Genomic DNA, 121,019 nt, shown 5'->3' on the forward strand with positions numbered 1-121,019 from the left:
TAAAAACTATATAAATTATTACTCTTTACTATTCACCAGTATCCAGAGAATTAAGACAGACATAAAACTTTTTTTTTATCTTACTCCACATAAGTTTTTGAGTCCGTTACCGAAATCAGATAGATCTATATTTTAACCAGATTATTGTTTAATATTTTTAAAATTTTCCTTAATTCAATGTTGTACTAATAAATTTAAATTACAAATGTAATAATGATACACTTTTTATTTGAAAGCGATCTCACTGACTATGTCACAAAGCTTACATAAACACGTATCTATTGTAAAATTGATGGGACTCTAGTTCTAACAAAATATACGATTGGTTCACATATACTTTAGAAGTGCGATAAAATACAATATATCATTGATATTCATTTATATAAGATCTATGAGTATATTTTAATATTTTCGCAAGAATTTAATTAATTTTCCGCTGATTAATCGTCATACTAAAACCCCTTAGTTATATCTTTAGACTAAACCATTTTACTTCGACATTAAATCGGTACAAAAAACGCGACTCTAAGCATATTGCGATAACGTTCAATTTTCTCTGGCTCCAAAAGCACCCGTGAACAAGCTATATACTTGATTATACATTTTACTTATCGAACGTTTAAAACAGACTAGAAAACATTTTGCGATCGATACCTACAGGCTACAACCGAATTCCGAAGAGACCAAAACATTTTGCCTCATTATATAAACGTATATAAACGCAAACACAGGCCAGCCAGAATGATTCCTATAACTTGCATACAATTGCATCATTCTTATACGAACTCTTATAATTTACTTGCTGGTTGACCGACCGTTTATATTGACCGCAAATCACAACACTTTAGTCAACCAGTATAACTAGACCTTTACGAACATCATATATTTGTCGTCTAACCTTCACAACGACGAGGTTAGACGGCATTGTAAGTAAAAAGGTGTAGATAGGTTGCCAACATAACGTATCTTCAAAAACGGCACACTAACACGTATAGAGGCCAAAGTCAGGCACAATTCTTGTCTTGAGCGAGACTATTCTGAAGTAAAATGTGGCTTATTATCTACATTTCGCGCCTTTTTACTTATTACATTGGCTATCGGTCACGTATACTGGTTGACGCTTTACAACCCCCCGGGGCAAGTTAGAGGCATCTCTCGAAGTACCCTCCAGGACAAGTGGGACATCCCTCGAAGTACCCTTGGAGCAAGTGGGGCATCCCTCGAAGTACCCCTGGGGGTAAGTTGGGCGATTCCTCTAAGTACCCCCCGGGGCATTCCTCGACGTATCCCCTGGGGGCAAGATGGGCCATTCCTCTAAGTACCCCCCGGGGCATTTCTACCCCCTGGGGCAGGGGGCACGTCACCAGGCTGCGGGGGTCAGCCAGCGGGCCGGCAGTCATTCATCCAGGCTTAAAGGGTTATCTTCCACGAATACTACGTGCGATCTCATGTAGATTAAGAACGCTAGGAGACGGTCCTTCTCGGCTTCGTTGCCTCTGTAGAAATATATACATTTAGACACAAATCACTAAATAATATTGACTTAAAGAGGTAGGTGTAGGTATTTTATATACTTTTTAAATTTCCTATTTTACAAAGTATTGAGTTTGAATAGGACACTATCTATAACTTGATGAATTCTATAATGAGTTATTACCTTTTAAAACACAAAATGAATTTACTAAAATATTCTACACTAACGACTCAAATAATAAAATAAAAATAATAAAAAATACTTACTCAATATCAATTTCTATGGCTAAAACAGTGTGATGCGGTTTTCCTTCTTCATCCATCCATCTGGAAATATAATATGCCTATGATATTTCAAACAGAAAATTAAATAATATAGGCTATGGGAAATGAAAATTCAATTATACACTGGTCATCAAAAAAATCGACCCACCTGCATTTTTACGGAAAATTGCGGTTTTCTCACAAACTAAAGAAAAAATTTGTTTGGAAACTGAACTGATTAATTAAACAAGCATATTTACACGAATATAAACACATAAAATCATTAACATCATAAAAAAAATTGTCAATTTCGAAGAAAGATCAAAATCCTCAATTTTCAGCTTTTTCTTTATTAAATTTCAAATGCAGTTTATTTTGTAATCATGAAACTTATGATCATGTTTCCTTCGAATTTATACTCAGTACTTTCTCTTCTTTCTGGAATGATAGCCTGCGTTCACCATTTTAAAGAAATAATCAAGATTTTGATGGTCTCTTGAGGAATTCGTTATCATTCTTCCCTCATGGCGGTTTTCAGGTCTCCTATTGTTGTAGGGGCTGAATTACGAGCTCTAAGCTTTATTTTTTAATTGTCCCACATGTGCTCTGTAGGTTTCAAATCGAGACTTTTTGCTAACCAGAGTTTAACTCTAATGCGGACCTCTTCTAAATACTGGATCACGATTCGCTCTACGTGCTTCCGAGCATTATCATGCATAGACTCAAAGTTTTTGCAGATACAGCCGGCATATTACACCATATGATAGTCCAAAACCTCGGTAATGTATTGAACAGCATTTAATGAGCATTTTTTTATCGTCAAGCTCCGTGCGTCTTGTCAAAGAAATGCCACTCTAGAACTTTACAGAGCCTCCATCATAATCGACCGTTTCTCTTACCTAGCACTGAACAAATCGTTCATCTGGTCATAGCATGACATAAAGACGTCTATCAGCACCATATAATGTCATTCGCATCTTGTCACTCAAAAGTACTGACTCCCATTGGCCTATAGTCCAGTTTACGTGATTTCGAGTCAATTGAAGTCTGGTTTGTCGATGAGCTGTGGCTGATTGTGGCCCTGTTTCTGGCTTGTGTGGTCTTAGGTTCTACTCCTAAAGTCTTCTTCTATCAGTTCTGTCATTTATACCCACCTCCTTATCTTCACGCAGGCGTCACTAGAGATCTACACCAGACAGATGTCGATTTTGTAGAGTTGATTACATTATCTAGGGGTCGTCCCTTTGAGTTGCCGCCCTATTTCTTGCAGATCAATATTTTCATCGATACTGCCCATTCTCTAGAAACCTTTGGTAAACTCATCGAACTGCAAAACAGCTCAGATTTTACTTTTTAGCCACGGCAAGTTGACATAACCCCTGTTTTAGTAGAGCCACAGTTTGGGCCCCCTCAGCTAGAGTAGTATCCATTATATTGAGACAAAATTTATCAAAACTACAGCATCAATTATTAAACTTAACGTTATGAACAAGAGATCCCAAAAAAATCATTTTTGAACTGGGAACACGGGCATAATTTGTCCCGCCGTAAACCGTCAAATCAACACTGTACAGTATTTCTGTATAAAAATTTGTTAAGAATCTTTAAGTGCAGTAAAATTTTCGACAAACATAATGATTAGCATGTTATCAGGCCCTTACAAGAAAATACAACAATCTAAGACGACTTATTTGTGAAATAATCGATAAATAGCAAACATAGTGTAGGTGGGTCGATTTTTTTGATGACCAGTGTAGTATGTAAAAAATAAAAATTTATCTAAATAAATCAATCAATCATGTCATCTATTCTGAACCCCTTATAAAAGTAACGTAACATTCAAAAAACACAAGCAATATCCTGTTAAGTATAAATTTACATTTAACGCGATGTATGTACAGTGCACACTACTCACATGTCAGCGAGTGCGGTGGAGAGCGCAGAGGCGAGTGCACGTGGTCGCCGTAGCACCCCACCCCCCAACCCCCCCATCCCCACGCCCCCGACCCCCGCAGCCCCCATTACCGCCCCCCGGGCACCCTGTGCAGCTCCGAGGGTAGAACGTGCCACGTGCCAGAAGCCACGACGGGCTGCACCCACGCCGTCTATGCGCTCGATTCGGACCCACCCTGTATACACCCGACAAAAATTTTATTTTATTTGTATAAAAGAACAACGTAAAGGTGAACATTTGTGTATGTGTACATTTTTTAAACGACAGTCTGAGACCTAGAATATGTACTTGTTTCCGAAACCTAATAGACTACTTAAAAGAATGGATAATTGTAATTTAAATGTGATGGCAAAAAACTGTCCAGCATGTCAAAGAGGTGTTTTTTGTGTGTGTGGGTGCTTCATCAATGTATGATGTCTTTATTTTATTACTGCTAATTGATGTTAAACTTTGATCTTAATATAGGATCCTCTAAAATAAATATGGTCTACTTCTATTACGCATAACATTATACTTTTGTTTCAACTTTATACTTTTGTATAAAGTAAAGTGTTTTGTACTACATTATACTTTTGTTTGACGACGCGGTTGGCGCAGTGGTAAAGTAACTGCATACTGAGCCGACGGTCCCGGGTTCGATCCCCGGTCACGGCAAATATTTGTGTGATGAACTCAATTATTTGTTCTTTGGTCTGGGTGTTATCTATATATGTATTTATTAAATATTATATTTATCGTCGCCTTATACCCACAACACAAGCCTTAATTGAGCTTACTGTGGGACTAGGTCGATTTGTGTAATAATGTCCCATAATATTTATTTATTTATTTATTTATAACTTTCAAGATTAGCCTACATATACATCATTAGATAGAAACAAACTCACCAGCGAACGGTGGCCCAGCGTCCGGTGCACAGTTTGCGCAGTAACACTTGACCTCCCCCCACGAGACCGCCCTCCTCAACTCCGGGTACGGCAACACCAGGAAGCTCCAGTACTTCAGCACGAGGTGCAGGTGCTCACAACCCTCGCCCGATGCCTCCCACTCCGCTTCCAAACTACCCTCACTCTCTTGGTCGAGGAGAATACGATTCAAGTAATTCAAGTTTTCAACGGAAAGTGGCTCCGAGTCGTCACGACGCGTCGATTCGTCCAACGAAGACGACTGTTCTTCCGTCAAATCGGGCAAATTCCCAGTTTCTAACGTTAAAGCATCCATTATCTCGTTATCTAGATCCAACTCGCTCGCTTCGGGGTATCTGTCGTTGTGCTGTATGTTTGTGTCGCAGAATCTGTCTTCACTTCGTTGAGGAAAAGCACGGCGCATGTCGATAAGATCGTATTCGTTAGCTGTGAAGTTGTGCGTGGAGTGGCTTTTTTGAACGCATCTGTATTCCCAGTCCCTGTTATCACCTGTGGGTAGAATGAGGCTCTGGTGCATGACTCTTTGCCCTGTTTCCTTTCTGACCTCGTTGTCTGGTAGATCCAGGTCGAAACTGGAGCCAGGCTGTGGGGATTCGAAATCTTCTATCAAATTGTTCTGGCTGTGTGCACGATTTCGTCTTTGGAATCTCATTTCGGTGTTGTCTTGTTCGAGCTCCAGTTCGGCTAAGGTCTCTTCTCTTCTATTTTCAGCGATTATTGGCAAGTCGAGTGATGTTCCACTGGTGATCGAGTACGGATGCAGGAGAACGGACACCTGATAAACAAGTGCAAAAATGTTAATAAAGTATGAGTTAAAAATATATAATATATAATACTAGATTTCCGCCCGCGGCTTCGCCCGCGTTTGCAAAGGAAAACCCGCATAGTTCCCGTTCCCGTGGGATTTCCGGGATAAAAATTATCCTATGTGTTAATCCAAGTTACCCTTGTTATATATGTGTGCTAAATTTCATTGTAATCGGTTCAGTAGTTTTTACGTGAAAGAGTAACAAACATCCATACATCCATACATCCTTACAAACTTTCGCCTTTATAATATACTAGCAATGCCCTGCGGTTTCACCCGCATAGATAGCGATATCGTTACAGTGAAAAGCCTACTATAGGTCGGACTATAGGTTTAATTTTTAATCACATGAAAATCACCGTGGGTTATGTCGGATTCCTACCAACCAAAACCCCACTGAGTTCCGTCAAGACGCATATTGGTAGAATTCCTCCGTGACCCCCGCACTACGGCCTGCTCGAACAGTATACCTACTATTTTCTGTAGATTGACACTTTTAAAAATTCGTTATATCTTTTGAATGGAATATCCAATTCTTTTCATTTAAAAAGTATTTTGCTGGTATTGAAACAGTCTATAATTAAACATCATTTAATGGGATAAGGATTAATATATGTATGTGTATGGATAACATGGTTTGATTACTGTCGGCACTTCTATTTACTTTGAAAACGTAAAAAAGTTGTTGTAGTAACATAACTACTGAAGATGGACATATGGTATCGCGGACTTTCTTGTAGATATTGATCCATTCTATAATACCGTAGAACATTTTTTTGTTCTATCTTCAATAGATTCCGCAGCGCACGCGATGACAGAAGTTTTATTGAGGATTTTTTTACACCTTGGGTTACATTATTGCATTTTTGGTAAGGATCTCTAATTTTTTTGAAAATGCAATATAGCCTATGTTGCTCAGTAAAGATGCAGCTTTCTAATGGTGAAAGAATTTTTGAAATCGGTCCAGTAGTTTTTGCGTGAAAACCATACATACATACATACATACATACTTACAAACTTTTCCTCTTTATAATATTAGTATAGATGACAAAATGTTGAGTGTTTATTTATTTACTAGCTCTTCACCCGCGGCATCGCCCGCGCAGAAGAAAGAAAAACCCGCATAGTTCCCGTTCACGTGGGATTTCCGGGATAAAATCTATCCTATGTCCTTTATCGAGTATCAAAATATCTCCATACCAAATTTCATGCAAATTGGTTCAGTAGTTTAGGCGTGATTGAGTAACAGACAGACAGACAGAGTTACTTTCGCATTTATAATATTAGTATGGATTGCATCATACACAGTACAATTCAATGACATTACATCTACTACACGATCTTGATAACAATCAATAATATAACAATCAATTAGTACACGAACCTGACACACTTTCCCATACAAGTCCACGAGCGGGTACACATGGCTGTGCAGCCGGGACACAGAGCCGATGACGCCGAGCACACGCCCGTCCAGGTCTACCACCAGGTCGCTGTTGAAGCGGAAGTGCAGCGTCAGCACCGAGTGCTCGTTCACCTCCTCTAACTCTAACGCCATTGGTGTTCGCAGCTGGAAAAAGATTATTATAATTTAGCTAAAAGGGTTTGGTCAAGAATATTATAATTTAGCTAATAGGGTTTGGTCAAGAATATTATAATTTAGCTAATAGGTATGGCATGGTCATTTTAGAATTATTTTTCAAGGGGGGCAGGTGGGCCTGATTTAAGTGTTTATGGGTACACTTGTAATACTGGTTGTGTTACAGATGCTTTGCGACTTTTAAGGGCAAATGAGGTATTTTCTTGAAAGCCGCAATGTGTAGTTGTAAAGTATCTTGTCAATAGGATTTTAAAAGGAAATTAAAGGTAGGATGGAAAAGTAAGGATGTAGGTTTTGTACTTGTACAGCACAAATATCAGGTCAACTAACAGGATTTTATAGGTTTTGCACTTGTCAACTACCTATTTTTGCTACTCACTCTTTAATCAAATTATACACTTTAGTGTAAGCGACGCTTTTAAGCCACATTAGGACCAATTCCACCCAGATACTCACATAAGTGCCATCGTAAATCAGTTCGCTATTGAGCACCCAGGCCGCAGGGTCGAGCCGCATGGCGCACGGCGGCACGTTCTCCGCCGGCAGTATCGCCACCGCGCCGATCGCCACGCTGCCCACCCACTCGTCGTCCACTTTGTCCACGCGGAACTGTAACCGTGCAATGTAACACTTGACACTGGGCAATCTTGTAACACTTGACACTAGGCACTCTTAACACTTGGCACTAGAAATTCTTTACATACAGTAGCAATGACCGCCCCGTCACAGTTGCCATGCAAAATACAAATTGCGCAGCGAGTTCGATACAAATACACAATGCATGAACATTTATCACATTTCGCAGTGTACTTATGTTTACTTTCTCATCATCATCGTTACGTGTTCCCACTGCAGGTACAGGGACCGAGGATCAGGCTATAATCCACCACGCTGACCAAGTTGGCAGATTTCTGAAGACGTCGAACTTTCGATTCTTCGACATGCCGGTTTCCTCATAATATTTGTTTACCTTTTTGAGTGCCAGTATAAAAGTTTTTTAATATTTTCTCTATATTTGAATAGTGCTAGTGTGTGTAGCTTAAACAGACAAAACAGCGTAAACTTTTAGACAGACTATTTTGATGTAAACTAAATGCCTACTCTCTTTTAATACTTAAGTACTCTTAAAACTATACACAGTGACACACTAAAAACTAGATAAATTTATCCATTACTCATTATGGTACGTGCAGATAGGTAAAAAAACGATAGTTTATTCTATTTTACATATTTTCCATACATATAAATAATAAAACGTCTATTTATTATCCCGCGTCTATTTATTTATATTTATAACAGAAGCTAATTTTTAGTATGACAATATGTTAAAGTTACCACAGAAATAAGTTACATCGAAGTTGAACCACTGGCAAGTGAGGGTCAACTGAAGTATCTATTTCGCGGTAAACTAAAAAATCATAAGGGGTAAAGTTATTTATTTTTAAGTTAACTGTTAATCTTTTAAATTCATAATTCAAACTGTTTTTTTTTTGCTGAATTTACATATTACATATCTGGATAGTAACTTACATATTCTGCTCGTAAGTTGAGCGTGCAAATATTTTATCGTCAATAAAGTTGTTAGTAGTTAACATTGTAACTTATTACGTGGTACAATCTTCGATCATAAATATTAACTAGATACACAATCAAAGTCAAAAAACGTCCACAAGTTTTGTGTTCAAAATATACTTGTTGAACATTTGTAAAATCCTCGTCCTATATATGGACCCTAATTTTGTCTTGGCGACCATCTTGGATTGAAATGTGGTAAAGTATATTCATATATGTAATGTTTTTTGGTATTATTTGTTAAAATAATGTGTGCGTTTATTGCTTTGGCGACACTAGTATTTCCTAGAAACTACGCAACTTGACCAATCTCCTTATATTTAGATATCTATGATTTGGAGTCATAACACCAGAAAGAGTAGCATAGTGCTCTTGTGAATATCTCGAAAACCGAGGTACTTTTACCGAACATAAAATACATTATCTGAACCGCTAGAACGTTCTCTATAGTTTGATTCCATTCATCTCATGTAAAAGCCTAAATCGTATGTTTTTTTCTATTTATTAATTCGGACCAATAAGTTTGAATTTATAAAAAATGCTGTGGGTCCGTGATAGCATCTTTAAACAATGCTAATAAAGTTGATTTTGCATTTCTTTGGTTTCTTTGAAATTTGTTTTTCTATAACTTTGACAATCACACTCGGATTGTGTATCTAGTTAATGTTATACATTTCACAAAATAAAAGGTCTGTTTTGACAATATTTTTTACCGATCGAAATGTACTGTCCTTAAACTATTAATAATGAGCTAGGGAAACCTAAAAAAGGAGGCCAAGATATTTTTTAAGACCGACTTACGATTTTTGCTCATCATTAGATGTAAATGATTGACAGATGTACACTTTGTCTCGATTTTATGAGATTGAGTGAATGTAATCGTATCAAAAATATCAAATAAAAGAAAATTTACCTTTCGCAACCTTTTATCATTTCAAAATAACTACAATGTCAATATTTAAGATTAATTATCTAAACAGAACTGTTATCAAATGCACTTTACAATAAATATTCGAATCGATCAAATACTCATACAAACTTGAATCGATTTATCTTGAGTATCGAGTTGAATGTTTACATCACTAATCATGTCTCGAAGACAAATGTCAGGGTCTTTTATTTTGTGATAAGTACAATGATCGAATGTAACATTTATACAAAATAAAACTATAATTCAACTCACGGTTTCGACTCACGGGGGTGGCCAGGGTGATGTCTCCGTAGATACATCATTGTTCCCACATAAAACAACGTGTGAGGAAAAAGTTGGAAAAGTGTCCGTCTGTCTGTCTGTATTTGTGTGTCACAAAAATGTTTATTAAGGCCTGTGTGAGTTGTTAAGGTTTTAGTTACTCAATGCCGTGACGTGTGAGTTATATGGATTTTGACAATCATTTGACTCAGATTCTACAATGCCGTCGTTTTCATGCTTCAAAACTTGTATTCTAATCCTACTTCTTTGTGTAAACGATATGCTATAAGTGTACGTGTATACATATGTACTTATATTGTACCTATGTATGTTGTAGTATGTTGGAACAATGGTTTTGGGTTACACACAAGAACTCAACAATTGGTTTCCAACCAAATGTTAAATTCACATGATATATAAGTACATTCGCAGAATCGCCTCGCATATTATACATTCGCATTGCTAATAATGACCGCCTCCTTGGTACAGTGGTTGACGCGTGAGCGTAGGTCCTGGGTTCGATTCCCGGTGGAGACGAAGAAAAAAAAAATGTCTCGGTCTGGTAGGACACAGAAGGCTGATCACCTACTTGTCCCTAAAGAAAATCGATCAGTGAAGCAGATGTATGCATAATCCATCTGCCCCTTACCCCACTACAGGTATACGGGACTTCACTTTTATTGCTAATAATTCATTCGCATTGCTAATTATTCATTCGCATCGCTAATTATTCATTCGCATTGCTAATTATTCATTCGCAGTGCTTTGTATACATTCGCATTGCTTAGACATCATACGTTCGCACTGCTTTCATATTATATTTACAGTGGATCTTTCACTTTCCGCCGTCTGTGTGTCTGTATGTTTAGAACTTTAAAACGCAACGCAACAGATTTCGTGTGGTTTTTTGAAGTGAAACTTCTTTATCGGGGTTGGACAAAAATTTAGTGTAACATTTTTGCGTTACGCCGTACGCGTGACATTTTTGCGTTACGCCATACTCGTGACATTTTTAAGGTCATAAAGAAGTTTCACTTCTTACGTGTGTACTCTAGTACACGCATACATTTTTTTTAATATATAGAGTGGGTCAATAGGAAAGTTTAAGTATACAATTTACTATGTTTTAGACAAAGCGGGCAAAGTCGGAGGGGATAAGCTCCACGGGCAACGCAAGCGGCCCGCACGATGCATTGTTCGAACAGTGCTGATTCTAAATGATATGATACATCTAACAAACCACGATAGGCCGATAGATCAAATAAAAATGTATGCGTGTACTAGAGTACACACGTAAGAAGTGAAACTTCTTTATGACCTTAAAAATGTCACGAGTATGGCGTAACGCAAAAATGTCACGCGTACGGCGTAACGCAAAAATGTTACACTTAATTTTTGTCAACCCCGATAAAGAAGTTTTCACTTCAAAAATACGTATATTGTAACGGGTAAATAAGAAAGAAAAGATACAGCGCTCAGCAATTCAATCTGAAAATTGCAACTTACTCTAAAGCTGTGTCCCCTTCTCAGGGGCTGGCTGACTATCGCGATCGCATCTTGATACCCCGAAGTGCGTACAGCTACCGTATCTATGGAAAAAAAAGAAATTAGCACGCTTATTCCATTTCAACTTTATACATAAATCCATCCTTATCCTTACTAATAACATAAACTCGAAAGTATGTTTGTTTGTTTGTCATTCCCTCGGAACGATTTCATGATATAATTTCAAAAACTGTTATTTAAGCCGCAAGTTTTCTACATTAACAGTCGTCACTGAAAACCAGTGTTACAGAAACATTCTCTGTAACTTTTGCTGACATGGGGACCTTTTTGGCATCATCATAATTTTAAATTAACTATACTGGCAATGTCCTGTGTGGAAGGCGTCGGTCGCCTCTAGCACAGGTTTACCTAGTTGAGGCGATCGTCGAGATTAAATTTAGGTCGCATATGTACTGAATAAACGATTTTTATTTAAACGATTTATTTAACTTGTAATTTCATTTTTGTATTTCTTTTTTTTTTGTTTTCACTTTTACTGTATTTTTTTTTTATGCCAAATACTTAAATTAATATGAATTGTCTGGAGATAGGAGGCTAAGCTTAACTTTCTACCGCGGGGAAATAAATTCCAACGGGTACAGGTGACGCCAATCTCTATAGCTGCTCGGATATTAGCTGCCAGTCACAAGGTGCGCAGGTAAGTCAAGTAGCCTGCTCTTTTGCGTTCCACTGACACGTGAATTTGCGATCCGCACAATATTAACAGCCGGTATAAAGTTTAGAGTCAAGTGTACTTGGGCAACATCTAGTACAGTTTCAAACTCAAACTCAAACATTTATTTATTCAATTAGACTTCTTCGAGAAGCACTTTTGAAACGTCAATACATATTTTTAACATTTACCACCAATTCGGAAAGCAGTATCTATGGAGAAGAACCGGCAAGAAACTCCATAGTTGCTCTTTTAAATCATTTCAGTATTACAATTTAATTAAAAAAAAAATGGTACTGTATATTATCATATCATATGCCAAAGAACTGTCCTGTGGCATATTATCATAATATGCCAAAGAACTGTCCTGTGGTTTTTACGCGACAACCCTCCATGGGTTTTTATCTTCCATATATTCCTTAATGCTGTAATAGGCTCTCTGAACTAATACGTTTTTTACATAATTTTTAAATTTAGCACTACTAAACTCTTTAATACTATGAGGAATTCTGTTGTAAAAAAGTATACCTTGGCCCATAAATGAATTTTTAACTTTAGCTAACCGGTAAAATGGCATCTCATATCTCCTACTCTTGTGTGTAAGTCTGCGTTTTCGTGTACATATAAAATATTATTAAATATATACTGTGATGGTACAGTGAGGATACCAGTATTCTTAAAGAGATCTCTTAGTGAGTCCCTAGCACGTAAATTATATATAGAGAGAGTTTCTCACCGGAGCTGCAGAGGCGTATATTATTGCCGTGCACATAGTGGAAGGTATACGGCAACGGTGACCGCCGTCGCCTCTCAACCGGCAGCACGCTTGCCGCGGACACGCTGCCGTCCGTCTCGCTAGAGCTCCAAGCGCCCTCTACTTCCACCTCGGTGGTCGGCTTTATGTACAGCGACATGTCGTTCGGTACTGCCGATGTATACATTATTTGTAATGACAATAGGACGTACCAACTACCTACATTATTGGAATTTATTTATTTTCAATAAAATCAAATCAAATTTTATTTATTAAACATACATACATACAATTACAATTACAATTTATTACAATATACAATTAATATTCATGTAAAAGTATATAAATATAAAAAGGCTACTAAAACAATTTATACAAGCCAATGTTTCCCTAGCTAGGTTACTGGGCAACCTGTGTTTAGGAGAAACAGCTTGCCTCTAAAATAAATTCACAATGTTTGTAAAAAAATTGTGAAAAATGTTGGATAAATATTGAAATTTGGATTTTTTTTTTGAGTGGTTATGAAAATTATCTGTAGTATAAGGAAAATTGTATGAACAACAGTCTAATCTAGTTGAGAAATACGATTAAGGGCTGATTTTTCAATCCTTGGTTAAAACTTATTCGTCGAATAATGTATAAAACTACCATTTTAAAAACGTATTCTAATTGCCCGTATTTGACAGTTTACGTGACATTTTAATATTATCGTGTAATACTTTATTGGACGAATAAATTTTATCCAAGCATTGAAAAATCGGCCCTTAACATATTATCCATAAGATACTGCTTTGACTCTTCACATTCGAGTTGTTATTTGATATGTGAAAGAATATGTTTATCTCTTTTCTGTTTATGTTCAAACGATCGTTTGAAAGTATATTAACCAATTAATTAAGTACAACGTGATCTAAAAAAAGTATTTTGTCTTGACTTAAACAACTATCTCAGGAAACTGTCAAAGAATTTGATCATTATTATTGATCATCATCATCATCATAATCATCATTATTGTGAATAAAAATCTATTTTGAATATAATAATATATTCTTCAACTTACTTGTCTGTGGCAACACCACCACGTTGTCCCTCCTTACGGATTGTATCTTGTAGACGCAACCATACAGCTCCATGACTACGTAGACTTTCTATAAATAATAATTCAACTTCAGTTATTAGTACAAAATAGGAGGCGAGCCTCGCAATTCTGTCTGTCTGTCAGTCGGTCCACACTCACATCCAGACCCGTGCGAAGGCCGCTGCGGCTCGCAGTTGCAGTAGAGCAATGATATTTTATGTATAGATACGTTATATACTCACAATATATCCAAAAAAAATGCTTCATATGCAGTGTCAGGCACACACAAATACAATTTTCATTTTACTTAATTTATTACATTGACAGACTGTATAAGAGAGATGGCTCTAATAAAATGATATAAATAAAAAAGACAAAGATAGTTTGTCACTTCCGCGCAGGTGTAAGCAAAAGTCATAAGAATTCGCCAATTAAATATAAATAAACAAATAGTTGCCATGGTAATTGGCATAGACTAACGACACAGAAGGTTCAATGTTATAGAATATAGATGTTAGGTTTCCTGCACAAGTAAATAAATGTGACAATTTCATTTACTATTTTATGATTATTATGATGTCGTATTACAATGAAAAAAAAAATTTTTTTTGGAGATATAACTGTATTAAGTATTTATTACTAGCTGTGGTGTTCGTTTTCGGTCATCATCATTTGACCCGATAAACACCCACTGCTGAGCATACTGCATAATCCTCCTTATAGAACTCCATAAGGACCGATCTTACGCTATTCGTTTCAAGGCAGTTCCCGAAACCCGTACAAGGTCATCACTCCAACTTCTAGGATAATTATAATAATGGTGGTGCCTAGATGAAAAAAAGGATGAAATAAAAGAAAGGATGAAGTAATAAGCCTTTTTTATCTTAAACACAAATAAAATTTATGTTCAATAGCTATTTACAGAAAAGCAAATAGCATTTTTCGTCAGTAGCGATAATCTTTTCTTTAATGTTTACGTATATTCAACATCATTTTATTTTTATATTTAATCATTTTATTATTGCATACAAACATTTTTGCCATCACGATTTCATTGTATATAATAAATAGCTATATTTGTTAATTATATGCACTGGATGTAAACTGTGGATTTAAATATAAAAATAATCAAGTATTTACCAAAATCGAAATTAATAAAATAACCGTTCTATTTTCAATAATCGTATCTACATGATAATCTTTGAACACAGTGTACGCTAGCTTTGTCACACTAGTGATTGAAGCAATGTTTTATCCCTTTCATTATTTCAATACACGTGTCAAGCAAGTGTCATTCATAAAGAATTGTAAATTGTTATTTTTACTCTTAAACTGTAATAATTTAATATATTTTGCTGTGATAATATGATATTCCTTTATCTTTTATTTTTTTGCACGAATACGTGCACTTTCTGAACACACAGGAAGGCATTTTCGACAACTTTAATGTACCTATCGGCATATACGCTCACTGGGACCGGTGACAATCTGACTGATTGCATTGGTCCCAAATAGGACCAATTCACGGAATCAGTTTTGGTGCGTTGATGACGTATCTACCTCTTGTTTCTATATTTAATATCATTGCAGTAGAGCACGACGCACAACTCTGAAGTTTTCTTTTTTCATTTCTAATCAAACTCGGTCGTCACCGCAATCACTCGGAGGACGGTGATACCGCGCGCCAGTCAAGCTCGCAGCACCCGCATTTTTCTTTCAGTCAGTAAGTCAGCCAGTCAGCCAGCCAGTCAGTCAGTCAGTCAGTCATTATTTACTTCGGATCTTCGGACCATTGAGGCTCGCAGTTACAGTAGACCATGACGCGCCCATCTGAAGTCTTCTTTCTTCATCTCAACCACTCTTACTCGGTCACCGAAGCCGTCGGGGCCGCAGTCACTCGAAGAACGTAGAACGGTGATGACGCGCGCAGGTCGAGTTCGCAGCTGCCCGCTTATCTTCTTGCAGTCAGTAAGTCAGTCAGCCAGTCAGACAGTCAGACAGTCAGTCAGCACTTACATCGGGCACCCGCTCGAACGCCGTGTCCATCGGCTCGCAGTTGTAGTATACAACGACACGTCCGTCCGAGGTCTTCTTGAGGCCGACTCGGTCGCCGGGCCGCAGCCACTCGAAGGAGGGTGAAACTGCGCGCCACTCGTGCTCCCGGCTTCCCGGCTTTGTGTACTTCATGTACCTACCTAGTGTGCGACAATAAATAATATACCGTTTAATGCTTATGTAAACCATGAGCACACATGCAAACCATGAGCAACAGGAGCCTTAACTCTTAAGAGGTCCTTAAAAAAAGATTAATAAGAACAATTCAACATAAATTTAATAATAATCTAAAAAATAAATAAGAAATAAAACTATTAATTTTTTCATTGTATAAAACAACTAATATTAAGAACACTCGAAATGTAAAACATATTTTATTAAGGAAATAAAAGGCTTTTTTTTTATTTTATTTTTATTTATAAACCATGAGCACACCATAATCTTGCCACAGAATTAAAAATTCTTTAGCAAGATTCAAAGATACCAAAATCGTCGCCATACTCCATGACGTGACGGTATTGTCATAGCGCTTTATTCATATTTTACTCACAAGTCACAACGCACCTAAAGAAGTTTCACTTCAAAATTGTCACCAGTAATGGCAACAGTTTATGTGTAAGTGAATTCAGGGATGTTTCGTGAGCTAAATTTATCTATTCATCGCTGTGTTTAACATTTAAGATCGGCAAACAAGTTGGAAATATATGCAGAATTATATTTTGTGCTATTTGAATAGAAACAAATCTCCTTTATTCTAATGTATCAATAATGAATCATTATTTTCCTCGGTTAATTGGTCATGTAAATTGAAAATTTGTAGGGAGCAAAAAGCTGGCTCATTCGTGAAGTTAGCCGCGCTTGCTACTATAATATTATATGATTGCGCGACGTTCATCTTTATGAAAATGCCGATTGTGAAATAATGTAGAAAGACGATTATTATTGTTAGTTTTATTTTTTATTTGGTTGTATTATTAATAAATAACTAGTTTGGAAGTAATTCAATGGCTTTCTTGTGAAACTATATGTCTACGTGTTTGTTTTAGTTACATGTTGTTTTTCTTTTTTATTTATGAGTGTTACATTAATTTTTTTTTCTTTCTTCCCATGTCTCCGCGGCTTAGAAATACGATACTTTAGTCCTTCTTAGAGCGTATACGCACTATGCGGGTAGCCGCATTGCGGGTAGCCGTCCGGCTGACCGCAAGCACAATTATGTACGTAATATTCATTTCTATGCGCACTGCGATGCGGCTACCGCAGACCGCACAGTGCGCATAGAAATGAATATTACGTACATAATTGTGCTTGCGGTCAGCCGGACGGCTACCCGCAATGCGGCTACCCGCATAGTGCGTATACGCTCTTAGTTTGTAAACACTTACCATCAACGTAGGCCGTGTAATGTGGCAAATAGATGATCGACGGCGGCAGACACCTATTGACGTGCGCGTTCAGTATGTTGATATCCGTCACACCCATACGGAACCCGCCCGCGTACGAGTCTTGGCAGTGCGTTATTTTTATCTGTGAAATTGTTGAATAAAATAAAATAAGATACATTTTTATAATAAAAAATAGATAATAAGATATATTTTTTATATTTGGCTAAGAGAAAGGGCGAAATAGTAGGATAAAAATAATAATATAAAAGGTAATAAAACGAATCAGTTGTATTAGAATAGATATTATATATTATTTATTTTACTATGGCCCACTTTCTTCGTAGTACAAAGTTTAATTAATAGATGGCGTTAACATAAACCAATGTTATTTTCACATAAAAACATATTTTATTTAAATTATAAATGGAAGGATTATATACAGGCCCATGTTGAAAAAGTTATGGATCATTTGAACCACAGGTCAGGTGACCTATCTAGAACGATATAAGAGCATAACATAATAAGATTCAGCACTATGCCGTCACTTGTAAGCTGTCCAACTGAGTGCAGATGAGAATTCAAAAGTACTGGTAGAGATTTTTTCCCCTTGCCTCCAGAATTTTTGTACGGCGTTGCGGAATAATGGATTAAAAGCAGTATTGAAATAGTATGACACAAATGCCGTACGATAATTCTTCCATTTACAATATCACAAAATTCTCCATAGATTTTGAGATATTTGATGCAATGCCAAATATCCCTAGTCTTTGTGTGTATATTATATGGGTTACCTCGAATATCTCCCCGACGACCAAATGATTAGCGCTGAAGACCAACGCGCCGGTGGGGTCCATAGTTAGCCGCCGCGCTATCGAGTACTCGTGCGAAACGCGTATATTGTCGCCGTAGTACTCTGAGAAACTCCTGTATACACAAACATTATTATATAATGTTCATTTTAAAAATAAACTTCATTTTTCCTATATCCAAAGTTTTGCAAAATAAACTTAAGTATTCACAATCTAACTATCTAATAAAATAATTTAACTAATCATAATAATTGATTAAAACAAAATTATTTTTATTTTTTTCGTGTAATCTATAAAAAAAAGCTTGAATTGAAATCGCTATTATATAACTGGCAATACATACCAGTATGGAGGCGGCGGTGTTGCCAGCATCCTCGGAAGGCCCATAAACGGATTATCAGCAAGTGGACAGCCGTTGTAGTTGAACGTTCTCTCTTCGTTTTGCAGGATTGTCACCTAAAACACATTTATATTAGCTTAGTTATTTTATATCTAAAACGAAAAAATATAATCATTGTTACCAGCTATATCTAACGGTGCATTTACATCAAACGAGCGAATGCTCATTCTAACCCCAATATGTCAAATTATTTTAGTCTAAACAGGCGTAGAGCATTTTCGTTGTTCTTACTGCGTTCGAAAAGATTATATGCAATGTTCTAATACTGAAAAACACTGATTACGAGTTAAAGTTTACACTAAGAGCGTATACGCACTATGCGGGTAGCCGTCCGGCTGACCGCAAGCACAATTATGTACGTAATATTCATTTCTATGCGCACTGTGCGGTCTGCGGTAGCCGCATCGCAGTGCGCATAGAAATGAATATTACGTACATAATTGTGCTTGCGGTCAGCCGGACGGCTACCCGCAATGCGGCTACCCGCATAGTGCGTATACGCTCTAAGAGATCACGAAAGAATGCTCTTGCTCTAGCTCTATGTTCGTTTCATGTAAATGCACTGTAATACTACTATGACACACATATGAAAATACTATTTTTACCTGCGTACACTGTCCATATAGATCGACGACAGCGTAAATATTCAAATTGGGGACGAACCACGCCTTCCCCATGTCCATGCCGTCCAAATAGTAATGGATGCTTCTGTCCGCGTGCCACATCATGCCTGGATAAGAATAAAGAAATATTGATTATTGGAAAGATAATAAACAAGAAAATTGAAGAAATTTTTATGTGAATATAATTAATTTTATGTAACATCTCTGTATTTATTTAAATGTATAACGTTATGCCTCGATAACATGTTACCGTCTTCTTTTTCTTTATGTTTCACTTACAGTTATCGACAACACGTTGGCAGAGGAACTAGTGTTCATTTCAGCGACAATGTTTATAATTTCATGAAATATGCAGTCAGGTTCATAATTTATGTTGCCTAGTGGAAACACAGCTTAAATTTGATATTTTTAGTTTTATGGCATTCAAATGCTTTATAAATATACATTTATAAAGAATAGAAAAAATTCGATCAAGAGACGGGATTCGAACCTGCATTCATCCGCGGTGTGTCCCTTAGACACATAAAACTGAAAGAATAGAATAGATTCGATCGCTCTGGCGGGATCAAGGGTGGCAGATTGGTCAGGCGTCGGCCCCGGATTGGCGTGAAAGGATGCGGGTTCGAGTCCCGCCTCGTGATCGAACATTTTCTATTCTTTATAAATTTATAACACGGCTTAAATCCACCCAATGTTTGCAGCCACTCGGTGTGTACATGCCCGCAGACCCCAATGCCCACCTGTCCACTGTCTGTCTGTCTGTCAGTCCGCAGCCACTCACCCACGCGGCTGCCCACGGTGAGCGTGTCGAGGTCCAGCGCGTACCCGCTGCGCACGCACTCGCCGTCCTTCATCATGGCGGAGCCGCTCAGTATGTAAGTATCATAGATGAGGTCTGTTGCCGTGCCTGCTAGCACACAGTCCTCGAGATCGTCAGGTCGGATCGCTGTCACACCTGTAAATGTAAATGTTATATTTAGTTTTAGGGGTTGTAAAATTTAATATTCCCTAACCTACACTACACTATATGCTTTAGGGCCGATTTTTCAATGCTTGGTTAAAACTTATCCGTCCAATAAAGTATTACACGATAATATTAAAATGTCACGTAAACTGTAAAATACGGGCAATTAGAATACGTTTTTAAAATGGTAGTTTTATGCATTATTCGACGAATAAGTTTTAACCAAGGATTGAAAAATCAGCCCTTAGTTGAGGTCCTTTGACTTTCAAAGCTCAACACTGGGGCCATATTATTACCACTTATTTCCAGACAGACTACGCCGTGAATTGAACTGACTGGCAAATTCATATTATGATCGCAATAACCGTCCATGGTTAATATTATGGTATTATATGAATATGCCAGTCAGTTCAATTCACGGCGTAAATTGACTGGGAATAAGAAGTCATAATACGGCCCTTGGTCGTATTTTCATACGTACCCGGCCACCCGCAGTCTCCCACTCTTTCCCGCTGTTCGTACTGTTATGTCCGTACCTTGTACGTTAACATGCTCACCCTACATCCCTTTCGCTTATTCAGCATTTCTCTACATTCCTAGCCATTTCCATATCATCCAAGTCTCTTTCCATATCCCAATTCCGACAGACAGCTGTCATCCATACTAATATTATAAATGCGAAAGTAACTCTGTCTGTCTGTCTGTTACTCAATCACGCTTTAACTACTGAACCAATTTGCATGAAATTTGGTATAGAGATATTTTGATACCCGAAAAAGGACATAGGCTACTTTTTACTCCGGGAAATAGGATAGATTTTATCCCGGAAATCCCACGGGAACGGGAACTATGCGGATTTTTTTTTGACTGCTCGGGCGAAGCTGCGGGTGGAAAGCTAGTATAAAATATATTAATTCGTTTTTTTAAGTCTTCTCCAGAGTCTCATAGCAGTACGCAACCTACCCACGCAGCTGGCCAATCGAATGTATGTATGTTCTGATTAGCACGTACCGATCTCCAAGCTGCCGATCCAGCAGTCGACCATGGCATCGATCCGCAGCTCGAACATGTCGCACTCGCGCAACGGCCGCGAGCTGAACAGCACCGCGTCGTTGAACTCCGAGTACACCGCCGTGCGGGACGCGGTGAGACGCGTGCGGCTGAGACGCGCGTTCGATCCGTGCACGCGGTGGAAACACATCTCCCTGCACGTGATTAACTATATTAGTAGCTGTTCGACCCGGCTCCGCATGGGTGACCGGGGATGAAAACAAAATCGTGACACACACACACAGTGCATATGACAAGGAATTGATCACTTATTTGCCAAAGTAAAGCATTGCTGAATTTTTCTTTACGCAGATTTAGATGCTTTAATTTTTTTTAATAAATAAATGTCTTTTTTATGTATTAGATTTTTGACTTATTATTTTGTAACTTTCAGAAAGCCTTTGGCAAAATAAATGATTCTATTTTTGTTTGTCTTATTTTTATTATTTTTCCGTCGGATGTTGACTGGCTTAAGTATCATAAATTCCTTCGAAAGTAATAACATCTTCTAAGGACCAAAAATTAGAAAATGACTTAATTCTAAATATGACATTACGATCTAAATATATTAAATTTAACTTCAAACATTTCACAGTAATGATAAACATCTACCAAGGTGCAATATATCATTTTCATCTACTTGCTACATTTTACAATATTAAAAACAATCACTAACGGATAAACGGTTGTAGCGGATTCGATGGAATTCGGTGACTCTGGTGAGAACGTAGTGTGCGGCATGTACGTGTCCACGATAGTCGCTTGCGCAACGCGTCCGTGTAGATCTGAAAATAATAATTAATGTATTAGAAGTTAGTTTATTAGTCATCATGTATCTTATAACTTATCTTGTCTGATCTGTCAATCTGAAAAAAGAAAAACATCAATATGGCAAAAAAGTCTCCCAGTCAGAAAATATATTTATTTTTTATTAAGGCATGTTATCGCAAAATATTATGTACTTACTGATTATAATTTATATTGAATTAAACAAAATCTTCGAAATAAAACCATCTCTTGGAGAGTATGGCTTCTGGATGGAAATTCTATATGATACATAAATTAGTAAATTTTGAAAAAAAATACTTATCTGAATCGTTGAAACAAAACAAAATGATAACCTTTCAAGGACATTATGCCAGTAAACATGAACAAAGTTATTTCTAATTATTATTATTATTTTATTTTTTTAAAGGCACCCGCCATCACAGGGTGTTCGCGCCACCTCTGGAATATTGTCCAGAGATATTATTTTCATTTTTTATTTATTTACAAACACAATTTATAGCCACATAATAAATTAAAAATAAAATTATTACAAAATTAAAAATATTACAAATACAAAATTAAAAATATTAAAATACTGGGTAAATAAAAGAAATACAATAAATGCTACAAAAATTTAAACTATCCCTAATATCACAGATTCACATCAAACGCCATTGTTTCGCTTATTGACTACTTCTACAATATATTTACAATATTTAAAGAAAGTATCCCTACACTTGTCCCCCAGGGCGGAAGGCAGATTCTCACCCGTCATCGCCATGCCCAATTTTTGCTCAATAGCATATATATTGCTTGCAAAAATTGGGCACTCGAGTAACAGGTGAGGAACCGTCTCCTCTACTCCGGGCTGACATAGACACGTCGGATTCTCTTTCAGCTTGAATCTGTTCAAGTAGAAGGCGAAGCCGCCGTGACCAGTCAGTACTTGTGTGGTGTGGTGTGTGATGTCTATTTTTCCGACTACTTTGTATGCAGCAGCAGCGCTTGGGAAAAAGAGCTTCGTGACTCCGGCCGTTCCTATCGGATTCGTATCTCCTATCCCATTCGCCATTCGTATCCTGTCTCAAGATACGCTTGACGAATGAAACAGGACACAGATCGTAATCCGGTTTCCTCCTCACTCGGCTAACTCGTCTGCCCGTTTATTTCTAATTATTTTGATGTAATAGTGCATTTAGCATCGTTTTATTCTAGTTAATTGTACACAAAATGCCATCGCATATCATTCTAACAAAAGGGAAAAAATTGTATAAACAAAATTAACTGGTAATTATTCGAGTTAAAAAAAGACTAGGAAGATCCATTTGTATAAACAAACAAGACCAAGCGACCAAAGTAGAAGAATACAAAAGCGTTCCACATCGACCGGATGGCCTAGTTCATTCAACAAATATTCTGCGACTAAAGAAATGTCAAACTACCTCACCTGCCTTCACTCGACCAATTTGCATAAAGAATACCCTAATACAGTTAAAATCTATGTATATAAAACTCAAAGGTGACTGATATAGTGATCTATCAACGCACAGCCCAAACCACTGGACGTATCGGGCTGAAATTTGGCATGCAGGTAGATGTTAGGACGTAGGCATCCGCTAAGAAAGGATTTCCCGAAATTCTTGCGGGAACGAGGAAAAACGGGGATGCACGTACAAAGTCGTGGGCGGAAGCTAGTGATACATAAATTAGTGAATTTAGAAAATAATACTTATCTGAATCGTTGAAACAAAGCAAAAATGATAACCTTTAAAGGACATTATACATGTAAACATGGACAAAGTTATTTCTAATTCTTTTGATGTAATTGTGCATTTAGCATCGTTTTATTCTAGTTAATTGTAAACAAAATGCCATCACATATCATTGTAGCAAAAGGGAAAATTTACAGTATAAACAAAATTAACTGGTAACTATTCGAGTTAAAAAAATACTAGGAAGATCCATTTGTATAAACAAACACGACCATGCGACCAAAGTGGAAGAATACATAAGCGTTCCACATCGACCGGATGGCCATAGTTCATTCAACAAATATTCTGCGACTAATGAAATGTCAGACTACCTCGCCTGCTTTTATTCGACCAATTTGCATAAAGAATACCCTAATGCAGTTTAAATTACAGGCGATACAAATATTAGTATGCCGTTTGAAGCCGTCCTTATTAATAATTTCTCGTTCCTTTGGCATCGTTTTCATGTACATAATAAATAGAGCTAGGCATGCGGTAATGGGCTTGTATATTGAGGTCAATTGCGGGGTATTCATCATGAGCATGCCTAGTCATTAAGTGCACCTGTCGTAAGTGCATAACAACATGGTACAAACAAATTTGTCTAAATTATAAATTATATTCGAAGACAGTGACAGAAACGTTACACAAAGCATAGTAAGACGGAAATGGCTAGAAACATTTTATGATCTGCTTTTTTTTTTCATGAACACATTTCCTTTCCATCAGGTTGCCTGGTAGAGATTGCTGCTTAGCAATAAGGCCGCCTCTTGTACAAACTATGTCTTTCTTATGTATTAACTAGCGGTCCGCCCCGGCTTCGCCCGTGGTACATATGAAAAATAGATGTTGGCCGATTCTCAGACTTACCCGATATGCACAGAAAATTTCATGAGAATCGGTCCACCCGTTTCGGAGGAGTATGCAGACTAACATTGTGACACGAGAATTTTATATATAAGAAGAAGATGTTATTTTTGTCATATTTTAGTTTGTGCAATAAAGAGTTAAGAGTTGTGCAATAAATAAAATAAATAAATAATATACACATAAAATAAATTATGTAGAAGATACTATTTATAATAATACCTACCAACAACACCAAAAACGTGTTCCGGAATGTTGAACGCCGCTGGACCTTGATCGATTCCGTTGACAAAAAAGTGCAGTATGCCCATGTCTTTTCGCATTACTCCCACTGTATCGCCTTCCTGTTTTATCAATTAATTTCTATTTAATTTGAGGGTAGTTCTATATATTACAAGAGTTGGCAAATTAAAGAAATAATATTCCTATTTCAAGACCCAACATATTTTTAAAAGAGTTTTTTAATAGTAAATATGTAATCTGACATTCTAAATAACCTAAAAAGCTATTTCCTTGTTTTAAAGATCCAAAATATTCCTTACCGATAATCTGTTGAGGTTTCTCACATATTTTGGGATGATGATGGTCCCATCTCGAATTATGTCTTCGCCGGCCATGACCCAAGTGCCTGATCTGTATTCGAACAATTTATTATAGAAATAGAACAAATGGAGTAACAAAAATGTATGTCCAATATTGCCAAAGCTCAAAAGTGAAGTAGTATATTTAATGAATATTTCTTTCTTTCTAATGTTTTAAAATATTCAGTCATAGGCTATTCTACTGCTTAAATCTACTTGGAACAAGACTATTTAGCACTGCTTTTATTTAAGTCATGATTTTGGATTTTTTCGTTAGTTCTCTTCTTAGTCAGCCAGTCAGTCAGATAGTCAAGTGTTATATAAATACAAGAATTTTACTCACTTTGCGTGACTCATTTTAAACGGTATCTTTATATCATTCGCGGAATACTGCGTGACCCCTATCTCGATACTGCCGGCCCACTTGGGTATGACCAGGTCGAGTCTCACTTGGAACAGCTCATTGGTCCTCAACGTTCGATTCGTCATCACTATTCCGTTGTTGAAGAATTCGAAAGCGCTGAAAATGTTTTATGGGTTAACACTCTGGTACAGTGGAAAACTTAAGTATTGGTCTGGTCAGGATATGCTAGCTATCTAACAATATCTTTCAAAGGAACTGTCTCTTTTTTTATGAACGTTCTTATAATAATAATTGGGATGATTTCGTTCATAAGTACTTTTTGTCAACCTGTATGTTTTCTCATGGTTATCTCCAAGATATTTTATAGTCTCATTTGATATACACCTATCAAATGAGACTCGCAATATTCGATAAAACGGAGTCAGAAATAGCCATTTCCTTCAAGACATCCTAATCAGAACATAATTTAGTGCAATACCTCCCTCAACATCCTAATCAGCAGTAGAATATAATTTAGACGCAATACCGCGCTCTACTTCTATTCCCCGATTGTTGCCAATTATTTAATCCCGAGAAAACCTTTAGTCGCAAACAACATGATTGCATTCACGTAAGACCGTGCACCCCCATTTCCCACGCACAGCACATTCATCATATATTATTACATTCAATTCACACGTGTCGATTTGCAGATAGATAAAGAGCGGAAATGCATCCCCTCGCTATGAAGATTGACAAGCTAATCGCGCTCAATAGATCTGCACTCCGCATTGAAAATCAAGGTTAGGCGTTAACTATGTTATTGCAACTCGAGAGTCAACGGAGGTTGTACTGATCAGAATAGATATAATATAAAATCGTCGCCTTACTCCATGGTGTGACGATATTGCCTTGACAAGACCTTGAAATTTTAGACTGAACGCGCCTAAAGAAGTTATACTTCAAAAATGGAAAAAGGAGCATGATGCGCACCTACTTTTCTTTCGCTTTACCATAACATATACATAAGCTTTAGATAAATCAATAACCAAGTGTCCAAATACGATTTATTTCGACTTGTTCATGATTTCAATTGCTATATTAACATAAACTGTTTTTAAGTTGAAAAACTGGCCTAATTAGAGTTGTTTCTAGTTCACGAAAGAAGTGGCACTTAATAACCCTATAGGCTGAATTCAATATTCTCTTGGGCCACGTTCAGTATCTTTAAAGTTCACAAATTACGAGGGTTGTTATCTTTGTATTCATAAGATAATGATTCTTAAGGACCCACTGGATTGAGATTACATTTAACAGGCCAAGCATTTTCACTACATATCGTTCATATTTGTATTGAGTTTACTGTAAAGTTTGTGCAAGTTATGAATCTGCAAGATTTTTTTATTTTAGGAATTAAAGAACTTTAAAAGCGATTGATTAATTATATGATTAGTTTCTTATTCAAAAAGTGAATTCAGTATTCAAGAGAAATTCCCACTTTATTTGCATAGCTTCTCTACATAGGCAAGACAAAAAAAACATGTGAATAAAAGGTATTTCGTCCCCAAAATACTAGAAAAAAATATTACTACATATTAATATTTCAAAGACATGATGATGACTAAATATAACGTTTGATTTTATATATTGCTAGCTTTCCTCCCTCGGAATCGCCCGCGCAGAAGAAAGAAAAACCCGAATAGTTCCCGTTCCCGTGGGATTTCCGGGATAAAACCTATCCTATGTCCTTTCTCGGGTATCAAAATATCTCTATACCAAATTTCATGCAAATTGGTTCAGGCATTAGTTAAGGCGTGATTGAGTAACAGACAGACAGACAGAGTTACTTTCGCATTTATATTATTAGTATGGATTGTACATGATGTTTATTTAATGCGTTTATCTAAAAGCCTAATTGAATTACATTCGTTCGCGTGTCAACACTAAGTAGCTTAGAGTTGTGAATTCATTAGTAATCAAGGTCGTCTGCGATAAACCGTGATGTTACATTGTTATTGTATAACTTCTTAAGCGTATCATACTTTAATATGCCCAATGCCCATTAAAGGGTTACATTCAAAGGTATTAAGGGCATTTTGTTCCGGCATTTAACTTATAAACAAATTTGAGCATAAGGCAAGGCCATTGGGCATTTTGCTTTGGTATTTAACCAATGGGGTACACAAATATACAAGCACACAAGCGGGTCAAATATGCCAAATGACCTTTCTTTGGCTTATTTCAGAGATGTTATAAAAAACACACAAACATGATGGGGCAAAGAAAAAATGAAAATATAATTATAGTCCGGGATACATCGCCCATTTTTGCAAGTGATTACTATCAAGCTAATTTTTCGTGAGTAGCTTTATTTTGATGAGATGCCCAATAATTTCATGTACGAAACTCTCGATTGTGGTAGCTTACAGAGGTAACAAGGATAAAAATTTTTGATTTGACGGTTCTCAAATATTTATTACGCAATTTGTAGGACAATGTCTGTTGAATTAAATATGTATTAAATAAGTGAAAATAAAAAAATCAGCTGGTTAGTAATCATTTATGATGACTTCGTTATCGATACACATTGGAAAGGGGGACTCTTTGATCAAACCATAGATTTTGTAGGACAAATATTTTTTCGAATAATTTAGATAATTATCTTGAGATTGAACAAAAAAAAACATTCAGTTAGTAATTAATATTTGAGAACCATCAAATCAAAATATTTTATCCTTGTTTCCTCTGGTAGCTACCACAATCGAGAGTTTCGTACATGAAATTATTGGGCATCTCATCAAAATAAAGCTACTCACTAAAAATTAGCTTGATAGTAATCACTTGCAAAAATGGGCGATGTATCCCGGACTATTAGATATTGTAGATAAACTTCTCTGATTGCAATATAATAAAATTAACATTTTTACTCCAACACTTTAGAAAACATACAGGTTATATTTATGAATTTAAAGGGATATAAATAGTTTTCAAACGTTTAATAAATTAAATAAAATATGTTTGACAATAAAATTATAGTACAGCCAATCCTTGTTATTGCTTAACTTTATTACATTCTTTATTCTTGTGCTAACCATAGATATAAGATACGATTTAAATAATTTTAATCAATCCTAAAGAAACAAATTATTATTTCAACTACTAGGTACTTTATTTTCCATAACTTTCCAATAACAAGAATTAGCCATACTTTTTAAATTATTATTTTATTTATAAAAAAGATACTTACTTAGGCCGATGAGCAGTCTTACCATCGTTAATAATAATAACATACGAATCACGCAGCGAATGAAATAAAAGACTGTCTTCGTCTATTTGAGGTCTGAACCTGCCTGTTGACAAACATACAAAAATTCAATACTATTCTTAATGTATTCTTATAAAAATGTAATACTAATCGTACTATTAATTTAATTTCAAGATCTTGTGTTGTGCAACTGTTATAAATGTTTGCTTGGATGCGATTTGAAAAAGCTTATACATATTTATTTGAAATAGTTGTAACCTACTATATATATTCTTAACCATCGCATCGGGCTAAAGTTGTTACTTTTACTAAGATAGTTTCAATAAAAATATTGTCTCTAAACACTACAACATCAACCAAATTCCCGGAGAACCTCTATTATTCGGTATCTTAAGTACAAACTAGACTAGAATAAGTAGCACCTGTGTGATTTAGTTTCTAAAATCTATAAAGCTGAGGAGTTTGTTTGTTTGCTTGAACACGCTAATCTACGAAACTACTGGTCGATTTGAAAAATTCTTTCGGTGTTGGATAGCCCATTTATCGAGGAAGGCTAACATCACGCTAAGACCAACAGGAGCGGAGCAATGCGGGTGACACCGCGGAGCACAGCTAGTCTGAACTATTATTTTACATATATATAAATACTCACTAGTACTCGCGGGCACAGGCAGGTCGGGGAGGTTGGACACACTGGGCATGTCCAACACGTTGGTGTCCAACTCTTCACAGGGATCCACTATTGACACCTATGGGATTATTATATTTATTCAATACGCTAAGACACCGATAATTTTGTATACCATCTGTTGGGCTTGCATATTAATATTTTTTATAAATTTGAAGATGAAACTACATTTTTTTTATTATATCTTCAAGGTACAAAGAAGAACGAAAAAAATATATTTCTTAATACAAATTAGGAAATACATTTTATCCACAACAGTAGTAGTAATATTCAACACAACACATTTACAACACAAAAAAATATACAAGGGATAATAAAACCACAATTATACAAAACCCATTATATTTATTTTTCATTTTTCATTTATTTTTTCGCACGTTACCTTAACAGTCATCCCGTACAGGTCGACGACCCCCCACACTTGAGGGTCCACCTTGTCAGTGGCTACACCCTGATCGATGCCGTTTATGAAGTAGTGTAGCTTGCCCGACGACTTGCGCATCATGCCCACCGTGTCCCCCTCCTAAGTGGATTTTAATGTTAATCAAAGCTTCAATATGGTGAATCATTGAGACGTACAAAAAATCAGTAACAGTCCGGTATCCAATTCTATAATTCTAATCTAAATTTATCAAGTTACTAGCTTTCCGCCCGCGGCTTCGCCCGCTTTGTCTAAAACATAATAAATTATATACTAAAACCTTCCTCTTGAATCACTCTATTTACTAAAAAAACCGCATCAAAATCCGTTGCGTAGTTTTAAAGATTTAAGCATACATAGGGACATAGGGACAGAGAAAGCGACTTTGTTTTATACTATGTAGTGAAGATTTATAGCAAGTGTAAATATAAAATAAAAAAAAAACTTAACAAGTCACACATCCTGTATAAGAAAACTGCACCTACCCTCAATTCATCCAAGTTGAAGTTGCCGTACTCCATGCAAGTGCCGTGGCCGTTCAGCAGCACCTTGCACCCCGACATCATGATGGTGCCAGTGTCCATGTTCGTCATGGTAGAGGGGAAACGTATTGTCGCCGGGTTGTGGGTCGTAACCCCCACCTGGGTTACATTATATTTGTATCAAAACCCCAAAATACTTTGATGTGACGTCTTCCCCCCTAGACAAGTGGCTTTCTATTAGCGTAAAGTTCAATAAAATAGATTATGAATGTATGAGATTGACGTTTGATTACGACGACGACGACGATTGATTACGTCAATCTCATACATTCATAATCTATTCTATTGAACTTTACGCTAATAGAAAGCCACTTGTCTAGGGGGGCATATAATTCGATAGAGCCGGCTGCACGCACGAAAAAACATGACTCATGCGGCGTTACCTCGCTCTGAGGCGTTCCATTTAAGGCTTGAAGTGCGAGCGAGAGCGCGGAACGAGCGACAAAGAAGCACAATCGGACGTTGTCACGTTTAACTATCGTCAGTAAACCGACTTTACAGACAACCAATTTTTTTGCTAGAGCTAGTTTTATCAATTTGAAATCCGTATTACGTAATAATAATTAGTTTATAGTTTGAATTGATTTTAATATAGAAGTTTTTCAAGGTGTAACCTACAAGTATGGTATTCTAATAGCAATTATTTTTAAGCTATACAAACTATCGGAACACCTGTATCACCATAACTATATCTCACCTCAATACTGCCACTCCACTTATCCACGAGTCTGTCTATTCGAATCTCGAACAGTTCATTATCATACAGTGGTCTATGAGTCATCACCACGCCATTGTTGTAGTCGTCTAATGGCCGGGCCCGTTCCGCTGACCTATAGGCAAAATCGATCGCTCAATATACAGGGTGGATACGGAATGACGCATGGTATCACGAAATTTATTTATTTTATTCATTTATTGCACGTTTTTTGTATACCTAACCGAACACTGATAAGAAACCCCAATGTTCTTAATTATTAAGGTATTTGAACATTTATAGATAAAAAAAAACAGATGAACAAAAGGTATCTGGTAAAAAAGTTAAGCACTTCACGGTACGGTACTTACTTATTGTTTGATGATAATTTAACCAATATCCCGCATCTTGGATGAAATCTGATCCGGTCTTGTGCAACTGTGGGAAATATTTATTATTATTTTAAACATGCTAAAAATCTAATTAGTAATAGACAAACACATGAGCAATTTTTCAGAAGAACATCAAGCTTTTTGCAGTGGAATAACAAAAAGCGGTGACTCACCGAGCGCACACGCACCCTCTCCGTCCATGGGCACATAAATCTCTCTGCTGGGCTTTGGCTGAGGAGTTTCTTGATTCATTGACGTTTCCATCTCACTTGAGGTCAGCGTGTCATCGTTGTTGGGGTCTTCCTCGATCTGTAGCATGTAAACATTTTTTATGACAGTGCAAGCAACGGTGCAGTTCCAATTTTATTCGAATTTCATTTTCAATACATTATTTCACTGGAAAACCAAAGTAATCCGATTAATACCTACCAGATCCAAGCTATTTTCCATGATAGTCCTCATGCTGTTCGCATGCATGATGGACACCTGCACGCACTGACCGTACAGGTCGATGACGGCAAAGAGGCGCGGCGGCATGTCACGCGCCGCGATGCCGAGGCACCGTCCGTTCACGTAGAACATTAATTCGCCCTGGTAGAAAAACCCTACTGTAGTGTACATATAATAAAATCCTAACCTATTACATCAATAATTATGTAAGAAAAAGAAACATCAATAAATATTATTTTAAAGGACAAATATTCTATTTTAAATAATCAGATATTAGTATCAATTAGCCCTAATACATAATTATATTTCAAAGCTGCCGAGCATATATACAACTTTCCAACATTCATCGGGGACTTCCAGGAATTCCACCTTCCTTCTTCCACAGTGGTGACCCCGACGTGATCAACCTTCGAAAGAAGCGCTTTGTGCCATACCCGACCAAAGGCTTTCGTTATGTGCTCTGCCTTCGTTCTTGCTTCTTGCGTCTAGAAGGGCTTAGCAGTCGAGTTCAATTTTATTTTCACGGGACGGGCATACTGTTCATCATTTCAGGTATGGAACCTGCGGGTCTGGTGATCGCATTCCGCATCCTTCAAGATGAACAAAGAGACGATCGAATATCATCCCGAATGTAACTGCATACACCAACGCGATGCAAAAAATATGTGCTCACCGTTTCGAGGGCCAAGTACACTGCGTTCGTGTTAGAATGAATACCCCTGATATTACAGAAGTTCACGCAGAGCTTGGATTCTTCTGTTCACATTGCCTGAGCCATGAGCCATGCCATGACCTTATGAACTCCTCACTCACAAATGCGAAACGTAAATTAATACTGTTCTGTCCCAGAGAATGCATTCGTGCTACACAGAAAGCCTGTATGTAACTGTAGCTCTCTTCCACTCTAATTGAAGTCTACTTGAATAAATGTTTGAGTTTGAGAATGTTTGAGTTTAATAGAAACTGATCACTAGATCTTCGTTTGTTCATCAGCAGCTGGCTTTAGCCAATAGATTTCATATGGCCATTGATACACAATATCAATATGTAATATTTAGGCTGATTTTAGTGAAATGCAAGCCGTCGTTGATGATAGCCGAAACGTATGAATCTCTATTTTATTTTTATTTTCCATACTGTACAGATAACAGATCCATTTGTTAGTGAAATACATATAATATAATAACTTAAAAAACTTAATAATAATGTTAGTAAATTAGGACAAGACACTGTCTACATGTACGCATGTCGTTTTGACGCGACAAGTGGCAACGCATGCGTGCCTCTGCCTTCAGTGAGCGTTCTTCATTCTTGTGTCGAGTTGAGCGGACGCAGTCAGCGTTAACAATCATATCGTAGCAATGATCTGCACGATGGGTGGATTTAAAATCCAGTTCAACACGTAGCAAGTAGGTACACTGCGTTCGTGTTGGAATAAATACCCCTGATATTACAGAAGTTGACGCAGAGCTTGGATTCTTCCGTTCACATTGCCTGAGCCATGAGCCATGCCATGACCTTACGAACTCCTCACTCACAAATGCGAAACGTAAATTAATACTGTTCTGTCCCAGAGAATGCATTCGTGCTACACAGAAAGCCTGTATGTAACTGTAGCTCTCTTCCATTCTAATTGAAGTCTACTTGAATAAATAAATGTTTGAGTTTAATAGAAACTGATCACTAGATCCTCGTTTGTTCATCAGCAGCTGGCTTTAGCCAGTAGATTTCATCTTGATACACAATATCAATATGTAATATTTAGGCTGATTTTAGTGAAATGCATGCCGTGTCGTTGATGATAGCCGAAACGTATGAATCTCTATTTTATTTTTAATTTATTTATTTTCCGGAAAACAGAAATGAATTCATTGAGACCCTATAGATGCATATCCAACCTAATAATTTTTTTTTATTTCATTTGAAATGCAGATATGCAATTGGCCTACTCAAATATTCATTGTTTACTTTAAATAAATAATAAATAAAACATTTATTGATAACAAACGAAAAAATAGAAAATAGCCACACAGAAACAGAAAAAAGTAAAAAAAAAAACATGGTAAAGAACTTAAAACTAAAATAAAATATATCACAATTAAAAACTTACAGCCTAAAAAATAAGTCAAGTACTGTGCGGCAACATCTGTTATCAAAGGGGGCTTCTTAGCATAAAGCTGCAGTGACTTTCGAGTCTACATTATATTAGTATTTTCACAAAAAAAATTTAATATCTGCAGACAAGATTATCATTTTATGTTCAACATAATATTCACACTATTTCCAACAAATCAAATTATACAACACATAAGCCAAGTTGCAAAGATAACAAACATCATAAGACCAGTTCAAGTTTAACGGGAGGGGGTAAATAAATAAGAAACACATACATTTTATTAACACAGCATCTAAACACAAATATCTATATAAAGAAAAGGTACTTAAGTAAGAAAGGAAAATTAAGCCTAACCTTGTTTGTCCGCATAACTCCCAAGCAGTCACCCTCATGGAGAGTGTCAAGTTCAGGGCCGTATGAGTTGATCAGAGTAACACCGTCTTTGACTATTGAGCTGCCGGACATTATCTATAACAAATGTTCAAATTATATACACTATCTTGTTTCTATAGTCATTATCAAGAGGTAGATACAGTTGAACTTTTAAAAGAAGTAAACGCTCAGTGTAAGTACACTGTTCAGCGCTATGCTCACAGCGATTGAGCATTTGATGCAACAGTTTGCTGTTCCCTTTGTTGTGTATTCTGGTATGAACTGTTTAAACAGATACCAGCATCATGTCACCCGTGTTGGAGATTTCATTCCAGATAAAAATGCACTTGTTGTATAAAATCAGGTTGCAACATAGCAGCAAATGTTGTATTTGAGCAGTGGATCAATGACATTTTGAACTGATACGCAATTTTATTGATTTTAGCACAGTGACAGAAAAAAACCTACATTAGAAGCACAATAATTCATACATTTTTGCGAAAGTACTTCTGACTATCCGTCTATCTGTTTCCTCTTTACGACTAAACCACTGAACCAATTTGAATGATATTTGTTACAATATTATGGGACCTGAGAAAGGACGAAGGAACGAGAACTACTGAGTTTCCTTTGATTACGCGAGCGAGGCCTATATATAATATATAATATTGTAATATAATTTAAAAAAAAAGATAATTGTACGTACCCAGGCTGTATTTCGAAGTTTCGTCGCTGTTGCTGGTAATTCCATATATTCAGGATCCAGGGTAGTGACCCCGATCTCCAAACTGCCATTCCACACATTGACCTGAACAAAATAATTTTATTGAAGATGGACTCAAGAGAGCAACGTGTTACGCTGGCTCCGGAATACGCAGTACGGATTCCCGAACCATCGAGAAAAGGCTATGGAAAAGGAAATGTTGCGCTGCGCGGCGCAAGCTAGGATGCGAGTATTTGAATTTTGATCCATTTCGAAAATAAATTGTTTAAATATGCGTGTATAAACACGTGCAGCAAATGCATTATTAATGAATCTCATAAGAAATAAGTCTAATAAGAGCGCATTTATCAACAAAAATCAAATTATGAATCCCATTTATTCAATTGCAAATGCTTAAAACTAAATAAATACCTTTAAAACCACTAGAAAATTTAATAATACTCGCAAATCAAAATGTAACCCCTCGGCCCTCACACCTCTCAGCATTTGGTAGGAATAAGGAAATAGGAATACAACATGGCAGCTGTGAGCTGCCTAGATACAGACAAAGACTATAGACCAAAGTATAGATTATAGGTATGTTCATTTACATTTTAATTTATTAAATGTTGAATTAAATATAGGTAATATACTAGATTTCCGCCCGCGGCTTCGCCCGCGTTTTCAAAGGAAAAACCGCATAGTTATAATACTCCATATCACACATGAGATAGGTTGTTGAAAATTAAAATAAAAAATTGTAAATGTAGGTATGTATGTACCTAACAGTAAATACCAAAATTACGTTAACATTGGCAGGAATAATAAAACGATAGTCATATAATTTTTATAACATGTTTTATTCAAGTTAGAAATAAAATGCCTACAGAATATAATCATTTTTAACCAAGAATATGAAACACAAAGGTCCACTGTATTTATAAGAACTGATTAGTTGGCATTCGTTTTAATAATATTTAACACAATCTGTATTAAAGAATCCAAATATCTTTGGTTGTTTAGCAAACAATAGAATGAGATATCATTATTATGCATATCAGCTGCAAGCAAGAGCAAGTCGAAAAGCAGGATGCAGCAGTCAAGCTATAGATACCGGGAAAAATTGTATATTATATACTTACCCATGATAAACGATTATCTCTTTTGTAATTCAACTTATTCTAATCCCACCACAAAATAAAACAATATGTTATTATGATATTATATTGAGGAAATACAATTATTTTTTTGGATTAAACTAATCTTATATATAAAAATGAATCGCAAAATATGTTGGTAAGCGCATAACTCGAGAACGGCTGAACCAATTTCGATAATTCTTTTTTTATTATATTCCTTGAAGTACGAGGATGGTTTTTACGTAGAGAAAACGTAAATATGTACCACGGGCGAAGCCGGGGCGGACCGCTAGTACATTATAAAGTCTGTTTGATACCGTTAAGTGTTACATTTGAACAAGGATAAGTCAAGTATTTCTAGGAAAAGCTGCCTACATTTCCACTCTATTGACATATGCCTAGTGCTGATTAATAACTTATGTATGCTTTTAAGGAATTGAAGTGTAGAAATTAATGGTATTGTAAATTATCAACTATTTGTCTTATTGTATCTTTCCTTTTATAATTTTCCTATGGTGGTTGACCTAGATTTTTACCTTAGTGTACTAGAAACAATAAAATATGCAAGGACTTTATGTTCGACATCTGAGTTATGGGTTTCCTCGGGTTAAATGTTGTTTCTATGATAAATATGTAATGTGTATTTAGAAATGTAATTGGTTTTACCGTTTCTGTTTGTTTGCTTTTATTATTACTTTGTTGTGTTAGTCTTTGTTATTAGTTAGAGCAATGTTTAAGAAACACTTATGATAATAACACATGTATATAGACCAATTTAAATAAATTTATATTACTTTTTATACTTTATTTTATTTATAAGATAAAATTACAAACCAAATTAACTATTGTTTTATTTCATTGTTGTTGTTTTCAAATTATATGGAAAATATGTCTAGATTGTTGTTTTTAAAAACACAGAACATAACTACATATTCAGCAAACCAGTTTTTTCTTCTTTTCACATCGGCGAGTTGTTTAATCCAACTTTGTATTAAATATAGTACAGTAGGCGCTTGCTAATCCGGCACCGGCAATTTTTCCTCTATGCCGGATTGTCGGAAATGCCGGATTATCGAATTAGTATAGGAAATAAGACTTCATATTTAAAATGGTACCTAAGTTGAATTTATTATAAAAAAAATACATAAATTAATTAAAATATTAATTAAATAAGTATTAAAATTACATATTAGGTTCATCATTTGTGACGTTTTCGTTCAGTAATCCGGCGTTCAGCTATGTAAAATGCCGGATTATAGAGCGGGCTGTCTGAGTCCCGAAGTGCCGGACTACTGAGCGTGCCGGATTGGCGAGCGCCGGATTATCGCGCGCCTACTGTATCTCAAATTATGTTACTAGAAATATTTAAAATTTGTTAAAAAAAAGCTAGGTTTGCCAGCATTGCCTTGATTAATTAAAGTAACTATCAATTATTATATCCTTTATATGCATAAAATATCATTTCGCTATTGCAAATTGCAATTTTCAATGCATACATGTTAGGCGATGAATATTGAAGCGTTATTATTTGCCATATAGATCCACTCCAGTGACAATATATATTATATAAGCTACCCATGCAGGTATGGGATCAATGTTTATTATCCAATCAAGACTCAGAGTGCCAATTTAGTTTATCTAACACTACTTGTAACTACTCTTTCAGGCCAGTCTATTGAGAACTCTTTACTGTCTACAATATAGTTAAGGCAGGACTCTACAGCGATGGCTGATATATTCTGTGACATTATTTTATTGTTCCCTGCACTCAATTGCTATCAACACTTACAAATTGCTTTGTTGCTAAAAACATTTCATTATTTCAAATATTTTGCTACCATTCCCATGACAATATTGTATTTTGTTTACAAGGCATGCTTTCGCTTTTAGTACAATGTATATACAACCTTGTTCATAATAAAATTATTTTACTAGCCTGTTGATTTCTTTGGTGACTGATTGCAGATAATTATTATAAAAATATTTCTAATGAAACTCAACTGTGAATTAGTTGGGGCTCAATCTTATTCTAATAAGAATAGATACTGCACAATTGTTAATTATATTTCTGGTGATTCTTTTTTTTTTGCTTAATGTTTTTTAAACTTATTTACCTAGTACAGAGATAACTAGTTGTGAAGCTAGGTTTCACCCGTCAACGAAATGATGATATAAGCTACGATACTGTAAGTATCTTGAAAATTTGTTCAGTTTTTTTGCTGTGAAAAAGTAACAAACATTCATACATCCATCCTCACAAACTTTTGCATTTATAATAGTGGTAGGATAGTAGGATGAAGGTCAATATAAAATAAAAATATAATATTGAAATAGCTGTGTGCATAAAATAAACAAAAATTTGCTCTGCTATAACATACTTATAAATTTGCAAATTGGAATTAATCTGATTAAAAAGTATACATTTCGCAATGTCTCGTAAAAAATAAGCATCTGCGCTTGCACAGTAAATAGAAACAGAGGAAGTTCAAGATTCAGTTGCGCTTAGGGGAAGCTATGTATGTGGCTGACGAGCTTACCTTTCTATCGATGCACACTTCGAATATAACATCATCACAAATAGGCTCCGCACTTAAAATTAAACCATGATTGAATTCTACGAAATTTCTCACTGCAGTTGTATTATCATGCAAGAGCGTAACCCTGTCACCGCATCGTCTGTGAAACCTCATGATGTTCACTTAGTGTCTTATTTATGAAACTAACATATAAAACACTGCACAAAGAACGGCATTACTCTTGTTACTCATTATGACTAAATTAAACACAAATTAACCCATTACATTTTTACAAACGGACTTCACTCGATAATTTTCCGAGTTATGAAGCGTTACAATGTAAAACCCAGTTTGATATTTATCCATAATATTCATTCAAATATTGAAATAACAATTGTACAAAATAAATTTACAGAAATGTATTGTATTGTTCTATTGGAAGTATTGATTTCTAGGCATGCTAAAATTGAGAAAGAAAAACTATCAGTCGGCGGGCCCAATTCGTGTTGCCATTTGGCAATTGGCATTTGCCATTTTGTGAAGCTGTAGATTGCCAGCTTAAATTATTTATTAGCACTAAAATATTTTGGTCTAAGAAATAACATATTAATAATTTTTAATCTGATAGCCTCAATGATACTAATATGCAATAAAAGAGAATTCATTTAGCTTAATCTATATGTTACACAAAACATGGACTTTTCTATCTGTAGGTCACACTGCGAATATTAAAATGTCACGCATAATTTTGATTTTGGCTGTCAAATTATACTGACATTTTAGCTTTTGGCGGATGGACATTACTATTGGCGCGAATATTTGAAAAGAAATTATGATGTTACATCATTGTGTTACATACGTATTTTTGACATTAATTATTATTTTGTTAATTTTCATCTCATTTGTACACCAACTATAATTTTCTTTTAACGATCCAAACTTTTTCCATGACATTGTTCCATATAACTTATATACACTGCACCAGTATTCATAAAATATGATAATGCAGTAAACCGTGGCCTACTTGTCTCTTTAAATAATTAATACCTTCTATATGCCTCGATGCTATTTTCCACACTTTTCCATGTCGATAGCTTTATGATTTGTAACAGCGTAAAGTAATAAATTGCAAAAATAAAGAAACTTAAAAATTTATCAAGAAATAACTACATTGCAATTGAAAGGTTTTAATGTTATTTACAATTATTTCTTAATTACAATGCCAGTTTCTACTGGATTACTATAGAAATGGATTATTTTACTTCTGTACCTACATTGATACCCATTTTGTTGTGTAGGGTCATACCTACTCTTACCTGCTTCTAAGTACCTAAATTATAAGGCTGTTCCTTATTTATTGTGTATTCTGTAAACGAATCTAAATAATAACAACCTCAGAATTAACAATGTTGTAATTGCTTAAATTCAATTTTTTGACGTGATAACGTCCTTAAAATCTTTTTAGTCGGGTGCAAGAAGCTTATATAGCTAATACACTGGAGATTTCAGTATGAACATTAACTTGTAACAAGAAAATATGACATTGAATGACGCCTGTATGTTTTTTATCCCTTTCACACCCACTTGCCAAGTTAGGTTGTTGCCAATGTTCATACGGAAATCTCCAGTGTATTAGGTAGATATAAGCTTCTTGGTCGGGTGACATGTTCAGAAACGTGTGTCACACCAAAACCTCACGAGCGCGATCGCAGGTATAACGAGAGAGAGACGGACCGATCTCCCGTCTCATCTCGAGCGCTGCCACTGCATTATGTTATCACGTAAACATCTCGATCGTAAACCTACTTTACAAACAACCAATTTTTTTTTCAAATACGTAAGTACCTACCTATATAATATTTATTATTTAGCCCATTGAGATAATATTAATATGGAGACGACACCGCCTACATCACTTATGTTCCACTCAACATACGTCATGTGACGTATGTTGAGCGGTATTTTTTAATGGTTTTAAAGTGAAACGCATCAAACATGCCTTCGTGTGTGTTACGATATTGCACAAATAATACAAATAATACGGAAAAGTGCAAAGGAATAACTTTCATCGTTAAGTACCTAACTAGATAATAATTTTTAAAACTTAGTTAGAGCAAAAAAATGGCGCACAGATTTTGTTCGTGGTGTCTACTCCATACGTAGTAATATTATCTCAATGATTTAGCCTACTCGACTACTCAATACGTTTACTATTTTAAAATATGAAAGTACGTACCTACACTGTATATATAACTTTAATTTTAACTGATACAAATAATAATAAGTATGTATCTACTTAATAATAGTTAAGTACCTGAAAATACCTATGTGCAATAATTATATATTTTATGATTTATCGTAAAGTCCAATTTTTATTTTTAATGACAGAAATATGATTAAAATATGTAGGTAATTTAGTCAAAGAGAGTACAACAATTATTATGAAATTATATAATACTAGCGGTCCGCCCCGGCTTCGCCCGTGGTACATATGAAAAATAGATGTTGGCCGATTCTCAGACTTACCCGATATGCACAGAAAATTTCATGAGAATCGGTCCACCCGTTTCGGAGGAGTATGCAGACTAACATTGTGACACGAGAATTTTATATATAAGATTTTTAACCTTCTGTTTTAGTTTTTACAATTAATTTGTGATATTTTTATCATAAAAATAAGCCTCAAATAACGATACATCTATTTGAGAAAATATAAAACTATTTTGCCAAAAGCCTTTCGTTGACTGATAGATATTTTGTATAATAAGATATTGCAAAAACATATCTGTGGTGTTTGGTATATACCTCGTAAGTGCAAAAATGGCCATTTTTTGTTTTCTGGCCATCTATACTGATAAAAACGTCCTCTTTCGTTTGGTCTATGTCACATAAGCCTACTGATAGTAGAAATACCTTAAATAGGTTGTATCAAAACCCCTTAAGTACAAAAAAAAAATATTTTTATTTGATACAAATATATTAATATAACTTAACATAGACTTTTAATCCGTCAGTCCTCGGATCACAGACACAATAGAAAATCTATTGTGTCTCGGCCCGATCGGGCCGCTCGGTGGTCAATGGGAACGAATACTCAATCAACGAACGGCCATTTACAACGTAAGAGCACTTAACATAATTAGACCAAACTTGAATAATTATTATCATCACTTAACTTATTTGTACCAAATCAAATAAAATTATTTGTGAACTTAACAGGTCTTCTCCCTTACTTAAATATAACGTTATTTGGCACATAATTTAAATCTTCAGACATTAGGTCTGAAGCCTATTATCTATAAAGAAACATGCATAGGTATGTGATGCAAGATCTCTTAGATTTAGTGTGTTCAGAAACGTTTGCCAATCTTTAAATCGATTTAAAGATTGGTAAACGTTTAAAAAGCCAAGTAACGATACCTACATGCACAAGGTTTGATTCTTTGTCTCTTCAAATTCATTCTTTTGTGTCAGATTAGAATAGATTTAGAAAAATCGGAGCATAAGGCAACATTTCACTATGAAACTAAAAGATAGAAGCTTTTTGTTTACAGATTCCAAATTTAACTGCATCTGTAGCCTTTTATAAAAGAAACTTTGGACTTTTAATTTAAAAATCCGCAAAGTTACTACTAAACGAACATTCCATTATGTTATGTATGAAGGAATATCTCAAAGAGGTGCGGATGAAATCGCATCATGCTTATGGCATTTTATTAACGGTTTGGCAGAAGAAGTAGAGTAGCTGTTTGCAGGGTAAGGGCATCTTCTCACAAGGAGAAGGCATGAGCATTGAGCAGTAATCACCACGCTTGCTCACTCACTACTGGTTGGTGATTTCAGACCAAAATCCCGGTTGCCATCACGATGTTTTTCTGTTATTAGAAATGATGATGTTTTCTTGTTATAGAAGATGCATCTCTGGTTATTAGAGAATCTACTTATGCATCCGAAAAAGACACATTGGATCATGTCGGTTGATGGGATCGATCTCGCAGCATCTAGCACGGCAGGCAAGCGAACTACCGTGACTTCTGAACCACACACACACACACAAACACTACTTTTAGGATTTTACTTTGTAGAGAGAGTATCAGAGAATTGCATATTGCACGAAAATCACAATATTTCCTGGCTTTTTTATGAGTAAGTACTTATTTGTGGCAAATCACACTCCTATTCGTTTTTGTTTTTATATATGGTTAAATCTATTTGTATGGAAGACGTTTCACCATAATATTTGTTTTTTAATGTCTGTTTATGTCTCCGTCGAAAAAAAAATGAAAAATCCTTTCAATTTAGGTAAAAATAGGAATAAATACTAATGAAGAGTACAAATAAATATGCTCTAATCCACTTAAGTACACACGTTTTAGACATTTTCACATCATTTTCACATTTTTTTCTTTTGGTACAAACATGTTAAGTAACAATTACTCTTGAACTAGAACATTTTTTTTATTTTTTATGTAAGTGTTCAAAACTTAAACATAAAAGACATTTAAATATCATAAATTCGTTTTACTCAAGAGTTTATTCCGATCTGTAGCAACAGGGTAGCAACAGTGAAAACTTTCAAACGCTCATACTCAAAAATCACCATTTTGCACTTAAGTGGTACGTACCAAATACCACAGATATAGGTCCAATGTAGATAATTTGCGGCAAATATGGCGGCAATACACTGGAAAAACAAATGGTACATCCGCTCGACGCTAGGTGGAGCTAGGTTCGCGGTATTAGCTAGAAAAGAGGTGTAAAATTAACAGCTGAAAATATTAATTATTATTAAAGGAACGATATGCCTTTTCGATTTCATTTTTTATAATGATGATAGACGATAGATAATATTACCTAATCATATTTTTTCTGGGTTGATTAATTATGTATGATAAATGTACAAATTAATTTTGAATGATTTACTTTAATTGATCCATGTGAAGTTTGTGTGAAGTGATATAAATATGTAAGGATTTGCGTTAAGCTTTTTTATTAAGAATACTAGCTTACCGCCCGCGGCTTCGCCCGCTTTATCTAAAACCTAATAAATTATATACTAAAACCTTCCTCTCTATTAAAAAAAGCCCGCATCAAAATCCGTTGCGTAGTTTTAAATTTAATTTGAGCATACAAAGGGACATATGGAAACTTTTAAACTTTATATTATAGTCCACATGCTTAGAAAATTTATATTTAACCTTTTATATCAAACCTAATAAAATAAACTAAATTGATGTTATAAAAACCCCCATTTTGATGCGTAGTGTCATCTGTAACACATAACTTCACGAGGTCCTTAATCAATAATTTTATATTGTAAAATAGTTCTTATCACTTCCCAATAAGACTGAAATTGGATTTCCATTTTCAATCGGATGCATGGTCCTGAATGCGATCAGTGGCAAAACGTCGTATGTGAATTTGATTGACATCTATGTTTAACGAAATAAGGTTGAGTTTTAGAAAATTGGAACGTTTCAGTTCTGTGGCGTGCGGTTATCATGTGGGCGGTATCGATTGATGCGCGACTGCGCGGCCGTCGAGCGCGGGAACGGCAGAACGATAAAATATACGAGTACTGAGTAGCGATAACTGGCCACAAGAGTTCGCGCCATGTTCGCGATAGCGCTCCCTATCGCTGTCGTGTTGGTGTGTGCCACCGCGAGGCAGCCCGGTAAGTGACAAAAAATTACTAAATATTGCAGAGCGATTTATTTTATGCTTGCGATTTTTTTTTAATTTATTTGTAATTTTTTTTGTGAACACCTGTTACACTTTGTTTATGAAGTTAGAACTTTTTTTATCTAAAAAAAATAAATAAAACGAGGTATAAGTACCTAACTATGTAATAGAGTATTTTTTACCACAAAAATGTAAATTATTTTTGTGTTATATTTATTGTGCCGAGGTTTTCCATTTTTATCATTGTCGTGAAAATAAACACGCCTCGGTCTTGCTTTTGCCCGTTGTTGCGAATAAAAGATTTTATATTTGTGTTTCTTAAAATTCTAATTTAGCGTAGATACCTATATTTAGAAATATATTTTTCAAGACAAAGATCGCATTTGGCATTTATTCTCTTATAAAAAAAAATATTTCCTATTGTAACTAGATAATATGAGAATATTTTAACTCACTATTTTTAATAAGAATTATAAATTTTCTATATGAAATTATAAATACAGTAATTATAAGTATGTATGTATATATTTAAATAAGCAATAAATTACAAGCGAATCCTATATTTCCATATGCGTTTCGAATTCATCACTGAATTTACACCTTTAAAATATTTAAATTACTTAACTACTTATTTCTTAAAATATTTCCAATAATAAAAATAACTACGTTAAAAAAAGCAAAACCTCCTCCTATTTTTTGAAGTCGGTTAAAAAACCATCCAATCGTATACTTAAAATTGAAATCATTGTCATACATGTCACTATAAAAATGAATTTTAAGTTATTTTTACCATATATGTACGTTTAAAAATAAATAAGAAACAAGCAAAGCAAAGTAAAGAATGCACCGCACAAGATAAATAAATTACTTTATGCAAGCCGGCGCATGAAAATATCGAGCATATAAACAAAAAGATAATTCATCTTTCATTATTAAAAATAAATTGAATCACAACTAAAATTGCCAATAAATAATTATATGAGAAAATAAGTATAAACTCCTGTCATGGCAAAAAACTACTTTTTCACCAAATTTTAACAGATATGCTTTAAAAATTAATATAAGTATGCTTTAAAAATTAATATATATAAATAATTATATCTGTTAAAATTATTTTCTTTCATAAATACTTAGGTACGGTATTGTTTATTCGGTAGTCCTTCTTAAAGCCAGATAAAAAAGTTTTTACCTACTTATGGTCAAGTCAAGTCCAATCTCGTGAACAATGTAGACAAGACCAAGACCTACCAACTAATTTAAAAAAAAACTTCAATATTATAATATTTGCCGTGGTTAACCATTAACTGAGCGCGCTATAAAAAAATAGACCGCAATCTAAAACATAATAAAATAAAATCCAAAACACAATATAGAAATTCTCGGAAAGTTAGTTAACGTCAGCCAAAATTCAATTAAACGTCGATACCGGAGAAATAAAAATGCCACAACTATTAAATTTGATACCAATAAATGGAAAAAGCGCGTAAAAGTAAACATTTATTTCTAAAATTGTTTGTGGTAGGAATTTTTATAAAAATATAGCAAGTATTTTATTTTAACTAAATTCCTACAACAATAATTATTATAATCCTATGATTACAAAATGGTAAAGTGCTATGCCTTTAACATAATTAAAATACAATTTTATTGCCTTTAAATCTTTATATAGCGACTTATAAGTTACTACCTATAATTATTGCAAATTCTATAGAAAAGTTCAAATAAATCACAGAAACAAGAAAACCTACATTCTGCATATCATGCTATAAAATACCTAAGAACACTTAAATAAAAATAAATAAAAACAGATACCTTGGTAATAGTCAAGTCTACTTCTTTTTACACCCCGTCAGAAAAGGACTGACCAATTTAAAAAAACATGCTTACAAAATAAGAACCCATATTAAAGTGAAAATCAGACAAGTGATATAATCCAAATGATACATGAAATCTCATCTAAAATATATAAGTAAATCCTCTTTGAAATTGTCAATACGTAATCTAGACTAGTCGTTTATGGTTAAAGTTCTAAGATACAACGGATGAGTCCTATCTACGATCTTCAAAGTTCTAGACTAGTATTGTTCTTGTTGTCTAGAATCTAAGATAATACAATAATTCTATCATACTTTACTTTTGATAAAAAATAAATACGTCACATGACATGAAAATTGCTGGAATTTTAATATATGCAAATAGATTTCCTACTTGAAAGGCACACGGTTACTTTATATTTTTAGACGATATTTGTTAATATGTAAAAGAGCAGACGCCGTCGCGTGTTTGTGCTAGTTATGCATGCATAAGATATGAATAATCAAGTTACTATGAAAGTTTCAAACAAGTTGTAGTTTATCGAAAAAACCCTATTCGACGACCTTAATCTTAATATTATTACTTATAAAGGCGAAAGTTTGTAAGGATGTATGGATGTATGGATGTATGGATGTTTGTTACTATTTCACGTAAAAACTACTGAACCGATTACAATGAAATTTAGCACACATATAGAGGGTAACTTGGATTAACACATAGGATAGGTTTTATCCCGGAAATCCCACGGGAACGGGAACTATGCGGGTTTTCCTTTGAAAACGCGGGCGAAGCCGCGGGCGGAAATCTAGTATACAATAAATGAAAGTATATTTGTATATAAATTAAAACATAATATATATAAGTATATTTGTTTTAATTCCATTACGATATGTTTAAATAATAAAACTAATTTCTATTAAGCCTTGAACACGCGAGTATCGTCACACAAATACTCCCGGAGGAGCTTTGCGAAAGCGTAATTGTTGAAAAGCATAAACCTTGACTTTGCATATTATTGTGAACTTGAATTTTTCATATCATTAAGCCAATTTAATGTTTTCGAAGAAAAATAATATAAAAAATAAGCCCTTCCTACAAAAAACTAATCGAACGCTACCTATAACATTTCAACGCAGAACTTAAAAATTCGTGTTAAACCACCTCGCAAATTTATAAAATTATAACCCTCCAGCAATCTTGGAAAGCAAAGATCAGCTTAGTACTGTATTATCTAAAGTAGTTTAAATTTCCATGCATATAAAATACGGGGTTCTTACTTTGCCAAAATAAAGTGTTTTCACTCATAGTCATCTGGCTTACCTACGACTATTTAATAAAAAGTATTCTATAATATAAAGATTAAATAAGAATTAATATAGAGGGGCATTGACCACAGGCTGAGAAACTTCAGTACCTAATAAATAATGATTCCCTAGTCAAATTACGAAAAAGTTAGAAAAAAACGAACAACTACAATGATAAATAACCTTAATTATTTTTTCTTATAATAAATAAATTATCTCCATACCGTTAAGTCATCATATGTATTTAAAATGAAAAGTAATATCTATCTCTTTAAAAAATAAATTCCTTAGTTTACATTGCAAACGAACTGTACATTTAAATCGTATTCACACAGCGCAGTAATTACTTGGAACTTTTAGAATAATGATTATAAAACCTAGCTAAATATAATAAACTAGCTTTCCGCCTGCGGCTTCGCCCGCGTTTTCAAAAAAAAAACCCGCATAGTTCCCGTTTCCGTGGGATTTCCGGGATAAAACCTAGCCTATGTCACTCAGAAATGATGTAGCTTTCCAACAGTGAAAGAATTTTTCAAATCTGCCAAGTAGTTTCGGAGCCTATTCAATTCATATAAACAAACAAACAAAAAATCAAACCTTTCCTCTTTATAATATTTGTATAGACAATGGCTTTCAGCATGATAAATATCGCTGCAAAGTTCAGACGTCAGATTAGAGTTTAAATTAACTCTTCGATAGAACTACAATGGAGCTTTCACCAAGGTCGCAATTTCTGATATTAATAGAACTTGAAGCTTTCAAAAGAGAAATGCAGTAAGCCCGTCACCCGTGTAAGCGTTCATTTCTTTTCTTTAGCGACAGCCTTTCCCCAGTGACATATTACGATGTTAGATTTAAGATGAAGAGACAATAAGTTGTTGAGTTAGTGCCGTGTCTTGTGAAGTTATAACTCTATATATTTATATTATATCTTAATGACGTAGTATGAACTTGAAAATAATTTTGAATAAGCAGCATAATACTGTAGCGGTTGTAATGCGGCTTAGCACTGATTTTTTTTTGAGTTTCATAATCTTGTATTTTATTCCTTTTAATTTTAAAATTCGGACGCTCGCGACGAAGAAGCTGTTTTAAATTTTTTTAGTCCACAGCTACCGGATGCTACCGGAGGACCCGTGTTGGAACTTAGATCTACTTGTCTTTATAATAGTAAATAGTTATTAATTAATGAGCTATTAGTTTTTACTCAAAAACCTGGACTTGTTAATTTCCGGAGATATCTGCATCTGCATTGGCGTTAGAACTTAAAATCGGTGAAACAAAACATAAAAATATTGAATTCAAATGAAACAAAATTATTAGATGTACCTAACTGAGTAACATGAAAAATCTATTATAAAACTAATCAAAACAAAAGATTTCTTTACAGAGGATTATAATTATTAGACACTAAAAATACAATATTTACTTTCAACAAACAACACCCATTATAAAAAAGTAAAAAAAATAAAGAAAACCCTAGAATTTTCTCGATAGAAAATCGCTTTTTAATTACAAAATGTTGGTTCTCGAGGCGTAAAAAGTATAAAAGCGAGGTACGGTAATTAAACAAAGATTAAAATTGATTCTCTTAGTATTAACCGATTATTTTTTCTCAGTGTCGTAATTATTACACCCACGGTGTGAATCTTCCAGTAATCCATCACGATTTTATGAGGATCCTACTGAATTAGGAGCTTTTACTCTTTTAAACACGCTTTAATCAGCTTCACCTGTATGTTTGTATGTAACTAAATTAAATAACCTAGTCCTTTGTAGGGTAAAGGAGTAGACTTAATTTTGACCCACTTTTAACGAACACAACTTATCAAGGACCGAGGCAACAATAGTTTAATTTATTAAAACGTGCGTTTTATAAACCTACATATTTTTTACCAAGGTCCAAAACCAGCACTTTTTTTTAATCAACATAATATGCTAATGCAAAAACAACATAAGTAGCTATAGACTTAGGAGTCAAGAACCACTGAGGATCCAACCAACTTCCTGCTGAGCTGTTGTTTATCTCAACACTTATTTTTAAATCCAGTCTTAAAGCTAGCAACTCCACTGTTCTCGGAGAAACTGGCTTACCCCTTAATAAGCTAGATTTTTATCAAGGTAATAACGTGTACTCGGGAACCTTAAAAATAGACTTCTTATTTCATTTAACTTTGCAGGATAATTTATTTCGTAATGCAATGTTGTAAAACAAACTAACAAAAGATGTCTGCAAAGTTCGTGAAACCTTTTATAAAATTATAAAGAAAACATTTACGTTAAGAAATCATATTATAACATGTAACACGAGTGCAAAATAAATTTTTAATTATGTAAATTAATAAGTTTGAATTAAATATTTTTTTGAAAACCGTTTAAAAATTAAATCGGTCCGCTCATGAGACATGAGCGACAAAGCCGCTAATTTAGCATAAGTTACTGTACAATAAAAGTATTCATTTTAAGTAACAGGTGCAACAATCATAGAGTAAGGTCATGTCATCAACTCTCTTATAATTATGCTTACAAATCGCTCATGAAACCAATATAAAGAGATCACGACCCAGCTACTCCCGCCGAACGAATCTTCAATATCTTCTCAAAAGTAATTAATCTTGTGTTATTAAAGAAAAATCCCTTAGAAAAGAAATCTAGACATCCATGGGAAAGCAATATCTTTATATTAAAAACCAGCTTTCCGCCCGCGGCTTCGCCCGCGTAGTCAAACCCATATAGTTCCCGTTCACATGGGATTTACGGGATAAAACCTATCCCATCTCCGTTGTCGGGTCTCAAACATTTCACTTAAATCGGAATAAGAGTAGCCTTTAAAATATACAAATACTTTCACATTAATAATATTAGTAGAAGAAGAGACAGAAAATAGAGTTACTTTCGTAATAAGCGTGATGATATAGCCATTTATCGATGGCCTTCCTCGATAAATGGGCTATCTAGCACCGAGAGAATTTTTCAAATCGGACCAGTAGTTCCCAAGATTAGCGCGTTCAAACAAACAAACAAACTCTTCACGTTTACAATATGAGTATAGATAGTTCATAAGTAGGGAAGTACGATCTCGTACCCAACGTTTATGAAGCATTCATGTCTTAATCCCGTTAACACTGAAGCTGGAATCTATTTAAGATGCATTCAATGAACGCCATTGTCAAGGTCATACAATTTTCTTGTAATTCAGACACCATCATGACACTCTTTGTGCGCATTTAATCATTTCCTAGAAAATGTGCCGGTTCAGCTCGCCAGTGATGAAAATGTAATTAAGTCAACTGAACATAAAATAGAGTTAAAATAAAGTGGTGTTAAATTTTCGCTTTTTTTTTGCTGCGTCCCTTTATGTTTAATACATACCTAACTGATGTGCATTTTCGTTAAAAAAGAGCGTGTGTGCCGAGCACACGTGTCAGAAGTGAAACTTCTTTGGCAAGATTCAAAGATACTAAAATCATCGCCTTAAGTGACGGTATTGTCATGACGCGATTTTACTCTCAACGCGCCTAAAGAAGTTTCACAGTTCACTTCAATAAATAATAACACACGTGAACCTGCGTGCACTTACTTTAAAGACTTTCTGTGGGTTTATGACCAGTTTTAAAAATGTTATTTCAAAGCGTAACTAACCTTTTTGCTAATGTCACGTTAAAGGTCGTTAAAGGTAATAAATACCTCAGATAAAAACACAAAGTGAATAATTAGGAAAGATATAAATTATTATCTATAAACGTAATGTTTGATATAGTACCAGAACTTGATTGGAACTTCTATCGAACTTGGATACTTATGTGAATACAAGCTTTAGTTATAAAATTTGCCGCAGATAAAATATAACATGTCATACCCAAAGATATTTATACTTACGTACTTCGATTAAATTACGGTCGGCTTAGGTTTTTCGACGAGGGCAATGAAAATCATATTTATCATCCGCTAAATGTATAAGTAAGAAGATTTTACTGCGCAATTGCTTGTCTGCGCTATTTGAGTTCCATGAATTTGAGCCGTTAAATAATAAATTTTCTCCTTATTCCCTAGTTCTGGTTTATTTCGTAATTGACAAACTGAATTTATCCGATATAGACGCGTTTGTACGAAATATATAAGTACAAACGCGTCTATATCGGATAGCCAGCATTAATTAGTTAGCCCTAGCTATAGCTAGGGTTAACTAATTAATGAACAATGAAGGGTATAATTATTATACTTCGATTCCATTAGAAGCTGTCTTTTCTAAAAACTACGAAATGTCCATATTTCATACAATTATACAAAGTGAGTAGTGAATAGGAACGCACGTTCATACATAACTTAATGTTACTCAAGTCTTACCGAGTAACATTTGCGAGATAAAAGATTCATCAAGATTGGTTGTAGTTTTATTCATTAAGACGATACACAAAAAAAAATCTACTGCTTGGCAGGCGGAGTCTAATAGCTCGCTATCGCGAACGCGGGTGTGCGCGAAGTCATTCTTGCAAACTCGCCGCGCTGCCGCGGGCCGACTCGGGACAAACATGTATGGAGTCGTCATACAGTTATAATATTCTTATACATATACATATTTAATTGTTGATTTATTGGTTTTATTTTCTTGCTTATAAACAAATAATCTTCTTTTTAACAACTACTTAGACATTATTAATAATTATTATTATTTCGTAATGTTTACTTTATTACAAAATAATACAGGTTATAAATAATCTTTAAAATAACAAAAAATATTGTTACTCTGAAAAAATGAAATGGTACTCAATAACGCGGACTACTGAATGGATTTAGATAGAATTTGATGCTGACGTAGATATTACGTCATGCCCAGAAATGAAAGGTAATATTTCTGAAAGAAGTTTTAAACCCTAATTATTCTTCTCAGTCAAAGTCAAGAGTGGAAGATATCACTAATATAGTAAAACTGATGCGAAACTACGAAACTACGAAAACGGATGTTAATTTGTATATTTTTTTGTTAGTAGTTACTTAATCACGTCAAGACTACATTACCAATTTTGATAAAATATAGCTAATTGCCTGGATTTACACATAGGATACTTTTTATCCGAACTGAACACTTCTGTGGGATAAGACAGGATTCACGATATAATCTAATTCCACGCGGGCAAAGCCGCGATCAGAATGATATTTTTTTAAATAAAAAAATTGTTTCAAAAAACACAAAATATATTGACGCATGTATTTATTTTTTGCACTCTATTATAATTGTAATTATTCATTACAAATAATCAAAATAAAATAGCCAGAACAAAGTTAGGCCCTGGTAGGGTAGGTAGGCAGGTACAGCAATGTGAGACGAACACTGGCTTATTTATACCAATAATAATGTATTATAAACATTAAATTAAGTTTACTTTCTAACAACAAAAATACATAATATTAGCTAATGTGAAAGCGAATCAACCAATCATCCCACAAAAATGAAATGTGCACACAAATATTCATCCAAATCGGTTCATGTCATTAGGAGGAGTGACTGCAGCGCCATCTTCCGGGCCCAATTGTGTTTCCAGATCACCCAGGAACTCAATTTAATATACATACTTACACAAAATTTTTCGAAATGAAAACTCACATTACTATGTAAATATGAATATAAACCTGTTTTATTACTAAGCAATTTCCCGCACAGGTGTAGTAAGTATAAATGAAATAAATATCAACATCAAATTCTTTATACAACATACTTATCTACCACCTTCTAAGAAATGTAATTCTTGAAATTATTTCGTATTTTTTTTAAATATAATACTACTCCAATGAGCTCCTGTTCCATATTATGTCCGCCATACTTCCACTAAGTTCACCATGATTTTTTATTTCTTTGCACTTTGTTGCTTTTTGCTAAAAATGGAATCATGCGATAAAACCAGTAGAGCTTTGATAACATACATTTTTGACTGAATAAAGGTACTTACGAAGGAGTGGATTCACATTGTGAACAATCAGTGGGTTTATTTTCCTTCTGGATTCCGGATTTCTGAACAGATTATTTATGCTATAAATGAAAAAATCTTACACATTCGTTATGTACTTAAAACAGGGGTACATATCAAACATCGTCTATAATACAATTATCATCAAATTTAAAATAAAACCAACTTACTTCATTAATTTGTTCCAATTGTAAGCATTCTTTTTCCTCCAACCTTTATGTTTCTTCTTCTTATTTTCTTTATTGTCCCCATTTGTCTTATCGTGTTGTCACCCTTTTTTACGATTGCGCGAGCGACACAAGTTCCCCGTGTGACGGCCGTAGCGGGAATGACTCGTGCAGCGATCGGGGTAGGAAGGTACAGGGCGGCTCTCGCTATATTGGCTGGTCGCGCGCTAATTTCAAGTATTTCTTGTTTATTTCAAAACCATCGCATATTTCAAAATTCTAACACGGTAGACGTATAGGTTGTATATTTTATAGTTAATATCCAAAAAGTCGTAACTTTACGTTTGTAATTTTGAAGATGCCAGAGATTAAAAAAAAATAACAATGATAACTTTGTATTTTTTTTCTATCGAGAAAATATCATGGAATCATGTTTCTAAAACGGTAGACGTATTGTGTTACTATTGAACTTTCTTGTCAAGAATTTTCATCACGACAACTTTAATAATATAAAAATTACGAAGGTTTGAAAAGGGCCGTAAATGTTAGAAAAATTAATTCATCACCTTAACGACGATGTTATTTGAACCGTGTAATAAAATTAACTTAGACTTTAAACACATATCAAATATAACTTTTAACTAGTGTTTCAAACTAAAAAGCAACAATTTCACTAAAATCACAAACAAGTTTGTATTCAATTCCAATTTTGGCCTGATTTGCATAGGTGTCATTAGCGTAAGTGAGATGTGAAATGAAATGTGTTATTTACTCATTAATACGTATAATATAACTAGTGGTCCGCCCCGGCTTCGCCCGTGGTACCTACATGTTTAAACTATCCTATCTCTCAAGTTGGATCGAACTGCACATGGTGTGCGAATTTTATTATAATCGGTTAAGTGGTTTAGGAGTCCATTGAGGACAAACATTGTGACACGAGATTTATATATATTATTAAGATAATAAATTTACATATTGGTGAAAACTGTTTCACACACAGCTTGTGGTTTATAAGTAAGACGATGACGGATGAAGGGAAAGATAACGCGTACGGGATTTACTTATACTATGTTGTACCACAGTTGTACGATGGACCAATAAGTCACCCGTAATACATGTATATTGTATTTCATATAACACTCAGGAATCACAAACAAATCCAACAGTGAGAGAATTCTTAAAGCGGCCTGTTCCAGCAATTCCTGATTAATTAAGCGTTCAAACAAGAAATAAACTCTTCAGCTTTATATTATAGCTTTGCCCCGCGTGTTTACCCACATTTCTCCGCTCCTATTGTTTTTAGCGTGATGATATATGTATAGTCTATAAGACTTCCTCAATAAGTATATCACTGAAAATATGTTTCAAATAGGACCGGTAATTTTTGAGATTAGCGCATTCAACCAAAAAAAAAGCAAATAATTTCTTCCGCATCATAATATTAGTATGGATTAAAATATATACGCATGAATGAATGGATAGTGGATATCGCATGGTGACGTGTTATTTTTATCAGTATAGATAACAATACGAATGGCAGTTTACGTCCCACGGGGTAGTTGTTATCTTTCGTTGTTTTAATGTAAACGCTTGCTATTTTAGTTTTCAGTAATTTACACAAAATTTACTCTGATTATATTGTTTGCAGCGATATAAGCAGACAGATAGGATACATAAGAAACAGATATTCTTGTAAAACGTAAAATTTTAATTAAACTAACTTTTTACTTTCAACTTTTTTGTGCACTTTTCATACATTTGATACAACGTCTCACATTTAATAATCATTATCTATAAGTAACTTATATATAAAACAAAGTCGCTTTCTCTGTCCCTATGTCCTTTGTATGCTTAAATCTTTAAAACAACGCAATAGATTTTGATGCGGTTTTTTTCAATAGATATAGTGATTCAAGGGAAAGGTTTTAGTATATAATTTAAGGTTTTAGACAAAGCGGGCGAAGCCGCGGGCCGTAAGCTAGTATACCTATATAATTCGATGGTGGACGTAAACAACGTAAATCGAAACTACCCGTGTTTGAAAATTGCACTGAAAATTAGCATCCTGATTAGTTGCATACTGCGTAATCTAAAACTCAAATATTTATTCACTCAACATGCAGCAATTACCTAGGTTTCATTGGTTTGCAATGAAATAGTCTTGATTATATTATAATATACTAGATTTCCGCCCGCGGCTTCGCCCGCGTTTGCAAAGGAAAACCCGCATAGTTCCCGTTCCCGTGGGATTTCCGGGATAAAAACTATCCTATGTGTTAATCCAAGTTACCCTCTATATGTGTGCTAAATTTCATTGTAATCGGTTCAGTAGTTTTTACGTGAAAGAGTAACAAACATCCATACATCCATACATCCATACATCCTTACAAACTTTCGCCTTTATAATATATATTAGATCGTATTTAAATCACAGATAGGTAGTATATAATATTATACGTAAGATACTTGTAATTTGAATGTTACAAATTATAATATGCTTTTTGATTAAGTTATTGCATTAACCTGTATATCTTGTATAACAAAAATAATTATTTATTTATATTTATTTAAAAATATTTATTAAGTTTATGTGTACGGTTGAACTATTGTATATTATGATAATACCTGTGCTTCGCGGTTTCACCTGCGTGGCTCCGCTCCTGTTGTTTTTAGACATATAGCCTATAGACTTCCTCGATAAATGGGCTATCTAACACCGAAAGAATTTTTCAAATCGGATTAGTACTTCCTGAGATTAGCGCGTTCAAACAAACAAACAAATTCTTCAGCTTTATAATATTACTAGCGGTCCGCCCCGGCTTCGCCCGTGGTACATGTTTACGTTTTCTCTACATAAGAACCATCCTCGTACTTCAAGGAATATAATAAAAAAAGAATTATCGAAATCGGTTCAGCCGTTCTCGAGTTATGCGCTTACCAACACATTTTGCGATTCATTTTTATATATAAGACTAGCGGTCCGCCCCGGCTTCGCCCGTGGTACATATTTACGTTTTCTCTACATAAAAACCATCCTCGTACTTCAAGGAATATAATAAAAATTCGATTGCGATTCATTTTTATATATAAGATTACAATAAAGATTACTAGCTTCTATGATGTAAAATAAAATCAAAATTCAATTCTCATTTACCACGCACATATTCGCAGGTGTCTGCTAATTTAGCAACAAAAACAGTCGTACCTATAAGAATTCTTAATATTTTATACATGACCAACAACGTTGTTAATTAAACCACTAGACTCAACCACATGAGTAGAAAGACGGAACTCAACGCTGAGGCTGAAGTAACTCGTTCTAATTCCCGCATTTTACGCTTTTTCATACCAATGTGAATGTTGATTGCTCTAAGCGATACTTCACAAAGCTTTGGTTGGGTTTATTAAAATAAGAGCGGTGACATTTTAAAGGGTTTATAAATTATTATTTTTTGCTGGATAAGCTGTGTGATATAAGCTTTATTAAGGCGGACACCAAAAAAACCTGACATATACATATGTATAAATTACAATATTTTTAACAGATAGGTAACTAAACCAACTTCAACTGACAGAACTAGGAAATACAAATGACACCAAGCGAAAGGCATCTTTCACATATCAATTATTAAAATTCGTTCACCAAATCAAAAATTCTGAGGTAATAAATACATATGCATAATATACACCTTTTTTGAAGTCGGTTAAAACATATTGAAAATCATGCTTGATTTGTTTATACGACCAAATAACAAATCAGCATAATGAATCGTTTAACATCAAACAACTATATAATAGTTGAAACGTAAGCACATTAAACCTCAATTCGTAATAATTAACAATAGTGTGTATGATTGAACGATCGGAAATCATCACGTTATTATGCGAAACAATAGAATCCACAGTCATGCCGCAATTTACAAATACGTTTATCCATTATTATATTAAACTAGCAGTCCGCCCCGGCTTCGCCCGTGGTACATATTAACGTTTTCTCTACGTAAGAACCATCCTCGTACTTCAAGGAATATAATAAAAAAAGAATTAACGAAATCGGTTCAGCCATTCTCAAGTTATGCGCTTACCAACACATTTTGGGATTCATTTTTATATTACTAGCGGTCCGCCCCGGCTTCGCCCGTGGTACATATTTACGTTTTCTCTACATAAAAACCATCCTCGTACTTCAAGGAATATAATAAAAAAAGAATTATCGAAATCGGTTCAGCCGTTCTCGAGTTATGCGCTTACCAACACATTTTGCGATTCATTTTTATATATAAAAGAAGATAGATTCAACCCGTAATGTGTAACTATTTTTATTTATTTTAAACAAAATATGTATGCCCTGCGGTTCACCCGTATTAATTATGCAGTAGGAGCATGGATGATGTTATAGTCTTCGATAAATGGACTATCCGTAATCCGACACATAATTATTCAATTCTAACTAGTAGTTTCTAAGATTAACGCGTTCTAATTAAATTTTCCTGTATCTGACATGTTTGTTCTATATAATATCGTATACAAGCGGTCCGCCCCGGCTTCGCCCGTGGTACATATTTACGTTTTCTCTACATAAGAACCATCCTCGTACTTCAAGGAATATAATAAAAAAAGAATTATCGAAATCGGTTCAGCCGTTCTCGAGTTATGCGCTTACCAACACATTTTGCGATTCATTTTTATATATAAAAGAATATAGATAACACTTAACAGCACAAAACCCGGTAATAGTAAACAGATGTAAACCTTTGTAAGCAAATTATTATTTTGACAGCTAACTAAAGTGCCGTGTTTAAACTAACAGCAACTAACAGCGCTCTTTTGATATAACCTACGGGTTACATAGTTAATGAGGCAAGATAACTAAATAATTTGCTGTTTACATTTCCTAATAGTTACTCGCTTGTTTTGATAATTTTATAACTTATAGAAATTGAAATGCTATTACTGTTATATGAAAAATAATTCATAAAATTTTTTCATGTATTATATGTATGTATACCTATATGATATTTTTTTTATTAAAAGACGTTATAGAATCTACTCCAATACTTTCAAAATATTCCATGTAAAAAAGTCTAAACGTTTCATTTATAATATCTTAATATAGATTTGAATTATTCGCTGAATATACTTACCATATTGTGTGAGACTGAATTAAAATGGATATTCTGATCCGACTTATTGAATTTGTCTTGAATATTTCTCTACCGTGGGTTGGCACGTGGAGCGTCTATTGTAGTGTACTGGACAACGGACTATAGTTACGCTATTTAAAAGATAAAAATAAAATATATAATATTCAGTCCATATTATATTAGAAAAGGGATTTTCGTTGTGAAATATAAATTATGTTACCACGTGTACAAATATAAAGCATATTTTTTTAATATTATTTAAAACTTGACAGACACAACAGTCTTGCTTACCAGGCTTTGATAACAATTAGTTTTGCTTTGTAATTTTTTGTTGAGAAAGCTAATCAAGCCTTCTTTGCAATTTACGGCAAAAAATATCAAAATAACTAAGAAGATCTAAAGTTAATTACTCCTTTTAAAAACACTCTTTAATTAAAGCAATAAAGAAAAGGAAAAACTTTAATTATTTACGCAAACATAAAAATAAAACGAGAACACCAACATTTACAGAATGCAAAGGTAATTATTATATTACTTTATAACGGTTTAGAAAAGATTTTTTTTATTTGAGAGTATTTGATAAAACTTTGATGCTTACGGCTTTCGTAGAATATAACAGTCATAAAAACAGATACGTAGTACCTAGGTATCCATACTTTAAAAGATCGTTAAGAAACGAGTGACATGATTATCCTAACTTTACTAATTAGAACAATTATTGACTACTTTTGAAATAAGTAATTACAACGAACGTGAAATACGACTCAATCTTGTAAACAATTTAGCTATAGAATTCCCATCATCTAAAACAATATAGTTCAAGAACTTAAAATTTATTTAAAATAGGTAATTACAATGAACATGAAGTACAACTCAATCCAGTAAATAATTTAGTTACAGAAGTTGTCCTATCATTTAAAACAATAGTAGAACGTAACTCGTATCACGAACTAGCCCACAACAACTTATCAGTTTCAGTTTCCATCGAGAGTTTCATGTAAAAGTGATCCAATTTCTAGAAAGTGCTGGAACCGTCGGAGCTAAAAAGCAACAAAGCGTAGTGACCGAGTGCTTTGACATTCAGTGCGACGTAACTGCGCTACGCTTTTGAACTGTTTTTTAGTTTATTTCTACATGTTACCTTGTGGTAACAGCGACTTGAAGTTTTAAACGTTTCGCTGAAACTGTTCGTGAATTTATGCTGTAGGTATCAGTTGCAGACTTCAGTATTTAAGTCGTTTGTACTACTGAATATTATTTTGAAGATTTTGCTGCTACAAAATTGTACCTATACAATAATTCTGAGTTTTATATCTTTGAGACGATTATCGTTTATACAATCTACGAATTTAAAATAACTCTCTTTTCATCGTTGGTTAAAATAGAAAGCATCTCTAAAACAGAATAATATCTATCTATATCTATTCGGGTCTATTAAACGTACCTACCCTACCGACTACCGACTGGGGTAACAGTGTTTATTATATTCACCCTAAACGTTCAACATAGGTTATATAAGCGTATAACTATGCGTTATATTTTAACCCTTGTTAGAAGCTAAACCAGCACATACTAATTGACTATCAGCTCAATATTCTTAATTCTTTTGCTAATCTATTCTAGCAAGTTAGAGCTCCAGTGTTTGTCCAATTTCTTGTAAAATTTTCACCAAGTCAAAACTAGATTATATCAATAGAAGTTCCTCCTAGTTCCGCTCTTTCCTTTCTAATTAATAAGATCAAATGAAAGCGTACATCACAGAGCACTCCGTCTTAAGTCGATTTCTCTTTCGAATCGTTAATATATAATGCCTGTGAGCATAGGGGATAATTAATTGGCATCCAACAAGTCGGGAAATGGGAGCAGATAGCGACTGTATGTGTAAGCTAAGAGCTTTCGAGCCTTCTAATAAGAAGGAATAAGGAAAAGCAGAAAATACGTTTAGTTAAAGTACCTACATTCGAAAACAAATACAAATCGGTTTTCCATCACTTAGAATATTATTTCATTACCTTAAGTTTTAATATTTCCTAAACGCGTAATTTCTTGCAATTACATATCAACTTAAATTATAATCTAGAGGTACAATTAAACTTCTTAAGTTTGTTTTTCTTAACTTCTTCTATATTAATTAAGACGCAGTGGGTCATCTTCTTACGTATGTGATTACTTCATCGCGCATTTGTTCGGTAAGTATAAGATCTAAAAATATAGGTCCATGTTTTCATTGTTAGTATTCCGTTTTCCTATTTTTGTTTCAACTTCTGACATAGATAAATTCCAATAATCGTCACGAAAAATATGGAGTGAAATGGAACGCGTTGTTTCTATTTGTTTATATATTAGAGGCGTGAAAATAGTCAAAAATGTAAACGTATGAAAATCAAATAAAATGAATGGAAATTCCAGTTCAAACAAGGGCGTAACTTGGCGGCCACGAACAAACAATCGATTTTGAAGTCTATTCACACGAAAATTGAACCGATTTTTATATGCACGGTTTGGAAGTTTTTCATATTTATATTTAAACTGGACGCTGTATCAAATGTATTTAATTGTAAAATTCTAGTACAGCTTTTAGCATCGCAATTTGGCATCCTTTTTTTTTTTACATTATATATTTTTTTTATACATTTTAATTTATTTAATTAATTGAGCTTTTACTTAAAACCATACATTGTACAATAAATCCACGGTTTGTATTAGTACCTGTGTTAATTTATGCATTAATATACATAGTACACATAATTTCAAACTATTGTATCTTTTACAACTGGCCTGGATCTGTATGCAAAATATCTTAATCTAATTCTTTACGTACCAACATTTAAGTATGTATTTGACATATTGTGATAAAATAATTTAAAAAATAATCGTTGTAGATTCATCGTAAGTTTCCTCTAAATCATAAATTACGTACCAAGCGGTAATTAAATTTTAAAGATTAATAAAACATTGGCAAGAATTATTCACATAAAAGATAGTTAATCCGCAATGCTGATAAAAATTAGTTCAAAGGTATTACCAACACCTGCTAAATGCGTGGGAGTACTCGATTAAAAATGAATTACTATAACCCGCCATGAAACTCTTTCACACCTGTAAAATTCCAGCAACTGAAGGTAGGGTTGCTATCGTATAATATATGGTACAAAATAATAATTTGCAAAATAAATAAGTAATTATTTTAAAAGCAAAAACTAATCCGCCTTCGAATGGTCAGAATTGGATAATTTTCGGACTAATCGAAATGCACTAGGCATTAGTTTTCAAACAAAAAGCGTCGTCAAAATCAGTTCACCCAGTTGAAAGTGAGATAAATAAATAAAATAAAATACCATACATACAAAAAGCATACATTGAGAACCTTCTCCTTTTTTTGAAGTCGTCAATAACAAAAAGCAAAATAATGTACGCTAACTATCATTAAAAATAGAGCAATCAAACTATATGTAGTTTCAAACTATTTTTTACTAATTATATGGGATGGATCCATTAGTAATAGTATACTTATACAAAATAACACAACTTTCACATTAATATTCGACACCTAATAATTTTCAGTGTTGTTGGACAGTTTTGTTGCGGTGTCACGCGCACATAATGAGCGTATCCCGTAAACTAATTACTAAGAGTCGACAGCCCTAACCGTTTTACGCTAAAACCCGATAAAAAATAACGCTTTTACCCGTTGATTGATGCTAGCTTGTACGACCATACACGTGTCACCTTTTAGTGTTTCGGTATTTCATTTTGAACTGAATAAACCCCTTCTCAATCGTTATGTTCACATTTTGAAAAGGCACACTGTAGGTCTTATGTAATGATGATGATGATGCCATCATTATGACCACGATAAAAACGTAGGGTAATGTAATAAGAAAATTAGAATTTCTCATTTTAATCTTCTGAAGTATTTTTTATAATTTCTACGACAATTGTAAACAGTAAATAAGAATGACTCGGTTATTATCTCAGAGGATAAACGTTCAAATGGGGCAGCTTTATGCCTCCTATACTTCTATAGTCCTATAGTATACAAAAGACAGTGTTCGCCTCAATTTGTCGCTGTTCAAGACGCAAACAATAGCGCCATTCATATTCAGAATGCACAAATGGACTAATGGCTTGACTTGCAGTTTGATGTGCAGCTTATGTGCTTGTGCCAAATATTTCAAGCGAATTCGAAAGAGTATCAATTTGAGTGCACATTTTTTTCCTCTTGCACCTTACACCTTTGTTTGAATTCAGCCTTATGTATCAATTCATCAGAAGTCATTTTTCTCTTTATCGAATGTTTGATTATTCAGACATATTATGATTGCTTAAAATAAACATGTGTTGAAAAACAGAAAAATCATTAAATTTCAGCGGTTTTTTAGAAATTTATTCAAATATGACTTTAGATTGCGTTTGCTGTTTTCTGTTTTTCTGTGTATATGGTCTAAAACTCGGTCATTTTCATCATAAAGACGTATTATTCAAAATATCCAAAGTACAGTTAGTATTGATCAGCGACGCAGAGTACCTAGTTTATGGCTGTTAACATGCGGGTCATCAAATGTAATTACTGTCGCCCCTTCGCAATACAGAATCATTTGTGATCTGTTGTGATCGAACCCTTGGGTAACATGGAGACGGAATTTTCATATATTAGTCGTTTATCTATCTGTTTGTTTGTTTGAACGCGCTAATCTCGAGAACTACTGGTCCGATTTGAAAAATACTTTCGGTGTTGGATAGCCCATTTATCGAGGAAGGCCATAGGCTATATATCATCACGCTAAGACTAACATAAGGGGAGCGCTCGCGGGTGAAACCGCGGAGCGCAGCTAGTAGGCAATGTAAACGAATATTCGATAGATAGTCCTACAAATAATGCCGTCATTATTTAAAAATCCAATCTAAACTATTAATTAGTAAGTATGTGTTTGTTATGCTTATTAAGTACTTGGGTTATATTGGATTGGACTTTTTAAATAATGACGGCTTTGTTTGTAGTAGTATATCAATCGAAAATTATGGTTAAAGATAAAGTTCTAAATTATATGACTTTGTGTCCGTATTGTGCAAATCCATTTGAAAATTACGTTTTAAAAGAATGAAAATTATTATACCTAAATCTATTCGATTAGATTTTAAATAAAGTTGATTAATTTCGCATCCCCTTTCGCATGGCTCATTGCCTGAACGCAATTTTAACATTGTATTTAAATTGAACTTCAATAATGTTAATGTTCCAGAAAGCAATTATACGCAGCTTTCTAGTTGATTGAGAATGGAAAGATTAATAAAAATTTATTAACTCCAATTCATAATAACTTCAATTAAATTATAATATACGCTACCGTTATAAAAGACTAGTTTTCCGCCCGCTGCTTCGCCCACGTTTTCAAAGACCCGCACAGTTCCTGTTCCCGTGGGATTTCCGGGATAAAACCTATCCTATGTGTTAATCCAAGTTACCCTCTATATGTATGCTAAATTTCATTGTAATCGGTTCAGTAGTATTTGCGTGAAAGAGTAACAAACACACACACACACACACATCCTTATAAACTTTCGCATTTATAATATTAGCACAGAATACATAATAGTAGCTAATATTAGTAAGATTTTTGTTTCTTACAAACACAGAGATATACGAACTTCAGAGACCTATGGAGCAACTATGGAGTTTCTTTTCGGTTTTTCTCCCTAGATACTGCTTTCTGAGTCGGTGGTAAATGGTGAAGTTATGTTATGACTATGACGATTCAAAAGTGCTTCTAGAAGTAGTCAAATAAATGAGATCGATTTTCAGAGAGATAATTGGTTTCCATTCAGTCCTAACACAGTTTGATAGACAAAGCGAGTCTATAATGTTGTACTTGAGTCTTGGCCCGTGTGCCCCACCTACTCAAGATGTAGTATCTTGATTGTGAGATGCATTACGCTGTTAATTAGGGCTTAGTAACAAGTAACCTGCACTTACCTGCTAGTGATTGTAACTGTTAAGACTTAAGTGGTGTCTAGTTACGTAGTTTCAATGGAAGTGTAAACAAAAGATGTTAAAGAGAAGATATTGCTGCGAAGATTTGTAGTGCATTCGTGATATAGGTTATGAACAATATGAACTTTTATTATGACATGTTTAAGTCTTAGCCAAAAATTATACTTTTTCCGTACCGATAAGACTACTGGCATATAGTGTCATTATGCTTTTCCTTGCTGCCTCAACTTTAACGAAGGAGCTTTTCTAGAAAGAAACGACTTCATATAAGGAATAAAAAAGTGATCGTTTCCTTTGAGGTCCTCAATAGAGCGTCAACAACGACGAGATAATATTATTATGAATCGCTTCTTAAGTCCATTATAATATTTATAAATGTCTAAAACACGTCTTTAACCTCAACGTCCCCAAACTTCCAAAGTTCAAAAGAAGCTCGTCCAAATCTATAATATAATCTCAACGGTTGGAATATATTCCAATAATCAAGATAATTCGTATGCCAAAGCAGATATTAATATAAATGAAGAGATTTATCGTATAATAACATCACGTTTATATTCGTTAGGAGTGGTGCATATGTAGTAGGCATTTCCACATCTCGCCAGCTTTGCTTAAGTGCCTGTAATACTCCCATAAAGACGCGACTAGAATATAAACGACAGCTTACTTTTACAAGCCCAATATCATTTTAATGGGAAATTTTACTCGTATTAGAAATTACTGAAATTTGTATGAGGCAAAGATATAATATAAGTTGGTATGAGGTAGCATTTGGAGCCTTTTTACCGCTCAATTATTTGACTGATAAGAGTTATATAACACCTATAGAGTTATATATAACATGGATTAATCTTTAGTTCGTTATATCGAGCTATCCGGCTAGGCTCTATTATAATGACTCAAAAAATAAACCGTCGGACCTAAAACCACACCCACGCAGGAGCTAATTGGCAACGTAAACCAAAACTAATGAACCGAAACGCCAATCAAACATTGCACTAATCTAATAGAAAATGTAACGAACAACACATGAAATGATCAATAACTTATATAATAGGCTTTACTCTTCCTACGAGGAATGGAATGGACAATTGACATCTTCGGGAGTCACAAATCAGTTGGAAACTAATAATAATTATTTTTTTGTCATCTGTACTTAATATTATAAAGCTAAAGAGTTTGTTTGTTTGAACTAGCTAATCTCAGGAACTGCTGGTCCGATTTGAAAAATTCTTTCGGCGTTAGATAGCCCATTTGTCGAGGAAGGCTATAGGCTATATATTATCACGTAAAGACCAACAGGAGCGGAGCAATACGGGTAAAAGCGCGAGGCACAGCTAGTAATTTAAATAATATATTTTGTCATACTCTTATATTTAAATAAATGAAGTTTTAACCATCGTTTTTTGGTTTTGAAGTATCAATCCAGTGGAGTTCACTTACTCGTGTTATTGACAATACCTATAGAAGTCGCTCACATTCATCGGCTTTTATTTATCCGTTGTTTTGAAAGCTATTCGACTGTTAAACTAAAGGTCTATTGTTTAGCCTATTGACAATTGAAATATCAATCTGATGGTGATAAAAGTATTCAGAAGTAGAAATGTTTTGTATTGATATGTTAAAAATTGACTAGATTTCCACATCATAATGATTTCATTAAATCTATTTTAATTCACTCGTTTTGTATAATAATAGTATGCTTTTGTATTCAAGTTTCTTCTAATACCATAATACATGTCACTGAAGGCACGTGTACGTATCGGCGCGACGATATTTCTAGATTTTCTAGCTCTAATAGGAGACTTTAAAATATATATTTGCATAATGCGTTTACTATTCTAACAAATGAGTCACATGCAGGTTCTAAGAACGTCTTTGCAATTTCTTTATAGGGGAATTGTCTTTATTTATAGGGGATAAATTCTTGATTACTTCAATAAAACATAAAAATTGGAACTCTCCACAACATATAAATTGTTTGCTTCTGGATATTGTTATAGAAAGACGATCGTATGTTTTTTTTCACATAGAGGAGTAGACATAATCGAGTCAATTAGTTTCTTAGCAATACGTTCTCAAATTGTATCTATATATTTAACGAATTATTGATGGTCTTTTAAAAATCTTATGTTTTTCATTATTGTAGCATTCCAGACTGTTCACTTTGCGTAGCTATAATATGTTGTAAATAATAATAGCTATCTTAATTGTAAGCTATTGTTTGCAATTCTCCCCAGTCCCCACTAGTATTGATATACATCGCATGTGATTTTACACCCTACATAACTTCATATCTGTATCATTTCCATACAGTCCGATAAAAATTCTATTAAATTAACACCGAACCACGGCTCGGTCATGTACGCTTTAGATTTTAGGTATTTTGGGCTTAAAATCAGTTAGAAAGTTTAATAAACAAAAAACACATTGTTCACTCAGTCAACAAGTTAATGTGGTGAATTTGTGCTTCATAAAAATATGTTTTTCTTCATAAAAGTTTGTTAATGTTCACGACAAAGTTGATATAAATCTAACAACATCTGAAAACGTAAGGAAGCGTTATTTACGCATTTTTTACACTAATGTATACAGAAACGGTTGTATTAGTAAATCTAATATAAAACCACTCCGAGGGTGTTGTCAATACTCAGGCCCACTCTGACCCACTTCTTGTGAAACCCAACTCTCGATACCGAACATTGATTGCATACTTAGATTAACACTAGTTTCATTTCCATCCCATTTCAATTTAATCGTATGAAAATGTTACAGAACGCTTTGCAAATGGTCCTCGGTTAATATGCTGCGTAATGATATAATTTGATCCTCTTGTATTTGATTTAACATGAGGTTTGTTCACTCCCAAATTCAATTATATAAAGAGCATTTCAATGCGGTTTATTAATATTCAAATTGATTCTCACGCATTACATTACAGCTTGTCATATTCTAAACGACAGTTAAAACTGATATTATATCTATATTTTCGGAAAGTTACGCCAAAAAACTCAACGTGACATTTATTTTAAGTAATAAAAAAGAATTTAACGATTACAGAAGTAATATTAAATTGAATTCTTAGTTTGCGGACCAAATAACGGATGAAAGGATTTAGTTTAACGACTCCCTTTGACAACGTTACACGCAATATGTTCAGGCGGGATTTATTCGCAATATGGCAAATAAATTTCATTAAAGTTTTAAATCGAGGACGGCTTTAATTCTATTTAGTGTGCCGTCAAATAATTTCCAAGTTGCGGCGCGACTGATTTGAAATTCCATCACGACGCCATTACAAAGTTGTTCACTAGTTAATTCGTCGTCAGCAATGAAAATCAACTCTCGGAGTTTATACGACAAACGGTTCTCGTCTGCATGTGCCCTTTGAATTTCTTTTGAAATGTTCTTTGGGACCGTTTTTATACCGTGATATACAAAACAGCTGAGTCCGCTGCTCCTACAATCTGAATATTTGTGACGCTAGACTTGGCGAGCTTGGAGAATTTAAATCGTCGTTTTACAAATCTTCACAGAAATTCCTTTTAAAATATAAAAAAGTATCATTATATTGTGGGATTCACAAAAGCACTCATGGCTAGAGTCAGACCTAAATCTCACGGAATGTCGTCCAAATAGTTGCTTCGAGTTTAAATTTTTCTGCGCATACTTACCACATTTCACGGCTCACTATTTGAATAAAATCTAGGAATTAAAGTCTTTAGAAGATTTAACAAACCAACAGTTTTCGAATAACTGAAATAAATTACGGAGTATGCTGGGAGGTGTCATAACTTGTTAACGTTATCAATCTTAATTTTGTATTTATATTCTCTTTCCACGTCACGAACATGAACGCTCGAAATCACGAGAGCATTTCCACATTAGTAATCTATACTAATATTATAAAGAGGAAAAGTTTGTAAGTATGTATGTAAGTATGTATGTATGTATGTATGGTTTTCACGCAAAAACTACTGGACCGATTTCAAAAATTCTTTCACCATTAGAAAGCTGCATCTTTACTGAGCAACATAGGCTATATTGCATTTTCAAAAAAATTAGAGATCCTTACCAAAAATGCAATAATGTAACCCAAGGTGTAAAAAAATCCTCAATAAAACTTCTGTCATCGCGTGCGCTGCGGAATCTATTGAAGATAGAACAAAAAAATGTTCTACGGTATTATAGAATGGATCAATATCTACAAGAAAGTCCGCGATACCATATGTCCATCTTCAGTAGTTATGTTACTACAACAACTTTTTTACGTTTTCAAAGTAAATAAAAGTACCGACAGTAATCAAACCATGTTATCCATACCCATATATTAATCCTTATCCCATTAAATGATGTTTTATTATAGACTGTTTCAATACCAGCAAAATACTTTTTAAATGAAAAGAATTGGATATTCCATTCAAAAGATATAACGAATTTTTAAAAGTGTCAATCTACAGAAAATAGTAGGTATACTGTTCGAGCAGGCCGTAGTGCGGGGGTCACGGAGGAATTCTACCAATATGCGTCTTGACGGAACACAGTGGGGTTTTGGTCGGTAGGAATCCGACATAACCCACGGGCCACGGCCCCACGGGACGGGGTAAAGGTGATTTTCATGTGATTAAAAATTAAACCTATAGTCCGACCTATATAGTAGACTTTTCACTGTAACGATATCGCTATCTATGCGGGTGAAACCGCAGGGCATTGCTAGTTCATTCATAAAGTCAATACCACTCGCTACAGTAATGGCGCTATAATTTCGTACGTTTCTGCAATTTCAATATTTGATGAAAACGTACGCAGGTGCTACGTTTATTTATCGTCACGAGATAAGTGTTGACCAATTAATAATTTCGCTCCTGATAATTTATTTATTAGAGCTGATTTTTCAATCCTTGGATAAAACTTATTCGTCGAATAATGTATAAAACTACCATTTTAATAACGTATTCTAATTGTCCGTGTTTGACAGTTTACGTGACATTTTAATATTATCGTGTAATACTTTATTGGACGGATAAGTTTTATCTTGGTTTTATCCAAGCATTGAAAAATCGGCCCTTACAGAATAAATGTTATAAGTAGTGAATATTCAAACTTCTACAAAGTGACTTGTTGAAAGCTCGGCCTTAGCTATGCTTTTACAGTAATTGATTGAAACATCTTATAATATAAAAATGAATCGCAAAATGTGTTGGTAAGCGCATAACTCGAGAACGGCTGAACCGATTTCGATAATTCTTTTTTTATTATATTCCTTGAAGTACGAGGATGGTTCTTATGGAGAGAAAACGTAAACATGTACCACGGGCGAAGCCGGGGCGGACCGCTAGTTTTAAATATTTATGTCTGATTATATTCGATAAATTCACTGCTTATTCTGTTTAATTTTAATCAGTTTAAAAATATTTTCAGTATTTAATTTATTTGCGTGGTGCTGCTTAACATGGGATGGCATGATACATTTAATAATACAATATAAAGCAATGTTCGTTGACCTTTGGCATCTGCTGCGTGGTCGCGTCTAATTAATAGGCGATAATTTAATCTGACTTTAGTTAGATTTAGACACGCTCGATAGGTATAATCATACTGTACCACCTACACTCCACTGTCTACAGCCACTTTTCTAAAGGAATGATGCCAGTTTTACGCAAACCAGTTCTACGAAACGCAATATATAATATAAATAAATCTTAATTCAGGAAAATTGCAGCTCTTCAACAAGAACACAATTTGCAATCTCTACATAAATAAACGATTCTTTGTAAATAAAAGTTCAATGGAAAAAAAATTCCATCAGCATTTTATAAAGTCACACATCCACAATTCCACATACATGGTGCGAAATCAAAACATATTTCCACAGAACAAATATGTTGTTAAATTCAAGAGAGTTAAATTCAAATAGCAGTCCAACGTCACGCGTCACGGTCCTCGCTTCAGCGCATTTGAGCTGAAATCATTGGTTGAAATACGTTTCCGTGTCCATTGTATCCGGACTATATACTTAGTCGTTATTACCTGATGGTTTGGTACTATGCATTGTGGACTCTGATGCTGAATACATTGTTTCATACGGGCAGATTGTTTGAATGATCCATTACGAGTATTTAGAGACCCGAAATTCAGAATTATGTTGAAGTAACTAAGTTTATAAACACGGAAACTGGATGTAGATAATAATATGACGTTTAAAATAAACGATAATTACTATTTAGTTCCCGAAACGTTAAAAATGTTTGATTTAAAGCTTCCTCTCATATAAAAAAGCTTGTTTGTGATTATTGTTTTATTAAATCGCTCGCTTCATTGAGATCGATAAGAACGTTTTTTTTAATATTCTATTCAAGTTAACATAAATCACTAGAATATTATAAACTAGCTTTCCGCCCGCGGCTTCGCCCGCTTTGTCTAAAACCATCTAAAACATAATAAATTATATACTAAAACCTTCTTCTTGAATCACTCTATCTATTAAAAAAAACCGCATCAAAATCGTAGTTTTAAAGATTTAAGCATACATAGGGACAGAGAAAGCGACTTTGTTTTATACTATGTAGTGATAAGCATGTCTATACTATCTCTCCCAAAATATAACTCGCATTATAATTGCATCTACTTGCATATCCATCGGTTAGTTTAATCAGAAGCAGCTGGCGTTTCCCAGCGTTGTTATAATTGTGAGATTACTCCTATTTATTGAATTTCACGTCACGACGTCCGAGACTGCCTGCGGTGAGTGCCGGCTCTTCCCGAGCAAATAGATTCAGTTATAATTTAAATGAGCAATATGGAAATGGTTTTAGCAAAAGAGAACTGGATTTTAACCACAAATATCTTCAGGCTTAAATAGGTTGAATCCGCTAATGTACCCGACATTATTTTCTCTTCGTGATATTTTTTACGGGAGCGACGTTCATTTACTAATTCAGGGCATCGAGTGGCATGAAATATTAATACGAAATTGAGGTGACTCCGTTCCATTATTGTCCATTTAACCTTATAGATAGTTGGGAGTGGAGCGGCCAATTTTCAAAGATTTGTTTGCCCGCTTAATTGAGTTTGCTGCTAAAATAAGCGCTGCTTCATTTTGGCAAATTTAGGCATTGCAAAATTTATGGATGAGATACATTTTCGGGAGTAAGCTAAACAAAATTTAAACAAGTAAAAATCGAACTTATTAGATCTTATTTCATATCGTGTAGTATTGAACCCTACTGAGACGATAAGGCCTTCCTCACCCAAACCTGTAATTAGGGCGGCCTAATTTCCAGTTGACAATGTTACTAATAAATCCTTAACAGGTTCTCGTTTACGATCCTATCCCATTAAATGTCTCCTTAGCAATAATAAAACTTCCATTTATACCGAGTTTATTGAGATCTTAAGATTTACTGAAAGGTGTTCTTATTGAGGATCGTGAATCTCAAAATATATTATAACTTTAAATAATGTCGTGGTAATAAGTCGATCCTTTTAGTTTTCTGTGGGCAAAAGCAATATTATAATAGTATTGTTCGATAAATTAACCTTTTGTAGATTGTTTGAACGTTGTTAGAAGCCTTTGCAAACAATTGCAGCCTTAGAGGAAATATTGAAGTTGAAGTGTAGCTTTTCTTTATTTTGCAATGGAATAAAAGTAATTGATGTTTGTTTGTGGTATTTTTTTTCAGTACTTACGTTTGAATCACGTCTTTATATAATTATTTCAAAGTATTAAGATATGTACAAAAGGAGGAGTAATACAATCACAAAAAAATAATTTTAATAATACCTACATGATGCTTACATTTGAATAAACTTATATAAAATACTCGTAAATACTATAAATAAAGCAGCGTTTTATTGTATTGAATTGAAACACGTCAATCAAACAAAACTAGCCTTTATCTTCTCTTTTCTATTAATGCATCTGACAGTACATCTATACAATCCATTCTATTGCATTCGCTCGGATTAAATAATGGCCCGATTTGATTTGTCCTTGTTCCACTTATGCCAATAATCGTCGTAATACAGTCGTCAATTTAACACTTAACTCATTGCAGAGCTGTCGCCGGTAGGCGCATACGGAGCGAACAAAGACGTGGACCCGGAGTTGTATCGAGATGTGATGCCGTACGAGCACTACCCCCAGTATGATGATAATCCAACAATGTACTCTATCAACAAGGAGGATCTTATGAACTACCCCCGCCCGATCACTCCTGAAGACCTGCTGGATAAGGTTAGTGATTTTTTTACTATTATTATATCTATATCGAGTTTGGAGAGTTTACAATGACGTCTTAAAGCAGTATTATTTCCAGTGTGGAAAAATGACAGGACTTATAGGTCGTTTAGCGACATCATCTAGAAATAATACTGCCCTATTATGATCATATTAAGGATAATTTTTCGGCGGGATATTTGAACTCTGTTTAGAAACATAGAAAATAGTGATGTAGTGACCCTAATTCTTCTCTCGCAGTTGAAGTTTATTCGATTCTCAATATATTTATTTTCTTTATTATATCTTTCCAAACGGCGATTGGAAGAGTACTCTAGCGTCCTCCGTTCACAGATAAGAAGCCTCTCATCCTTTTAACTGTTATTGATATTATTTAGTGTTAACAGTACAGAAAATGAATGTAAGTAATTCTGTATTAGTATACATATATTACTATTTATTTATTTAAGCCTTTATTGCTGATACAAACATACATATAAAACTAAATCTATCTTAAACATTATTATTGAACACATGGGATTTTCCGGTTTGGTGATCAGCGTGTCTTGTGACACATAGGCCTCTTCCAGCCGCTTCCACTCATTCCTATTGTTCGCATGTCGGGTCCATACTATTCCACCAATCTTTTTAATATCATCTATCCATCTCTTCACTTGTCTACCTTTCCTTCTTTTTCCATCACGTGGTTGCCATTCTGTTAATATTTGTGTCCATTTCGTTTTACTGTCCCTAGTCATGTGTCCCGTCCATCGCCATTTTAGTTGCCTTATTTTCTTTATTATATTTTCCACCTAAAACTAAGATCATGTCAAAGGGCAATGGAGAGGAGTATGATAGGCGTAACACTTAAAGATCGTAAAACAGCGGAAGAAATAAGTTCAATATTACTATTGATGAATAGTAAATAATAATCATATTTATAAGAAAATAAATATTATGCAAAACTCGATTAGTTAATCCTTTAGGTATTGCCCAGTCAATTTAGTTGTTTACAATTTACAAAGCTGCCAACAGTTTCCTAAACCAACAGGATGTCCCATCATTGGTGTATCAAGCCCGAAGGCACTTACGTGTAGTTTTGCTTACACTAATTAGTAATTACGTAAAAGATACTTAAACAACAAAACCACGTCTATTTTTTGGTAAAAGTTTCCTTCAGTTCTATGTTTTCTTGTTTTTTTGTTAACATTTTCCTTCAATTCTGTTATATTTATTCTTTTTTACTATATAAAAATAGGTCGGGTTTTCCTTCCTGACGCTATAACTCCAGAATGTACGAACCGATTTCCACGGTTTTGCATTCGTTGGAAAGGTCTCGGGCTCCGTGAGGTTTATAGCAAAGAAAAGGTGTCTCTGATGGAGAAACGGAATTTGCCCGGTTTGCTAGTTTATTATAAAACAATTAGATGACAGAGCATTTTGCATACATTGATTACGTAAAAGATACTTAAACAACAAAACCACGTTTTTTTTTTGTTAAATTTTCCTTCAATTTTGTCTTCATCCCTAGCTTCGTGCAGCTGGATTGACGTACACCCTGTATATATTTGTTGCAATCATATCAAAAATGAATGCAAAAGCTAGAACCACCCGCTCCATGTGTCGCCACCCGCCACCGTCCCATCCAATCAAGAAAATGTTTTATTCATTTCCTAACACTTGCCTGCGACGTAATTACACGTCTAAAGTGATTATTTGACATGCGTGCAATCATTATGTCTTTGAATTGCAATTTATTATTGCCTAGCTATTTCAGTCTAGAATATTCTATTCGATTGATACCTGGTAAGTGATTAGCCTCATTTAGTTTATGAAATCAAATTGTATATTGACTGATGCCACGCGATGTTATTATATGATTTTTAAATAAACTTAAATGCTCCGCCATTTTGGATATAAACTGTAAAATAAAATCGAAGAGAAGCAAACTGTTAAAAAGCCGTTAAATTTAAATTACAAACCCTTCATTTTAATTATTTGTAAACTCGAAATGAAAATTCGTGTAACGGCTTTTTGTGCAAGGAAATTTCGGGCATGTCACCGCAGTTAAATTGTTTTCGGTTGAATTCGCCACAAATGATTCCTGGAATAATATTCACAATACAAAACCAAACATGCGTTTACAACTGAATTTTAAAAAAGGAGGCGGCTTTCGATTCGTCTGTATCTTTTTTAGGTTTTATAGGTACCTACGTCAGAACTTTTTGACTAAGTGAAACGATTTTGATGATTCTTTTTTATTTGAAAGATGCCTCCATTAAAATTTGGTATATCTGACAATTCGGAAGCGCTTAGTTTCTTGTTAGAAATATTTATTTAAATTCAATAATACTTCAGCTGTTCCAAGTATATTTGTATTCATAATCTTCGCGACCATTGGTCCTTCAACTAACTTCACGTAACAAGTTTGAAGTCAAGTTAGTTAGATATTCACAACTTCCCCGGTCCATTTGTTTACATAAATCTTAACATAAATATACTAGTTGTACTCCGCGGATTTACCCGCATTGCTCCGGTCGTATTGGTCTTAGCGTGATGATATTATAGCCTTACTCTATAAATGCTCTATCTCACACTAATTTTTTTTATTCGGATACGTAGTTGCTGAGATTCGTTCGTTCAACGTATGAAGATAAACAAACAAACAAAGCCCTATGATATAAGTAAATATGAGCAGGAATATTTACAGAACAAACGGGGAGCATTTGGTTGTATTCCGTCTACAATACACTATGAGTCTAGACACCATTGTTCCTGACGTCTAGTTTTGGCTTTGTATTTATGAAGGATTACATTTTGCGTAATGAATGAATGAAAATGAACGAATGGCTGTAATTTAAATGTTAATATCTATAGCATTGAATGCAATTTATACGTATTTGAAAAAATAGTAGGAAAAATTCGATCATGTCTTTCGAACTATTTGCTAAAACGATTGCTGCACAAGCTGCACATAGGTACATAAAATATCAAAATCAAACTCACAAACTTTTATTCATGTAATATATTTGACAAGCACGTTTGAATAGTCATTAAAATATCTTCTTTTTTAGTAAAGTCCAATTAAAAACAAAATTTAAACTATTGAATACTGGCTGGGTAATGAGGAATGTGGTTTTTATCAGAGTCCTATAGAGTAAAATAGGTTTCTTGCTCAGTCGTGGGAACCTTTTGCAGCAAATCAAACTTAATCGAAACTTTTCTGATCCAAATGTTACGACCCAGGATGACAGTGTATTATTCTTTACGGTTCTTTATATGGTTCTTTAGCATATATCATATCAATTATATTTTTGTTAAAATTAATTATTTACGCCTTCAAATATTAATATAAGGAAAAAAATTAAATGGGACCAAACAGAAGGAACTACCTTTAAAATAAAAAAAATAATCAGAGACAGAGCAAAGGGTACAAAAAAAATACAGTCGAATTGAGAACCTTTTTTTGGACTCGGATGAAAGGAAGCAAGACAAAAAAAAACATATATTTAATAGCAGTAAAACAAAAAACTGTAGAGACAATAATGATGTTTATACAAGGATAGTGAAGAATAAATATTTTTATAGCCTACTGGCTTTCAATCAAGTTGTCCTATTTTTCGTTTCAAGTCTAGACAATGCGTTTCAGTTGGGTAGAAGATACACAAAAGCCTGAGCCTTTTTTCTGTTTCAGTTAACTATTTTTATCCCTATAAAAATAGTTCCCACACTAAAACTGTGAACTGAACGTATTATATTATATTATGTAGTTATTATATTGCCCTAACTATGGTAGACTGATATAAAGAGTAAGAAAGTGAAACGATATTATTATCAGACGATACCGTTACATCATATTTCAGCACTTCACTAAAATACGATAATAATATTTTATATCCTTTTCACAAATAATTGCTACAAGCTCGCCGCTTACAGGCCGGTGACGTCACGAAACTCAACAAATAAAAACAAGCACTCAAAACAAAATGTTGAAAAGTCAAACATTTCAAACGGTGTACTCTTCAGAGAAATCACTACATAGTTGACATAGAGTAAAACAAAGTAGCTTTCTCTGTCCCTATGTCCCTTTGTATGCTTAAATCTTTAAACTACGCAACGGCTTTTGATGCGGTTTTTTTAATAGATAGAGTGATTCAAGAGGAAGGTTTTAGTATATAATTTATTAGGTTTAAATAGACAAAGCGGGCGAAGCCGCGGGCGTTAAGCTAGTTAATTACAAAGTGCGCTCGTTTTACTAGCGAATAGTTGTGAGTCGAGATGCAAGTTTTATTAAAGTTCCATGTAATACGAATAAATGCAAGTGCAGGCATCGCTTCTTTCATGTAGGTAGCTGAATAATGCACAATGTTGAAATTCTCCAAGGATGCACAAAGCGTCCCTCCCGCCTTTTCGGAACACATATAGTAATATTGTGCATGCCTTTTACTGCGATTACTTTCTCCATAATCTGTTCATATTATAATGCATTTCCTGAAATATTATTGTGCGGAATGCACAACGAGAGCGCTCGTATCGGCTTTGATTGTATGATTTCTGAAATAGCATTAGCGTGGGTGCGCTGTTGTTAAGGTAAGGCTCCTTAGGCTACGAATTTTTAGATGTTTATGTTATTAACATCTATACATATAATAAAATCGTAGGAAAGTCAAAACTGTACATTGAATATTTTTTTTAAAGAATACATATTCCATGATCTATAATCGATATAGAAGCCAAAAATATAGTTTTTAGAATTTTTGTCTGTTTGTCTGTTTGTCTGTTTGTCTGTATGTTTGTCCGAGCTAATCTCGAAAAGTACTGCATAGATTGACTTCAAATTTTGCATGAATATTACTAACAGGTCGGGTCAGGCTATAGGCTACATATTATCAAGCTATCACCTGCGGGGGAGGAGCTGTGAACCTTTATTCTTCTTACGTATTCTCTGTACTACGATAGCGTACAATCTAAAGACTCATGTTTAAATGTTGTTTTTGAGTAAGCCATGCTATTGTCTACCTTTACACTATAAAAACTACGTCATTTAAGTAATTTTGGCAGAGAAACAGTATAATGAATCTTAGTAGTATAAAGACAAATTTAAAACAGCGCCATCTATGAGATTTCATTAAAATCAAATCAATTTACATAATATTAACGCTTCTTGGAAATTCATAATTTAAATATTATGATGTTGGTGAGGTTGTTTTTTTTTAAGTTAAATAAATAATTCATATCTTCCCAGAGTCCATTTCAGGTGCGCTTATATTTCATGTGAAATTTTTATAAGTGAGGGTAGATGATGTCAAACAAGACACCATTACAGTTAATATAGGTAATAGTAGATAACAGTGATTGTGTTCATTCGTTACATTGTTATAAATCTTCAGCTTTTTTTTTAATTTTCGCCTTCTTGCGTTCCCACAAAAGATAAGTTGTAACTTTTGTATTTATTCTTTATAATTATAATTATATAGTTAGACTCATGTTTTATTAGTTCAAGTTAAGTATGACAAAATAAGAAAATGATGAAATTTTATTTTTATGTAGGTATAACTTTTACAAGACTATAAAGAAGGTCACTTTAGTTCTTGATAAAACTTTATTTGTTAGTACCTTTTTAATAAAATAAGGTACGGTTATCTTTTGATTTTTTTATTAACAGATTCAATGTTAATAAAAATTGGCGATTTGCGTGAGGATGTAGTGGAAATTAGTAACCTTGCGCGTGGTCAATCATCAATCATCAATCATCAATACATATAATAAAATTCTAGAAAAGTGATGTCTGTACAATGAAAATATGTAAAAAAAATAGCAGGGGTTAAATTATTAAATCGATCCCAAACCCAAAACTGTAGTTAAAGCATATTTTCCGACGCTGGTTCTTAGATAAAGTGTATCAAAATCGGTTCATCCATTTATTATACCTTTATAGGGGTAAAAGTGGGAATGTGGGAAAAAATATTAGTTATATTTTTATCCAATTCGGTTTATCCATTACAGCGGTAAAAGTGGGAATGAACAATAATGGAATGTTGTCAAATAATATACTCAAGCGGTAGATATATCAAAATATGAAAGAGCAACGTGTGAATTACAATTAATAATATTTTATCGAAATCGGTTCATCCGTTTATTACATATAGGGCACTTTAGGGGTGACAGTGGTTAGATAAATAAACCAAATAGAGCATCAAACGACAGGATATGACGTGTACATAATATAGGTACAATTAGATAATATGGTTATATGGTACATCAAAATCGGTTATCCCATTTACTAGGGGTGGAAAGGGAATGGGTTGAAAGTCTATTAAAGAAGAGGGGGATATGGGAGCGAGAGGATAGCCACACACTGGAAATTTTGAACTCTACTCAAAGCCACATAGGCCTGGCCCTTGGCAATTTTTTTTCCTAAAGATACCACTTCTTTTGTCACTGTGGTCCATTACAATTTGTGCACGGTTGATGATGATGTCAAGGAGCAACAAACTTATAGATATCAATATGATATAGGAATGTAAAATGGAGGTAGGTCTCGCTTACTTGAAAATAAGAAACCGAAGTTTAAAATTTAAAAATTAAAAAAAAAACCAACGCAACGAATGTAAAGGAATAAATAATAATTTAAAAACTTCCCGAGGATCTTTAAAATTAAGTACCGTTATAAAAAAAATATAATATATGATATGATAATGATGGTATGGCAGCTCCGACGACTTTGTTTTTTTATTTTTATAAATATTTAAAATGGTATTTATTAATTTTTATTGCACGGTCTAAACGGTTTAGTTACTACAGGCGTGAGACAGGAAAGATCTGCAGGCGAGACGGCAGACATTAGAATAAACGCTATGGAATAGAAACTGCTATCGCTAATTATTATTGACATAAGCTCATCACATTTTAGTAATGGTTCGGTCACACTACCAAAATTACGACGACGACAACGACCAAAATTCTCATCCAGACCAAATTTGTTCAAAATAAAATATTAAAATTTCCCGTCATACTGGTACTCGGAAGAAAAAAATTTCGAGGTCAATTAATAAAAAATAGATTTTTTTCGATTTTCTAGGAGCTACCGTTTCTACGAAAAATCTATTTATTCATTCATTCAAAAAAAAAAAATTCCAAGCACCAGAACGACAGGAAATTTTAATATTTTATTCTAATTGTGTTTAGCACTATTTTGTTAAATTGCGACTGGATGAAAATTTTGTTTGTGGTCGTCGTCGTCGTTGGTAGGGTGAACAAATCCTTAGCAAAACATCATATCTTATGTCAATTATTAGTATCGATAGCGGATTCTATTCCTTTGCGTTTTGACGTTTGTCTCGGCGCTCAGTTGCTTCACGATTTATTAACAAAAACATCCATACAAGGAAGGAAGAAAAATAAATTTGCTCCCTTCCCCTCTGGTGCCTAAAAATAAATTTTACCTAGAAAATTAATTAGGTATTTATTTTTTTATTTTTTAGCTCAGTTTAGTAATAAATTTTACTAATAGTTCTTTGTATTATTTATGGTAGTACGTGTTTTTCCTTTAAATTCAATAAAAAAGAAGGGTTGCACTCCGGGAGTGCCGGCAGAAGTGAATACTTGATTATTAACGTTGAGCATGTTTGATATTTTGGAATGGTATTCGTCTTACGCTTTTTCGATCAGGTCACGTGTCCTGACGCGAGTTTAAGATTTTATACCCATTACAGAAAAAGTGCTCAACGCCGCTAAAGAAGTTTTCACTTCAAAAATTAAGTAGTAACTACTATACAGTCACTATTCCACGCGGACGAAGTCGCGGGCACAGCTAGTGAATAATATTCTTCTAAGAATAGTAGCGTTATTGGAAGTTGTAACAAGAGATATACATAATACTTTTTGATGTTAATGTTATTATTTTAGAAGAAGATACTGAAACAAGAACTACATAAAAAAAACCATGAATAACGTTCCTAACTCTTACACGAGTCTCCCAATAAAAAGAGTCCACGGGTGAACGATTAAACATTCAATGAAGATATTTTCTTGACAATTTTCTCGATCAGTTAATCGAGGCACAACACGACTCACGTTTGCTCCCCGTAGCGAAACAGTTAAGCATTCTAAGCAAGTTCTGACCTACATACTGATCGAACAGATACAAGCATTATTGAAAAACACGTGCAGTGCAGGTTTAGATATCTAGCCAGTGATAAGGCAGTCAAGTTCATGCTGATATGAAACTAAGGTTCTACACGCAGAAAATTGGAATACTAATATTTCAGATTTTTACTAGTCTAATACTATTACTTCGTCGTTTCTATAATATAATAAGCTATCCATTAATAATTATTGAACACTAATTAAGATACACTTTATTAAGAGGTAGTAAAGTAAACATTCTAAGATAAAAGTGCCACATTCTCATAAGGGAAATATGATCAGCTGTCACCGCGGTCCGTTCGAATATGGGGCACGAGTATCATGCATTCCCATTGGTAATCTTATTTCTATGTAATATCTTTCAGATAGAGATATTATTTTTGCAATTAAGACGACCGTGTGGTAATGCTTTCACAATACACACAAAAAAATTAACTGTCTTACCACGAAAAACTTTAGACAGGGTTTAACTTTAAGCGCGGGTTCTCTTTAATCTGGATTTGTCGTATTTCACACTAGGTTTCCGCCCGCGGCTTCGCCCGCGCAGTCAAAGAAAAACCCGCATAGTTCCCGATCCCGTGGGATTTCCGGGATTGCGTCATTTTCCCCGGGGTAAAAGGTAGACTATGTCCTTTCTCGGATATCAAAATATCTCCATACCAAATTTCATGAAAATTGGTTCAGTAGTTTAGGCGTGATTGAGTGACAGACAGACAGACAGAGTTATTTTCGCATTTATAATATTAAGTTTAAAGTTAGACTGTGTTTAAATTGTTTTGTGGTAATACCATAAATATCTATTTTTTGTGTCCGCCCGCGCTTCTTCTCACGCTTTAAATCGCTTTTCGCTAAATAAACGTTCCTGTGAACACAATATTAAACCAGAAACCCGCTGATATGAATCAAGTTATATTGCCAATTTTATTTCTGCTCTTCAGGTTGCTGAAATGCGATCTACTATTATAGTAGTACAATATTTATAAAAGATATTGCTATCACAATGCTCTTGGTTGAGTCACTTGAAACTTTTACTTATGTAGTAACAGCGAAATAGGTTTATCAGAAAATCCATACTATAATATTATAAATGCGAAAGTAACTCTGTCTGTCTGTCTATTACTCAATCACGCCTAAACTACTGAACCAATTTGCATGAAATTTGGAATGGAGATATTTTGATACCCGAGAAAGGACATAGGCTACCTTTTATTGCGAAATATGTACCACGGGCGAAGCCGGGGCGGACCGCTAGTAACGTATATAGTGAGAAGTAACAGCAAAATTGGTTTATCAGAAAATAACGTATCCATTATATTAATAGTAACTGTACCTATTTAACATCAGACTACATAGTAACAGAAAAACGAATTTACCAGAAAATATATGTCATTCGTTATATAAATAGTAGCTGTACCTATAGTTATTTATAACAGTTCGCACGCATGATAATCCCTTGTTAATAACACAAACAGAAATACACATCCATGAATATTTCACATCACCGGAGGCACGTACGGAATAGCAAACAAAAACTAACGTGACATTTTAAAAGAATTGTCCGTGCAATGAAAGGGTGGGACAAATTTATACATATAATAAAGGAAAGTCAAAACTGTACATTGAATATTTTTTTAAAAGATTACTTGGGGCGTGATCTACAATAGATACCGAAACCAAAAATATACTTTTTAGAATTTTTTTTTTGTTTGTCTGTATGTATGTCCGGAATAAACTCAAAAACTACTGCATGGGTTTACTTCAAATTTCGTACAGAGATACCTGAGGAAGGACATGGGATCGGATATCTCTCGGGAACGAGAACTACGCGGGTTTTTTTTTACTAGGCCGTGCGCGCAAAGCCGCTGGCGGAAAGCTAGTATTGTTTATATATATTCCTCCCCCGATCTAATTCTGTGACAGCTGCAATATATATTGAGATAACGGGAACCAGGTCAAACGGGACACCGGACCCACTTCAAACAATTAGCACTATAGCTATTAGATTAATAACTGACAATTATCTGTCACGTTGTCTCGCGAAACTAAACTATGGTAACGAGGTTTATTAACTAGATAAAGGTCAATTAAAATATCACTGAAATGCAAACCGCAATCGAGTTTGATTGCTTTATTATGAAATGTTTGTAGATATCTTATTACAGGTTGGATTTTAATATTGCTGTTGTTTTGAAGTGTACTGAATAGAGAAAGAATAATATAATTGATTAGTTATAAATACTTAAGAAAAATTCTTAGTTTTGTATAGTACCTAATAAACTTAATAAGGTATTATTATTATAATTGCTATGTCGTTACTGATGTAAGTATCGGTAATCTTAATCTTAATACTATTATAAAGGCGAAAGTTTGTATGGATGTATGGATGTATGGATGTTTGTTACTCTTTCACGTAAAAACTACTGAACCGATTACAATGAAATTTAGCACACATATAGAGGGTAACTTGGATAAACACATAGGATAGTTTTTATCCCGGAAATCCCACGGGAACGGGAACTATGTGGGTTTTTCTTTGCAAACGCGGGCGAAGTCGCGGGCGGAAATCTAGTTATCAATACTTGAAAAAATTACTTACTTGGATATGAACTTTCGATAAGTTTCCACGCGTATAATTATATGTACAACCAATTCACTTGGAATACATTTAAAACTAAAAATAACGTAATATGAAATTAACGAATGTGCATGAATTCTAATTAATTTAAATTATTTCTCGCCCACAGTATTAGATAAGGATAACTTCATTTCTGCATGCGAAAGGGTTGCAAAATAAAACTTCAGCAGATTCAAAAAGGCTCATAGCTTACCTGCGATCATTTCCAGACTATATTCATTATAACGGACTAAAGAAAATATTATACGAATGTCCAAATTCTGTTGCTACTATTTTTGATGAAAACAGTTACGTCTAGACTGTGACAGTTGAATTTATTAGCAAACTACGATATTTTAGGACTGAAATATATTAATTTATTTTTGCTCTGGTGTTAGTTTGGCATTAATTAATATTGATCATTCGCTGTGTTTAATATTAGTTCATGAAGAAAAGTTTCTATGTAAATAAAACATCTACATTCAAATAATTATTAATTAAAATACAGAGTTTATGTCAAGCAGACTTAATAAAGAAAAGGAACAAAAATTGCTATTAATGTCAATAAAAATGTTTCACAAAAGCAAGTGTTGGGAAAAACACTATATTAATTAAGGTATCAAAGTTGCAAGCCTTTGTGAAACGCAAAATTGCAAGTAAAAAGGTTAACCCGGCTGTTATCGCAAACGACCGAGCCACGTAATTTTCCTTGAAAAAGGTTTGCAAGCGAAAAATTAAATTACACTTTTCACCTATCACTTTCTCGACGCGTATAGAGCGAAAATGAATAATATTGTAGCTTTTTAATTTTAAAACGATCTTTATAGCTGTTAAATACAAGAAAAAAACTATTAAAAATGTTTAATGTGCCGAGCACACGTGTCAGAAGTGAAACTTCTTTGGCAAGATTCAAAGATACCAAAATCGTCGCCTTACGACGTGACGGTATTGTCATGACGTGACCTTGAAATTTTACTCTCAACGCGCTTATAGAAGTTTAACTTCAAAAGTAAATGCTGAAACCGCTAATTATATACGTTTAACAGAATAATATTTATAGACTCAAACTTCTCCAACTCCGTAATTAAAACAGACCTCATTACAGAATGATATCCAAGAATATCCGAGCCTTAAAATAAAGACGTAGCAGCTACGACTTGTGTAGCGAAGCGATATTAAGCTATCCTTGCTCATGCGTGTCAACGCTTTAGAACGATTTCATAATTATACTTAATAATTATCATATTATAAGACATACACAAATTAAAGTATGATTGTATAATTATTTACAAATAATACGACGTAGCTTGACGGTTTTCTTGCTGGAACTTTAATGGTCTATAAAGCTTCGATGTAAACTAAAAATTGTACCTCCCGTGCCTTGCTATGTATCAAATACGTGTCGAAAATGGATCATTGAAGCGATGCGATGTCTATCCTGCGATATCTATCTATCTCACAAGGGAACGGGACTTCGTAGTTCCAACTATTTGTGAAATAGTAAAAGATTTTTATAGCCTTTTTCATGTAAAACAAATGTTACAGCATGACATCAAAGCGTATTGAAAATAGTCCTTTGTGTATTTGACATTACCAGAGAAACTTTGATGAATTGTTGTTTCACATTTTGAATATATTTTTAAAAAGAGCTTCGGGTTTTATTTAGATCAAACCAGCGAATAATCGTTCCAACCCCACTATGTAAAATTATTTTAGTGTAAACAGGCGTAGAGAATTCTTTCGTTGTTCTTACTGCGTTTGAAAAGATTCTATGCAATGTTCTAATACTGATCAACACTGAATATGAGTTTTCGTTTACTGGTTTACATTAAAAGATCACAAAAAAAAACTCTTGCTCTAGCTCTATGTACATTTAATGTGAATGCATATACGAAGATAATAATTATTCCTCTGAACGACTAACACGTATATATAGATAAATTTATATTATCAAAAAGATACGTGTTATATTTTGTTTTTTTTCTTTTTGTTGATTGCAATAATGTCAATAACAAAAACGACATGTATAGTAAGTATGTATGCTTAGACAATAGCATTCCACATCCGCCAATTTACAGAATGATTGCATCCGTCGATATTGCATCTAAGAAATTGCTTTGTGCCTTGTTTTAATACTCAAGTATTCTCCACTATGTGAGCCTATTGAACTCGAGATATGAAAGCAATCTAATACGATTAAAGTAAAAATGTCCTCAATAGACGGCTGAATCAATATAGGAATTTTTATAGAGGCAATTTCTTTGCTTTGCAATCTCTATGTGCATTGTATGTTTTCATATAATTCAAATAAGTCGATTCCGTTCATTACTAATATTATTTTAGCACCACTTCTATTTAATGAGTAGAGAGCTTTATGACTCCAAGAGTTTAATATATATCTAGTACGTAGTTGGTTCCACTATTTTCTTTTTATTCTTCCTTATACTTTTAATGAAAATTATATTAGCTATGTTTAACTTTTTTGGTTTCTCAGTAAATATTTAAGGTTTCAATGCCGAAATATAATTTCGTTCACGACCGCTTCCATTAAACTTACTTTCAGGTAAAATAATATTAGTAATAATGTTAGTTTCAAAGTTTTCAACAAGTTCTCTTGTTGTTTATTTCGTTCGTGATATCAGAATCTATGACTTCATATTATACTTTTGTTGCAGTACTAGATCAAAGTTTGTATTATTACAATTATAAAGTTTTAATAGGTTTTACGTGGTTACCTATCTTAATCTCGAATTTTAATATTCCGAATATCATAATCTAGAAAACGTTTGGACATTTTTTCATAACCCCGAATTTTAAAATTTCGAAGTTTTGTTTGCCATATAATCGCCACTCCGAATTTCATTTGCCCATTTCTTTATTTGTACGACGTTTTACAATCCAGACGAATGAGTTCCAGACATACGAAATCTAAATGCACAAAATCCAGATGACCGTAATCCATATGCACGAAAGCCAGATTTTTAAAACACAATTTTTTGAAAGACAGTTAATTGATATCCAGACAAACAATGTCCAGATTTTTGAAATTCAAATAAATGATATCCAGCAAAACGTAATCCTTCCAGGGGGACGCAGCACGAACCTAACCTAACCTTTTGATTTCTGAATAGATTTTAACACCTTTCTGTAATGGGCAAGAAAAACAATAGCGAGTCGGTTCTGGCACTCGCCGGCCGCTGCCGCGGCACGCTCGCTTCGCTCGCTCGGCTCGTGCATGGGGGGTCACAGTTCAAACCTAACCTAACCTACTGAGTCGAATTTGACACTTAAACTTTTCTGTAATGGGCAAGTAAAACAATAGCGAGTCGGTTCTGGCACTCGCCGGCCGCTGCCGCGGCACGCTCGCTTCGCTCGCTCGGCTCGTGCATGGGGGGTCACAGTTCAAACCTAACCTAACCCACTGAGTCGAATTTAATACTTAAAACTTTCTGTAATAGGCAAGTAAAACAATAGCGATTCAGTTCTAGCGTGGGGGTCGTAGTTCAAACCTAACCTACTGAGTCGATTTTGACACTAAAACCGGTCTGCAATGGACAAGTAAAACAATAAATTTACTTACTGACAATGTTTATTTTCAGTCGATAGTAAAGGTATAATCACGATTGTATGGAAATCAAATAAAAAGATTATGAAAATCTGGCAATAGTTTATCTGTTATACGATTATATGGGAACCAAATAAAAAGATTATGAAAATTTGGCAATAGTTTATTTGGAAAATGGTACGATGGGAAACAAAAAAAAGTATTCTGAGAATCTGGTAAAATGAGATCTGTATTATGAGAATACGGGAAACAAAAAAATACTTTTTAAAAATCTGGTTTTGATGCATCTGGAAATTGATTCATCTGGGAAATTAAAAAAGGAATTTTAAAAATTTGTCATTCATTACATCTGTCTTTTAAAAGTTCTAACAACCGTTTTCGGGGTTTTAAGATTCGGGTAATAGAAATTCGAGTTTTTAATAGGTTACCGTTACGTTGATGTTATTTATATCTTTAATTTAACTATTCTCTTAAGAACTTTGTTGTAATACAAATGTACGTTGAAATACGAAGATCTGTTTTTAATTATTTTTTTACGACAAAGGGTTCATGTTTTTTTTTTATAACATGTACTTGTTGATACGCCTTGGTGGAATTTTACTCATTGTTCCATTGAGATACATGTACATTCGTACAATCCTTCGGTCTAATTAAAATATTGATAAAGGTGTCCGAGCATTTGCAGCATCAGTTAGCATTTATTTTATATTAAAATATAAATTACCAGACTGGCTAGACCACTTAGTGGAAGCGTTGACCAAAGGGAATTAGGTCAAAATCCACCAGGGGTCAGGACAGAAAGCGGGTTGGAAGGATAGCTCAGTAATCACTTTTAGTACAGCAGTAACGGTTCAATGACTAAAATCACTTAACTGGTTGCTACCCGATTTCTGAATAACACAATTCAAATGTTTTGCCATACAATGTACACACATCATGAACAAAATAATGTACCTAGAGGTACATGGGCAATTTTGAAATGTAGTATCGCGTATTGAAGAAATCGCTCGCGATAAGACCGCCATTTTTACGTATATGCTATCTTTAAGTGTTTGTATTTTTTACGGTTTAAGACATTTATTTCTCAAAAAGATTACATTTGAATCACTTACAGAGAAATAATAATAAAATTTATTATAAATATGTTTGCTCGCTTAACGTTGTACGTAGTAAGTAGTTTCATAACACAAATAGAATAAATACAACAAGAATAACAAAAAAATAATTTATTCTTTAAGTGCAATAAAGGATTGATAAATAAAATAATAAATAAACATTGTGAAGCAGGCAAATTAAACTTTAATTTGAGATTAATAATGAAAATTTATGTGTATACCAGAACATTCATAAAACTCATATCAATTGTTGGGGTTATTGATATAGTTAAGCGTATTATAACGGGTATTAAACTAATATTATTCACCTGTGTATCCTCTTACTTTAATATACCTAAACACCGAAAACGTTGAATTTAGCAAAATAATAGGGAACAGAATACAACATGCCTCGCCTAGAAACCCGTAGTAGGTATATTAGCATTCACCAGCAAGCAAACCGTGAAATTTATAGCTCCTAGTTCAGCTTTAATGTTATATTTCTATTCAATTACGTTTGGAACAACATTTTATTAACTAGTAAACGGTGAAAGAACATAAGTATCTTCTCTTTAGATTTCATATTTGTAATTGACAAATTATACTTCTTTTTTTGCAGTGTGTTTTTGTGTATAAATAAATTTACCACCACGTTAAAACTTATATAGTATAAGTAATAGAATCACAATGTATTTCCCGTATTGACAAATTGCATTGGAAACTTTTTTCTATACAAGTGCGTTCAAACTCGAAGGTGAGGCAAATAGTCCATTGTATGGTGGAGATACAATATTGCTCTTTCATATGTTGTACCTATTCTTTGTTGAAGTTCACAATGCATGCTCGATCTTTCTTAAATTTGTTTCCTTTTGTAAAGGAAAATAACAAATATATTTTGTTTATAAAACCAGCACAGTATCTTACGATAAATAAATAAATAATTAAGAACAAAACGAATAACGATTAATCTTAATAGTCTGAGACCAAGCGCAGATTACTAAACAGTTACGGTGGGGGCACACGATGCGTTGCGGCGCCGCACCGCAAAGATTTCACCGTGTCAGTGGGCACACGAGCGGTGCGGCGCCGTAACGTTGTTTTGTCGCAGCGGCGCCGTAGCAGCGTTGGACAGTCTGTTAATGAATAGCGAGCGTGTCTCCTTCCTTGTGACGCAAAACAACTGAGCGGTGCCGCTCCGGCGTCGCATCGCATTCACCCCTCCCCGCCTCGTCTCGGTGGTTGCAAGTCCGGTGCGGCGCCGGAGCGCATCGTGTGTCATGCCACAGATATTTCTATGTAAGACGACGCAGCGACACCGCTCCGGCGCCGGACCGCCGCCGCAACGCATCGTGTGCCCCCGCCGTTACGGTACCTACTACGTCAACGCAGCAACGGTCTAAAATAAGTTCATGGAAAAAGCCTAAAGTTGGAAAATCTGTTTGGAAAATTCGAAACGCTACCTGTCTTATTGATCCGAGATTCAACAGGTTTATTTCGTACATAATCTTATCATTCTCAACTGCCTAGTTCGCGCTTATTCCATTGAATGCCAAGCTTTTAGCATTAGCCCGCCATTTTGAATATTTAATGACGTCAGTAATTGCTTATCTGCTGAATACTCTGTATTAATGCTAATGTAATTTAATTTATAATACTAAGCGAAATTCTATTCTGTTTTTTGTGTGAGATAAGGATTGAGCTCGTGTTTTAATAATTTAATTTTAACTTAGTCTGTAATTCGATGTTTTATAGAGAAATGTTTTATGAATAAAAAATTAGTATTTCAACATTTTAAAAGAACAAACATATTTAAAAATTGTTTGCGTTTGATAAGTTTGAAATTGCAGCAACTCAAAGGTTTGTAATAACAATAAATTTATTGTCCGTATTTAATTATTTTCATAATTTAACTGAAATTTTAGAAACAATCAGTTAAGATTAAAATAATCATTATAATAAATAACAATATAAAATATATTGTACGAACGTAATGATATGCAATATGAATAATGCGAATTCCTTCGGGTATTAACCTAGTTTACAACATATATCTTATTCGAGATAATCCTCTATTTTGCATACAATATCATTGGAGAAACATACTTGATATAGCAACTATCATAGCAGTTGTACTCAAGTTTGCATATCTAATAATAATTATACTAATCTATATGAGTATTGTAAAATATACTGGAACTGTGTATACTTAGATTTAGAGATTTAAAATCCATACTAATATTATAAATGCGAAAGTAACTCTGTCTGTCTGTCTGTTACTCAATCACGCCTAAACTACTGAACCAATTTGCATGAAATTTGATATGGAGATATTTTGATACCCGAGAAAGGACATAGGCTACCTTTTATTGCGAAATATGTACCACGGGCGAAGCCGGGGCGGACCACTAGTAAAAAATAAATGATCTAACTAAAATGTCTATAAAGCATAGAAAAACTTAAATTAATGAATATAAAGCATATTTTTGTGTGAACTAAAAACATGGTCGAAATATTTTCATTATGAGTCCTCTGTATAGAAATGGTTGAACAAGTGGAGTAGTGATAACAACTTATCTTTGTTGATAATAGAGTGACTTGCTTTGTGAGTGCTACGAAACATACTCTGTAGGTATCGTATTTTATGTGTGTGAATAAATAAATAATCAAAAGGACTAAAAATCTATTATAATTACCTAAAATTTAATTTATATAATTTTCGTGTTTGTAGCCAAACTCTTCCGTAACGGCTTGACCGGTTTTTATGATATTTTTGGGTGTAAATTCAATCAAAATATGTAGGTGTAAAATAAACACCGATGTTTTTCTTCGGATTTTCTTGTCTTTCATTTGACATTACCTTATTTTTCTTCCACATCTAAATAATTTAAGTAAATCCAAATTTGAACCATGGACTTGGCATGTAAAACCGCGGGACACACCGAGTCTTGAATTTCCCCATATTTATTAAAATTAAATTTATTTGTGTTACAATTACAAACGTTCTCTCGCTCCATACCCTTACATGTTACAATTAATTTGCTTTGATATTTCATCCGTGTATTACTCGTTTGCTTATTAAGGCATGTCTGTATTTTAATTGTGTTAGCACAATTTAATTATTAGTTAAATAGAATAAATGTATTTATCTACTTTGATCCTCATTTATACATAACTCCTTTATGTAATGTTTAAAATCCGAAACGTTTGGGTTTTTTCATTAAGAATTATGTAGAGTAAAGAATACATGAGAAAGGATTACAGAGTAATGTGCAGTATTTTAAAAGAGAGAATTATTTCTTTTTAAGACTCATTAATTAATGTGAAAATATTAAAAACAAAATCGAAACTTAAACTAGTTAAAACCACGCTATAACTTAGCTAAATTAAGACCAAACATGACAACATACAACACCCAAGATCTATTAATTTAAAATTTTGAAATAATTCGTATCTAAACCACGCGTAGCCTCGTTTCAGACATTGCTACGTTGAATAATAATGTAACAAAATCCATCAAGAGCTTACTCTAAAGAAAATATATTCAAAAAGTTAAGTCTAGCTTACCCTCGTGGTTAAAGGACAGATACGTTTCCATTTTCTTTACAATCTATACTTTTCTACACAAATACTATTTATTTATAATTTATTTATGTGATGATATAAATTTCGAAATTTGTTTTGGACGTGCTTTATTTGTAATTAGATACCTAGACACATTTTGTTTTTTGTTTTGCTGTATGTACTTATTAATTGTTATTGATTTTTTTTTAATAGTTTTAATTGCATGTAAATTTTTAATTTATTTTTGATTTTATTTAATTTGTCTCTGATTTTTTTCGTGTCATGTAACTGTAAATGGAAGACACAGGCTCCTGAAAAATAGTTCTTACTATCTTAGGAGCCTGGGTCGCTCTTATTTGTAAAATGTTTTAAGTGGAATAAATGATTTATTTATTATTTATATATTGGACTAAAAAACTCCATCTAAACCAGTATGGAAATTATTCTACGAGGCTATAGTTATATCTTTAATTTATCAAGTGTTTATCCGAATACAACTTCTCAGTTTAATCATTAGGAGCTTGGCAGCATGTAGGTTTAGAGAGGGCGAAAGTGTAGCCCCAATCTACAGATTACTACATGCTTCAGCAAATTGTGTTTGAACTAAAGTAGTTGATCTGTTATAAACTGTAGAGTACAAGTATTAGTTGAGGCTTAAGCCAAGGATTAAAACCTTCAAAATTAAGCCCACACTAAATAAAAAAGGGAAAATGTAAATTCAAATGATTTAACTTTAGCACTTCTAATGTTTTATCGATAGTTTTACGCATTGTATGAAATATGAAAATGCTTTCAGCTTACTAAAGTACCTAGCCATTGTACGTATAAGTTAAGATCAAAGTTAAATTTAATTAAAATCGGTTCATCCGTTTCGGTAAAACATAATACACATGTACACTGTCTTTATGTACGTAATATAGAACAATATCTTAAACTCGATGATTGTTGTGTTAATGACATCAAAGCAGTTAAACGAAGTAACACAAAATAATTAAACTAGACAATCAGAAGTGAACTAATCAATTCAAAACATTTTCGTGCTGCGGCTAATGAAGCCAAATTGCTAATCGTATAACATTCAGTTTGACCCGCATACATAATACCTAAAGCTCTAAACACAATTCTACAGTTCTCAAATAGACGTGTTCGAGTTAAACATACGTCAATAATTAATAATCGTTCTGCATTTAGTGAATGCCGACTTTGGACCAAATGGAATTTCCAATTCCGTACATTTTCGCCGAAATCACGAAACAAAGCTGTGCTAGAATGTGTTCCCGTAAATTTGTGTTACATTAATTAGCAGCGCTGTATGGATTTCGTGATGTGTTGTGGCTTGATGAATAATGTGGATTTATTAGAACGAGATTCTGACAAAATTGAATTTTTAGGTTTGCTATGATATTGAATGTTGAAAATATACTTACTAACATCACTCAATTAAATTAGATTCACATGTACTTTAAAACTGTTATCTCTATTCGTATCGTAGCTCCTAAAACTTTCATTGATTATCCTTTTAATTAATAAAAACGACTTAAACAGTTCCTAAGCGAAATTAAATCCAGAAAATAAAATATAATTTGTAAAATATAACATAAAAATGCTTATATTTCAGTCTACGATTTCTTACTTCTTATTTATCGTCAATACTAACAAAGGATAAAATATCTTTTGTTAAAATAAAACACGTGGTTCGTATATCAAAGGTGTTCTCGTAACAGAGGTGTTAGGAAACTTTATACAGTGAGATTTTATGGTATTGAAATATTTTCGCTATCAATTCATACTCGACTGGTTCGTTTTGGCTCACGCTTTTCGTATGACACTACATACTGAGTACTTTGTATAAACTATTTTTATTTATTTTCTCGTAGCATATATTCTAAGTTAGGTAATAGCCATATTATATACCTGTGTTGAAAGTATTTTCTTCTAGGTAGGTACCTACCTACTATGCTACTATAAAATATATCTTTAAAAAGAAACCAAAATTTTCCATCTTACTTTTTAATTCTAATACCTTATATAAGGTTCTTAAAGAATGAATAAATTAAGATTGAGAATCTTCTATCAAACTTGGCGTTTGACAGTCACGCCCTTGCAGGAAGACTTCTGCCGAGTCAGCTAGTTTTATAAAGAAAAAACTAGCTGTTGCCGTATAAGCAAATATTTTTATAGTAGTAATAGTATAGTAGTTTTTATGTAGTTTTAAACATAAGCAACTAAGATCATCATCTTGATAGAGAGACACATCCTCCTAAAATGAAAAAATCTAAAATATGCAGGGCTATTAAATCTAAAACCCTGCACCATTTTTTATAGTAAATTGAAATTACAATTAAAATACAAAATATTCGCTATTTGAACATAGATTCAAAACGGTTTCTACGTTAAAGTATAAATTGTAATTTTTCCCACAAACTCGAATATTTATTCATTGAACTTGGCTTCTTTCAAAGCTCCTTTGAAATCAACAAGAATGTAACAGCTACATGGAATAAGACTATACAAAACAAATTCAAAAACATCGGCTAGAAACTCTTAAATTGAATTTTTATAGACACGTATTATTATTTGTTACTAGAGGTCCGCCCCGACTTCGCCCGTGGTACATATTTCGCAATAAAAGGTAGCCTATGTCCTTTCTCGAATATCAAAATATCTCCATACCAAATTTCATGCAAATTGGTTCAGTAGTTTAGGCGTGATTGAGTAACAGACAGACAGACAGAGTTACTTTCGCATTTATAATATTAGTGTGGATTATAATAAGCAATTAAACTAAATTATTATTTAATAGTGCTTTCAGGTGCTTTCTCTAGCATAAGGTTACATATTTTTTATTAATATACTCCTTGTTATTTTCCTGTTTAATATGATATATGGTATATTTATATAATGTACATCGGGATTCTTGACAGGGGCGTAGCTATCGCCGTATCTGCCGTATCAATTATACGGGGCCCCCGCGCCAAGGGGGCCCCCAACGTGCGCTTTTGTGAGAAATCTTTACCCTTCCTAAGGGGCCCCAAACAAATTTTTATATGGGGCCCCGCCAAGGCACGCTACGCTTCTGATTCTTGAACTGGAATAAATGAGACAGGTTGTTATTCCACTTCCAAAACGAATAATAATGATACAAATTTTGATTCTAATATAACTTATTTTCCAAACTTCTTGGCTTTCGAGTACCTGTAAATTAAAATAAGTATACGAAGCTCGTATAACTTTAAGCCAACTCCGAACAAATGACGGGCAACTTTTCTCAATTAGTGTGAATAAAATATCAACCAAAATCAACCTTCAGCTTAAAATTACACCTCTATAATTGAATTAGAACAAACAGAATAACTAATGAATACTTGGATCTAATTAACAGAGCCGTAATTTATAGGCAGCTTAATACATAATGCAAGCCATCGAGAAAGTAATTAAACAGTCTCGCCTTTAGTTTTCAGCTCAATTCTTTTTTTTTAACTTTCACTCTCATTTAAAATGTCGCTTCGATGAATTTCAATCATATTTTCATTATAATGAAAATTCTAGACGATTAAACTTCACTGAGTTCATTCTAGAGAGTTCCAACTACTTATTTACATTTCAGTGAGTTCAAAAACGTAGATTGTCTGCAAACAAGACTTATGAAGAAACAGCAAAAGTTATTGAAAAGCTTCGGTTTCTTTCCAAGAAGCTCGTAAACAACGAACAATGCGTTAAAGAACTAAGTCACTTAACAGGCTTATTTTGTTTTTCTGAATAATGTAACTTATTGAATAGCAAAAGCAGTTTGCATCTGTTCCACTTAAGAACACAAATAAATAGCAAAAGAGTCAAATGCTAAATAATAAGCTTTAATTTCTTTATTCACAACTAGCTACTCCGCGCGGTTTCACCCCCGTGGCTCCACTCCTGTTGGTCGTAGCGTAATGATGTAAAGCCTATAACCTTCCTCGATAAGTGGGCTATCTAACACCGAAAGAATTTTTCAAATCGGACCAGTAGTTCCCGAGATTAGCGCGTTAAAAAAACAAACAAACACTTCAGCTTTATAATATTAGTATAATCTTTATAGATATAATTATATATTACACCAACCGTATACCTACGAATGAAGTAAACATCTAGAACCTTTTAAGCGAACATTCCATATACATATTCTACCTTTCATAAAATCAAATATTAAAAGATTGATACGTATAAACTTCGAAAAATAAAATAACAAATGATCCATGAATATTCACGTGTATTATCCAACGTATACCGTTATTACATTTGCGAATACCTTTCGGTTATTGCGAATATTCTGTAGTGATGTATCAACGTCAGCCTGTGGCGCTGAACACTTCTAATGCATCTCACTTATTTTGAATCGAAGTTTTCGTCTCCAGAGCCGGATTTATTATTTAGTTTACATATAAAGTTATGAATATATTTACAGAATTGTAAGTGGAGTAATATTTTAAAATTACTCTGACTCTTCTCGAAGAATTTACAAGACTTCAGCTGTGGCGGCGAGTATTATAGGGCAGATAAAATATCTATTTTTCCATTATTAATTCGCCATAAAAACGTGATATTCATATTATTATAGTTTATTTGTAAGTTTTAATAAATAAATGAAAAAACATAATTCTTTTATGGCGGTAAATGGCTTATTTCCCAGCTACGTCTTTTAATATAACTACTACGAACTACGAACGATCGTTCTACGAAAAGGTAATATGACGTAAGAGGTTTACGAGAATTGATGGTAAAGAATTAGGTTTACAGCAATGATATACTGTCGAAATGTAGTATTATTATAGTGAAAATTGTCCAGGGAATTGTATATATTCCTGATTTTTCAATCCTTGGTTAAAACTTATTCATCGAATAACGTATTAAACTACCATTTCAAAAATGTATTCTAATTGTCCGTATTTGACAGTTTACAGGTGACATTTTAAAATGTTCGTGTAATACTTTATTGGACGGATAAATTTTAACCAAGGATTGAAAAATCGGCCCTAAAGGTCGTGTGTCAATTATAACAGCTATGGAATATGTGTAGTTAACTCGAAAAGCAACAAAAGATTTCATTGAGTTTCTGTATTTGGATTTCATGTGATAATACAAAGAGGTTTAGGAAGATTGTGGAAATAAGTTGTTTTTACACTTAAGTTTCATAATGATAACATTATGATAAAAATGTGTCGCCAAATGTGTTGGTAATCGTAAAAAGCGGCAAATTTATTTAACGTTTTTGTTAAGACTCAAGGAAGATTTTTATGGAGAGAAGAGAAGAAAAAGGGGCAATAGGACAGAACAACGTTTGCCGAGGCAGCTCATTACTAAGAATCATTACTTCAATACTAGAGACCTAAAATTATTCGAATCAACCATCCTACTAATTCCAACTAATATTATATATAATATTATAAATGCGAAAGTTTGTCAGGGTGTGTATGCGTGTGTCTGTTACTCTTTCATGCAAGTACTACTGAACAAATTACAATAACATTTAGCACACATATAGAGGGTAACTTGGATTAACACATAGGATAGGTTTTATCTTGGAAATCCCACGGGAACGGGAACTATGCGGGTTTTTCTTTGAAAACGCGGGCGAAGCCGCGGGCGCAAAGCTAGTAAAGAATAATAGATGCCGTAATATTAGATTAACTTCTACAAATACAAGGGACGTAAAATAATTTCAACCATAATGCGTATCACAGGCATGATTAGATTAAAGATAGACCGAAAAAGCGTAGGCCTTCGTATTACGACTCTTTGGTAAAGTAATCTGAACTAATGTGGACTTTGTAGAACCGCATGAATCTTCATACATTTTCATCTTCTATTTTTAAGCTATTGCATAGCTTCTTTCCGAATCCAGAAATTGCGTAACGAAAAACCTCACGCTCCCCACTCCGAGGGCGCGGTGGTGTGTGTGGCTTGAAGGCATAGCATGCGATAGCTGTACCGCGGCAGTCCCCAAGTGCCAAACGTCTTTTTTTAATTAAGTTAAAAAATATCCTTCATCATTCTATCTTTTGCTGGGCTACTTAGTGTATAAAAATTATTTAAGAAAAGTTAAGAAGATTCGTACTTACATTGCAACAACAAGTTAATCAGGCGGATTAACTTTAGAAAAACAATCTTTTATTTGTTATTCGAAGAAATAATAGGAAAATGAAACAAGGTCAATTCTAGAAAAAACCTATTTATCGTCAACGTTTTAATTATCTCTTTTTATGTTTATTTTCGTATTACTTTAACTTTTATTCAATGTAAGTATATTAAATAATTACGATGGTTTTAAGAATAAAATGTTTGTTTAGTAAACGAGGGTATTTCGAATTTATGACGATAAAGATTGAAGTAAACAAAAATAATTTAAAAAACAATGAATATATAAATAAATACAATCACTATAATGATGTTCCGTAAATTAATAGGCAATTTTATTTCATTTTCAATTGACATGCAATTATATGCTTGATATAAATTTTGTTAATCTACAGGAGCATAATTCATAACTGATCACGTTGTTAAAATATGATTTCATTAATTATTCATCAAATGAGTTTTAATTAGGTATAGAGTAAATTGTCATATTATCATAAAACGAATTTTAGTACTACCTAGATAATATGGTATTTAAGAGTGGAGATTGTTCGAAATCAGATCTAAATCTTTCATATTTAAGATCTTAAATCGTCCGTAAAGTAACATAAATATTTGTTCCTCAGGAGATCGCCGTACTCCGCCGCTGGGAGGGTATGGAAGGCCAAGAACCACCAAAGCAAGATCCCTACAGCTTGTTCCTGGAATACAACCAAGATCAGCCTTCAATTCTTTTGGCTAAAATCCTGGGCCTCGGGGCAGACTACCGCAAGTTTTCTGAACTCCCACCCAACCTACGATCCTTTAAGACCTTCGAGCAAAATCGCGATGTAGAGTCTGAAGATAGACTTGAGAGCCAAGTCCAGAAGACCGAGGAGGAGAAGAAGACCAAAGAGGAGATCGAGCTGGAGACGCTGGAGCATAAGGAGAAGAGCAGGAAGTTCGCTTTGACACCGCTGGATGAGGGGTACTATGACACGGAGGATAGCGCAGGTTAGTTCTTTATTATTTTGTTTTCTCACAGAATATGTTAAGAACGTCTTAAACCATACTTAAAAGCTGCTCAAATATTTTCTTGTATGTAACATAACACATTAATCAAATCAATTCCCAATTCTGAAACAGGCCTACACCTGAATGTAGAAATCAAAATATTCTTTCTATTTTTCATGTGTATTCCGTACAACAAACGTCAAGAAGTTTTTATTGTCCTACTTAGAATTATTATTTCTATATTATGTATATGGGAATAGAACTGATACTTTACCTCATTATAACAAAAGAGCTCAAGAGCCTTCACTCAAGAAGCAATAACAAATTCCAATAAAAAGCTCTTGAAATCCATAATATAGCATCGCTTCTAGACGTTTTGTATTGCTCTTCTAATAAATATTAAGCGCAAGTACTTGAAGTAACTAAATAAAATATTCAAAGAACGGGAGAACGCCTGTCGGAGTATTCTTGCTGCAAAACGATGCAATTTTGTAGAGTAAGTTACAATGTATATATTGTCCTTGCAAGAGAAAAACTATACGAATCTTCAGACTCAAGATAACGTTAACGATCCTGCATCAGTTTATTGGTATTAAGCTATGGACCACTTGGTACGGACTTGATTAAAGTTTCGGGGTCGATGTTGATTTAGTTGATATGTTAAGACTAATAAACAGGTTTATGTTTAGTGAATTATGACTATAACATTTTAGGTCTTCTTTGAGATTAGATGTTTACATTACTCTTAAATAATTTGGTTTGTAATAATTAATGTTTGTTTTTAAATCTTGAGATGTGTCTTGAGATGTATTTATATCCATTCCCATTATTGCAGCTATTAGTATTGAAAACTCTTCTCATCTTATGCTATCGTTTTCAACATAATCAAGCACAATCTAAAGTGTATAAAACGCAATATTTTCATACAATAATGAAAGCATCAAGCGTTATAGCCATCGAGAGCGTATAATCAGCGTCCCCTCGCGATGACGTCAATAAGTTAAACACCGTGTCGTTCGCACACGGCCAATCCTTTACGATATAATATTTTAATATCACGAACACTTGGCTTTATGGTTCGTGTACATTAGACCAAATCACATGTAGATAGATTTAAGGTATAGGTATTATATCAACTTTGATTTGTTTGGAAGGTTTAGTTTGATTGAAATGTACACTTTGTTTGATTTGATCTCAGCGGGGACTAGTAAAACGATCGTCTCTTTAGAACACGGTCGCTCGTAAAGAAATTCATGCATTAAGAACGAGTGCTCAACACTTCTGTAGAAGAACTTATTCATAATAAGTACTACCCGCATGTCCCGGATTTGCATAAGTTTATCAGGAAAAAAACTATGTTCGGTAAAATATAGATTGGTTGATTGGTTGGTTGAGATGTTTTCGAGTTAAATTGTCAAAAAAAATCGTGTTGTCTCTCTATAACATTAGTTTGGACAAAATCCAATACCTGTGGCTTCAAATGAGCCCCTAATACTGGAGTAATAAATAATGTTTATTCGTTAACAAAGTTTGTACGAAGGTTTATTCACTCACAAGTCACAGCGTATGTGGCGCGCCCTATTGTGCGTCATACATTTGACGTATGGACGAATGTATGGAAAAGACCTGGCAAAAACAAGCGTAGAATGGTTGTTTGTAAACACAATAGCAAGAATTAGACCGCTAAGAATAACTTTCTATTTACTCACTTTATATTCCAGTTTTTACTCACACTTTATGTTTCTAGTTCGACTACAGAAAACGATGAAACGTTTTTCTATTTATCGATAGTACACTAACTTTGCTGTTAAAAACATCGGAATAAAAAGCAGTATACTGCAGCTCGACGCTTCCTGTATAACAAAACTTATCTATTCTTTCATTTGTGTGTGCAAATACACACAAACGAACACACTCTCCTATTTATAATATTAGTACGAAATCTATGTTAACATTAGTACGAAATATATGCCTTTAATAAAAATAAACACATTGTTCAAAAGCATAGAAAATGTCTATAAAAAGCGTGCAGGTAAAGTGTGAAAATAGCTTTTGTTTTACCTTAAAATAGACGTTGTGATAACCAATTAACCATGAAGCGATCTATAAATAGCTAATTGCAAGTAAGTTTGATATTGAACTCACGGAGGGCACTTAAGCCCTAAGTTAAGTGCGGTATTATGTAAATATACATTAACGATATGGGCAATGTAAGAGTAAGTAAACTTGTCTTTAGTTTTGATACCTGTTTCAACTAGTTTAACCTCTCACGCGTCCTACTATAAAATACTGATTTAGTTACGAGCAAATAATGTACGTAGGACGCGTGAAGCTTTAAAGTTTACAGGTGTTACACTTACATATATTGTAATTTATCTACATTAGTCTTATACAAAGAAAATATTCAGGGCCAGGACTCATGCTTACAGCGTCCTGATATTTTTCACTCATAGTAGTTAGAAAGACAAATTATAATGTATGGAAATTTACATCAAAAAATGTCCAATAATGGTCATTAGGGAGAAGCGATGAAACCGGCTCTTCATATTAAATTAATTACTATATCACGTAAAAATTATTAAATTGACAATACCTACGTTATCCCAAAAAATGGTAAAAAAACATTTTTTGTGTGACTTCATATTTCTTACAAAAAAATTTAATACACGTTCGTGTGTGTGATGTCTTTGTAATAATGACCTGTTCTCTCGCAGAACCAAAAGATAACCAACTGGTGGAGCCCCGCAAGACGAGGCAGAATCCGAACTGGAGTAGGTCCAAATCTCTGGTCGCTGATAACTTGGATGAGCTGCGTCTGGGCGTGTGAGTACTATCAATTTTATTATTTATACAGCTTTTCTTTAATGTTTTCATTCTCGATCGATGGAATATTCTTTGCTTATTCGATTCAAGTACGTAATAATTCATTGTAACGACAATGAATTATTACGTACTTGAATACTAACTTGGGCAAAAATGTAAATAATGTCGTATCGTAAGAGTTGACTTAATAAAAAAACTCTTAATGTTTTTAAATATAAATTGAAATACAAACATACAGACTAATATTCATATAATTCCGCCTTAGGCTTTCAATAAATGGATATCACAATTGTATTGCCGGGATTAATTTCCATTTTAATTATCCTACATTACAGCATAATATAATCGCACATGACCCAATTTTGGGAAAATTGTCATATTATATCAATAAAACTACAATTCTATACATATAAGGGATTTAAATATTTTTTAAGATGAGAGTTCACGTTTGTAAGTCAATACTCTTAAAAAGTTTAGTTACGTACAGGATGATATAATTTGAAGTTCATTTTATATTTATAACTAGCGGTCCGCCCCGGCTTCGCCCGTGGTACATATTTACGTTTTCTCTACATAAAAACCATCCTCGTACTTCAAGGAATATAATAAAAAAATAATTATCGAAATCGGTTCAGCCGTTCTCGAGTTATGCGCTTACCAACACATTTTGCGATTCATTTTTATATATAAGATTAATTACCGAATATTCTAGGGATTGAAATAACATCGGTGTTTACAATTAAATTTAATGAAATAATTTAAAAATATAAACTAATATTATCATTTCCAATCCTAGTTATTTATGGGAACATAGTTAAATTATTTTTACAAGTTAATAAGTTTCGAGACTCATTATAACGGAGACAAATATACCTGTTTGTCGATCGATTTTACTTTAAGGTGTTCAACTCTCAGGTCCTCCGGGACTTGCATTTATTTTTCAGATAAATATGACTTTAGTATTAAATCCAGATAATGGGAAAGTATAGGAAAGTTACTGATAAAGAATCCATAAATAGATAAAAAATAGTTTTATGGTACTTTCCTTAATCGCTAGAACATTTCATATGCATTTTAATATTATTAAAATTAATAATACTTCACATTCGTTTTTTGTACTAAAGTACCTATTTTATTCTATTCTTATATTGTATTTTTATAAGTACTTATATAAAAATATACAAAATAATAACTGCTCGTCTCGACTCCGCAGGGCAGACTTATTTCTGTAATCATTAAAATCCGTTCACCTTCTTAACTTATAAGTGGTGTAACTTATTTCTTTTATAATATTTAAGAATATGTAGAATGTAAATGATTAAAAAGTTATCTTCGTATTATAATGTATGCTAATATGATAAAGTTGAAGAGTTTTTTTGTATGGTTGAACGCGCTAATCTCAGGAACTACGTACTACTCCTATTTGAAAAATTATTTCAGTACTATTAGTCCATTTATCGAAGAATCCATATATCATCGTGCTAATACCAATAGGAGCAATGCAGGTAAAACCGCGGGGCTCATACTGTATAAAAGTGTGTAGGAAGATCTAGGATTAACTAAACCGTCTTGTGTCTAGACTTAGTCTTTAAAATCTAGACAAGGTTGTGATACGTCGCGACGATGTTATAGCCGTGCCTGGGGGATAGTTTTGTAATTTAAAAAGTTATTGGCTTTTAAACTAACCGATACGGAGTGTATGGTTAATCGTATTATGAAAAGTTTGTTTATAAACTATACTAATATTATAAAGCTGAAGAGTTTGTTTGTTTGTTTGTTTGAACGCTCTAATCTCGGGAACTACTGGTCCAATTTGAAAAATTCTTTCAGTGTTAGATAGCCCATTTATCGAGGAAGGCGCTATATATCATCACGCTAAGACCAACAGGAGCGGAGCAATGCAGGTGAAACCGCGGGGAACAGCTAGTTACATATATTTTAGATGCTTGTGCATATTTCAATGTTAAACGTTTTAAAATTATATTTAAACCGTAATGCTTGTAGGTTACATACATTTTTCAATTTTCGTGTAAATAACACATTAGTTTTTACATATACCAATATACATGCTTCTTCTTTTATACTCTATTTTAATAAGTACTGTATCTGTAAATTACAAATTATAATTAAAAAATAAACGAGAATTGGTAAGCCAACCCGTAAATATTTACCATCAATATTAAGAAATAGTTTGGAAAATCCAAAAGTGCACGCCTCATAATTTTTTTAAATATTTTTTTTGTTTATTTAATAACAATTCAACTACATCGAATCAGACCCTGAAAAATGAAAGGGTTCTATTCCTGAGCATACTCAAGCGTAAGAGAAAAAAAAAGACTCGATTAGTAAAGTATTTCGGTCGCTATCGTGTTAACAAGAAAAAGGATCCGCACATACAGACACACGGACGTCCAAGACAGAACTTTTTTAAACTGTTTTTTAACTAGTTAAAATAACAAAAATGACATCAAAAATATCATGAACGTTAAAAATAGTGTTTTTTCTTAATATGTGTGTGTATGTATTATCTTACAAGTGCAATGTATGATACATAAAGACATTTTAAGTTTGAAAAATCAGATGTTTTGCGCGAAGTGACAGTAGTACCCACCTCAACGCTTCGCTTATGAGGCGTGCAATAACCTATATAAATTTTAATGGTATTAATACTGTGAATGCAGCATTCGATACTGCGTCCATGTAAGCTCCTTAGTCCTATACACTGTTAGTCACTTGGAAGAGCTTAAAAGCTCTTAATTAACTATCGTGCCATGTGGCCCTTACTTCGATCTATTTAAGCATAGTAATTCTGCACTATTACACTAATAAAGGGAAAGATCTGAGGGTATGTATGTTCGTTTGAAACTAATTGATGAAATTAGTGTACCGATGTAGAAAAAAATGTCACCTGAATATAACAAAAAAATCAGGAAAAAGACGTGAATTCAGCTACTTTTCAACCAGACTATATCGATTAGGTATTGTGTAATTTATACTTGTACCCGATTTCATACACTTGCAGAAAAGTGAAAAAGAATCAAATAACAATTAATCATCCTAACAACATTTATGATTTAAAATATAAAGCAAATACATTTACATCTAAAGGGATAAAAAATTCCATTCCAAATTTCGTAAATTTCTTTTTACACGAATAATCGAGGCGGTAATTAATCGACTCAAAATATGTAGGTCGAAATATTGTTTGGTAACAAAAGCTTGTGATAAAAACCCACAGGGCCGTACTTACGAATTAGGGCGAGTACTTACAGTACCTTTAAAGCTTAGGTGAAAATCCGCACATTGTTGAATATATTTTCATATTATTTTCTCGACAATACTACAAAGGAATTATTTTCAATTGTAATAAATAACATATGCTTTCTGATTTTTTCCTTTTCGCTGAGTTTTCCATTCTTCTATACATTCAATTGAATTGTATAGATATGTGATATAAAATAAGAATAGTACTTGATACAAATGATTAATTTTAATGTATTTTATAACATTTTACATTTGAAAGTGTTTGAAACCACAGACCTATATCTAATAAAGCTTGTCATATGTTATGATAGGTATGTTCGGGACACAGTTGAATGTACGAAATACAATTTATGGGTCAGCTCGTTTATCTCACAGCGAATTCGAGTCATTGTACTATGATACAGTACAGATACTGTAGTGATTCTCAATAGACAAAAGGCACTCCCAAACTTCTATAATATAATAATATGTGTGTGTGTAAGTTTTGTATTACACTGGACATTGTCGAATAAGTTTCTTTATTACTCAAAGATGAAGCAAAATTATTAAGTTATCTATTAAAAGCAAAGAATATTTTATCACGTAACTGTTTTATCGGTTTTTCTTTACATTTAAAAAATTATAAGTTAAGATTTCTTAAATGGATATAATGATTCTTCTCCATAAATAAGTGTAAGAAAAACTGAATCACATATTCTGCCATGTTATACAATATCGTAACATTTGCCTCAATATTGTACATTTCATCATAATGTAACATTTTATTTTCTCTAATGTCATATATTTAACCGTGTAAATGCATTACATCAATAATTTAATGTACAAACGCCATGATAGCTCGACATCGTTCAGAAATCGTTTTAGCTTCAATAAATTGTAAAACCACTTCACAAACTGAACTTCGATGATTGGATTCTATTTTTCGCGTCAATTAAAGAACGATTATTAAATAACATCCACTTTTTCCCGGAACTTAAAAGTTCACAAGTGCGAGCGGGATAGCAATATTGTGTAAAAGAGATGACATTCCAAAAGCTGTTCCGATTTGATTTTTCATTGGCGCGAAAATCGAAATATCAATCTCGCTGGAGTATCATCATGGCGTTTTTATGAAACTACGCAATAGCTATACAGTATTACTTCCAGGGCTAATAAGGTCTACCGTATACCTGTCTCCTTACTGCCAACAAATCTGCGCGTGTTGAAAATATCACAGGCTAATACGGAGAGGTGAACTATATCGACTATATTAGATACCTTCCTAGGATCCTTTAGAAGCATGGAGAGACGTCAAAATTAGGAAAGCGATGACTTTGGGATGGGTTCTTAATTGTTACAGACTCTTGAACAGAAAATTTTCAATAAAATGATCTAATTAAAAGATAGGGAATATTACTTCGCAGACGGTACGGAAAGGATTCTCTGAGAAAAGGAAATTAATGAAAAAGAACGTACCTATTCACTCAAACGTTCAATATCTTTTAAAACGTGACTAATTTTTTAACGTATTTCTTAAGGTACCGTAAACAATTAAGAAGTCTCCCCAAAGACGTCGCCTAACGGTAAACGTCACACAGTGCCTTTCCAGACGAAGTGAAGCGACATTAGCGCGGTAATGCGACGTAATTAGTTAATTCTATTAAACCTTACACAGACCGGTAACGTAGTGCCGCCAAGCCTCGACTAGACAATTTATTTTTACATTTTCTAGAGGAGAGGCGATACAAAAGACACTGAAATACCCCGAGGAGTTGTTCTGCGCTGTTTTAACTGATTTATTTTTATTAGTAAGTAGGTCAAAGCTTTTTACGCCAACGATACTAAGGGATTTAATTTAACCGCTCACTGCTAACTATCTAGCTATGTATACGTCCTATGCAGAAGTGAGAACTGTAACTTGTATAACTTTAGAAACAATGTCAGACAATTTAATCACACTATCGTGGAAGTTCAAAGGCGAGCAACTCCGAGGCACTGCTGTAAGGCACTATATCAATAACGTCATATTACCGAAGTTGCAACACTCTCGTGTGCAAAGGCCAACAATGACGCTCCACAACCTCCATCCTGGTCCACCACTAGCAGATATCCCGGTGTTCGTCTGTATATTTTGCAATTTGAAGAGCACTTCAAAATTATCAAGACAAAAACGAATTGGCAGTATAGGAGTTATGTATAAGTTCGCTTCTTGTTTTGTTTGTGAACGCATGTGTTTATAATTAAGGTTATTTGAAACTGTTGTGTGAGCAAAACGTGCATGAAATCACTACCTATAGAAAGTCTCAGAAAACCAATAATATGTTTTCAAAAGATTACTTTCAACCAGGTCATTAAAGATTAAGCGAAAGCTTTTCTTCTCTCATTATAGCGAAGATTCCCCTCAATAATGATTCAGATAACTGCTTTTGTCGCCGCGATTTAAAATCTGTCCAACGAATTGGCGAAAAAATTGAATTGAAAATAGTGCATTTAAAATTCTTTATGAAAGAAGAATATTTATTCCTTTTGAAGTAGTAATTGATTTTCCTTGCCTAAATTTAAAGCTTTAATTTTCCATTTTGGACAAATATTTTCGATAACTTGGTTGAATCACTACCTTTTTACACCTGAGCACAGTATAAACAGAAGAGACAGTATACGCATGAAATAAAATGGTGATTAATCTATTAGCAGCACTGATGGGGCCACGGGAAGCACGATGAGGCCCCACCACATTCACTTCATAGAGACGGTTAACCCAAAACCGGTGGATACGATCTACAGCAACGCTCTGCTGGCAGCGATCGGCGCCGCCGTGTCCATGGCGCTAGTCGGTTTGGTCTTCGGATGGTATGCGTAAGTTTCCTTCCATTTATCATGTTTTATCATTCTTATAAGCTCCATAGAGAAGGTCAAATGGAAGAATTGAGTAGTTAGGATCCAAAAGAAATGTTAAGGAATGACTTTTATAACAATTATTGGGACGCTTTCACTCTATATTTTGGATTATAGTGATTGATTATCAACTATGCCAATCCAAAAGTATTAAAATTTTACGTCACAAGTACGAGGTTTGGTCTATCCGCAGCTAGAAGATCTCAAAAAGTAAACATGCTATGAATTAACCACTTAACACATTCATTCCTAAAAATTACCTTAAAAATAATCTTTAGAAAAATGCATAAATGAGACGTTTTAATGCAACCATTAACATAGCCATTAAGGTGTCTTCACAATAAATTTAAAAAGATCTTGGTTGATAACAGCAAGACAATCATCGGAGGTATGCAATTTGCCCACTACTCTGTGACCCCAGCACGTCTCAGCATGATACCTCGCACACAAGTTATCATTCAATTTATTTTCCGCTAGATACTCTTAGATTAAATTTATTAAGTAGTTTCCTTAGAGCATTTTCCTTTGTACTGTGTTTTCAAACATATTTCATGTGTGTTTTGTAATGCGAACTTTACTGACACAAACTCTTCTTCTCTTGTATTTACTAACCTATTTAATGTGTGTTTTGATTACAAAAACAACAACATTAGTTTGAAGTGAACTAAACTATCTTTTCATACCTTTTATGTTTTTGTTATAATCATAAACGTCTTTATGTATTTTAGTTCCTCTTATTTATTACTGTTTAATTATAACTATAGCACCAGTTATAGGTACATACCCAGTGCGTATTAAAAAGTTTTAATTCATAAAAATATGTGATCTCCTCAAACCATAATCAAAACGGCTACATACACCTAACTTTAAAATGTTAACAATGAATACAATATATATAGATTCACACTAAATATTAAACAAGGCGTTGACGAAAGCATCTTTTAAAAATAAACAAAGAAGACTACGTCGAATACGTCGCAAATTAACGAAACGTTTCTAAAAACTTACAACTACTATGACATTTTAATTTCACAATTATGTATGATTTCATCTTTTTACTTCAACTATCAAATCCGCTTGAGTCCAACTAACGTGCATTATAGTATCATATATCTGCCCAGTCTCTCGAAGAAGGCTAAAGCAGCTGCTGACGTGGACTACCCCGCGTACGGAGTCACCGGCCCCACCGTGGACCCCAGTGGCGACAGGAAGCTGGCCCACTCTGCCCATATGTACCACTACCAACACCAGAAACAACAGATCTTGGCTATGGAAAGGTAAGACTATTAGGAAGACCCAGCAAGGCGGCTGTTGAGCTATAGTAAAATTAACGGAAAGTTAACAGGTCTTTAGAAGAGCAAGGCGACTGTAGTAATATGGCAATGAGGACAAGTACGTAAGTAAGACATTGATGTGAATTACTTCTCGTTAAATTATAATTTGAACCCCCTTTCGCACTCGCCTCCAAATTGCCATATTCTGTATTTTTTTTTTTTTTTTTTGTTAATTTACCCCTATTTTTTAGTACTTCTTGTATTACTTTTACCTTACATAAAATATTTTAAATAAACAAAATTCTAAACGCAATAAGAAATCTTAATTTACTAAAATCCTTTAAATATGAAGATTGGGTAAACCCAATATATAAAATTGATATAAAAAATGAAACGACGAAAAACTTGTCTTGGTTTTTCCGCGTGGTTTGGAACGGAACACACGCTAAGTCTTATTTATTCATAATAACAGAACAAAGTTTCTTTAGGTCACCTAGTGAAGTTTTATTTTTGTTTATATTTAATAAGTTGCCTTTTTGTTTTAAGCAGTATCGATTTTTTCTACGACTTTGATGATAAATTATTATGCGGCAATTATACCCCCTTTATAACCACTTAATATGAAGTAACGTGCCCCAATCTATACGTAATATTAAAGTCAAGAATTTTGAATTAAATCGTATCCTTAGATGTGAGTTTTAAAATAGCACAGTTCAAATAAAAACTGAATGCTCCAGTACATACTCGTTTAATAATTTATTACTCATAAATATTTACAGTACACGAAAACTTCATAATAATTACACAACAGAAATATATTTTCCGTGAAGTTATCCAATAACTTTAAACAAATAAATGGAAAATTTCTCATTTCGTTAATCGAAAACTGATGTAAACTTTATACAATATCAAACATATGAAGCGATGTAACTTGAAGTAATGCTGATCTTTATTCTTCAACTTGGCTGCATCGTAAATTCACTTAAGATAACTTGGCTGCCATCCGACTGCGCTTAAGTACGTTCTAAGTTATTCCCGACTCCGCATTTCACCGGCGATAGATTGCTTTTGAAGTTAAACTTGGATTTTTATGTTAAAACGGATTAAATGTTTTTTACATATTTTATGCCTTTTTTGAAATAATTATGCATTTATGGTGATCGGTCGTTATGGAAATATTTGGGGGAGGCCTATGACCTGCAGTGGACGTCTAGAAAGGCTGGAATGATGATGATGATGATGATGAAATAAGTACTTAATAACTAGGTATTTCAGTACTTATACTAGTTTGTTATACTTTAAAAAACAAAGATAATAAAAAATATTTCATCATTTAAGCCGTGGCTTACGTAGAACGATTAATTAGAAATTATTACTATGTATTAGTTACATGTTAAAAACTCAAAGAACGCATTAATTTCCAAAAAGTGATGCCAAGACAGGTTTCTAAATACACTTCCCGCATCTTATGTTAAAAAGTATACAAACTGTATATAAATTCAAATAGTTTTCAAATATTCCAAACCAAACAACGAGATCATAAACTTCTTCCATTATTTTAGTAAATGAGCTTACAAACTTTTGGAGAATACGAAACTATTTCGCAGAGCGAAAGCTCCTAGCGACACTAGAGCTGCACAAGTTTCTAGCTAGTTGTTTTATTTTTATAAAATTTTCTATAAAATTAGTTTGGTGATGGTAAATAGAATAACAGTTCACATCTTCTCGCATAAAAAATGTAAAAACGATCTAATGTCGCTACTAAATTGAACCAAATATTTTTATCCACAATCTATTTCAATTACAACTTACATAATTGTAAATTAAAACAACAATTAAAAAATCACATGCAAACCTTGGAGCATTATTAAATGTTGTTATAAAGACAATTTAGTACACTAGTTCTAGAAATTCCACTTTTAGTTTTTCGTTTGGAAAATATTTCACAATTATTTTTCAGTAGTATAAAAAAATCTTATCATAAAAACATACTTCCCTTCAAAGCGCTCTTGAATTTTGTAATAAACAACAATTAATGCACTATTTTTAGTAATTTTTATTTATGAAATATTTCGTAATAATTTTTCAAAATATAAAGTGAAAAAATCGTATCATTAAAAAGACTGCCCTGAAAAGGGCTCTTGAATTTTGTAATAAACAACAATTCGTGCACTATTTCTAGAAAATTTCATTTCAAAAATATTTCATAATAATTTTTCAGTAAATGAAATATAAACTAAATTTTTTTATCATTAAACCAGAGTTCCCTTAAAAGCGCTCTTGAATTTTGAAATAAACAACAATCCGTGCACTATTTATAGAAAATTTCATTTCAGAAATATTTCGTAATAATTTTTACAGATTTTATAAGATTTTTATGTCAGTATTTACAGTTTTCGACGAAAAGCGCTCTTGCATTTTGTATTAAACAACAATTAGTGCACTAATTCCAGAAACTTCCAGTTGTATTTCATTTCTCAAGTATTTCTTAATATTCGAAGTTCGTTTCAATCTAATAAAATATAATTTTATTAAATTATAAAATATAATTTTATTTACTATAATAAAGTATTATCGTATTTACAACGTTCTTTCATCGCAATCCATGCAATTAAACATACTGGAATTGTATTATTAAAATATATATCTATTGTATTTTGTATACACTTTACTATTGTATAAATTGTTTTAGTAGCCTTTTTATATTTCTATACTTTTACATGAATATAAAATTGTATATTGTAATAAATTGTAATTGTAATTGTATGTAAACACTATGTAAATTATAATGAATAAATGAATGAATAACGTTTATCGAAAAGCTAAAACGAATATCGAATTAATATAATGAACGCGGTCACAGATAATAAACATAACCTTGAAAAACTTCAATGTTATTTTGTAATATTAAATTTATTACAATTATGTATTTTGTAAGTTACAGAAGAATTAAATTAATTTAAAATACATATTTAGCACTAAACAAAAATGACAAAATATTTTAATTATTCTGTTATTGTAAAACTTTTCTATTTAAAAAAATATAAAACCATTAATGGAAATCCATAATCCATAACAGTTCCTTATTTTTAAAAAACGTAGCTTCTGCAAAATTGAATATTCTTTTCAAAATAAACAAATAGGATAATGGATGTATGGCTCTAAGCACACAAAAACATTTCGTGGCTTAATAACAACGTGAAGTTGATTGATTTTTATTATCTGCGCTCATATTTTTAAGCTCCTTTCACAGATTGAATAAAATTATCCATTCATGAAATATTTAGATTGAGAATATATGAAAACAACGTACTTAACTTAATGAGTAGGTATCTTGTAAAATGAATATAGAAAAGAGAAAAGATTAAAGAATATTTGCTCAAAGTTATTGTAAACAAGATTTTTATTATAACAACATTATCTGTATAATATTATCTGTACATTATAGTATCTAATAATTTATTTTTAATATATCAATGTGAACTATGAACTTACAAGTCTTCAATGAGCTTTGAAATGTTATTTCCATGTTATTTCTTTTCAAACGTCGCGTAGGAAAGTTTCTACGAATGTCGTTGACCTTTTGTTTCAAGCCATAAGGCTAAGTACACATTTCACTCAATTTTATTATGTACCTACACACGGTCTATTATTTGCCGCGATCAATCATATCCGTGGCAATACCAACTTATGGAACACTTTTATTTGGGATTTTTGTACAACCACGTTGTTTCTAAATAATTCCACATACGTTATAATTACGCAAATAATGAAATTTGTATGCGGTATTTGGACGTGTTTGTTTGCCGCAGTTAATTATACCATCATTAAGGTATTCAAGTCTAACAGTAACCGCACTCGTCTAAAGTGTTCTTAATTCTACATTAAATAACATTTTCACAAATAAACTGTTTAAATGTTTGAATACCTACATGAAAATGTCGGTTTAAAATATTCAGCATAACCTTCGCAACATCCTATAGTTTAATTATATACATTACTAGCATTCCGCTTGTGGCTAGCGTAGTCTAAAACTTGACAAATTATAAACTAAAACTCATTGAATCATTCCATCTATTTAACAAACCGTATCAAAATCCGTTGCTTAGTTTTAAAGATCAAAGCTTATATAAAACAGACAGAGAGATATGACGTATAACACAAATATAATAAAACTGTAACAAGACTATACTTTAAAGAACAAAATTATCCATCGAACTAGCTTTGACAATAATTGTTAAATTGTCCATGTAATATTCCTATGTCAAAGCATTACTGCTATAATCACGTGTGAGAGTAAATCAAGTATAGTGTAAACTTAATCAAGTGTGCTTTACTAAGTCCTGGCTTGGCAAACTTGCATATATTATATTTATATATTTATATACGAAGAACAAAAAGGGGCCTAAAACTCCCTATTCCTATGCTAGCCTGCCTATGCCCGATCCCTATGAAACACCAATGTTAATTGACGCACCTCCATTAACAACTACGGTCTGTATCCTATCATGAAGGTGTGAGGCTGTGAGGTCCAAAGCTTTACCTTTAATTCCATAGTGATTGGGTTTACGGCATTACGTAGAATGTTCAATGCAATCAAATGCCTAATAATAATTTGAATAATCAAACAGCTTTGACTATAATTGTGCAGTAGATATTCCTATGTCAAAGCATTAATGCTATAATCGTGTGAGAGTCAATCGAGTATAGTGTGAACGCAATCGAGTGTGCTTTGCTAAAAGCTCGCTTGGCATGCTCGTAATAGAAATGCCGACATAGGAAATGGAAAACGCTTCCTTGAGTGTCACAATATTAAACGTAGGTACATATATGAAATAACACAGGAAATATAAAATAAAATTTGTAAAACTGGCAGCTTTTATATGTCTGAAATATCAAACAAGGGCATCCTTGTGTCCCTTTTATAAGAACTTACATTTTTATAATAATGTTTTTGAATTTAAAAATGTATAGAAAAATAATTAAACCTGAAAAAAACAATTAAGTAATTCGAAAAAAAAGCTTTTTAGCAATACGGCCGTCTCATTACGCTCGCGATAAATTTTAGCTAAATAATTTTTCTTCTTAATTATCTACAAACCTCAATTTATAAATTAAAGACTTGAATAAATTCGCAAATTTATTATAAATTCCTATCCATAAAAAGGAACGTAACTTTTAACAAAAGCCAACATTTTATGCAACCAATACTTCAATGACCTCAGTTCAAAATTCAAATGCCGATACTGTTAAACATTGCTTCGCTCTAATATATCAATCCATGCCTCGCTTCATTCGCACCCTTCTGTTCAATTACGAAGCAATTACGACATGCATAGAGTAATATTGTTAGGCGTCTGTTTGTATTTGAACTATAACTAGGTTTAATATTGCTCATAGGTTATATTATCTTCGTCACGTAGTTCTGTGTTGTATTTACATATTGTTTCGAGAAATTGTGTTACACTAGATAACTTGTATTTCTTTACTAAATGTGAAAGAGTCAAAATAAGTAAACAATTTTTAACGGACTTAAACAGGGTAACATTTTTTTTATTATCGTCTTTCAGATTACTTCTTGTTAACACATTAAATTACCGTCTCAATAGCAATAAAAAAATTGTACAAGTTGTGGTCATCCAAAGTTTTTGATGATACATAATATGTATTTTGTACTCTATCCTACTATCATCTATAAAAAACTGTAGAAAAAAGTAAAATAAAAAAATAGTAATATATTATATGTAATACTAGAGGTCCGCCCTGGCTTCGCCCGTGGTACATATTATTTCGCAATAAAAGATAGCCTATGTCCTTTCTCGGGTATCAAAATATCTCCATACCAAATTTCATGCAAATTGGTTCAGTAGTTTGGGCGTGATTGAGTAACAGACAGACAGACAGAGTTACTTTCGCATTTATAATATTAGTATGGATTTATCTGTGAAAAACTTGAGATTGCATATATTTTTATATTTCGAATACATAAATAACAACTAATCGAGATATATAAATTGTACCACAAAACAAAGGAGGTTTCGGATGTTTCGATCAACTCCAAAAAAAAATTTAAATAAAATTAAACTGAGCAAAATATCCCACGTTTTACCCTCGCCATTTTAAAATAAATGAATTGTAACAGGAGCTGCATGGGCCGCAACGGATCCGTGTCGGACCCGGAGTCGGAGGACGAAAACGAGGAGGGAGACTACACCGTGTACGAGTGTCCTGGATTCGCTACTGTAAGTTTCTTCTTAGTGAGTCTTCACAATGGGCAGCGTTGGGCGAGTAGAGGTATGGTAGAGGTATGGTATCATGGTAGTAGAGCCTAATGTCTCTGATCAGCCATAATCTGAACTATAATATTACAAAGCTGAAAAGTTTGTTTTTTTGTTTGAACGCGCTAATCTTAGGAACTAGTGATCTGATTTGAAAAATTCTCTCGGTGTTAGATAGCCCATTCATCGAGGAAGGCTATAAGCTATATATCATCACGCTAAGACCAATAGGAGCGGAGCCACGCGGGTGAAACCGCGGAGCGCAGCTAGTTGGAGATGTTTCTTATCGCCGTAATGGCTGCAAACATCGACGATCATTTGTTGGGCCAACGCTGGCCATGGTGAAGAGCCATAATAGTTATTAGTATATATTACGATTGAAATGAAACCGTCTGGAGTATTAAAATGATAATACATTTTTATAGACGCGTTTTACTCGGAGTACCTACGTGTTTTATATTATATATTATGTAGTTCAAATTCAAATCATGTATTTTTAAGCAATGTGATTGCAAATATTTACAGATGATACATAATATGTAGATCTGTATATACTAACTTCTGGATAGTGGAAATATTGATTTTTAACAATATTGCTTTATTTGAAAGGAAAAGTCGAAAAATAAATCTAGCGCCGGATATTTGTTAAAATAAGCCTCAAATCACAATATTATATTTCTGTTCCCATCTTGTCTATTTTTGGCGATATTGGTCTCATTTTTATACCTGTCATCGTTAACGAAGATACCTATTGACCTCAAATTCTGAATAAAAGCACTAATCAGGTCAAATTATCGGCCATTATTGTACTATTTTTACGGGACAAAAGCCACGAATACATACAACAATAGTTTCCATGATATAAAAACAATATTATTTCCAGTGTGAGAAAGGGATGGCGCTAGACGACCTAGCTCTGTCATTTTTCCACACTGGAATTAATACTGCTTTAAGGCGTATCCCAGCAGGATTGTGCAGACGTGATCAGAATAATTTCTCCGTACAGAAATGTCGTTCGTAATCTAAGCTTCGCAAATCCAAGACAGTCTCCTTGCATGACATGCTGAACGTGCCATGCTTGCAGGATCGTGTAACTTATACAAATGCAAGGATTGTTCTCTATGAATAAAGTTTTTATGCTCTTTTAAAGTTGTAATGTATATTAAATAATAGCTAATATATATTTCAAAGAAAAACCCGCATAATTCCTGTTTCCGTGAGATTTCCGGGATAAAACCTACCCTTTGTGTTAATCCAAAATATCCTCTATATGTGTGCTAAATTTAATTGTAATCGGTTCAGTAGTATTTGCGTGAAAGAGTAACAAACACACACACTCGATCCTCACACACTTTCGCATTTATAATATTAGTAGGATAGCGATAAATATTATAGACACAATGAACGAGTATTAGAATACTAACTACCTAACTCGTCCATTGTGCCAACAACTTAAATTTTTTTAATCATAAATAGCAACGTCGTTGCATGGAACTAATAAAAGTCAATATTTTAAAAGTTTCACGATCTTCCGAGTTCCGCAGCTTTTCTGTTAAACTTTATAAAATCAATTTACTAACAGTGTACAAAAGTTTTCTAGTTCTTGTATTTTTAATAGTTTATGTATATTTTAATTAATCAGGATAAAATTGTATCGTGTTCGTGTAGATGTTTATATAAATAAAATAATAGTGTCGTGAATGTCCAAAAATAATACAATTAGAGGGGCTTATTGGAATCGAAATGTATCGATTTTTTATGGTGACAAACAGAGCTACCCGAGCTAAGTATATTAAATTAAAAAAGAAATATAAAAGCTTATAATTTCACATACTCATTATAAAATATATCATCTCCGCTTACAGCTGAAAGTTCTAAACATTAAACCGGATACATAGAGATTAAAGTTTTGCTACACATTTTAGCTTTTTACACATACGCTATAGTTAGTCAGTATAACAGTTTAATTACAGAAGTTTAGATCTAACGTAAATAATACTAAGCTTAAACTTTAAACTTTATTTAACTTTATTAAAAACTCTTTTTTATATAGATTTTACAGAATAACAATGTAATACGTCTTCCTTAGTACCTTATACATAGCTTAAAGCATATTTTAAAATTAGTATTATTTAGTGATAATATTTTGAGCACATCATTAAAGACAGAATTTGACATGAAGCAAAAAACAAACAATACAAAAAAAATTGAAAAACAGTAAAACATAGTTCAGTGTATAATTTCAGACTGGGAACATGGAGGTGAAGAATCCCCTCTTCAACGAGGAGCCGACACCAGCCACGCCCGCCAAGAGCGAGGAACCAACCAACCAACCCAAAGATGAATAAATTCGATTCTAACGTTACGTATTACCATACTGTTTACGTCAATTTACTATACTGTGTCTACATAGCTATCTTTTCAACAGCAACAAAAAAACAACAAAAAAAGTTACTTTTATTATGCGTTTTTTTTTAGTTACACAGTTGGACTCTAGATTTAATATATGTTCAGCTTTTTTATTGAGTTTAATAGTGTATTTTTTTTTTAAATGATTAATATTTGTTGTTTCGTTGTTATAAAATATTTATTTGTAAAATTAATATTACACTTTAATTGGCCTATTCCTAGTCAAAATTACAGGTTTTTATTACGCTAAGTTATTATCATGTTACAAATATAAAAGATTTATTAATCATTACATAAAGTAAGAAAATATATTATTCGCTTCAAAAGATTTGCTCGGTGTTAGTTGTAAGAAAATTATTTACAAGTATCAAATATTATCGTAAGAAACTTGACTATGAATTTATGTGAGTGTTTTAATGTACCTTTAGACTAAGTGTGCTCAAGTACTATGCTTTGATTGTGCTGGTAGCGAAAACTATCACAGCCTCACAAACTAAAGCTTTTGACATAAAGCACCATAAAATAAAATAATTTACGATTTTACGAGGATTTTTTCGAATTCGATTCCAATTGGAAAATCTTTGATTTAACCATTTTTCGATTTTGCGATGCTCTTTCTCAAAGGACCAAAAAAGTATAAAAAATATTTGGATTTTTTTCCTTTATTAAAATTTGCTTTTAAGTGATTTTAGAATTAGGTTGTGTTTACAGTTATTCATTGTTTAATGCTCATACTGGCAATACAATTATAAAACTGTATTGCCTTTCAAAAAAATATTTACAATTAAAACGCATAACCTCAAATTTTACAGAAATTTAAAATAATAATTAATAACATATCCATAGCACAATTTACCTTTTTAACAATTTATTAAAATATGCTTATAGAATATATTTATTGATGTTATAGTTATTGCAAATGTATGCATATTTAATGTTAGATGTAATTCAAGGGTAAAAGTGTATAATGAAATGTTCTAAAATTGTATTAAATTGGATGTAGAATTTCTGTATTAATTATTTATACATAAAATTAATTTAAAACAACGCGATTTAAATGAGTCGGTTTACAAAATTATCCAAATAAATACGGAAATAATGAAATTGGCAACACATCTTACAAGATTACACATAATATTTGATTATGCACTTTTGTTCACTAATTAAGTTTTCAGCTGATCTCAGCAATCATTATAAAGCGATTGCAAGTATGTTATTTTATTATTTATCGACAGATTTTCTAACTTCAACGAAACAAATTAGTTACTGACTTGACCCTAAAAATTTCGTCAAAAAATCTTTATTTTTTAAATTGGCAACTCAAATTTTGATCTGCATTTTTATATTATACAAAAAAATGTTTTTTTTATTGAATTTATTTGAATTATTGATATAAACAAAATTACGTACCAATTGCATTTATAAATTTAAAAATTGGCTTTCAAGTATTTCTATTTAAATTAAAATAAAATACGGTCAATATTTCAGTAAGTACCTACATCTGTCTCTAAAAGGACCCTGTCCAAAACTATCCTAAACGTATCAATATATAACATTATATACTGTAGCTTAGTTATAATACATGTTATTGGATGTTCTATGTATTTATAGTATATAAAACGTAGTTTTCGCGGGTCTGACCTGTGTAAAGTAATTATTTTTCGACTAATTTATCTATATCGGAGCGGAACAGTTCTGGCAACATCGAGAAATGAAGGAACCATTTTAGTGAAACTCTGGCAAACGTTAAACAAAGATACACCTAAAGAATAAATAACGCCAGATGATTTGATGTGAGAATTATTTTTATTTACATATTTGCGACTTTTTTTTAAAACAAATTGGCATCTAAAATTATTATTGACTTGGCAAGATAGAACGAACAATGTTTATTTTTTTATCTATATTTTGATATAGTTAAAGAATTCATTTTAATCTTTAAAAAAATCAGTACTCTTGCAATCTTTTAGTTATTTACTATTTTGCCAAGTATAAAAAACGCGTCTACTTTTTGATGTAAATGATTCTATTCAGATAAATTTTCAAATGTGAGTAAAGACTAAAAAATTTTATGAAAAAAAAAAATATTATTGTATGCATCCCTTTATAATAATAAATTCTTGTTAGTATAAGCTTATGTTGTAGTAGTGAAAATCACACGCAAAAATAGTTGGTTTGACACAATTCACATTTAATATTTGAAAAAATTAACAATTTTTATTCTGTGAAGCTTACCGTAGAACATTTGATGTGCCAACTAAAAATTTAAGAAAAAATTCAAAAATTAATAGATGATTAACAAAATTTCGGTTTAACAGTTGAATTATAATATTTTAGAAGTGATTAAAATATTTATATAGAAACCGGTAAGCTTCAAAATCAACACCTATAGATAGCTGCAATAGCTCACAATTAGATTTTGGCAAAAAAAAAAGATTTCAGTTCATACATTGATTTGGTGAATATTTTCATTGTGTGAAGTTAACTACAAAATTTATGATAATATTTTCTTCAAAGACATATAGTAGTAAATTATAATATAAATCTAAAATGTATTTACGTGTAATTGGTCGAACCAATTGGTTTATTATATATGTTTAAGCAGATTAGTCGTGTTTTATTTCAAATCCTATCCTTTATAATTAAGCTTATACCTATATACATTAATATTATAACATTTTATGGGATGTATAGAGTTAAAAAATCCTTTGTAACATCTAATGAAATTTCATTATGTTACTTAAATATATGTAAAGTACTACACTTCTTTATATTTCATTCAAACTAACAAAACACAAAAAAAACATTTACACTCAACAAAGTCACACTGCACGAACTACGTTACGAAGGCTACGAGACATTCCATAGTATTTTATATACTTAAATAGGAAATACAACCTCATTCAAGTTGCGACTGTAAACATCGTTCTCAAATAAATATCCGATCTATTAGACGACAACATGGAAATGGAAAGTTGCAAGCGATTTCC

General features: G+C 33.4%; 2 protein-coding genes and 1 long non-coding RNA gene across 6 annotated transcripts; 1 reads left to right on the forward strand and 2 right to left on the reverse strand.

Moving 5' to 3' along the window:
- Positions 1-311: 311 nt before the first annotated feature.
- On the reverse strand, positions 312-39,233 carry Neurl4 (neuralized E3 ubiquitin protein ligase 4). 2 transcript variants are annotated; one of them, XM_089694386.1, is made up of 31 exons: positions 38,755-39,233; positions 35,082-35,183; positions 34,358-34,471; positions 31,867-32,028; positions 31,611-31,746; positions 31,417-31,483; positions 31,049-31,181; positions 30,295-30,450; positions 29,771-29,911; positions 29,353-29,449; positions 28,683-28,785; positions 25,436-25,612; positions 25,054-25,144; positions 24,738-24,855; positions 21,802-21,910; positions 21,087-21,280; positions 19,893-20,066; positions 19,094-19,218; positions 18,432-18,544; positions 18,071-18,203; positions 17,280-17,421; positions 15,856-16,034; positions 13,822-13,909; positions 12,744-12,932; positions 11,296-11,378; positions 7,482-7,634; positions 6,810-6,995; positions 4,579-5,392; positions 3,653-3,866; positions 1,741-1,800; positions 312-1,496 (listed from the first exon to the last, which is right to left on the reverse strand). In XM_089694386.1, exons 1-31 carry the CDS (start codon positions 38,905-38,907, stop codon positions 1,397-1,399), a joined length of 4,806 nt encoding a protein of 1,601 aa, XP_089550512.1. In that variant the 5' UTR covers positions 38,908-39,233; the 3' UTR covers positions 312-1,396. The 2 variants fall into 2 exon arrangements, with proteins under 2 accessions (XP_089550512.1, XP_089550585.1); XM_089694459.1 differs by lacking the exon at positions 38,755-39,233 and adding an exon at positions 35,511-35,591.
- Positions 39,234-44,273: 5,040 nt separating this feature from the next.
- LOC149490957 (uncharacterized) lies at positions 44,274-118,560 on the forward strand. 3 transcript variants are annotated; one of them, XM_089696244.1, is made up of 8 exons: positions 44,274-44,407; positions 72,864-73,042; positions 98,741-99,107; positions 101,822-101,930; positions 107,865-108,029; positions 109,172-109,345; positions 115,485-115,584; positions 117,867-118,560. In XM_089696244.1, the coding sequence occupies exons 1-8, from the start codon at positions 44,347-44,349 to the stop codon at positions 117,966-117,968; spliced, it is 1,257 nt and encodes a 418-aa protein (XP_089552370.1). In that variant the 5' UTR covers positions 44,274-44,346; the 3' UTR covers positions 117,969-118,560. The 3 variants fall into 3 exon arrangements, with proteins under 3 accessions (XP_089552370.1, XP_089552388.1, XP_089552379.1); XM_089696262.1 differs by having other exon boundaries at positions 109,190-109,345; XM_089696253.1 differs by having other exon boundaries at positions 107,868-108,029.
- On the reverse strand, positions 52,740-54,201 carry LOC149490958 (uncharacterized). The gene is made up of 3 exons (XR_016316029.1): positions 53,671-54,201; positions 53,483-53,544; positions 52,740-53,408 (listed from the first exon to the last, which is right to left on the reverse strand). It is a non-coding gene; the product is annotated as an uncharacterized LOC149490958 (long non-coding RNA).
- Positions 118,561-121,019: the final 2,459 nt, after the last annotated feature.

This window comes from Colias philodice, chromosome 1 (assembly GCF_061535455.1).
Source record: "Colias philodice isolate Cphi_HAF_F1 chromosome 1, ilColPhil1 Martin Lab GWU primary, whole genome shotgun sequence".
NCBI classification, from domain to species: Eukaryota; Metazoa; Arthropoda; class Insecta; order Lepidoptera; family Pieridae; genus Colias; species Colias philodice.

What these genes read in the sequence shown, in the direction of transcription:
- LOC149490957 (XM_089696244.1), top strand. Translation starts at nt 44,347, where the DNA reads ATGTTCGCGATAGCGCTCCCTATCGCTGTCGTGTTGGTGTGTGCCACC. An exon ending in GATGAGCTGCGTCTGGGCGT is followed by an intron (nt 101,931 to 107,864) that starts GTGAGTACTATC and finishes TTAATCTATTAG; the next exon opens with CAGCACTGATGGGGCCACGG. An exon ending in TTGGTCTTCGGATGGTATGC is followed by an intron (nt 108,030 to 109,171) that starts GTAAGTTTCCTT and finishes CGTGCATTATAG; the next exon opens with TATCATATATCTGCCCAGTC.
- Neurl4 (XM_089694386.1), bottom strand. Translation starts at nt 38,907, where the DNA reads ATGAGGTTTCACAGACGATGCGGTGACAGGGTTACGCTCTTGCATGAT. An exon ending in AAGTGTGCATCGATAGAAAG is followed by an intron (nt 35,184 to 38,754) that starts GTAAGCTCGTCA and finishes TATTTTGTTCAG; the next exon opens with GTCAATGTGTGGAATGGCAG. An exon ending in GATCGGCAGCTTGGAGATCG is followed by an intron (nt 20,067 to 21,086) that starts GTACGTGCTAAT and finishes TTACATTTACAG; the next exon opens with GTGTGACAGCGATCCGACCT.